This window comes from Prionailurus bengalensis, chromosome C2, assembly GCF_016509475.1.
Source record: "Prionailurus bengalensis isolate Pbe53 chromosome C2, Fcat_Pben_1.1_paternal_pri, whole genome shotgun sequence".
Classification (NCBI taxonomy): domain Eukaryota; kingdom Metazoa; phylum Chordata; class Mammalia; order Carnivora; family Felidae; genus Prionailurus; species Prionailurus bengalensis.
In genome coordinates this window covers 4,593,631-4,735,163 of record NC_057350.1, presented here as the reverse complement: position 1 = coordinate 4,735,163, position 141,533 = coordinate 4,593,631, and the positions used below count along the sequence as shown (strand labels likewise).

The 141,533-nt window shown below is 51.9% G+C and overlaps 1 protein-coding gene across 2 annotated transcripts; it reads left to right on the top strand.

Moving 5' to 3' along the window:
- The first annotated feature begins 29,371 nt into the window (after positions 1 to 29,371).
- On the top strand, positions 29,372 to 120,543 carry BACE2 (beta-secretase 2). 2 transcript variants are annotated; one of them, XM_043593562.1, is made up of 9 exons: positions 29,375 to 29,684; positions 68,607 to 68,695; positions 80,086 to 80,302; positions 84,413 to 84,541; positions 85,931 to 86,065; positions 87,441 to 87,542; positions 92,747 to 92,896; positions 97,887 to 98,055; positions 120,058 to 120,543. In XM_043593562.1, the coding sequence occupies exons 1-9, from the start codon at positions 29,394 to 29,396 to the stop codon at positions 120,309 to 120,311; spliced, it is 1,536 nt and encodes a 511-aa protein (XP_043449497.1). In that variant the 5' UTR covers positions 29,375 to 29,393; the 3' UTR covers positions 120,312 to 120,543. The 2 variants fall into 2 exon arrangements, with proteins under 2 accessions (XP_043449498.1, XP_043449497.1); XM_043593563.1 differs by lacking the exon at positions 97,887 to 98,055 and having other exon boundaries at positions 29,372 to 29,684; positions 120,058 to 120,126.
- The last annotated feature ends 20,990 nt before the right edge of the window (positions 120,544 to 141,533 follow it).

The window sequence follows — 141,533 nt, the reverse complement described above, 5'->3', positions numbered from 1 at the left end:
TAATCCCTCTCAGAGGGTGGGCTGGGAGAACTTCTGGAAGGTGCTCCTGAACCACCTGCAGCAGAGTCCCGTGAGGCGGGGGTCCAGGCGCGGAACCCTGGGTTCCAGAAGCCGGAGCTCAGAATCGGGCTCCCTGCGATCAGGGCTGGGCATCTGACCCCCTGCGGTCACCCTGGTGGATCCTTAAGTACATTCAAAAGTGAGGACCACCACGTAGGGGCTCTAACTCAGGACCGGGGATGGTGCCTTGTGGAAACTCGGGAGACTATCAGCAGAAACCCTCTCTCAGCCCGGCGGTCTGTAAGGCCATGGCCCGCGCTGCCCATCTCCCGGGCCCGCCTGTGCACGGACCTCCCCAGTCACCCAGAGCGCCCGCCACCCTTTAAGGGCAGCCGGGCTGCGTTGGGCATCTGCGTGCAGCGTCGGCTGCTGGTGATGGAGCCCTACCTCCTGCCTCCTAGCTGATGGCTCAGAACACCGTGTTCAGGCCACACTGGGCCCGTCACCTCGTCTCCACCTTCATACCTGGCAAGTGGCAACGCCCCACACACTGCCCGTGAGCCTACTGGCTCACGGGGAGTACCGCCTGCAGGCAAGAGGTGATGAAGGCGGGGACGTGGGGGACAGAGTCCAGGACGGAGGTCATGGAAGGGGGGACAGAGGTGACGGGGGCAGGGATGGAAGGGACGGAGACACAGACACGGGTGATGGAGTCAGGGACACAGGCGACAGAGGCGGGGACCCAGCCGGACTGTGTGAGGACATCTGGGCCAAGGAGCGTGCCCGCAGGAGCGTCCTCCCCGCCCCGGGAAGACTCCAGTCTGCTGAGCAGCTCTGTTCCCCTGGCTGCCAGCTCTGTCTGATTCCCCTTGGCACAGACCCTTCCGGTCACGGGAATTTGGGGCTCCCGGTGGCAGGCCGGGAGCTCTGCTGTTGGAGGTGCGGGTGGGGGTCGATGGCTTCTCCCCATACTAGGCAGCTGAACGGCGGGCTGCAAGTGGCTACGGCCCGAGTCGCCGGTCCCCTGAGCTGGGGAGCAACCCAAAAGGTGCTCCCGGACCCTTTTCAGGAGAGAAGCGGCGAGAAGGCGGTACCCAGCCCGGGTCAGCCCGTGGTGTCCCCATAAACAATCAATCCGGGAAGGCAGGCCGGTCCTCCCACCTGTGTAACATCCCCGGCAGGCCCCGCGGAGGCCGGCCCCGCACCGAGTCCGAGCGCTGGCAGGTGCAGGCCGGTTCCCCTTCGCGCACTGGCTCTGCCCTGGTCGGAGAAGGTGGACCTCGGTGCCTCTGGCCGCTCGGGAGGGCTTGGCCCTCCCCAGTGCGGTAGGGCCAGCGGGACCATGGAGACCCCCGGGATAAGTGGTCCCAGACACCGGGCACAGATGTCGTGTCCAAGAAAAGAAGGGCGTCCACCATCTAGCTGGCTGAGAGAGCTCTGGACGTTCCTTGCTCCTCGCCCTGACCTCTCCCGGCCAGAGAGAAGGGGTGGGCAGCCCCTTCCGCTGTGGGATCTGGGCGCAGCCCCTCACTGCCCTGTCGCCACCCTCCCCCGAGGGCGGACTGTGGCCCCAGTTCCATCCCTCTGTTTCTGGGTTCCAGGCAAATGATAGATCCCGTGCACCCAGGACCTTGCCAGGCATCCTGGAGAGGGAGGGTCTCGCAGCCCCCAGGAGCCGGAGCCCTCCCTCGGAGCTCCTCAGGGCTACAACGCCAGGGAGAATCAATCACAAGCCCAACGGGCACTTCCTGGCCATTAACCGTGCCCCAGCCCCCATCTGGGCATTCGGTCTCTATTCTCAAGCCGTCTCTTTGCAAAGGCGTCGCCTCTCTCTTACATATGTGGAAACTGAGTCTCAGACAGGGGACTGAACTGGCCCAGCGCCACCACTGGTTAGTGGCACAGCCCCACTTTGAACCCAGCTGCATCTAAGTCCCAGAAGAAGGCGGTGGGGGGCGGCAGGCTGGGGGCGGGGGTGGGTTTCATCCGCACGGGGAGCCAGGGTGAGCAGCCAGAGACAGACACGGTGAGGAAGTTGGAAACACGACGAGGAGAGTCCCAAACAGGTCCCTGGCCCCCTGCCATGGGCTGTGGCCCGTGTTTATGGCTACTTGCGATAGGATATCTCCTGGCCACCGCTCCCCACCCCTGCCCGAGAAGGCCGGGTCTACACAGCCACGCTTTTCTCCTGCTTTGTTTATTGCTGGATTCCCAGGGCCTCAACTCCTATCTGGCTACTGTGGGCACTCAGTAAGTACTGGAATGGGTCCATCAGTCAATCACTGGGTGGCTGACCCAGACGGGCCAAGAACTGAGCTGACGAAAAACCCTGACAGTGCCTGTTTACTCTCACAGAATTAATCCAAACGGGTGCTCCCTGCTGTCATTTTGAACATCCCTGCATAATATGTCTCCCACATGCACACACTCACACACACACACACACACACACACACTCTTCAGCAAAAACCCCACCCGCCCACTTCTTGAATTCTGGGCAGTGAAAAGTACAGGAAGGGTTTGGGCTTTGGGGTGAGAAACTCGTCAGTAAATACCAATTCCTTCCCATTTCTGCGTTACCACTCCCAACATCTCATTGGGAAGTTTAAAATTGTGTGTGCCTGTGATACCTCTCAACACTGAAAAGGCGAAACAAGGGGTGGTGGGTTTTTTGGGTTTTTTTTTTCTTCTCTGTGTATTTTGAAATTGGCTCAGCACCGTTTGGGCAAAATCTCTGTCCGTCTGCTGCCCGGCCGGGCTTCACTCAGCTGAACGCTGCTCAGTCAGGGTTACGTGAAGCTGAAGAAATAATGGAAAAGGCACAGAAAACCTCATCCCAACCCACACGGCTGATCATTTTCCAAAACAGCATTCTTGCCAAATGGGCTTTTGGCTTGATTCGCTCAAACGACTTTCTTGCTCGCTGCTTAGAAGAGGCGTTTTGGCAGGAAAAGGGATCCGCGGTGTGAGTCTGACATGACATTCTCATTCTGATCGGGGGAAGCAGGGTAGGAAAGAAAGACTGTGAAACAGGGAAAGTTCGCCCGGCGTTCCCTTGCGGGCACCTCTCCCCAAGCGCCTGTCCCGTTGCCCAGTGGCCCCAGGCAGCCGGCCCTCTGCCCCCTGCCGCCCACAGCCAGCCGCTTGCTTTGTATGTTCACCCCACAGGCATTGGTGTTTAGGACTTACAGTCGGCCTGTTCGAATTGCCGCTGTACAAACGGTGAGGTTGATATTATTATTACACCCATTTTACAGATGAGGACACTGAGGCTCGAGTTCAGGAGCTTGCCTGAGACCCCACGCACGGCCGGGCTTCCTACCAAGGCCTCTGCTCTGCTCCATCTGCTTAATTCCACCAACACTGGAGCGCTTTCAACCTTGAGCTGGACCAGCCTGATCTCATCCCACCAGAGCCTACAGTGGTCAAGGCGTTGGTCTGATCGCCCCTCTGCCATAGCGAGGGAGTGGAAAGATAGTCTCCAGAAGCATCTGCATCATTGGGGGCCATTTGTCCTTCATGCTGAGGGGCAGGGCTCCCAGAAGGAGATTTTTCTGACCACTTTCGACCACCACACATGCACCCCGGGGCCCCTGTGTCATGCGTAGAGTGACCACACTCGTCATTCTAGAAAATCTACGACAGAGCTTTTGTGCTTGCTTCCTTCAGAGGACCATTTGACAAACAAGGCTGGGGGGAGGGGGGCAGGCACTGCATGTTTGGGAGGGGGGAGGGTTACTCACGTGTACTTGGGATTCTAAAGTTTGGCAAGAGATCCTGTAGGAACCCTCAGGAAGCCACAGTTTCCAATGTCCTTGGTTTCACTGCTGTTGGTCACCATTAACGTTTGCTTTGCGGATAATTTCCGCATTTATTTGGTTATAAAGGCCTATCGGTTTCCCACATAGCTAGCTATCCGGCCCAGAGCACTGTGACCTTAAAACCACTTGGAGCTTGATGTGGAAAAGCAAGCCAGGGAAGACGGTCTTCATTTGGAGGAAAGAGGAGAGGAACAAGTAGGACAGACGCGTCCAAGGCAGAAAGGGAAGAAAGGGGCCAGAAGGAGAGTTCCAAATCTTGCACGGAAGAATGGACTCCTGCCTGCCAGGGCGAGGGGCTGGCCGGTACCAGCTCTGGCCACTGGAGCGCATCTCTGCGGGAACCAGCGGCCATGGGACAGGACAGAGACAGCCCTGGGGGGAGGACGAAGGTGGCAGGGTGCCCAGGGCAAGTCGCAGCCCCTGGGAAGAGAGGAACGGCGTGAATCGACTGCGCGCAACTTTTCCCCACGGCACGTTTCCTTCCGGACATCTGACTCAGAAGCCAGCAGCAGGAGGGATTTTCCTGGCTGAGCTGGAAGTTTCAGGACCAGAAGCCACCCCCGGCCTCCAGCCTCTGCCATATGGGGGCTGGGGGTCTTTTCTGTCCCCACAGCTCAGGAGCCCCTGCCCCACCCTGATGCTGGGGTCAGTTGGTCAAAGGGGCAGGACCGTGTCGCACACGAGACAAGGCCAGGGTGCCCCAGCCCCAAGACAGTGGTAGTGCCTGTCCCCGGGTTGGAGACGACGACCCAGAACCGACCCCCAGGCAGGATTCTTGTACAAAGGTCCTGGGGCTGCCTTAATAAAGCCAACCGCGAGTCGAGCGGCTTAAAACGACAGACATTTAAGGTCTCTCAGTTCAGGAGGGCAGAAGTCTGAGCTCAAGGGGTCAGCAGGGCTGGGTCCCTCTGAGGGCAGGGAGGAAGCATCTACTCCAGCTCTCCCCCAGTCTCTGGGGCTTTGCCAGCAGTCTCGGGGGCCCCTTGACTGGAGACGCGCCACCCTGCCGTCTGCCTGAGGCGTCCCGCTGTGGAATAACCCAGGCCTCCTGCCCAGAGCCACGTAAACCTCCACGGGCCCAGGGGCCCCTGGAGGACTTCGTTTGTCGGTCAGGCTTCTCCCGTTGAAGCATCTGTGGCGGATGTCACCAGCCTCTGGAGCACGGAGGCCTCACTGGGCTCCTCCGGGGTGGGGGACGCCCCTCCCCTCTTATCCCAGGGCAGCCTTCCCTCCCCAGGCCTCCACCCCCGACTCCCACTGCAGATTCCAGCAGGCAGCGGCACTCCCCACCCCGGGGGCAGCCCCACCACAGACCTTGCCTCCCGGCCCCGGAGTAAGGGAGTCTGGTGACCTCCCTGGTACTCAGCTCAAGGGCTTTGCCTAGTTTTTGCCACGTCGGCCCCAAATCGCACACCTTCTGCGTGAGCAGTGGCTTCCATGAATAGCACAGTGTCGGGGCGTCCGGGTGGCTCAGGGGTTGAGCGTCCGGCTTCGGCTCAGGTCATGATCTCACGGTTCGTGAGTTCGAGCCCCACGTCGGGTTCTCTGCCGTCAGCGCAGAGCCCGCTTTGGGGCCTACGTCTCCCTCTCTCTTTGCCCCTCACCCGCACACTCTCTCTCTCTAAAACAGATTAAAAAAACAAAAGCAGAAAACGTTAGAATAAATAGCACAGTCTGGCAGGCCGTACAAGCACATGGGTGACCGGAAGGTCCTGGCTGTGTGAGTTAGCAACGCTCGGGTGTTCGTTGACTGCCCGGGGACCCGGGGAGCCCACCGTGTGTCCTGAAATTGTCAAGTCACAAAACTGGGAGTCACGCTGCACCATCATCTGGTGAGCCTGACTTCACCAGAACAGAGGGCCCCGTGTGCCCTGGGTCAGCAGAAACAGGCACCGGCCAGTAGGCGGTGGAAAAACCTCACCCAACGGGGCCGATTCCCCCGGGTGCCGGGACTCCAAGCCCCAGCGGCCTCCCCGCGCTGACAGCCTGACACTTGGGAGAAGAATCCAATCGGATGTCTAAGCAAACCTCCAGACTTTTCTCCTCGCCTTTAACCATGCCCACAACCGCGGCCTCTGAGGCACCTGGGCTTTTCGTCTACAAGGGGAGATTTTCTGAGTTTTTCTTTCTGCACACAAGCCTCATGGAGCAGACCTGCATCCTGATTTCAGGCGTGTTCTTACGGACAATTTTGTAAATGATTCACAGAATAAATTGTGAGTTTTCCCGGCGCGCTTAGTCCCGGGGCTAACGTGGTAGGAAGGGGGCCAGGGAAGCAAGGGCACATTGGAGGAGCCCCCGCGTGCCAGGCCCCGTGTGCCAGCTTTTATGGGACAGCACACCGCGTCTGCCTGTCCCATGAAGGGGGTACGATTGTCCCAATTCACAGAGGAAGAAACCGAGGCCCAGAAAGGCTGGCACCAGGATGACCTAAGTCGTGGTCGCCTTCCAAGTCCGCGCCCTTCCTAGACCCCAAACAGCCATTTATAACCTGGTGCCGAGCACATTCTCGCCTCCACACCCTTAGAGAAAGGGACACAGCAAGTCAGAGGAGCCTCCCAAAGCCAGTGTCACTACTCAAGGCCAAAGAGTCAAGAGCAGGAAGCAAATGCATGTGGGGAATCGTGATGAAGGGAAGTGAATTCTCCCCTTACAAACGCGACTGTGGGGTTGTCTCATGGAAAAGGAAACGGGAGGGGTGCCTGGCCTGCTCATTGGAAAAACACGTGACTCTTGATCTCGGGGTCGTGGGTTGGAGCCCCACATTGGATGCAGAGATAATTTAAACAAATAAAACTTGAAAGAAACAAAGAAAGAAAGAAAGAAAGAAGCAAAGAAAGAAAAAGAGAAAGAAAAAAGCAAAGGAAGAAAGAAAGAAAAAAGCAAAGACAGAAAGAAGGAAAGAAGAAAAAAGCAAAGGAAGGGAGAGAAAAAGAGAAAAAAGGAAAGAGAGAGAAAGAAAGAAAAAAGCAAAGGAAGAAAGAAAGAAGAAAGAAAGAAAGAAAGAAAGAAAGAAAGAAAGAAAGAAAGAAAGAAAGAAAGAAAAGGAAACCAGAGGAAGGCTGAGTTAAAAGAAATCCCAGCGTGTCCAGTTTGGAACAACTGGGACCATGACGAGGGGGACGCAGAGGGCCTGCGGCTTTGTGCCAGGAGCCGAGGTGACAGATGTTTCCCGCAGCAAAGCATTCAGAACTCAGTCGAAAAAGTGCGACAAGAAGAAAGCAGCATATCCAGTCACAAAACCGGTTTTTCTGGCATTTTCTTACTATCTCAGAGTGTGATCGGTGGCCCTGGGGACAAAACAGGCCTCCTCACTCAGCTGGGACTGATCGTCCGCAGGCTAACCCCTGGCCACCAGCCGGCCCTCTGCCAAGGCTCTTGCGAAAGCCCCGTCCTGACTGTGCATCCTTCTCCCCTCCTTCCTGGTCCCTGGGGTGTCTCTGGTCCAGCAGCCCTGTTCCTCCCTTGTGTTCCTTCCTGCGCGAACCCTGCCGTCTCTCCGGGAGCCCACATGGGCTCCTGCGGTCCCTGGCGCCCCGTGACTGCTGAGCACAGGGCGGGCACCCCATCCCTCCTCCAGGAGCTCCCGGCACACAGGACCGTGGCACTCAGCGTGGACCCCTGGTCACTGTCCGGTACGAGGCTCGTCATGCTGCTGACACGACCCTGCCCCCACCTCCGTGCCTCCAGCAGGGAATAGCTGGGACAAGGATTTCCTTAAATCCCCCAATTACACAGCTGTTCTCATTTGTTCTCCATAAAGATTATCCAGAAAGGGCTCCGCTTCCAGCTCCTAAAGGTGAGTCCAGCCAGGCCACACTCTGCCACCTTTGGGGTCACAGCTCCGTCCTCGGGGGCCACGCCCGGGAGACTGGGGCCACCCGAGGCTGTGTGTGTATCGGCGAATTGGCTTCCGTGTGTTAGAAAGACAACCACGGGCCGAAAACGGGGGCACTTGGGCCAAGCCACCAAACCAAGGCTCCATACCTAACCTAACTGCACTTCCGGCCCCTTCCAGAAGCGTAGCCTTAACCAGCCGGTCAGGAATTTTCAGTCCCCATCGCTGAGGTAACCGGTCTCCTAGGTCCTCTCCATCCCTCCCACCCAAAGGGAGCTAAGACCCCGGGGCCCTTCCCGCCGAGGCTAGTGACCTTGCCGGGAACGATCCTTTCTTTCCTTTTGCTAATAACTTCCACCCCCCCCAAGCCCCCCCAGAAAACCCTTCCATTTTGTAACTAGTTGCTGCCAAATTCTCGAATCGCTTGATAAAGCCAATTAGCTCTTCAAATGTACTTAGTTGAATTTTGTTTTTTAACACACCGGGGGCGGTGGGGGTGGGGTGGGTGTAGTAGGGCACGTAACTACATCCGGAATCCGTGATTTTAGACCAGAGATTGGGTCTTTGGTAGAAAAAGCCAGAAAATCTACCATCAAATTCTAGCTGTGCCATCTACTAGTTATTTGTGAGTCCAAACGGATCGCTTAGGCTTACGTAAGACTCCGTTTGCCCAGTGCGGAAACCAGAGATGATCATGTTTGCTCTCCCTCCCTCCCAAGCTTGTGAAGACAATCCAATTATTGTGAATTGAATATGGGCTCTTTTTTGACGTTGTTTAATCTAAAGCGCTGTAAGCATGCAGGGTCTCTTTTGCTCGCCCTGAGGTAAAGGGAGAATCGGAGGGATGGGTGTAAGTAAAGCCACCGGCTAGTGCCAGGTTTTGTGACCGCGAAGATGTCGTGGGGATGATTGCCCAACCCCCCAGAGAGAGCTTCTCGTCTATCGATCAACGGCAACCACACATCTTTTTTCAAATACGGGATGTCTGAGAAAAGCAAAGCGTTTATTAAATAAACGCTCATAAATGTGTCTATAGACACTATCCAGAGTCTACCTATTTCTACGTGGCTCTTGTGACAAAGAATGCCATGGGGCTGGAACCTTCTGTGACCTCTGAAGACCAGTCAGGTCTGTCCGCAGGGGTGGAGGCCAGGGGGAGGCCACCGTGGCGTCCAGGAGCCGCCAGGTGAGGTCAGGAATGCCACTAGAGGCTACGGGGTGACGGGATGGGGACGGGGTAATAACCAGGAGAGGGGGTAAGGTGGACGAGCACGCAGGGGACACAGCAGAGTCCCCTGGGCCCTGATGGATACCATTATCCTCCAAAGACTGGACCCCCGGACGCCCCTGAGCTGGGGACTTCCCTGGACAGAGGACAGGAGTATCCAGAGCCCCTGGCTCGGCGAAGGTCTGGAAGGAAGCAGGACAAGTCCGAAGACACCTGTCCTACCTCAGTGAACACCTGTCACACCTTTAGGCTCAAAGTCCTAGGAGTAGCTATTTGCCTACCTTCTGCCCTGATCTGTGAGCCAGCAACTGCCAAACCTTGTCACCCCTCACTATTGTTTTCACGGATCCCACTCCGCTAGATGAATGCAATTATGGTGTCACCTTTGCATCCTGGAACACCTGCCAGGAGGGAATAATGAAGCAGGTGACACCTGGGAGGGTTGCAGGGCCAGATGACAGTCCCCTGGGAGCTAATGACTTTTGGACACATTCCTGGGGGTGGAGGCAGGATGGGCTGCTGGGGGTCCCCTGGGGGGACGTCAGCGCACAGCGGGGAGGTCAAATCCCGCCCCAAAAGGCCGATGGATCATTAACCCAATTAGCATGATAAGCTGGTATTTCCATATGGCTCAGAGCCAGGCTTTATAGCCAATGAGACCCCCCTGAGGGGTGGGGCCTGCACTCCAATGGCCCAAGTGCCCCCTTTCCCAGGGAAATTGCACCCCAGGCTGTCCAGGGCCACCAGACTCCATCCAAAGGGGGAGTCTCCAAGTTTGGCTCCTCTGGCCTCCAGCCGCTCAGGGTGGAGAACGACCCCGTGCACGCCTGCTAGTGACGAGGGCAGGAGGTCACTCTTTGGGGACGAAAGAAAATAAGCAGCTTCCTAGGAAATGTGGAACCCGGTTTCTCCAACTCAGCCCTGCTCTCCAGGATTCAAGGTCCTTGGCCACTCACTTCTGGGAACTTACTCACTTGCCTAGAAATACCCCCTCTCTGTTGTTCCTTGAAAACAAAGCACGGAAACATTAGAAAAATCCTTTCATTACCTGGTACAGGGCTTCACATGGACACAGCCACGGGGGACAAAAACGCCCGGGCTTGTAGCCACGAACAAAGAAGGATTCATCGACCCTTCTGAAAGAGACGCACACAGACACAGACCAGTGCACGCCTCCTTTTTTTTTTTTTTTTTAATATATTTTTTATCTGGAAGATAAATATATTTTATCCGGAAGAAAAAGTTTACCTCGGGGGAGGAAAAACCAGTTGGGGACTGAACTTACTCAAACCGATCTGATAGCCACATCCATATTTTAAAAAGGAACCTCATGTGGGGCGCCTGGGGGCCTCAGTCAGTTGGGCGTTGGGCGTCCGACTTCGGCTCAGGTCACCATCTCGCGGTCCGTGAGTTCGAGCCCCGCGTTGGGCTCTGTGCTGACGGCTCAGAGCCTGGAGCCTGTTTCAGATTCTGTGTCTCCCTCTCTCTCACCCTCCCCCGTTCATGCTCTGTCTCTAAATAAACGTTACAAAATAAAAATAAAACGATGCTGGCAGTGGGGGCGCCTAGGGGCTCAGTCGGTTGGGTGTCTGATTTCGGCTCAGGTCATGAGTCATGATCTCGCTGCTCGTGGGTTCGGGTCCCGTGTCGGGCTCTGTGCTGACAGCTCAGAGCCAGGAACCTGCCTCTGATTCTGTGTCTCCCTCTCTCTCTGCCTCTCCCCTGCTTGCTCTGTCTCTCTCTCTCTCTCTCTCTCTCTCTCTCTCAAATAAAAAAACATTTTTAAAAATTTAGATAAAAGGGGGAGCCTCATGCATAAGCACCCTGGCGGCCCAGGAAGGACCCCTGGAGAAAGGGAACAGCCACCACTAAAGCGATTTCCGGGAATGGGCCCTCGTGTCAGTGCAGCTCATTTGTGCTGTTTCTGCAGTTCCGAAGGCGGAGTGCAGACAACGCCCGGCTGGCCCCTCCAGGGGAGCAGACCCGCAGGAGAGAAAGTACCAGAGACCTGGCCCCACCAAGCCTGCCCATTAAGAGATCGGAAAGGGGCAGCAGCACTTGCAGACGACACGGGGTCCTGCCCTGGGTAGATGCGTCTTGAGCTCACGAACACTGTTTCCTCAAATGCAGCATTTCCGGTGAGCTCAGCGCCAGGCCTGCTGATGGTGAGCTGGGGGCGTGTGGAAGGTGGGCCTGGGGGCAGCAGTGGATGGCAGGGGGGCGGCTGAGCCCTTCCACTGCGGGGCAAAGGGTGCAGCTTGTCGGGGAGGACACCACCGTGTCCCTGCGGTGTCCCCTGAGAGTTCCAGACCGTGACCCGTCCAGAGAGAGTCAGACCAACACGCCTCTGCTGGTTCTGCTTTTGGGAGACTTGCTTTTCTGCGATCGAGAAGCATCTGCCCCGTCAGAGCCCATTGAGAGTCAGCGTCAAGGGGCCCATGACTTACAATCACTCAGCAGATCATCTGCTCCTGTGTCGGGTGTGTGTGTGTGTGGTGTGTATGTGACGAAGGAGGGCAGAGGCTGCTGTGGACTGGGGGGTTGAGAAGCCTTCCCGAGGGCATTGGTGTTGAGCAGAAAGAGAAAGACGAGACGTAAGAACAGTTATTTTAGGCTGCGGCCACTGTGCGGTCTATCCCTGGGAGAGGCCACCTTTAGGCGACAGGCTTGAGCGCCGGAATGTGGAGAGGGCCACGGCGAATGGCCACGGCGAACACCCGGCTAAATACAACCGGGCCCATCGGGCCACCAACCCCAAAATATCCATAAGCCCTACCTGACCGATGGGCTACTTACACCCAGGCATAGTTGCCATAAAGGAAGATCCCTCTTGTCCCCAAAGTTCCTCATCTTCCCCCTTTAAATATGGTCCCTTCTGTGCTGTCCTGCCCCCCGATCCCCTGCCGTCCCTCCTCTGCTGTCCTGCCCCCCAATCCCCTGCCGTCCCTCCTCTGCTGTCCTGCCCCCCAATCCCCTGCGGTCCCTCCTCTGCTGTCCTGCCCCCCAATCCCCTGCCGTCCCTCCTCTGCTGTCCTGCCCCCCGATCCCTTGCGGTCCCTCCTCTGCTGTCCTGCCCCCCAATCCCCTGCGGTCCCTCCTCTGCTGTCCTGCCCCCCAATCCCCTGCCGTCCCTCCTCTGCTGTCCTGCCCCCCAATCCCTTGCGGTCCCTCCTCTGCTGTCCTGCCCCCCAATCCCTTGCGGTCCCTCCTCTGCTGTCCTGCCCCCCAATCCCTTGCGGTCCCTCCTCTGCTGTCCTGCCCCCCAATCCCCTGCGGTCCCTCCTCTGCTGTCCTGCCCCCCAATCCCCTGCGGTCCCTCCTCTGCTGTCCTGCCCCCCAATCCCCTGCCGTCCCTCCTCTGCTGTCCTGCCCCCCAATCCCCTGCGGTCCCTCCTCTGCTGTCCTGCCCCCCAATCCCTTGCGGTGTGTTCAGTAAACTTCTGTCTCCTTGGTTCTACTTCAGGTGAACCTACGACCCCCTGGGCAAACCGGCTTCCACCCGACTGTCACCCCACATCTAGGGACCCCCGTCCATGGAGACACACACCACATGCCTGACGGGCGCTATTTGCCCAAAGCACATTTTTGCAGAGCCTCCTGGGATATGTTGGAACTCTAGAACAGCCCCCAGCAGTTAACCATTTCCAGGGAAGAAAAGAAGGCAAGACCGAGCAGCCACCATCAGGCCAGGAGGTTGCCTTAATGGCATCAGGGACGATCCATCAGCCCCCGCGCTGGTTCCAACCTGCAGACTGGCCCCACACGTTCTTGAGTTACCAGTGCAGGATCTAACCCCCCTCGAGCGCTCAGATCCCAGACCAGCGGGAGCCAGTGGGCTGATGGCCCCAAACCCTGGCCAGCCCGGGGCTTCCATCATGGGGACCTGGACTCTGTTACCTTACGATGGCCTTCGCCCCAATTCCCGGCTGCACGCCCCATGGGGCAAGCCCCTTCCTGCACATGCATCATCCTTGGTTGAGCACGTGCCCCCGTTTGTCGTTTGAGGAGACGCTGCTCTGGGACAGTTCCCCCGTGTTCTCCTTCGCTTGTTCCAAGAACGGCCTTCCTTGTCCTATTCTTGGGCTTGGTTGTTGTGCCTTCTGGCTTGAGGAGGCGAACCCAGCTTCGGGTAACGTCAGGACTCGGCCGTGCTTCTCAGGAGGGGAGAGAGCGAGCCGGGCTGGCGCTGCTCTCTGGGAGATGTAGACGGGGGCAGTCCTGGCCGGCAGGAGCCGAGGATACCTCTGCAGAGGGGACCGGGGCCCAGCACGGGGTCTCCTCGCCTGTAGGGCGATGGTGCGGGGACCTTGGGCCTCTTGTGACAGTGGGGACACATAGGCAGCTCCTCTTACAGGGTAAGAGCTAGCGAAGCCCTTAACGATACTGTTCACCATGCCTCGCGATATTGTTTTTTAGATATCGTAGAATACTCATGCAGTAGAATATTTTATTCGGGCATTGGAGTAACTTATTCTTCCTCTCCTCTACAGACGCACAGATACCGGAGCTCCGGTGCCTTCCTTAAATGGGTGTAGGATGTTACATCGTGCAAAAGGCTCTCGGCACGAGATCACCCCGCACCAGGTGCCTCCCCAGGGGTTACCGACTTAACCCCTCTGGCCCATAATTTCCTCTTCTGGGACACCGGGTCGATGGTTTGTAAATGACGCGGTAAAGGTGAGGCCCCCCAGTAAACGCTGGCCAGCCTCCCAAGCCCGCCTCCGTCGCACGGGTTCTCGGCTTTCCTTCAGATGTTTGCACGTAGGGCCGGTTGGTCTGGTTGATAGAAGATACCCACTCAAGCCTCAGAACGTGCCAAGGAGTGAAAAGGGAAGAAGACAGCTGGGCCACGTACGGGACAGATAAACAGACTGGGAATGGGCCCATATGCAATGTAGTGCGTCTCTGTTTTCCCCTTCTGCTTCCTTCCCGGCAGGATTTCCAGGCACACGGCACTCTGGGTACACGTAGCATCTTCCTGTGTTCTCTCCCACAGCAGGTACAGTCGAAAACCTTGTACCCGGAGATTCCATGACCAGACCCACTCACAGAGCTTGCGTATCTTAATTCCAAAGAACATAAGGACTTTTTATTTTATTTTTTTAATGTTTATTTTTGAGAGCAAGAGAGAGAGAGTGAGAGCAGGGGAGGGGCAGAGAGAGAGGGAGACACAGAATCGGAAGCAGGCTCCAGGCTCCGAGCCATCAGCACAGAGCCCGACGAGGGGCTCGAACCCACGGACCTCGAAATCATGATCTGAGCTGATGTCGGACGCTCAACCGACTGAGCCACCCAGGCGTCCCAAGGACTTTTTAAAAGATATTTTAAAGTATATAAAGTATACTTAAAGTGTATAAGACAAACGTATATCCTATGAGAAATCGTCAGAGTAAGAAATAAATAGACTTAAAAGAACCATGACTTAGAAAAGTGTTTCCTGGGCCACCTGGGTGGCTTGGTCAGTTAAATATATGACTTTGGTTCAGGTCATGATCTCACGGTTTGTGAGTTCGAGCCCCCCATCGGGCTCTGTGCTGACAGCCTGGAGCCTGCTTGGGATCCTCTGTCCCCCTCTATCTCTGCCCCTCCCCTGTTGGCCTACCCCTCTCTCTCTCAAAATAAGGACACATTTAAAAAAAAAGGAAAAGTGTTTCCCATACAGAACCTGTGAATCAATCGCATTTGTAGCAATGTGTAAGACAGGAGCTACAGAATACCCTTAATATTTAGTGAGAAAGTGGTGAGAGATTGTATCACTCTTCCACCAAAAATTAACTTTCCACACCCACTCACCTGAAAATCACTTAAGGGCGCCTGGGTGGCTCAGTTGGCTAAGTGTCCAATTCTTGATTCCGGCTCAGGTCAGGATCTCACGGTTTGTGGGTTTGAGCCTTGAGTCTGGCTCCGTGCTGACAGTGCGGAGCCTGCCTGGGATTCTCTCTCTCCTCCTCTCTCTGCCCCTCTCCCACTCCCACTATCGCCCACTCTCTCTCAAATAAACATTTAAAATAAGCAAATAAAGAAATATTTAAAAGCAAATCACTGGGGCGCCTGGGTGGCGCAGTCGGTTAAGCATCCGACTTCAGCCAGGTCACGATCTCGCCCTGCGTCAAGCTCTGGGCTGATGGCTCAGAGCCTGGAGCCTGTTTCCGATTCTGTGGCTCCCTCTCTCTCTCTCTGCCCCTCCCCCGTTCATGCTCTGTCTCTCTCTGTCCCAAAAAATAAATAAACGTTGAAAAAAAATTTTTTTAAAGCAAATCACTTAAACTCCTATGGCGTTTGTTATTTATTTATTTTGAGAGAGAGAGAGAGAGCACAAGAGAGTACAAGTGAGGGAGAGGGTCAGAGGGAGAGAGAGAATTTCAAGCCTGGTCCACGCTCAGTGCGGAGCCCCACTCGGGCGGGACTCAATCCCGTGACCCTGGGATCATGACCCCAGCCCAAATCAAGAGTCTGACGCTCAACTGCCAGAGCCCCCCAGGTGCCCTCCCCACCCCCTCCAAGACGTTATGTTTAATAAAAGTTTTATTTACCAGGATACTCTTGTTAACATCTGCAGGAAGGAAGGGAGCAAGGCCCCGCTGTCCTCAGCTTGTGCTTCTAGCCTTTCCTTGATAGTCTTTTCTTTTGTTCTCCTTCCAGAAGATGAAGAACAGTTTCCAACCACAGGTGCTGGCCCCAAGGCTCTGCCTCGTTCTAGAGTAGAGGGCCTCGCACCCCACCAGGAGGGATGCGGCCTCCCACTCCCGAGAGCAGACGGTGGTGCACCCAGCACAGCCCACAGGGGCCCAGAGGACTTCTAAGGACCACCCGGGCAACAGGATATGCTGGGACTCCAGGAAGCAGGAGAAGACCTGGGGGGATCTGGGGGCCCCTGTAATTCCTTCCTTCTTTCACTAGTTCAATAAATATGCGCTGAGCACCTCAGCGCGCCAACCTCTGTCCTGGGCCTTTGGGATGCGTTGTACACAGAACAGGCAAAGACTGCGGCCCGCGTGGACCTTATGTGCTGCGGGAGGGAGGTGTGCCCCAGAGAGAGACAGGGGACAGTGGATTGCAAAGAGAATGAGGGAGTCATCTGTATGGTTTATTATAAAGTGTAAGTGCTGTGGAGGGAAAGGAAGAGGGAAGGAAAGGAGGGAGGGACAGGGGATAATAGGAGGGGTAGGGGAGAGTGAGGAGGGAGGGAAAGGGTTAGAGGAAGTAAAGGAAGGGGGAGGGAGGGGAGAGTAAGTAGGAAGGGAGAGGGGTGAGGGCAGGGGTGGGGAGGAGGAAGTAGGGGGAGTAGGGAGAGGGAGGGAGGGGTAAATTGAGGAAGTTGGGAAGGGAGGTTGCAACACAAAATGGCAGGGGAGCCTCAGGGTCTGGGGGCCCCTGGGCAGGGTGGGGAGGGGGCTGGCTGGCTGGGTCTGGAAACAGAGACAGGCACCCTCTGAGCAGGGCCTGTGGGAAGTGAGGGGGTGACGTGTGGGGGTCGTCACAGGGGCAGGTCCAGAGGGAGCGGAAGAAGTCCCCATTGTGACCGCCATGTTGAATTGGAGGTGTCCCATTGGGGGCAGAGGCCGCAGGGTCTCCGTGTTGGGAGCTGAGGCAGAGACGGCTGGGCTGAGCTGGTGACTCCTGCTCACTGATGGGACACTTCAAGGCCACCTTCTTCAAGGTTCTGGGAGAGCCCCACAGGACGGACCAAGTACCACTTGGAGCTGGCATCTCCTGGGCTTGAGGCCCGAGGACAGAGGGAAACCGGGGCAGGGGTGGAAGACAGTCCGGAGAAAAGAGACCGGAGGCGGGATGGGCAGCCCTGGATCGAATGCTACCGAGGGCTCAGGTCAGGCGGGAGCCCCCAGACTCCATTCTGGGGCGCCGAGCCAAAAATGATTTTCATAACCTTGACTGTCCTTCCCTGGGTTGTGCAAGCCCGTCCCCAGGGTCCACACGTGGTTTCCATCAAGGGACTCCATCAGGCTCAATGTCTCATGTGGTGACAACAGGTCCTCAAGGATAGGAACTTAGTTATTTAGCCTCCACCTTCAAGTACAAAATGCCCCTGCCCAAGGTTATCACCAAGAGCTGGAAAAATAAAAACATTGCAGCCGTCACTTGCCGGAAAGGCGAGTTCACCACCCAATGGCGACATTCGGAAATAGAAAGCAGCCAGCCTCCAGCCTTCCAGAACCAGTAGGGCAAGATTGTTTCCATTTCGTGACTGGAACGCTACTGTTCCCTGCCCTTGTCCAGTACAGATGCATTAGAGGATTTTCTTTCAAAACCAAAGAAAAACTTCACTTACGTGGACATGCTCTAAAAATACTGATGAAGGAAAAGCTCTCAAATTCTTTCTGAAGTTCCTGCAGGATCCAGGACTGGGGTGCAGCAACCCCTTCACTTAGTATGGGGCAAGCTCCTTGTTCTCCGAGTCTCAGTGGCCTGGGGGTGCTTGTAAACTGAGGGTGCTGATGCTCACTGCCCACAGCTGCTTAGGGAGTAGATGACAGAAAGCGTGTAAGAGCCTGGCTTATGGCCGCTGATAAATAATGGAGATCGGCCACCTTTAAAGTCGAGTCCCAAGAAGATAAACTTTTTTTTTTTAAGAAGATAAACTTCTCCCAGAGGGCTCGTCCCCCAAACCCCCAGGAAGCCCCAAAGTCCCAAAGTCCAGTCCTAATGGCAAGCAGCAGGTCTGCCTGCTGGAACCAAACCCCCACTGTCCCAAGTGACCCAAGGGAGGGATGTCCAGGTGAGAGCCCCAGGTGCCCGGGTCTCTGGGAGCGGCCACTCTGGCCCCTTTCTCCGCATCAGGCAAGAGTATGGGTGGGCCTTTGCTGGAGATTGGATGGCTGAAGGGAGCAGCTGTGTACCCCATTGGCTTGTCGTTCAAATCCTGTGACTATGGTTTAAAAACGAATACTTGCCATCCCGCTGTGTAAACAGGCCTCCATCCTGCTCTTTGCAGGAAGCATAACTTTCCTGTGACTTTCTTGTTGGCTCTGGACTCGGCCCCCACCCACCTGAGGGGAAAGAGCCCCAACCTTCCAGAAAAACAGCAAACGAACCCCACCCACCATAACTGACCCAACCCAGCCCTGGTCAGCCAGGCTCCAACTCCACCCTCTTCTCCCAGGGCTTCCGGAAGGTGGATCCTTCCACAGGACCAGGCCCGCACACGCCCAGAAGGGTACATTGAAAGAGTTTCTGGTAACTTTTTTTTTTTTTTAAAGTAAGCTCTATGCCCAACATGGGGCCTGAACTCATGACCCCGAGGCCAAGAGTTGTGTGCTCTACGGACTGAGCCAGCGGGTTCCCCAAGTTTCTGATAACTTTTCATAATGACATCACTGAAACCCTAGGTTTTTAAATTAAAAAAAATTTTTTAAATATGGTTTGACCAATGTTTCCCTATCACCATCAATAACAATAACTAACGGGGCGCTTGGGTGGCTCAGTTGGGTACGCGTGTGACTTCGGCTCAGGTCGTGATCTCACTGCTTGTGAGTTCGAGCCCTGCGTCGGGCTCTGTGCTGATGGCTCAGAGCCTGGAGCCTGCTTCGGATTCTGTGTCTCCCTCTCTCTCTCTCTGCCTCTCCCCTGCTCACACTCTGTCTCTCTAAAATGAAAAAAAAATTAAAAAAATATTTTTAAATAAACAAAATAACAGCTAAAGCGCTTAAAATGTGCCAGCCCTGTGTGAGATGATTGGCATGTGTTCTGTCTTAATTTCCCAGTGTCCAACGAAATAGGCTTTATCTCCCCCCTCACAGACGGGGAAGGCCGTGTCAGGAGGCAAAACAGATTCCGAATTCAGCCCCAGTGTGACCAGGGTGGTGTCCCTCCCTCTTCAGATAACCTTCCCCACCCTCCCTGCCACCAGCCCCATCCGGCCCCGCCCCACCCAGGCCAGACTTAAGGCTCTTCCTCCTCCTTCCCCCATTTCCCACCCCCGTCCCACCCAATTAGGAGGGCTAGGTGAAACTTCCAGCAGTTTGGTTCTCCACCAGCCTCATTTCAAGAATTCTTTCTCAACCGTCACACGACTCACGTCTTCTGGTCATATTATCCACAGCTGTCCAGATTCAACTGCAAGCTCAACGCTACCCTAGGTCACTCTCGCTTGTACACCTCCCCTCCCCGCACCCCGTGCCATCCTCCCCTCCCTCCCGCGGGAAGGACAGAACCTGGGACCGATCTCTTTTTACCTTGGGTGCCTTCTGCGCCTGTCTCCCGCCACTCAGTATTCGACAGAGGAGCCCCTGTCGTGGGGCACACAGTGCAAACAATTCCCTGTGTATCTTTGGAATTCCCAAGTGCCTTTTGAAATCACCCCACCCGGACGTTGGTGAACCCTTGTGGTCTGACGTCTCCAGCTCAAGGAACTCTTGTAGGTCTCTTCACCTCTGCCAGCTTCCTTCTCCCTGGACTTCTGCAAAGTCAAAGACAAGATCTGGTGGGTTTCCCTCGGTCGTAAATACTGCCTTTCGTGGCTCTCCCTCCCCGGCCCTTTGGCTCTGGGGTTGTAACAATTCCCCAAGTTACGAGAGTTATGTTGACCGGCTGATCTAGCACAACGGGCTTCAGCTCTCTCCTTTCTGCCTGCTGCTGTCCCTGCTCAGCTTTTCATTTCTTCTCAAACATTATGCCTCTTTCTCCGAAAACTCTTCTTGGAGCTCCAAGGGCTCATTCTTTTCAAAACACTAAAATCTCGGGGCGCCTGGGTGGCTCCGTCGGTTGAGCGTCCGACTTCGGCTCGGGTCACGATCTCGCAGTTCTTGAGTTCGAGCCCCGCGTCGGGCTCTGGGCTGACGGTTCAGAGCCTCGAGCCTGCTTCACTTTCTGTGTCTCCCTCTCTCTCCGCCCCTCCCCTGCTCATGCTCTGTCTCTCAAAAATAAACATTAAAAGAAATTTTTTAAAAAATAATAAACACAGTAAAATCTCTTCTTTCCTTCATGTAATAGGTTCTGAGACTTCCCTGAGGGGGAAACAATGTTAGCTCAAAATTAGCTCAGGAAGTATTGGCTCGATGGCCCTCTTTTCAGCCAGACTCTCCTCGTGAGTCTGGGAGCTTCTCATTGTCTGCGCACATAAGCAAACGCTAAGACGGACGCAACTGGGGGGCCAGCCTGGACTCTCTCTGTAACCAGTGGGGGTCTCCAGGGGAGGACGGAGAACGAACCTGGGGGTGGGGTGAGCTGACATGCTTCTCCTTGGAAATGGTGCAGAGACAGCATGGAGACAGGTGGGCAACGGCTAAGAGTGGCTGCCATTTTGAGCCCAGCAGGTGGTCCTGAGCCCTTGACTCTGCAGGCAAAGGCTGCCGGCCACCCTGTGCGCAGCACTTCGATGGGATTTCTGATGTTTCTAATGAGTGCTCCCATAGCTGCTCCAGATCTGCCCACCCACCCTTCCAGCCTCCCTCTGCTGATGGGACTCCAGGCCTGTCTCTAAGCGGTCACAGGGAAACACCAGAGAAGCTCTTGGCAGGGGCCAGACAAGCTTGGGCCTTTCGGGGCTGCCCCAGCCTCCCTCCCCCTCCTTTTTGTTATGGGATCCCCACGTGACCTGCAGCCCTGTCCTCTCCCCTCTGGGTCCTGGCTCTTCACTAAGGGACCTGCCAGACCAGGAGTTGTACCCCCACCCCCCAGCAGGCAGCCCACAGGGGCAAGCAGGTCAGATGTCAGGCTTGGCTACTTTAGGTACAGGGAGGGCCCTGCCTCTTTGTGGTCTAGGGGACCACCTGCCTTCTCCTCCGACTCTGCCCGGACCACCCCCCGTGAGCCGTCATACCCTGAGCTTGTTGGTTGGGGATGGGCTTCTGTACCCCGACCTTGAGGGGGTGGTTTCCAGGCCACGTTACTTCTCCTTCCAGCGGAGATGACCCAGATCTGACTGACACTGGACCAGCCAGGGGCTCTGAAACCCCGCCGAGCTCAAGACCCTGGGAGCGGGGTGGGAGGTTGGGGGGGGGGGAGGGGTGCAGAGACGCGCCTGCCTCTTCTCTGCACCTTCTTCCTTGTGTGTCTCCTTCGCTGCCTGCCTTCTGCACTCCTATTCTGTGCTCCGACAAACTCATAAATCCACACAGAGGACAGTCCCGTTCTCCAAATGGCCCCTGTCCAAACAGATGCTCGAATTTGTCTTCCTCCAGACTTTCACCGGGAAAGGGACGCAAAGAGGCTTTCAGAGGCTGACCAAAACAAATACGACACAGTAAAGAAGACGTGCTTGCAGCCGAACGAGTCGTCCGTGGCCACCAACCCGCTTCTGATCCCGCCCCTCGGGGACTCCGCCTGCCTTGGTGTCAATATCAATGAATCGTGATGATGTAAAAGTCCAAGTACGCAGGAGAGCTGTGAACTCCGGAAGGATGCTAACTCTGGCAAAGAGGATTCCCGCTCCCCCCCCCCACTGTCCCCCCCCCCCCAGCATCGCCTGTGGGATCCCAACCAAACCCCAGTCTCCAGAATGAGGGCTGGAAGCAGTTCCCAGAACAATGGGAAGGACGGAGCCATGTGGTTGCAGGGAGGGAACGAGGCCATTCTGACCAAGCCCTGGAGCTGAGGAAGGCTGACAGCTCGGGTAGGCACCCCCCAGACCCCAGAAACACACAACCTGGGGGCCAGTCTTAACATCCAAGACATGTTCAGGGAAGGTAAACGTTGACTGATTCCTACCCAGCGAGTCCGCCCACATAGGTTGTTCTGTGCCGGTGACTCTCACGATGGTCAAATACACACCTGCGCAGAAAGAACCATCATTTCGTGAACCACAAAGAGAAAGATATGTTACCATTACCCCATGACATGAGGCTTCCTTATCACTTAGGGGTTTTGTTTTGTATCTTTGAAAGAGGTTTATAGTCCTACTTGGCCATTCCTGTGTGAACATAAAATATAGGTGAAATAGACTGGTGAGTTATTCCTTTCTCTAAATTTTTAAATGTTTATTCACTTATTTGGGGAGAGAGAGAGAAAGAGCTTGAGCAGGGGAGGGGCAGAGAGAAAGAGACCAGAGAGAGACGGAGAATCCCAAGCAGGCTCCACGCTGTCAGCACAGAGCCCGACGCAGGGCTCGAACTCACGAACCGTGAGATCATCACCTGAGCTGAAACCAAGAGTCAGACACTTGACCGACCGAGCCACCCATGCGCCCCAGGATAGTTGGTATTTAAAGGGAAGCCTGACGTGAGTCTTATTTCCTCCTGTGCTAAAATGTGCCTGTTTCGTCCCTTTGAGAAGGGAACCTCGTCCGGGTAGAAGAACCCAGGCTTCAGCGGCCGGTGAAAGCTTCAGATCCAGCTCATCGTTGTCTGCTGGGATCTAAGGCAGATCCTCAGCGCCCCCACTGCGGCACGGGCACAGGACGCCTGCCCCGGAGTGACAGAGGACGCAGTCAGCGCCCAGGACGCGGTGGGACCTCAGCGCCGCTGTCCTTCGCTGTCCCTCTGAAATGGGGACATCTGCCCTGCCTGCTTCTCACTGTGCAAGAGTCACATCGCTGCAAAAACTTAGCAGCAGTGAGTGGGCACTGAGCACACGGAAGGAGCCGCTGTGCACCTGTCTGGACAGCGCTGGTGAGTCCTACCCTCTCCACGCTAAATGCTAACTGCTCCCTCTCTGTGCCCCTTGTCCCCTCCTCACGGATTCTTGCAGCAGCCTCCTGTCTCCGGGCTCACCACCACCCATCTCTCCTCCACCTGAGCTGGAGTCGTGTTTCCAAAAAGAAAATGTATTTGTGGTGTGACCTTGCTAACCTGTCATCTCTGATGGAAGGGGCTATTTGTCCCAGGTGGCTCCAGCTCTGATGCGGTCAGTGGCACGAGCCACGGGGATGCCGTCTGCAGGATCACCTGGCCCTCCCCACCTTCTGTACGCTCCCCGGGCCAGTGTTCTGGGGTCCTCTCCAGCTAGACCATCCTGTGGTCTCTCAGAAAGGTCACATGATAAGGAACACAGGCTGTGAGGTCTCCAGAATCTGAATCCCACTTTCACCACTCAGCAGTCAAATATCAACTCTGGGGGCGCCTGGGAGGCTCAGTTGGTTGAGCTGCTGACTCTTGATTTCGGCTCAGGTCACGATCCCAGGGGCGTGGGTGGGAGCCCCGTGGGAGCCCTTGTGTTGGGCTCTGTGCTGGGCCCGGAGCCTACTTTAGATTCTCTCTCTCCCTCTGCCCCTCTCCCCTGCTCGCACGATCTCTCAAAAAAAAAAAAAAAAAAAAAAAAAGAAAAAAGAAAAAAACCCACACAAAAGACATATCAACTCTGCCTCAATATCTCATTTGTAAAATGATCGTTGATCATGGTGCCTGCTAACAGTTATTATTAGGAGTATATTTTTCACTGAGAGGACTGGCATGTTTTCTACCAACCGATACTATTTTGAAATAAATCTCGTTTCATTCATAAATATTGCAGCATGTCTGATCTAAATAATATCTGTTAAACACACACACACACACACACACACACACACACTCTCTCTCAATGCCATTACTCTAAAAATATTACTCTAAAATACTCTAAAAATATCAATAATAGTTCCATAACATCATCCAACCAGTGTTCAAATTTCTCTAATTGTCTTACAAGTAACTTTTCCTTTTTGTTTAGTCATGAGCCAAAGAAGATCCCTGTGCTGCAAATGACTGATAAGGGTCTTGGGACTCTTTTGATCTATAACAAGACTTGGCAAACTTTCTGCAGAGGGTTAGACGGTAAACATGTTAGCCTTCGAAGCCACATGGTCTCTGTAGCAACTGCTGAAACAGACAGACACGGCTACGTTTCAATAAAGCTTTATTCACAAAAACAGGCAGCAGGGCTGAATTGGTCCCCCGGATGTCATGTGCCAACCCGTGACGTAGAGGCTTAATCAGATTCGGGTTCGATTTTCCGGCGAGAACATTTCACTGGTAGCATTGTGGACTTCCACGAGGAAGCACGGAATGCTGGGTGGTCCCTCTGCTTTGTCTGTGAAGTTCTCAGCCAGGGATGCTCAGTGCCCAGATCCATTAACCCCTTAAGGGCTGCTCAGTGACAGTGTTCCAAGCCCATCATCTTTCTTCTTCGTGTATCAGCTGCAAACCTTCTATGAAGAGAAGTTTCCCCTCACCAATTATTTGGTTATACTGAGGTGTAGTTTGTACAGGAAGGTCAAGACAATAGATGCATGATTATTTTCCCTTCTCCCTTCCCAGTTTTTTTTTTAAGTTTATTTATTTATTTTTTGAGAGAGAGAGGAGAGAGATTGAGAGAGAGGCAGAGAGAGAGGGAGAGAAAGAATCCCAAGCAGGCTCCATGCTGTCAGCACAGAGCCCGACCCAGGGCTTGGTCCCATGAACCCTAAGGTCATGACCTGAGGTGAAATCAAGAGTCAGATGCAGGTTGCCTGGGTGGCTCAGTCAGTTAAGAGTCTAACTCTTGGCTTCGGCTCAGGTCATGATCTCGTGGTCCCTGGGTTTGAGCCCTGCATCAGGCTCTGCGTGGACAGTGCATAGCTTCCTTGGGATTATCTCTCTCTCTCTCTCTCTCTCTCTCTCTCTCTCTCTCCCTTCCCCTGCTTGTGCTTTCTCTCTCAAAATAAATAAATAAACTTAACCCCCCCCCCCCCAAAAATAAAAGAGTTGGATGCTCAACCGACTGAGCCACCCAGGAGCCCCTCTCTGCCAGTTTTTGAAAATAACGCGTTGGGTTCCTTAGCATGCTTCCAAAAGAATCAATGTACTTTTTCAAAGAACATTATGATCGAATAGGTTTCAAGATAATTGAAGTGTTTTGAGCCATTGCAGTTACCACTTCGAATGCAGTTTGAATCGTCCAGGCTCTGCCTTAGCTCTGGACAGAGCCTCCAGAGCCTTTGGTTACATCCTTGCTTCCTGGTAAGACAAGATGCTCCAGGGTCACGATGCTCAGTTTCGTCCCCAGACCTGGGATCAGCCTTCTCTGGGGAGCCACCGTTTGCTTTACGGGGAGGGGGTGGGGGATGTGATATTTAGAAGCCCTAATGTAGGCACTACAGATGTTCATCATATGTAGGTGTTTCCAGTAGACACAGTAAGCCTTCTTCTTTTTTTTTTTTTTTAAGTTTTTTTTTGAGAGAGAGAGAGAGAGAGAGAGAGTCCCAAGCAGGCTCCACACGGTCAGCACAGAGGCCGATGCAGGGCTTGAATTCACGAACCATGAGATTGTGACCTGAGCAGACGTCAGATGCTTAATCACTGAGCCACCCAGGCGCCCCAAGGTTTATTTATTTACTTTTTTAAGTAAGAACGACCTCAGGAGTACCTACTGGAATTTCCAAATCAATTCAGGACCACAAGTCTCCAGACCTCTTCAGTCGGACACCTTATTCCCTTTCTCCCAGGCTCTATTTCCTGGTTCGCCTGGGGAGCTTTTAAAACCAGCCGTTCCGGAGGCCGGCCCCAAACCAATTGCCAGGTGGGATCCCACAGGTGCCTCACGGAGCAGCCAGGCTTGGTGCGCAGGAACCAGTGCTCGGGGCCGCCCGGGGGCTGGGTAGGAATAAAGCTGGAGACCTGTCTACAAGCCCGTCCATCCAGGAGTGAAGCTCTGTTAGGGTGAGGAGTGCAAGGAGGTAGAGGTAGAGATAAGGAGGCAGACAGCACCTTCCAGAAGGGTGGCTGCACGGAGGGAGATAAGCCAGCAGCCTTCACAAGTGGGGTCAAGATGGGTTTTACCAAAAGGGAAGTGGGGGCTGTCTGCATGTTTGTAAGTTTCTGAGAAGGAACCATGAGGCAGACAGAAAAGGAAACCACAGGATACTAAAGAGATGAGCTGATAAGATTCCCCTGGGCTGTAGGGGGTTGGCGTCTTGCTCTGTCTGGGAGGCCCTGGGAGAGACACAGGAAAGGGCCCTTTGATTCTCCGAGTATGGTCTGACCCTTTCAGAGGGCCCTTTAGCTCAACGCTATTTTCATGATGACAGTGAAGTGTTACTTGTCTTTCTCACTTTCCTTCGGTTCTGCGGGCTGGGTGGAATTTTCCAGAGGTTTCCGAATGGACGGAATGCAGAAGGGTATATGAGAATCCAGCTGCCTCCCGTTAAGCCAGATAAAGAGACTTGCAAAAATGCAAAATAATCATTCTTCTCACGTTTTGAAAAAGTTAGTTTTCGTTAAAATGGTATTTGATGGGGGCACCTTGGGTGGCTCCGCCGGCTAAGCGTCCGACGTCAACTCGGGTCATGATCTCACGTTCCGTGGGCTTGAGCCCCGCGTGGGGCTCTGTGCTGACAGCTTGGAGCCTGGAGCCTGGAGCCTGTTTCGGATTCTGTGTCTCCCTCTCTCTCTGCCCCTCCCCTGCTCACACTGTCTCTCTGTCTCTCTCTCAAAAATAAATAAATATTAAAAAAAATTAAAATGTTATTTTATGTTGTTGTATAATGGGTTTGTTACATTATTTTTTAAGTGCATTATTACATATTGTTAACATTTGTTTTAATTCCTAATTTGGTAACTATTGATAGGTATGATCTTCATAAACAAAAGTTCCTGGGGCGCCTGCCTGGCTCAGGCCGGGGAGCATGCCACTCCTGATCTCCGGGTTGTGAGTTCGAGCCCCACAACTCGAGATGGTCCAGAGATTACTTAAAATATTAAAAGATTTTATTTTTAAGCAATCTCTACACCCAGTGTGGGGCTCGAACTCACAACCCCCAGGTCAAGAGTCGTATGAGCCACTGACTGAGCCAGCCAGGCGCCCCTAGGGTCCTTAGTTTTTAAGGGAGTAAGAGGGTCTTCAGACCCAAAAGTGTGAGAATTGTTGGTGTAGAAGGAACTCAGAATTAGTGCTGAGAACCAATGAACCTCAACAAACACATCGGTGACGATCTTCGTGACCAAGCAACACGTATTCCTGGAAGGAATCCTTGGTTGGCTCCTGGGGCAGGAGGGCAAGACCCTTTCTCACCCTCAGCTGGGCCAGGCATTTCTGGGAGGACGTTTGCTCTTTGCAAGGCGGCGTGGGCCAGTCTCACTCGTAGGCCTCGGTTTCCCCATGTGGACCCAGAAAGTGTGGCTGAAATGGTGGCTCTTACAGAGATTCTTGGGGAATGCTGGGGTGCTGCAGGGGGTGTGAGGGGTCCACCTTCTCCCGGCCGCTCACCAATGCTTTGGGACACAGCTTCTTTCTTAGAGAAGGGCTTCGGGGAGTGTATAAAGAACCCCTAATTAGCTCCGGAATGACAGGCCTGCCACATAAGGTTCCAGGGAGAACACCTGGGAGGTAAAACTATTGCTTCCCAGACCCAGGCTGCACCCTCGTTGTGAGTAGGGGTCGGGTCAAGAACTGTAAGACCATTCTTAACAGAGACGGCCATGGGGACAGTCATCAGATGCCCTTCAGCCCTATTCCTTTCTGAGAAGACAGCTCCAGCGTCCATGAAAACTACATGAGGTCCCCTGTGACCAGATCTTAATGCGTCTGTTTCCCGTAAACTTAAACTGGCGTTTTCAAAGTGAAAAGCTCATGAATGCTCACACTAGGCCGGGGCTGGAGTCCCACAAAGGACACACCTTAATTAGACTTGATTTTCAAAATTTTCCCTGGTGGTTTTTAATAATGAGAGCAAATGTCTCTGATGTTGAACTTCCAGTCAGGTAGCCCCTATGCCAACGTCCTTAATAAATTGCATGTGCTTTTTTTTTTTTTTTTTTTCCCCAAGGTTGTGTTCTTCCGACAACTGTCTGCACTTTTTTTTGGACCCCCTCAAGACTGGACACCAAGGAGTATAAATAATCATTCTTTAAAAATTATACTTCGTCTACAACCTTGAATTCGAAATGTGAATATATGAATATAATAGCTCTGGAATTACTATGCAGATTTATGGGGATATCAATTTAGGTTATATCACAGGCCCTACCAGGCCTTTCTTTTTTGAGGCTGGGGATTTGTTAAAGTTGGGATACAGTCTGGGGAAGATGTGATTTTTATACGCACAACCGAAGATCTCTGACATATGGGTCTCTTGCAGAGCGAGACCTGATTCTAAAATCGAGAAGACAGGAATAAAAATCAAATCTTGGATAGAAGTAGCTGGAAATTACAGCGAGGAGCGAAGCTTTGCTCCAACCTTCCCACTGTTTGAAGACGGGCTTGTTTGTTTTTTAAAGCAGCCAGCATATTTCAGCTGGAGGAGGTAGAAAAGATTCGCCTGCAACTTGTTTCAGTGGAAATCAATGGACCTTAGTTTGTGGAACTGTTCCCCCCCCCCCCCCCCCCCCCCGCGTTTAGTACCTAAAATAAAATAACCCTCGTTGCTGGCACTGCTGAGCCCCTTCTTTGGTCTTGGTGTCTGCGGCTAAACAAGTATTAATTAGATAATCCGCCGGGAGCTGGCGGAGGGGGAAGCGGAGGGTTGAAAGGCAACGTGCAGCCTTGGCGGCCCTGATTTTTGCATCGTGACTGCAACTCGCTTGGTGGACTGAGGGAGTCCTGGGGGAGGTGAGGGAGCAGCTCCCGCCAGCTTCCCATCTGCATTACGGACAAGCGTGGGGCGGAGAAGCCCAAGCTCAAAGCCAGAAGCGGACACCACCTCCCGGGCGGTGACGGTGGGCGCCAGGGGGAGCCGAGGCTCGGGCAGCCAGCAGAGGCATCCAAGCCCCATCCCCTCCACCCCCAAGATTTCTAGGGAGAAGTCTCCAAAGCTCTCGCGTCCTCCCTGCCTCCCCCACCCCCGCCTCCACTCAGATTTCTTCCAAATCTGCCGGGGGGCCGAAGTGGGGACAAGGAAGCGGGAGTGAGCAGGCATGGGGGTGGGGATGGGGGTGGGTGTTCAGCGCACGGAAAATGCCCAGAGAGGCAGCCAGACTCCGCCGGGCTGAAGTGCGGCGGGGAGGAACTTGGCGAGGGGAGGCGCTGACTCCTGGTGACGCTCGCGGCTCTTTGACGATTCCCCACTCTCCTCTCTGACCCTCCACTCACCCCCCTGCCCCTGCGGGGCCCCCTCGCGCGCGGGGTCCCGGGGCCAGTTCAGGCCCTTGCTGCCCCTTTAAGGGTTCCCGAAACTTTCCCCCTGGTATCAGATGAGCCTCGTCACATCCGTTGGCCGTAGCAGCGGGGCGCGTTCCGAGGAAATTCGGGACTCGAGTTTCCCGGGGAAGAGGCGCGGCCCGAGACGAGCGAGGGCGGGTGGGGTGCGCCCGGGGCGCTCCGGCGGACCCCGCGCTCCGCCGTGACCTTGGCCGCGGGGGAGGGGCCCGGCCCCTGCGGGGCAGCCGCCGCCCGCCAGAGGGGGCAGCGGCGACCAACTTGCTCAAGTTGGCGGCGCGGGCTGGGGCGGCTCCGGCTCCGGCGCCTCCTCCCGCTCCTGCAGTCCTCCTCCCGCGGTGCTCCTCCCAGCCGCCGCCGCCGCCGCCGCCGCCGCCGCCCGCCCGCCCCGTGCGCGCCCGGCCCTGCCCGCAGCCCCGCGCCGAACCTCCGAGCCGCCGCCGCCGCCGCCACCGCCGGACGGGACGGGCCGGGCCGCGCGCGCCCCCCGGGCCCCGCCGCGGGCATGGGCGCGCAGGCCCGGGCGCTGCTGCTGCCGCTGCTGGCCCACTGGCTCCTGCGCGCAGCCCCGGCGCCGGCCCCCGCACCCCTCACGCTGCCCCTCCGCGTGGCCGCGCCCACCCCCGGGCCCGGGACCCCCGCCGCGCCCCGCGCCGCGCCCCGAGCCGACGGCCTGGCGCTCGCCCTGGAGCCCGCCGGCGGCGCGGCCAACTTCTTGGCCATGGTGGACAACCTGCAGGGGGACTCCGGCCGCGGCTACTACCTGGAGATGCTGATCGGGACCCCCCCGCAGAAGGTAGGTTGGTGGGCGCTCGCCCGCTCCCCACCGCCCCTGCGGTCCCCCAGGCTGCAGCCGCGGGTTTCCCGGGGGGCCCGTGGGGGAGGTGGGGCGGGGGGCGCCCGGCGGTGCCCGCGCGCGGTTTAGCGTCGCCCCCGACCGCACGCCGGCAGAGCAGAGCTGGGGGGCGGGGCGGGACGCCGAGGGGCCCCCGCCGGGCCGGGAGCGGGGCGCGCGCCCTGGGGACGCGGGGCGGCCGGGCGTCCTGCCCCGGGGCGCTGCCGAGGGCGTGCGCGAGTGTTTCAGAACTTGTGCGTCCTCCGCTCCGAGCCGCCGGGCGGCGAGCGCCTCTAAGGGGCAGCCCTCCTGGCGAGCGGGGAGCCGGCGCCGTGGGCCTCGGGCGCGATGCCGAGGCCGCCAAGGGGCTCACTTCGGGTTCCTCTTCTGCTCCCCACGATCCCCCCACCCCCATGCTGTCTCATGGCCACGGGAGCCCGTGGCCGGCCCCGGCGGCGCAGCGCCCGGGGAGAAGGATGTGTGCGTGCGCCCGGCGGAGGGGGCCGCGTGGCCGCGTCCCTCTCCCGGAGTTGGCTCGTCGGCGTGCTCTCGCCGGTCCGGCCGCCCAGCCTCTCTGCACCGAGCCCGGCGTCCGCACACGTGGCTGCCGAATGTCTGAAAACGCAGTCGGGCGCCTGCGGAGCAAACAGGGGCTGAGCCAGGCTGCCGGGGACCGAGTGGCCTCCCGAGGACAAAATAAAAATAAAACCAAGCGGCATTCTTTTTCTCTTAATCTGATTTTCATTTATTAGCACTTTTTTTTTTTTTTTTGTAACGAGAACCCAGTGGCCCCAGGCTCGGTAATCTGAAGAACAGGAAAATTTCAGAGGAGTCGAGTTGGCTCTCCTCCTCCTAACACATTACCTAATCCAAGTGTGATGTGAAGTCAGGTTTTTCTTATCAATTGAGTACAGTCTCAAGATACTTTATTTTTATTTTTAACGTTGTCATTTGGGTTTTAATTCAGCTATGATTCCTCCATAAATAGAACATACTCATGACTTGGGTGTAATTCTAATTAAATTATTCAAGACTTTTCTGAAGAGGAAAGATGCGCCATGCTAATTCTTTTAAAAAAAGAAACTCTGCAGAATAACTTCTATACTTGCTTAATTAGTTTAAAAAAAAAAAAAACAAAACCCTTCAGAAATGTGTTCAGCTCAAAACTTTGACTCTGCTTTTTGCCTTTCATCTAAGTGGTGCCTCCCGGGGTGGATGGTGGGGAGGGAGGAGGGGGAAGGAGTCAGCTGAGGAAGCTTAACTTGACCGCGGAGGCTGGTGCTGGTTCAAAGCCACCACGTGAATACTCCAGCTGGTAGTGGGAACTTTGTACTTTTCTGCCTTCCCAAGATTTCACAAGATATTGACGATCAACCTCTTTTGTGGCCTAAGGATGATGTTTTGGGACCGGAAATGACTCTCCTCTTGGGAATGTGTGCCTTGAGGGCAAGAGCTCCTGTTAATTTTTTGAGTGGAAAGGAATTCTTTGTACTGAAGTAAAGAGGAGGGCCGTTTGGGTGCTGTGATAAAAGGGGGTGTGAAGTCTGCCTCCGGCCAGCGAGAAGGGGGGATGGGGGGAAAAAAAAAGTCTCAAGAAAAGCTTAAAAAAAAAAAAAAAAAGCTTCCTCTGGGGCTCTCACAACAAAAACTTTCATAAATGATAGCTTTTCTTTATTAATTAATGCAGTGACCTTTCCTGTATTTTATTACTTTTTTAAGTAAGCTCTGGGTCCAACGTGACCCTTGCACTCACGACCCCGAGATCAAGAGTCGCGTGCTCTACAGGCTGAGCCAGCCAGGCGCCCCGGTGACCTTTACTTTAAAATGATGAAGTTTAAATAACAGGAATGTATTGAATGCCTCGTGTTTGTATCCTTACCTTGGCCAAGGGAGTAGTTCATTCAAGGTTATGTCTCAGTTAAAGATTAGCATGTTTCCAGGGAAGGCTGTTTTTAACAATCCAGATTTTAATTTTTACATTTGACGGGGAATGAAATATTCTGTTCCTCCTTCTTGGCCTGATTTAGTAATAAGCTGTTTTATAGCAACATCCGTGTGTACGATCTTTCCAAATGCCTACTATAGGTGTTAGTGACAAGTGCACTGGGATTCATTTCTTCCCTGTCTCCTCCCGAAATGTCTCTGGCCACCAGCAGGGTGTTTGCAGCAGGCCCTGGGGTGACTTCTGAACTTGGAGTGAGGTTTCCTGCTCTATTAATGGCCAAGAGTTATGCATTTATTCTCTGCTGATTCTCCTAAGCCTAAAATAAAACTTGCTTAGGTGGAGAGAAAAATGAAATTGTAAATTCAAGCATTAAATAACCAAGAATTTTTGGAGAAGTAACAGTCGCAAATCGTTCGGAGGGCTCCCCTTGTGGCAAGCAGCCTGCTGCGTGTCTCACGGGTGCTCTCCTTGGGGGTTCTCACAACCACCTCCCAGTTCCGATACCCATTTAGGGGATGGGACAACAAACCTGAGGAGGTTGAATGGCTGGCCCAGGGGATGGGACAAGAAAGAGAGCCAGAAATCGGGCCCAGGTAGCTGGAGTCCAGAAGCCGAGTTCCGGACCACTGGGCCCCTGCCTACCTGCTCCCTTTCCTTCCCGCCTCCTTTATTTTACTTTTCCCTTTTTCAAGTTTGTTTATTTTTGAGAGAGAGCAGGGGAGGGGCAAAGAGGGAGGGAGAGAGAGAGAGAGAGAGAGAGAGAATCTGGGCTGACAGCACAGAGCCCAACTCGGGGCTCAAACTCACAAACTGTGAGATCCTGACCTGAGCCAAAAAAGCAAGAGCCAGACGCGCAACAGACAGAGGCACCCAGGCACCCCTCCGTTTCCCTTTAAAAAGAAAAATTTGGCCTCCAAGTACCCTCCCTGTCCAGCCAGAGGTCCCTGGACCTTAAACCCCAAGGTGTCAGGGACTTAATAACGTGACCAAAGAGGGACTCCAACCCCCGCAGCCCCTTCGTCCTTTCCCTTCCTTCAGGGCGACATGATGAAGAGTTGGACCCAGGTGTGCCTGGGGGAGAGCCACAGGTCAACAGGAACCAGAGCCACGCAGCTCCCTGCTCTCCCAAGGGAGAGCCAACTGTTGGACACGCGCACACGTGCTCGGTCCCCGCATGCCTTAATCAAGAACTGGGGGGGGGGGGGGGGGGGTCTGTCGTTCTGCCTGATACTCTTCAAGACATCACGGGCATCTTCCCAGAAGCCCGTGGGAGAGCAGGACCACGTGGGCATGGGGATGCGGGCCAGGTGTTGGATACCATCATGTGACCTCGTTCGAACAGTAGAGAACCTGCCTCTGCTTGAACCATACGGTTTGGTCGTATTAATAATAATAATGGCGTGCTAAAATGATGATAATTATAGCAATTTCCATTATTTAAACAAACCAAAAAAAGGCTTCCATGCTGACACGATAAACCCACTGGAAATGCTAGGGGGTCTGCAGCTCTGTACCTGGTAATGGCCTCAAGAGGCCTCGGGGTTTCTGTTGAAGGATTGTTCTGTCCTCTCTCCACCAATAGGGATGAAACAGACAGAAATACGATCTTCATACTTAACCATTCGAATGTAAAGAGCTACAAAATTATTTTGGGGACTCCCATTTTAATCACGGCATGTTGGCTTATCACTTCTTAGTACACAATTGTTTGGAAGACTTTGGATTGAAAATATGTGCCAAGGATATGCAATTTAGGAGTTTGTCTTTTTTAGAACAAGCAATCCAGTGTCCCTGAATTACATTAAGCCTCACTGCAGGCAAGGCTGGAAAAAGGGATGGGCACCGAGAATAAGTGTTGTTGTTTTTTTTTAATGTTTATCTATTTTTTAGAGAGACAGAGAGAGAGCACGTGTTCGTGTGTGCAGAGAATAGGGCAAAGAGAGAGAGAGAGACAGAAATCCAAGCAGGCTCTGAGCTCAGGCTCTGGGCTGTCAGCGTAGAGCCTGACGCGGGGCTCAAACCCACAAACCAGGAGATCATGACCTGAGCCGAAATGAAGAGTCGGACGCTTAACCCACTGAGCCGCCCCGGCGTCCCCCGAGAATACATTTGCTGGAACACAGTGAGATGGTAAATATTATGGACAATGACGTGTCTGGGGTTAAAAGAACAAGAAAGTCAAGGCTAGGTTCCTACCAGCTTCTGTGAGTGGAAGGTGCCAGCTCCTGAGCTCTAGAGAAAGAATTAAGATCCAAGTCCTCCTGCAGAAGATGGAAAGGCCAGGCCGAGACATCTGCGCAAAGCACCTTAGAGGGACCGTCTGAGAAGTCGCTAGCAACCGTTAATATTAATAGCTAACCTTTATTTCAGGCTCACTGGATGTTGGGCCCCACGCTAAGCATTTTGCACAGGTCACCTCCTCTAATCCTGCAAACAGCCCTGCAAAGGGCGGGTAGGTTACTTGACTTAGTAGTTTTCAGTTAGAGAGAGCGAGATCCCGAGAGGCCCAGCAAATCTGTCCGTGGTCCCACTGGTGAGAGGCCCAGCTGGGGTATCGATCCGTGGGGTCTGCCCAGCTCCCCGGGCCACTACCCCTCTTTTGCATCTGGACTTTCAAAAAAATACCCGTTTTAATTTACCCATGGATGACCTAGGTTTTGCAGGGAGCCTCCAGGACGCTGTGGCATCACACACTCGTGACCGAGGACAGGCGATCGGCCGCCCTGTGCTGCCCTGCTCTTATCGGTTGGCGATCTTTTGAGTTCTTAGTTTTCTGCAGCTGCTGTGACAAATGGCCGCAAACTAGGTGACTTTAAACAGCAGAAATACATTCGCTCACTGCTCTGGAGGGCGGCCATCCGGAATCAAGGTGTCGCCAGGATCCCGTTCCCTCTCCTGCCTCCCCCAGCAGCCAGCCTCTGCCTCCGTCTTCACAGGAAATCCCCCGCCGTGTATGTCTCTGTGTCCAAATTTGCTGCTTCTTAGAATGACACCAGTCATTGCATTAGGGTTCACCCTGATCCGGTCTGACCTCATCTTAGTTTCTTCACATCTGTAAAGACAGGCGCCAGGGGTTAGGATTTCTACGTAATTTTTGTGGGGGAAACCGACTGAGCCACCCAGGCACCCCAGTGGGACACGAGTTTTAATCCAGAAGTTCATTCTGAGTTTGTCATTCTGTGTATTTTCTTTCATTCTATCCCATGTTTCAGTTGCCAATAATTCTTTTTTTATGTATTTATTTATTTTTAAGTGTTCATTTATTTTTGAGAGAGAGACAGAGTGTAAGCGGGGCAGGGGCAGAGAGAGAGGGAGACACAGAATCCGAAGCACGCTCCGGGCTCTGAGCTGCCAGCACAGAGCCCGACGCGGGGCTCGAACTCTGGAATTATGAGATCATGACCTGAGCCGAAGTCTGAGGCCCAACTGACTGAGCCACCCAGGTGCCCCAGGACTCAACATATTTTTTAAACATTTCTTGTCACGTTGCACAAATTCTCGAGTTGCCAGAATCATTGCCTAACTTGAGCAAAGTCCATTTGTGTAAGCTCGGATCACTGGTATTTTAAATACCTATGACTAAGAAATACTCATGTTGGGAACAACAAAGATGTAAAAGGCTTGAAAGCTTGTATTTCATGTTTTAAAGACTATAAGGCATCTGTCACCCGTCTTTATTGAACATATTTGATACAGAATACACACCTTTCACTTGTAGTACTCCTCCCTGTCATATCTAGCCCTGTCTCAACTTCTGACTTCCTTTGTTGCAGATAGGTGGGCTTAACCTCCTTTGGGCTTCCTGCTTCCTCCTGGAATGATTGGTGGCGTCTCCTAACTAAAACTTGAAAAGGGGAGGTTTAAGGTTAGCTCGCGAGATGAGTGATTTCTCCACGGTGGTAGTCCATGCTGTGTTGAACCCGAGGACAGGAGTTTCAAGGCGGTGGCTTTTTCCCTTCCCTGTGGCGCCTGGCAGCCCTTGGGTTTATTTTATATCACAGACACGGTATGAGCAGGTCAAGCCTTTGGCCCTGGGTTTCGGGCCCACCTAGGCTGAGGGTGGGGGTTGGTGGGCGCTGACTTTTGCTCCAGCCCCAGGCAGAGTGCAGCAGGAGTAGCTGGTGCTTCCATTGCGATGATGTTAGAAATAAGCCCACTGACCCAATCAAAGGAGGGATGCGGAGACTCAAGCACAGTGAAGCGAGGCTTTAATCAACATTCTTGCAAGAGCAGGTGTCTGACGGACAGGCACACTCAGGGCAGTTACAGCAGACAATTTATCTCCTCGCGTGCAAGTCCCTCCCCTGGTTCCTCATTGGCTGAGCACTACAGAAGTGAGTCCCTCCCCTGGTTCCCCATTGGCTGAGCACTACGGGGGTTACAGCCTTACCGGGAAGTCGCCTATGCCCACGGAAAGCCAAAAGTGGTCTGGTTGGAACAAACGTACATTCCCTGAGGTGACACAGAGACTTTCAGTCCCTCCTCCCTTTGTTCTTTGGTGCATGCTCATTGCAAAGCCCCTGAAAATAAGCCCGTGAGACAGAGAAGGGAAGAAGAACCAGGAAGTGAAATGTCTAAGGGTTTGGAACACCATTGTGGGGAGGGGGGGTTGTACATATTTCCGATAGGTTATAAACCTACTATTTAACTAGACAGCATGGCATTTATTTGGTATTTCTTTAAAAATTTTTTTTAAGTTTATTTATTTAGAGAGAGAGATAAGAGAGAGACTGGGCAAGGGGCAGAGAGTGAGAGAGAGAATCCCAAGCAGGTTCTACACTGTCAGTGCTGAACCCAATGCAGGGCTTCAACTCACAAACCGTGAGATCATGACCCGAGCAGAAATCAAGAGTCAGAAGATGCTTAGCCGACTGAGCCACCCAGGTGTCCCTTGGTATTTCTAACAGTGAATCCTCTCCCTTCTCACAACGATGGGCACTTCTGTCTCCAACCCAAGAGCCTCCTTGTATGACCATCAGTGAGGCCTCTACTCACACTTGGCTCCATTGCCATATGCCGTGGATTCCTCCGCTCACTCTGTTCTGCCTGCCCAGCCTGGGTTCGATGTTGACAGCGGGGCTCACCGTATGCTAGTGACCGTGGATACTACCTGGAAGCAGAATGGCTGTGAGGCAGGTGGATGGCCCCGCTTAGCTTCTGTGACGTCGTGTGTGCGTATTTACGGGTAGAGTGTAAGGGTGTGTGCCCATATTCTGAGCTCCTTTCCTGAGCCGTGGAGAACTGGTGTGTGATGCGTGGCTGGATTGGCCACCCCTTGGGGGCCCTTTGTCTTCTGGCCCAAACGGACGATTTGATTATTTATTTATTTATTTATTTATTTATTGCCCATTGCTATTCGGTAGCTTTTTTCGCCCCTGGGATCCCCAAAGAGGACAAAATGCTCCTGGCTTGCTGGTGTAACCGCATTCAAGACACTCAACTAGAAGGTTTGTTTATGAGTTCGTGCACACCAGCCAGCACCGGTCACAGGTTGGACGTTTTGGGATCTTTATTATATGGCACGTCATATACCTGTACCTGGTAATACACAATCTCAGCACTGCCGTTTTAGGAAGATAGAGAGCACTGTCTGAAGAGTAAAGCGGTGCTGCCCTGGGCCAGCTTCATCATTCCAGGGAGCCGTAAAGGGCGGTGGGAAACTTCTCTCCTTCCAGCACCACGATTTATACCTGGCTTCGCTAAGGCCAGGCTCGCGCTCCCCAGTGCCAGGAGCGCCTCCAAAGCGCACCCGCACTGAATAAGTGGCCTTATTGGCGGTATGTGGGGGGACTGTTTCAGTTTGCCAGCCCTGCAACCCACCCCAGAAACAAACAAAAAGTCAGCCCACAAGCCAGGCCCTCAGAAAGTGGTGCCGTGGGGGAAAACGGGGGAAGGTACCGAATCAGAAAGTTTTCCCGGGAGCAGAGAGGTTAGGACAGCCAGGACCCTGGTGAGAAGACAAGCTCCTCGGGGAAGGTAGGTGTGGATTCCAGAAGCCTCCGTGGGCATCCAGGGCCCTTTCCGCTACATCAGGCCGCGCCCGGAAACCATAAGCTTTTTCCAGCCAGACAGGCCCCTGGGGAGCCGGCAGAGCTGTGCAGTCATTTGGGAAGCAGGTGTTTGGGTGCTGACCGTAGAGGTGCTGCTTGCCAAGTGCTGGTGTGGGAGAACCTCTCAGAGCCTCAGTTTCTTCATCTGTAAATTCTACCTGGTGACTTGAGATCCCTTCAGAGGCTCTAACACGCAGCGTTTACAATCTGTTTTAGTTCTGAGTGCTCTCGAAAGCTCTAATATTCAGCTGTGTGCAGTCACCCAGGCATCTGTTAAAATGCAGAATCTGGCTCCGCACCCTGGGGGGAGGGGAGGGCATGGGTCACAGGTCACAGCTCACAGCTGGCCGGGAGGGACTAAGAGTGCCTGGTAGGGCTGGGTCGAAGTAGTTTCCCAGGACCCAGCCCCCGTGTACTGGGTGAGTCCTCTGCATTTTGCCCTGGTCCCCCTTAAGCAGGCACTCGGCCCCAGCCCGGGGACGCTGTTTGCGAGCAGGACAGAGGCCAGATTCTCCTCTGCGTGGTGGTTGGCTGCGTGGAACCTGGCATGAGTAGCTTTTTTCATCTTCCTAAATGTTATTTGGTCAGTGTCTCCTCTGCGGGTTCAGCAACCTCAAGCAGACGGCCTTCCAGAAGCTTCTTTGTGTTTGGCAGGTTGGAAACGAGGAGAGCGTTTTCTCCAGGGACTGTGCTCTCACGGCACGTGTGCTGACGGTGTCCTTTTTAACTTTTCAGTCTGTCACGGGGCGATAATTTGTAAAGCGATAAAAATGAGTTAGTAGAAAAACAAAATGGAAATTAAAAAGTGCGTAAATACAAGTGCTCCTTCTTCAGGTCCTGGGTGCAGCAGACATCCGGTTTCCTGGTCGGGCTGATGTCTGTTTCAAGCCTTCCTCTCCCATCCTGTGGCTACCTCGTTGCCGATCAGCCCTAACTGTTGCGCTTGTGGATCGGGCAGTCTGGGGAGGCCAGACTTCTCACTGATACACGTGCTCTGGAAAGCTTGCTCTGTAAGACGCGGGGCAAGTCAGGAGTTATTAGAAATGGTTCCAGCCACTGATTTTGTTTTGCTGTCCCTCCCTTTAGTGGGACGGTGGTTATTTTTGCTAAAGTGAAAAGGGAATATGGTGGTGCTGGTTTCTGTGCTTCCCAGCCCCTCTCCAGCGGGGGTGGGAAGAGAGCTTTTACACCCGGCAGCAAATAGGTCTAACCCAGAGGTTTTTTTTCCCAGGATGTTGTGCCTTCTCGGGGACATTGGGCACTGTCTTGCGATGTTTTTTGGTTGTTACAACTTGGGTGGTGCCACCGGCATCCGGTGGAAGCCAGGGATGCTGTTGAACATCCTGCAAGGAAGGCACGGGACGGCTCCCCATGGCAGATGACGGTCTGGTCTGAACTGTCACCGATGCCAAGGGTGAGAAATCCTGGTAACTCGGCCTGCCACCCGCGCCGGCCTGGGAGCAGTGAGGGGAGAATGCCCGCGAGAAGCATCTGCCGTGGGCACGAGCCAGCGGTGGCTGCTCGTGACGCCCGTGGACCTCCCGTGATCTTCAAAGCCCTGTCTTGTTCCAGCACTGCGGGTCTCCTCCTTGGGCACATTTATTGAGTGACTACTGTGTGCCAGGCCCTGTTCTTCGGGCGGGGCGGGGGGGGGGGTGAGTGCAGTTTGGCTGCGGCCAGCAGCGTGGGAAGACGTGGAGGGAACCAGGTGAGGCCAGGCAGGCGAAGGCAAGGGCTGTGCACTGGGCAGTGTCCCTCACCGCGAATGCACGTGGGCCCTGGGTGCTGCCGACGGATGCATCGGCCTTGGGAGTAGCTCATCTTTCCTCTGTTTTCTTTTTTTAATTTTTTTAATGTTGGTTTATTTTTGAGAGAGAGACCGACAGAGCATGAGTGGGGGTGGGGCAGAGAGAGAGGGAGACACAGAATCCGAAGCAGACCTCAGGCTCCGAGCTGTCAGAGCCTGACACGGGGCTCGAACCCACGAACTGTGAGATCATGACCTGAGCCGAAGCCCGGCACTTAATCGACTGAGCCACCCAGGCACCCCCGTCTTTCCTCTATTTTAAAATTGTGCTTTGGGGTTAGATTTTATTAGAACAGAGTCCTTAGAGAGGCAGTGTGTGTGTGTGTATGCGTGCGTGTGCGTGTGTGCGCGCGCGTAGGGAGTGAAGAGTGGGTGGGGCGAGCTAACCATGGTTAGCCAGGAATTTCTGAATTAAAAAAGAAAATTACGGGGGCGCCTCGGTGGCTTGGTCAGTTACGCGTCCGACTCTTTTTTTTTTTTTTTTTTCAACGCGCGTCCGACTCTTGATTTCAGCGCAGGTCATGATCTCACGGTTCGCGGGGAGTCCCGCGTCCGGCTCTGCGCTGACAGCACGGAGCCTGCTTGGGATCCCCCCCTCTCCTCCCTCTCTCTCTCTCCCTCTGCCCCTCCCCTGCTTGTATGCTCTCCCTCAAAATAAATAAATAAAACTTAGAAACAAAATTAAAAAAAGAAAGGAAAATGACGCTCAGTGTGCCCAAGGGAGGTGGGGCGCCAGACGACCGATGCTTGTCTAGCAGTGCCTTCGGTCAGGTTCCCCAGGGACAGAAGCGTGTGGATGGGTGCTGTATTTGGCAGGTGATCCCGGGATTCATGTGTAGAGGGTGGGGGAGGGGAGAAGGGAAGGGGAGCGTGCGGGGAGAGGTTGCAGGTGTGGGCAGCGGTACACGAGCCCCCTGAGGGTCTCTGAGAGGATGCCCAACGGACTAGGGGTCCCAGGTGAAGGGCAAGGACGCTGGGGTCCCCCTCCCCCCACCCCCACCCCTGCTTCTGCAGGTGTGTGCCCGAGGCTGCTCCAGAGTGGGCAAACCAATGGCTAACCTTTGGCATTTGTGGTCCTACAGCTGGTTAGAGCAGGCCACCAGGCGGTCACAGGGGCCGCGCACTTGGGGCTTTGAGGGTCAGATACACGGAACGGTTGGCTCAGCATGGGGTTTGCTGCGGCCGCTGCAGCCCTCCCGCTGGAGCTGTGGCTGGCACCGGTTAGGCTAATATCTGGGCAAGGAAAGAAGGAATACGTTCTGTCACTGAACGTACTTGAGGGCATCATTTCGGCCTTTCACAAAGCAGTTTGGAAACGCTGCTTTAAAATCCTAACTTCCTAAAGCGCTCTAGAATCTAACTCACGGAAGCCTCTGTGAGTCAGTCCAGAGTGTGCTTCTCATTGAGACGCGTACTTTGAACTTTTTTCCAGAAGAGGAGGATGTGATGTGTGGGCACTGAGCAAGGGAGAATGCTTGGTGGGGGGGGGGGGGGGGAGGGCAAAGGGAGATGATGTTTTGAGGTTAAAAACAACCACAAAACCTCCTTTGAAGGTTGAGTGCTCTGAACCCGAGACTTCCAGCACTTTTGCGTGCCAGGTGCCTTGCGATGTCTGAAGGCAGTGAAGCAAGGGGTACAGGACAGGGTCAGGTCCCAGACACCCTGACACTCTCGTGAAATCCACAAGCTTACGGAAGCCTAAGGATTTATCATCCCAGCTGTGCGCTTATAGTGTATATAACACCAATTAAAAAAATTTTTTTAACATTTATTCATTTTTGAAAGACAGAGACAGAGCTCGAGCAGAGAAGGGGCAGAGAGAGAGGGAGACACAGATTCCAAAGCAGGTTCCAGGCTCTGAGCTTTTCAGTACAGGGCCTGACGCGGGGCTTGAACTCATGAACGGTGAGATCATGACCTGAGCTGAAGTCAGACTCTTAACCAACTGAGCCACCCACCCAGGTGCCCCACCACCGATTCTTTTCTCCTTTTTTTTTTTTAAGTTCATTTATTTATTTTGCGGGGTGGGGGAGGTGGGCAAGCAGGGGAGGGGCAGAGAGAGAATCCCAAGCAGGCTCCAGGCTGCCAGTGCAGAGCCCGACGTGGGGCTTGAACCCACAAACTGTGAGCTCATGACCCGAGCTGAAATCAAGAGTCGGGCTCCACTGAGCCACCCAGGCACCCTGTCTGACACCAGTCCTCGAATGTACACTCATTTCAGAAATACCTAAGATATGTTCTGTCGCCCTAAAGTCTGTAGACATATGTGCATTTTGGCTCCTTACCCCTGCGCAGGACCTGGTAGTTTCTGTGACCCCATCTGCCCCACCCAGATGGGAGAGACTGGTGGTCTTTGGGTGGGTGGGGTTGCAGGCCTCCTGCTGGGCTCTTTATAGAGGGTGGAGACCATCCCCACCTTCCCCTCCACCTCTGAGCTGGTGCCTCGCTGGCTCACTCACTAGGGGACCTGTTCATCCCAGTCCTGGGTTTTCTGTGAACACCAGCCTCGCTGTCCTGGGTTTGTGAGCCATGCCGCTGGCCGGACAAGTGAAACATCCTAGTGTTCGTGTTCAGGCCTCCAGGGAGGCGGGGGCCTGCCCAGCCTCAAATCTCAGCCTCATGCTCCAGCCCAGCTCTGCCAGTGCTGTGCGTGGGGCTCCCAGTCAGCGGCAAACATTTCCTGTGGCTGCTTGGGGGCCGGCCCCGCCCCAGGTCCCCTCTGCCCCCCGCCCCAGGAGTGAATACAGACCCAGCAGTTCTGGCCCCTCCAGCCGGACAGACAGCATCCCTCCGCAACATGCAGTGTCACCTTGCCTTCCACACGGATGCTGTTGCAGCTGTGGTTTGTGATTCTTTGTTTTTCTTTCTTTGAATGTTTGTTTATTTTTGACAGAGAGAGAGAGAGGGACAGAGCACGAGCAGGGGAGGGGCAGAGAGAGAGGGAGACACAGACTCGGAGGCAAGGCTCCAAGCTCTGAGCTGTCAGCACAGAGCCCGACGCGGAGCTCGAACCCACGAACCGTGAGATCATGACCTGAGCCGAAGTTGGACCCTCAACCGACTGAGCCCCCCAGGCACTCTGGTCTCTGATTCGTTGTAAGCGAACCACGTGTGAGATAGTGAGCTAAGGGAGATACCGGAAAAGCGCGTTCTGAGGTCTGGTGGTCTGAAATTTCATGGCAGTGTGCCTTCGAATGGCTGTTTTTGTTGGTTGGTTGGTTCTTTAATGTTGGGCACGCGGTCTTTTCGGTCTAGAAGCTCAGGATGTGCAGTTCTGAGGGATTTTCTAGTAAAACGTCCGCTCTCTTTTTGGGGGGACCAAGAAGAGTTACCCAGATGTTGAACTTCTGGTTCCGTCTCCTGTCCCCATCCCTTGGTCTTTGCTTCTATGGCAGATTCACGGCTGCCACCTTCACTTTCACTTTCGAGAGCGCTTTCTTGTTCCTCTGAATGTTCCATTTCCTGCTTGTACTTTATTCCTGTTCCAAAACTGCATATCTGCTATTTCTCTGAGGAAATTACTGCGATTTTTTTTTTTTTTTTTTTTTTTTTGAATTTTCTTCCCGCTTCCTGCCCTTTCTCTGCTGCCCCTGAATCCTGCCCTTAGGGGCCTGGTCTGGTCTGTGTTACAGGCCACAGACTTTCTTTCCTCAGATGTCTGGGGATGAGTGGCTGACTGTTCATATTTAAAAGGCAAGTGTTACGAGTGCCTGGCTCAGTCGGTAGAGCGTGTGACTCACGGTCTCAGGGTTGGGAGTTCAAGCCCCACGCTGGGCGTGGAGCCTACTTTAAAAAAGTAAATCATGTAGGGGCGCCTGGGGGGCTCAGTCGGTTGAGCGTCCGAATCGGGCTCAGGTCATGATCTCCTGGTTCGTGGGTTTGAGCCCCGTGTCAGGCTCTGTGCCGACAGCTCAGGGCCTGGAGCCTGCTTCGGATTCTGTGTCTCCCTGTCTCTCTCTGCCCCTCCCCTGCTCACACTCTGTTTCTCTCTCTCTCAAAAATAAATAAAGATTAAAAAAATTTTTTTTTAAGTAAATCAATTAAAGGGAAGCATTAAAAGACCAAAAGGAAGGCTGTGTGTGTGGACCGCGTATAGAGTGAGTTTTTGTCATTTACGTGCGTGCCTAGGTTTTGAAACATGGCGGTGACAGTGACCCTGTTACCTGACCAGTGAGCGATACTTTCACTTGGGTGGTCAGATCAGAACACCTTCCCAATCCTCTCCTCTCTGGCCTGCGGTGGACAGTGGGACGTAAATTGGGGTCTCCTGGAGGATTTCTGGGAAGCTTCTCCTGATTAGAACAATGGATGTGGCTGGGATTATAGTTCCTGCTCCTTCCTGCCATTGATGAAGGTGAAAGCCTGTCAACAGGTAGCCAGCATCTGACCTTGAGAGACGGGTTTGGGGGGAGCGGCAGAGATTTGGCGCTGGTTTTCTGTGAGGTGTTGATCTAATACCAGTTCTCTCTAGACACTTCTGGACGTGGAGAATAATCCCCACTTGTTTGAGCCTCTTGAAATCTAGCTTTTACTTGCAGCCAAAAATGTTCCAAATGATGTGCCATCAGAAGTTTTTGGGAAAAAAATAGCTTACTAATTAAAAAAAAAAAATACTTGATGGGCCCCCGGGTGGCTCAGCGGGTTGTGTCCCGACGCTTGATTTCAGCTCAGGTCATGATCCGAGGGTTGTGGGATCAAGCCGTGCTTTGGGCTCCACGCCAAGCATGGAGCCTGCTTAAGATATTCTCTCCCTCCCTCCCTCCCTCCCTCCCTCCCTCCCTCCCTCTGCCCCTCTCGCTTGCTTGTATGCTCTCTAAGATAAAAATTAAAAAGTTACTTAATGCAATTTGTCATTCTTCTTAACCTCTCCCGAGAAGAGGAGGACAAGTCTAAAAAAGTCTTCTCCTTAATGTCTTTATTGCTGTTATTGGCAAGACGCTTAGGACCACCAGGAGGAGTGAGAGGGCGAGCAGACTAAGGCCCATGGGCCAAATCCACCTGTTTCTGTAAAGTTTTATTGGAATGCGGCCATATGGATTGTGGATTATGTGTTGTAAGTCGTCTCACCCTACAGTGGCAGAGTTGAGATGAGGGGGCCTAGGTGGCCAGCTGGCTGGCGGTGGTTTTGCTCACACCGGCAGGTGGGAGCTCTCTGTGTGGGCATGGGGGCGGGGGAGCTCCCGGCTCTCTGAGGATCCCACTGAATACCCCGCAGGATGAGAGTTGAAGGTGTAGACATCGGCCACCTCCAGGATGTACCTACCAGTCGTGAAGTCGGATGAACACGTTCTTCCCTCAACCCCCCTTTCCTTTGGCTCCAGTCCTGGGGAAATCACAGGCATTATTGTGAACCAGGTAGGGAAACAGAAGTACATCCAGTCATGCCTCCCCTTCCCCAGGGTGGATTTCTGAGCCTAAGGCGGGTCTACCATACTGGACGAGCTTGAGTTTTGTCCTTAGACAGGGCTCGGCCCATCATGCCCGAAAATGAATGAATTCCCACAAAGCTTTTGGAAGAATGCAGCCTTTGCCCAAGACTTCATTCAAGGATGGGGAAGAACAAGTTTCAGAGCGTGTTTGAAGGCAGTCGTGTGACGACCACGTTCTACCAAAATATGACGCCATCATACAAAGGCTCTGGAGGGGGGTTGGGAAATGTCTCAGAATTATGTACGCATTTGCCCTTTGACTCACAAATTTGCTTCCGCGGGTTTACACAGGTTATGGGGGGAGGGCATGAAAAGCATCCCCCAAGGCTATGGTGATGTCACCTGCAGCCGCAAACCATTGGAGACAACCCGGATGTTTGTGGAAAGGGGACTCGCGGAGGGAAGTGTTGGTCTACACTGTGGGACGCGATGCAGCTGTGAGTGAGGACTGTCGTTCAGAACTTCAAGTGAGGAGGGGCTCCTGGGTGGCTCAGTCGTTAAGACCCTTGATTTCGGCCCAGGTCGTGATCTCCCCGGTTCGTGAGTTCGAGCCCCACATCAGGCTCCGTGCTGGCAGTGCAAGGCTGCTTGGGATTCTCCCTCTCCCTCTGTCTCTGCCTCTCCCCTGCTTGTGCTCACTCTCTCTCTCTCTCTCAACATCAATAAATAAGCTAAAAAACAACAACAACAACAAAACACCTTCAAGTCAGGAAAGCCAGATGGAGAAAAGAGGGTAGCATGCGTCTAGGAAAGCAGGTAGGCGTGTGTAGGCGCCTGTCTCCCCTCCCCCCACCCCCCCTCGATGGTGCGGGACAGAGGCCCCCAGAGCTGGGTGACTGTGCGGCTCCGTGAGCACTGCCTTTGTTCCGTCACCTGTTCTCTGCTGACAGCCCGCAGAACATTCTCCAGGCTCCAGCACATTATCCGTCTGGTAAGTTGGAAAGATCAAGACCTCTAAAGATAAGTTACGTGCTTTCACTTCCCAGAAAGCCACCGTTGCAGACTGGCTGGCTTTTATTGTGATTACAGGGTGACTGGCAGTGGTTTGCTACTTAGCAGATACTGAAAAAAAATAATAAGCAATTAAAACAGGTCCCTTTAAGGTGGTATTTTCACACCGCATTAGAAACGGCTTTTTCGTAAGAAACTCCTAAGGAGAGATTGAATTTACTTGTTTAGAGAGAGTGGGAACATGAACGGGGGAGAAGGGGAGAGAAAGAGAGAAACCCAAGCAGACTCCGTGCTGTGTGTGGAGCCCGATGTGGGGCTCAGTCCCACGACCCTGGGATCATGACCTGAGCCACAATCAAGAGTCAGACGCTTCACTGACTGAGCCACTCAGGCACACCCCCAAAGATGATATCTTTAAATGTTTCCATCATTATTTAACTTCTGCCACCAGAAAGGTATGTTTGCTATGTACATAAACACTTTTGAACCCTTGGAGACCATTTATTACCTATGTAGAAACCTTCCAAAGAATTTTAATTACTTAAGAAAAAAAAAAAACCCAACCACCTAGAGAAAAGTAGCACCTTCTGGTTCGTTTGCTAGAACTACTGATTGACATTAGGGAAGGTGAAAGTTTAGGATTCATCATCCCCATTTCACAGATGAGGAACCTGAGGCATAGCTGGTGGGCGAGCAGAGCCAGGATTTGAAAACAGCTGGTCTGGGCCCCTATCTTGTGCCCTGAACCACCGCTAAACTCGCTCTTAGCATGCAAGTCCTAGATATATACATGCATGGGGCTGAGTACTCAAAACTTTTTCTTTTTTAAAAAACTGTTTTTAATGTTTATTTTTGAGAGAGACAGAGAGGGACCGAGTGCAAGCGGGGGAGGGGCAGAGAGAGAAGGAGACACAATCCGAAGCAGGCGCCGGGCTCCGAGCTGTCAGCACAGGGCCTGACGCAGGGCTCGAACTCACGAGCTGTGAGATCATGAGCTGAGCTGAAGTCGGAGGCTCAACCCACTGAGCCACCCAGGCGCCCCAAGAATATTTTTCTTGGCGGACTTGTTTCTCCACCAATTTTCAGAGTCACTAGTCCGTGAGAATTCGGGTGCCCTGTAAGGGGGGGTGGGGCTGGTTCGATTCAAGAGAAACTGCTCATCGATGAGCTGAGTTCGTGGGTGTCTTAGAATAGCATAGATATACGCCTAGGAAAGAGGCATTCGTTGGTTCATCCGCCAGCCTGTTCGGATGCCTGGCCTTCTGGAAGATGTGCGGGCTGCCTTGTTTAATAAGCGCTTCTCCCGGAGAGCAGCCCCAGGATCGCACCGGGCGGTCGGAAGCTTTATCTAAACCATAAATATCAACTCCCAGCAGCGATGGCCGGACAGAGCCTGCGTGTGGTGTCTCCCCTTTCCCATCGGCGGGTGTCACTTACGCCCGCCTGAGTTGTGGCGCTGTCCGCTTTTTTACGGGCAACCGCAGAAGTCAGGGTGCGGCTTGGATTTGCTTGGCTTTTCCCACCTGCGTAGGTGGGGAGGCGTGTGGGCATCCCCCCCCCCCAGCCTGCTGGCTCCCCTCCGTCCTCCCTCTGGTTCTCACTCCTGCCCGCCTCCCTGCCTCCTTCTGGTGGATGCTGCTGGAAAGGGGAGGAGGGGGAGGAGGCCGGCTAGGAGCAAGGTGCTAGGGATGCCTGTGCGGGTGGCATCTGATCTGGGTGACCGAGTGCACATGGCACCACACGGGGGGCCCCAAGGAGGAGCTGGTTTTCCTGGGACACGGTCTGGGGGCCAGCTTCTATGAACTGCACTGCTCAGGCTCCCTTTTCCCTTGGCTTGGGGTGAGGGGTGAGAGAAGCTGGTGTGGAAATCCCACCCCCTCTCCCCTCCGGGTTCAGGGTGGCTGGACTGCCCTCCAGCACGGCAGCTGCCGAGCCCTGACTTCTTCCAGGACCCGGCCCACCCTGCCCCTCCTCCCTGGGCCGCAGGCCGCTGGACACCTGGCTCTGTGATCCTACCCCTTCCCACACCCCTGCCGACAGCCCCTCCTCCCCGTCCACACCCCAGCAGACAGCCTCTCCCCACCACCCCTGCAGACAGCCCCCCTCCCCCCCTGCGGACACCCCCCCACATCCCTGCAGACAGCCCTTCCCACCTCCACCTGTGGACAGCCCCTCCCCCCTCCATACCCCTGCAGACAGCCCCTCCCTACCCCCCCACACCCCAGCAGACAGCCCCTCCCCCCCACTCCTGCAGACAGCCCCCACCCCCTGCGCACACCCCCCCCACATCCCTGCAGACAGCCCCTCCCACCTCCCCACTCCTGTGGACAGCCCCTCCCTACCCCCTACACCCCAGCAGATTGCCCTCCCCCGTCACCTCTGCTGACAGCCTCCCCTCCCCCCTGTGGACAACCCCCCACATCCCTGCAGACAGCCCCTCCCATCTCCATACCCTGTGGACGGCCCCTCCCCTCTCCACACCCCTGTGGACAGTCTCTCCCTACCCCCCACACCCCTGCAGACAGCCTCCTCTTGTGAACCCTGAGTAGAATCCCCTCTCCTGTTATGTGTGCTCAGCTTCCTGCAGCTGGTGAGGGGGACACGGGAAGCACTTTGCTTACTGCATGAGTCTGTCCAAATCTTTGGAACTCGAGGGGCGCCTGGCTGGCTCAGTCGGTAGAGTGTGCAACCCTCGATCTCAGGGTTGTGAGTTCAAACCCCGCTTTGGTCGTGGAGCCTACTTAAAAAAAAAAGGGAAAAACAAAAGGCAAATCTTTGGAACTTTAAATTCAGGCACCGCGTGCCTCAGTTGGTCTCTGGCAAGTGTCCTGAGCTGCAGAAGCTCCGGGAAGCAGAGAAGACAAGGGTCATCCCATCTGTCCTTCCCGTCTTACTCTGGGTTTGGATATCTGTGCATGCTTGCGCATGGGGACTTGGACTGAAACCGTGTGCTCTTCGGGCCGTGTCCCAGCGCTGTGTGGGCCCGGCCTCTGTTAGGGCTGCATTGTGTGTCTCCCCTGCATGCCCCCCTTAAACCCAGTACCTCCGAATGTGACTGTATTTGGAGGTGGGGCCTTTGAAAGGTGCCTCCGTAAAAGAGGCTGTCAGGCCCTAGTTCTCTTTGCCCCGTGACCTTCTGAGAGGTGAGGGCGCCGGTGGCAGGGTGCACGGGCACAGAGGACCAGCCACCTGGAGAGGCAGCAGGAAGGTGGCCATCCACGCACCCAGGAGAGAGGCCGCAGCGGAAACCGGCTCTGCTGACTCCTTGACCTTGGACTTCCAGCCTCCAGAGCTATGAGGAGATGAATTTCTGTTAAGACACTAGACTGAGCCAACTGACGCGCCCTGCCTCCGTCCCAGCGCAGGATGGGGTCCCAGTGCACGATGGGGTCCTAGCGCACGTGGCCGTCTGGAGGTCTCCCCGCTTTCCCACGCTGCCCTTGGTCACCGGGCAAGGAAGGAGGACGGGGGGCGGGCCTTCCCTGATAGAAATGTTCTTTTGCTGTGATATCCCATCAGGCTTTATTTTCTGGACCATAAAAAACAGGTCTGGGGCACCTGGGTGGCTCCATCGGTTAAACATCGACTCTCATTCTGGGCTCAGGTCATGATCGTGTGGTTCGAGAGTTCGAGCCCCGCATGGGGCTCTGTGCTGATGGTGCGGAGCCAGCTTGGGGTTCTTTCTCTCCTTTTCTCTGCTCCTCCCCTGCTGGTGTTCTCTCTTTCTCCCTCAAAATAACAAATAAAAAACCCCAGCTCCTATTAAGTCTTTTATTCTTCAATCAGCGAATGCTAAGATAGCACGCTGCAGGTCATACGACTGTTCTTACCGCACTAATGGCAGATTTGAGAGAAACATGTTTTTTGAGAGAGAGGGTCAGAGAGAGAGAGAGAGAGAGAGAGAGGAAGAATCCACCGATGGGCAGAGAGAGAGGGAAGGAGAGATTTGGTCTCACCCAGGGCACGAGCTCACCGCTCGTGGGGCAAGGGCTCACCCATGCGGGCTCGAACTCACAAACTGTGAGATTACGACGCGAGCCAAAGTCAGATGCTAATGCCTGAGCCGCCCCTGGCGCCCAGGAGAAGCACATTTAATAGAGTTAAGCTTATTTATTTTTCGCAAATCAAGACACATCCACTTGGGAGAAATTGTGACATTCAGGTGCATCAGAAAATTACGGCTTCTTTTATGGCCAGCGATCCGGGGGCCGGGGCCAGCCAGCCACCTGCCTTTCTGAGCAGTTGAAACCAGAGGACTGGAATGTTTTGTACGAGGCCTGGCACTTAAGCGTATGAGGCTTTCAGCTTGGACTCTTAACCGTCTCGCCTGTCTCGCAGTTCATTGATCTCAAACCTGGCGGAGGCAGCCTCCGGGGAGAGGAGATTTAAGACAGAACGGCCGGTGCGGACGTCCGCTTTGTGCGGGAGCTGCGAGGTGTGCCTGGGCGCCGGGTGGGAGCTGTGGGCCACGGCCGCGGGCTCTCGTGTAAGTCAGAGCAGGAGATCGGGAGGTGGAATGCTTTTCCCAAGTGTGTGTTCACACTCCTCTCTGAGGCCTAGCTCTTCTGACAGCGGAGGAGAAAAAGTGTGTCAGTTTCTGCAATCACAAGCACTCATCCGTATTCTCACGGCATCCTTTAGGCCTGCTGTTAGTGACTAACACCAAAAGTTGATCGTTTTTCTTTTTTTAAGTTTGTTTCTTCATTTTTGAGAGAGAGAGCGTGAGCAGGGACAAAGGGCAGAGAGAGAGGGAGAGAGTCCCAAGCAGGCCCCACACTGTCAGCCCGGAGCCCGACGCGGGACTCGAACCCACAAAACAGTGACCTCACGCCCTGAGCTGAAACCAAGAGTCCGACACTTAACCGGCTGAGCCACCCAGGCGCCCCTAAAAGGTGATTGTTTTAAAAGTTGTGGTGGACGCTAACAGTTCCACGCTCCGGACAGGACAGCGTGCTTGGGAGTGTGCGGGCCTTTCTCAGGCACAAATCCGGTCTTGGGCTGATGTTGGCTTTCATGCAGTTTTTAATGTCGTAAGGAATAGTGAAATCACGTAAGACGGCTTTGCCTGTGAATTGTTTGCACAGGCGTTTGTGGTAAGTGGGCGGGGGGACTGTCATCCAGTGTTGTGTGTATTGTGGCACGGATGTGCGGTGGACGCGTATCGTAGTCGAGAGTCAGGTGTTCTTACTGAAGTTTAGTTAACACAGTGTTATATTAGTTTCCGGTGTGCTGTAGAGCAATGCAGCCATTCGGTACGTCACTCAGGGCCCATGATGATGAGTGTCCTCTGCATCCTTCCTGTATTAAAGAGAAGGAACACTTTAGGGGCGCCTGGGGGGGGGCCCAGTTGGTTAAGCATCCGACTTCGGCTCAGGTCGTGATCTCGCGGTCCGTGAGTTCGAGCCCCGCGTCAGGCTCTGTGCTGACAGCTCCGAGCCTGGAGCCCGCTTCAGATCCTGTGTCTCCCTCTCTCTCTGCCCCCCACCCCACTCATGCGCTGTCTCCTACAAATAAATAAACATTCAAAGAATGGTATGGATTCCAGGTTCTGTTCTCTGGGTTGGAGATTATATCTAGTGGTTCCTGGGGTGATTCCAGTGGACAAAACAATGACCCCTTAGATTTAGTTCTTCTGTTTTTATGTTTCTCAATAAAATGCAGCCTGGTGTCCGAGTCTGGTTAACTGGTAAGGCAGTTACTCTAACTCACTTGTGACAAAACACACTCAGCAGATGTTTGATGCGCATTGACACATGTCAATGGTCATGTGACCCCCCCCACCCAGGCACGGAGGGTACAGCAGTGAGCCACAGCCACAGTACATCTGGTGTCACATTTAGGGAGAAGAGACCGATCCAGTAAATACACTACTACTTGGAAGGTGGATTGAAACGCAGACAAAGGCATGCTGGGCATGGGGGGCTGTTCTTGGGTGCTGCGGGGTGGTCAGGGGAGGGGTCTTCAATGAGGCAGCCCTGGAGCAGAGGCCTGAAGACAGAGGGAGTGAGGTATGTGGGGAAGGGTGTTCCAGGCGGAGGGAACAGCCAGGGCAAAGGCCCTGAGGAGGATGTGTGCTTGCGTGTTGGAGGTGCCCCCAGGAGGCCCCATGTGGAGCACGCTGGTGTCAGCTGAATATGCACGTGGGGTTCCACAAGGGGTCCCAGGCAGAGCGTCACCGTGAGAGCAGCCTTGTGAAGCCAGGAGATTAGACGTGGTCTCCCGCAGCGTGAGCCTGGACGCAGAGGTGAGGTCCGAGGACGGGCCCTGAGACACCCCAGAACTTGGAGGCTGGGGAAGTGAGGAGGAATGGGCTGGGGGCCCGAGGAGGAGCAGTAGGGGGATGGGAGGGGAACAGGAAAGTGGTCGTGTCCGGGGGGGGGGGGGGAGGTGGGGACTCAGGAAAGGTCCAAATGCCCTGATGGCCAAGGGGCGGGAGGTCTAGCGGTTGGTCTTGGCGTGTGATGTGGGTAAGAGCTGTCCCCGGCGGTTCAAGAGAGAAGGAAGCAGAGGACTTTGAAGCCGTGAATAAGTACAGTCACCTCATTCTTTGAGATGTTTTAAGTTTATTTATTTATTTTTGAGAGAGACAGGAGGGGAGGGGCAGAGAGAGAGAATCCCAAGCAGGCTCCGCGCCGTCAGCACAGAGCCCCACGTGGGGCTTGAACCCACGAACCCTGAGATCGTGACCTGAGCCAAAACCAAGAGTCCTACGCTTACCCCACCGAGCCCCCCAGGCGCCCCAAGCACAGTCACCTCTTGCAAGGGGTTTACCTACAGGTGCGCAGGGGCCGCGGTTGTAGGAAGCTCTCAGGCGAAGACAGTTGTGGGTTGTTGTGTTTGTCCAGATGGGAAATGGAACAGCCTGTTTGTAAGCAGGTGGGAGCGATCCTGGGGGGATGTGCTGACGATGCGGAAGAGAGTCGGGGGCATCGGTGGTGTGCCATCCTGAGTGGGTGGTGGTGGGAGTTGGGAGGGGTGGGTGGGATCTGTCTCTACCTTTGCTGCATCAAGGGCATTTAGATGTCATACAGAAGGGTTCTCTCACACGTATGTCGGAGATCTTGCCAAGGTTAGTATGTTGCATTCTTTTTTAGCCAAGTCTTAGTTTTTCCTGCCTCTAGAATATTCTGGAAGATTTGTGTGCGGCTGTTCTGTACCCTAATTAGGGAAATATCTGTATTTCTCTGGCGTGGAGACAAAAGAGGGAGGCATCTGTCACTTCTCTTTTGGGTTAGCATTCTTTCAAAATATCTGGACACCGTAAAAATGTGGAGATCAATGGAGATTTAATGTCTTTCCTGAGAGGAATTTACTTGGAAGGGCTTTAAAAAATCTTTTTAGCGGAGAATGATCTCTTTGATCGCCATATGCCTATTAAAACACTTTTTTCCCCTCGTGGGTTTCACAAGAAAAGACCATCAAAGCCTTTTACAAATCACATAGAAGTAGCCTGTTTCTTAAATGGCTGGCCTGAAATTAGCAAAGGCCAGCAAACCCAAAACAATGGCCTTTCTGGGTGACACCTTCCCGGTTTGGGCCCATCAGACAGCAGTGCAAAGACATGATGCAAAACGGACTTAATGCTTCCGGTTTTGAGAAGGTGTCGTTGCAAAGGCTCGGTCCCATTCCACGGTAAGCTGAGTACAAGGATTCTTACCCTTACCCTTACCCCTTACGTAGAAGCATCAGTGTTGCTAGATGGCTTTCGTGCCTTTGCGACGCTTAGGGTTTAAGTCACACTGTCTGCTTCCAAAGCACTTCCATGATCGTATTGAACGTGTATTTTCATAAAACCGTGTGAGGCTAACCTGGCAAGTCCGTTTGGCCGGTGAGGGTTTTTTGTTTTTGGTTTTGTTTTTTTTGATCTTTATATTTATTGCTTTTTGTTTCAATTTTGTTTTTTTTTATTTTTTAAAAATTTACATCCAAGTTAGCATCTAGTGCAACAATGATTTCAGGAGTAGATTCCTTAGTGCCCCTCCCCCATTTAGCTTATCCCCCCTCCCACAACCCCTCCGGTAACCCTCCCTTTGTTCTCCATATTTAGGAGTCTCTTCTGTTTTGTCTCCCTCCCTGTTTTCGTATTCTTTTTGTTTCCCTTCCCTTATGTTCATCTGTTTTGTCTCTTAAAGTCCTCATATGAGTGAAGTCATGATTTTTGTCTTTCTCTAACTAATTTCTCTTAGCATAATACCCTCCGGTTCCATCCATGTAGTTGCAAATGGCAAGATTTCATTCTTTTTGATTGCCGAGTAATACTCCATTGTGTATGTGTATGTATATATATACATATGCATATACATATGTGTATATATATATATATATATATATATATACACACACACCACATCTTCTTTATCCATTCACCCATCGATGGACATTTGGGCTCTTTCCAGACTTTGGCTATTGTTGATAATGCTGCTATAAACACATAAACGTTGGGGTGCATGTGTCCCTTCAAAACAGCACACCTGTATCCCAGGGATAAATGCCTAGTAGTGCCATTGCTGGGTCGTAGGGTGGTTCTATTTTTAGTTTTCTGAGGAACCTCCGTACTGTTTCCCAGAGTGGCTGCACCAGCTTGCATTCCCATGGCCGGTGAGTTTTAACTCGAGTTCAGCGCTGTTTATTCACAGTACAGTAACAGATTGTGTAAGTCGGCATTTCACGTCCCTAGTCTCATTCTTTTGTGTTTCACACACTTAACATTGACTACAGTACCTGTGACAAACAGCATCATAAAACAGAGGGAGTTATTTTTCTTAAGTGTGTTGTGTAGCAGGGAAAGGACTAGACATTAAACTTTTAATTCAGTGGATAAACCTCAAGTAATTAATCTCTGATTGTGTGTGCTTCATTCATTTCCCGTCCTACAGTTGATTCAGCAGAGACTGAAGGCCATCATAAAAGAGAAAGCTGTTTTTAAAAGACAATTTTTTTTAATGCCTATTTATTTTTGAGAGAGAGAGAGAGATACAGAGTGTGAGCAGGGGAGGGGCAGAGAGAGGGAGACACAGAATCGGAAGCAGGCTCCAGGCTCCGAGCTGTCAGCCCAGAGCCCGATGCGGGGCTCAGACTCATGAACCGCGAGGACATAACCTGAGCTGAAGTCGGACGCTTAACCGACTGAGCCACCCAGGCGTCCAGAGAAAGCTGTTTGGTTTTTTTTGTTGTTGTTGTTTTGTTTTGTTTGTTGTCTCAACGTTAGGTGGTGAAATCTGGAATGCACACCCAATCTTCTTTGGGCACATGGTAGCTGCTCACTAAATATTTATCGGAAAAAATAATCTTCCCCAAAGACTTGAAACAGAATTTCGAAGAGATATTTGCACACCCGTGTTCTCAGCAGCCTTAGTCGCCATAGCCAACAGGTGCAAGCGGTGTGGGTGTCTGTTGGCGGACGAGTGATCACCACGATGTGATATATCCGTACGGTGGATTATTATTCGGCCCTAAAAAGGAAGGACATTCTGGACATTCTGACACCGGTTACAATGTGGATGAACCTTGGGGACATGATGCTGAGCGAAATCTGACAGACACAGAGAAAAACTGTGGGATCCCACTAGAGGGTCAGAGTCACAGCGTCGGCAGGTAGGGTGGTGGGGGCTGGAGGAGGGAATGAGGCGTTAGTGTTTCCAGCCGACAGAGTTTCAATTTGGGGAAGATGAGTAAGTTCTGGAGGTGGACGGCGGGGGGCGGCTGTTACAACAGTGTGAATGGACTTAACAGCGCTGACCTGCAGACTCCAGAATGGTTAAGATGGCAAACGTTATGTGTATTTCACCGCGATTAAGAACATGACTCTTGCTGTCTAGAATAATGGCCAAAAGTAGCCGTTTTATGATAACAGTAACTTGACGGTCCTGCCCGTTGCTGCAGTAAAAGTGTAAACGCTTTGTCTTTCTTCCTAACGTTGACTAAAAACTGGCAGTACTTGGACGTGGGAACCTGGGCGAAGTTAATCCCGTGTCTCTTTTCGGAAAGTTCAGATCTGAAATGGCTTTTCAATTGCGGTTACCAACTCTTGAGCACAAGGGAGCATTTAGTGAAACTCCGGAAATATCCTGAGAGTTAAGACGTCATACCTTTGATGAGAGTCTGCTTAAACTCCTTCGGAAAATGTGCAGAAAGGGCTGATTTTAAGCTAAAACGATGTCTCCTAAGATCCCTGGAAACCTATAATGGATTTTGGGGACTGAGCGTTTAGTTGTCTCTTTGGGAAGGAAGAGGCTACCTTGCCTTCTGGAAATAAAAGTTTCCCTCCCTCCACAGTCACCCGAATATGGGACATACCTGCTTCTGAGCTTTTTATTTATTTTATTTTGTTTAATGATTTTCTTTAAAAAAATTTTTTTTTAATGTGTATTTTTGAGAGAGACAGATAGTGAGTGGGGAAGGGAGCAGAGAAAGAGGGAGACACAGAATCTTAAGCAGGCTCCAGCTCTGAGCTGTCAGCACAGAGCCTGATGCGCGGCTTGAACCCACGAACCGTGAGGTCATAACCTGAGCCAAAGTCACTGAGCCAGCCACTGCTTTTGAACTTTTTAATAGTGCTTTCTTTAAAAAGCACCATTTAGCGTGAATTTTCTTCTCCATGGCAAAGAGAATCATTATTATCATTGGCCTCAGTAAACGAGGTCTAGCCTTGTAACTCGGACACATGACTGCTTAAATATCCGCCTTCCTCTGTCAGTGTAATTGCATCCTGACAACAGGTAGCTTACATAAGCCCAGAGGCCAAGGGAGACTCCAGCCTGGGAGGTGTCCAGGGCTGTGACATCTCCATAGAAGAGAGGCCTCCACCTCCCCAGCCCCCTCCCCAGTTTACCTACACAGAGGGAGGGGCCGGGCAAGCAAATGGAATCATCCAGGCCACCTGTCACGGAATGTCCCTTTGCAAACAAGCGAGCGTTGTGGCTTCCAACTTTCTTCCAGAAGCTTGGTCGATGTGAGGCTGCTTATGGCAGTGCCCCCAGGAGTCTGTGCTTGACTGCTGTGTCCAAGGGGCAGAGAACCAGACCCCCGGACTGTTTTGATTCCTGAAGATGTAGCCAACAGCCCACCCTTCTTCGGGCGTGACACCGGCTACGGTGAGCCCAGTGACACATGGGCTCCTGATCCTGGCCCTGGCCCTGCTGGTCACCGGTCAGGGCAGCCCTGCGTGCCTGACCACTCCCAGGGCTTGGCGTGTGGATGTTGTGTCGAGTGTCTGCAGCCTGAAGCACAGGCGGAGGCCTAGAACACCACGTTCATAGGTGAGGCTGAGAGCAAGAGCCGGAAACCCACAGACACAGCTTCCTCAGGGCTTGGAGGTGGGTTTAGAGGGTTCTGTTGCCTCTTTCCAAGTGTGCTCTGAGGCCGTTGCTACTCACAATGAAAACTGTCCTTGGACCCGGGAGGCTGATGCCCTTTCCGGGCTGCCGGGGGCTGAGCCTTAGGCCAACTCTGCCCGGAGGAAGCCCAGCCTTGTGGGGTACCCCTGCACACTGGGGGAGACCCAGCCTCCAAATGTCCTTCCTAGTCTGAATTCTGTGGGCAACAACTAGACTTAGGTGCATGGATTTCGAAGGCTGAAACTATTCCCTCCCGTTTTACAGATGAGCAAACTCTGGGCCAAAGAGGACTGTTCCTGGGGCGCCTGGCTGGTTCAGCTAGAATTGCTTCCGACTCTTGATCTCAGGCTCGTGAATTGGAGCCCCACGTCGGGTGTAGAGATTACTTAACTACACAGAACTTAAAAGTGACTGTACAGCCAGCTAGTGGCCAAGTGGAGACCAGATCTCACCGCTTCACTGGGGGGGCCTCTGTCCCTGGCCTTTGACGCTTGGGGAGGCATCTGGCTCTGTCTGCTTTGGGAGACAGGCCCAGGCCTCTGCTTTGGAGACTCCCCACTTACGAACCAGGCCGAGGCACCTACTGAGGTTCTGTTCGGAGGGAAGCCCTTGGAGAAGTGCTCCTGGAGCACGTGTCCAGCCGAGAGGGCTGGTGTGGGCTGGGCTCCGGGGAGCAGGCTCTGAGCAGAGTGTAGCTGCGGGATGTTCATGGTAGTGCTCTTAGGGTCCACGAGGGGCCGAGGAAGCAGGAGTGGGCAGAGGGGGCCGATGAAGCCCAAAGGTGGCCTCGACTGTCCCCCCCCCGCCGGGACACTCGGGCGCTAGGAGGGCCCTGCAGAGCCCTCCCGAGTTGGGCAGACGTGGCCAGGCCTTTGTTATCCAGTGTCAGTCGTCATTATCTGTGGCTGTCCCCAGGAAGGGCGTGGCCTTGGGGGAAGAGGCCAGGTGACCTCTCGCAGCCGGGCAGTGGGGAATCCGGGCTGCGCCCGCACACTCCACCGCCATTGCGTCTTCCATGGGGGACAAAAGGGTATTTGAGACCCTAGGTGCTTAGAGGGTTCTTTTGCCTTGTGGGGCCGGGGCCAGGGCACGTGGACTTCCCATCAGCGGGAAAGCCCATCTCTCTGCCGCCCTCCTGCGCTCCCGGGGGCTGGCTGGGAGAAGCGTGTGCAAGAACTCGGAGCTTCAGAGTTGTGCAGGCTGTTCACCAGGATCTTGTTCACCAACATCACCTTTGCTGGTTAGCCTTGAGGTGCGAAGGGCGGTCAGGCTGCTGAGGGTGGGGCGCGGGCCCCGCGGGTCCTGCCACAGCCCCCCTCCCCCGTCACCCATCACCCAAGTGTGAGTTCCACTCCGCGGTGGCCCCAGAGGGTAAGGACGGCCACTAGAGGCGCCGTGGGAGAGAAACCAAACCCCGAAGCCCTGAGGGCATCAGACCCTAGGAAAACCCATCCGGAGGGCGGCAATTAACCGGCTCCAGCTCTGAGTACAGAAGGCACCACTCATTCATTGACTCAGCAAACCTTTATTGAGCCCTGTGCTCAGGGCTAGTGCATCGAAGCCGCTGGGGTGACCCAAGGAGGCAGAGGAAGCGGAACAGCTTGAGGAAAGGTCCGGCGCGTGGAACATACGGGACACAGAGACTTGTGGAAATGGAGGCAGAGGGAAGAGGAAAGGAGGTGGAGGGTCCCAGTCCCCCAGGGGACCGAGTGTGGAAGAAGGACTCGTGGAGTGAAGCGGCCTCGCTGGCCCTGGGGTTTAGAGTCTGAGCCGAGTGTGGGTGCTCCTGGCGCCCGGGCCACCACCCCGGTGTTTTGGCACATGGCCGCGTTCACGTGGGCACCGCCTGCTGCAGGGGAGTGGCCGCAGTGCCCTCCCCGGGGAGGGCTGCTGGGGACCCCGTACCAGTTCTGGCGCTGATACACCGCGATGCAAGTCAGCCCGCAGACGAGGGCGGACAGAGTCGCTCCAACCCCTTTGAGAAGTTAAAACATCCCGGTGAGCAGGGCACAATTCTGGGCGCATCACACATGAACGATCTCAGGTGCCCCTCAGAACAGCAGCCTTTAGCCTTCCGCTTCACGGGTGGATGAGGACGCCAACGCCCGGAGAGGGTGTGTCATTTACCTGAGCCCCCACAGCCAGCCAGTAGGAGGCTAAGCCGGCGCCCAAATCCAGGCGTCACAGACCCTGAAGCCACTATATTGTCTTGCTGCTCTGCTTTAGAGAAAGTGCAGAGCGTATCCTGGGACCGTTGGCGGAAAATGAACCTGAAGCCAGCAGCCTATGAATGGACACCATTAAGGGCCCGGGCTCTGGATGTGTGATGAAATCTCCCCCACCCTTCGCCTCTCCAGTCTTGCTACCAGGGGGGGTTGTGTCTGGAAAGTTTCAAAACTCAGGGACCACTCCCTCCCTGTGGTCCCGGGGATTGGTTTTCACTGCAGAGGGAGCCGTAACTCCTGTGTCCGGAAGGAGATCAGCCGTGTCTGATCTGGGGTTCACTTCGGTTCTTAAAACAGGGACCCCCGCATCAACCCTTCCGCACCCCAGATCCCGCGCTCCTAACCTCCACCTGTACGGCCAGGATTAACCTGCCAAGCCCTGAGCACCCTGTGGAAAACCTTCACTGCTGGTTTTGTTTTGTTTTTTTCCTCCAAAAGGAGCTGAGGAATCCATGTGGCCCTTGACGTGTGTTTTTCTAGTAGGAGCCTCGTTGCAGTAGTGAAAGCCCAAGCGAGCGTGAGCGCGGAGCCTGAATAAATCGTATAATCAAGCTCCTCTTAGCTGAGTTCGGTAACATCTGTTTGTGTTAAGTGGGGCCCTTTGAAAGTGATTCCTCCCCCCCCCCCACCCCGTTCTTTATAAAACAACCTTAATTTTAGATTGTGGAGAAATGGTGCGTGGCAATTATTTTTGCTTTCTTCAACAAGATGTGTTTAAGTAAATGAGATTCATCTCCAGAACCGAAGCGGAGAAAGAACCTGGTTAACAAGATCAGCGCCTATAATCACGCGTAATAACTGTGGGCAAACAGCCCGCGTAGCTGGGCCGGAAAATGCCGCTGCTTGCGGGTTCTGCTTGCCGGCCGACTTCAGCAGATGGGCGGCTAATGTAATTAGGAATCGTTGTGTTCAATGAGCCATTATTTAAACGATCTGCTCATTTTCCTATCTATTAACCTGCTGAAAAAGAGACAGTGATATCTGAGAGATCTCCAGCTGCTAATCGCTAACTGGACGCGTCACCCAGTTCTTTCCTTTAACGCGATGTTTTGCCCTCCTGCAGCGAGGAGCAAATGACTTTCTGCAGGGTGATTGCCCCATGCATCAGCAGAAGATTAAGGAGGGACAGACAGTGGGAGACACGCACAGTCTGGATGTAGGTTTCGGCTGGTGGTAGAATGGTCAGGTGGGTCGTCGTCTTGGAGGGCTCTTCGCTTTCCTGACCACACTTGGCTTTCGTTCCGTTCAGGGTCTCTGAGTTTAAGCGTATTTGGTCTCTGGGGCACATAAGGCAAGGTTTGCCGGAGTCACGCTTCTCGAGTTTCTCCCTGCCCTGAGACACTGGTGGGGGCAAGGCAGTGAGGCAGGGAGGAGCCCGTGACTGCAGGGAACAGCTGGGTCTGGGGCTGCCCGGACTTCTGGGAGGCGGCAGAGCGCGCTGTCCAGCTGTCCAGGTGAGGAGCCGGCAGGTGGAGGTCTCAGGCCATCCGATGCTCTGTTCACTTCCTGGCACTTCATGCCGCTCTGGATGCTTGAAGGGTCTTTGCTGCTGCAGCTAGAGAATGTACCGGAAGCTCCAGTAAATACCAGGGCACATGGGTGGGCACCAAAACCTCTGCTGTTGTCTTAATTCCTTTAAAAATGTTTTAATGTTTATTTATTTTTGAGAGAGACAGAGTGCGAGCAGGGGAGGGGCAGAGAGAGAGGGAGACACAGAATCCGAAGCAGGCTCCAGGCTCCGAGCTGTCAGCCCAGAGCCCGTCGCGCGGCTCGAACCCATGAACCGTGATATCTATGACCTGAGCTGAAGTCAGATGCTTAACCGACTGAGCCACCCAGGTGCCCCCATCATCTTGTTCTAACATTGGTTATCCTTGGCTATTTAAGAGGTAAACATGTGGTTATTTTGTAGAGCACCTGGGACATGAAGTGAACCCCCCCCTAGCCATTTCTAGAAAACCTAAATACTTTGCACACACATATCAGGAGTTTGATCTCGATCTCCCTCCAGCTTCTTGGCAGGTGCTCCTTCTCCCAGGTGTGTTCTTACCCCTACAGGTCCGCTGATTAGCGGATGCCTGAGGTGGTCATTGTGGGGAATGACAAAAGGAGACAGGAGAATCTGTTTTGCCCTCAAGCAATTTTCAAGCTCTTTGAAAGGAAAGCTACTTGGAGAAAAGGAAGGCCAGTAAAGACCCAGACAGCCAGGACTCCGTCAGCGTCGCACCAACACACAATGAGGAACATAAAACCCCACAGCACGTGCCATTTTAAAAATGAGTGAGCTTTGTCTAGGCAGGCCAGGGCGTGAGGATAAAGTCCTGACTGTCCCCAAGGACACTCCTAAAGGGAACGTCCTGAAGAACCCGTTAGATTCAAACTGCTCTGGAACCAGCCCTTGGCCAGAGGTCCCTTGGGATGTCCTGGAGTTTGTGGTGGTGGCCACTGAGGACTGACCTCCGTCTTCCCACCTCCTGCAGAGAGTTGCATGTGTGATTGGCACAAGCAGGTATTGCTGGCTCACTGAGAGTCTGCACCAGGGAGTAGCGAGGCACAGGCAGCGAGGTGGAGTCCTGCCCAGACGCAGGCTTGTGAGAGGTGGGGCCCCCTGGATCCGGGGCTCTGTCACCGCTCAGCAAAGGGGCTCAGAAGTGCGTTGTCGTGAAGACACTGGCCGTTCACATGTCGAAACCTGTCCAGTCCTCACCCGCCAGTGTGCCGAACGGTGTCCTTGCTTCAGGGTTATTTTGTAGAATGGCATTGCGCGGGTTTAGCCGGGGCTGCTGGGCTTGGAGAATATCGTTGAAGAAGTACAGCCAAAGGGGAAAGTGTTTGCTTTAGGGGTACTAGGAGTCTCCTACGTCTTCTCTCTCATCTTCTAGAATAGACGGTCTCAGATCTTTTGCCTTCTTGATATTTTGTGTATTATTGGTGGGTGTGCAATACCGACTTGTCTTGTAAATGAATAAACAAGTTTCTTTTGCCCAGAATATGCAGCGACTTGTTCACGGCTTTCAGGCTTTCACAACTTTATCGAGCGGCCAAGATGCCCTGGGCGCTGTCCAAGGTACTGGGGCCGAAGCGGCGAATCCCACCCAGGCCCTGCTCCCCTGCAGGGTGCCCCGTGCTGGGATGTCCCCTGGAGAAGACCGTGGGGCGCCGTCCAGTGTGGAAATGGTGCACCAGGGGCTGGGGACACAGAATTCCTAGGAACAACGTGTACGGCGTTTCCAAGAGCACAGAGGAGGGAAGTATCTGCAGGGGGGATGAGAAAGGAGGGCTGTGGTGGGAAAACCAGGAAGGTGATGTTCCTGGAGCTTCCAGGGGGCACTGGTCAGTAGTTGCCTGTGCTGCTTACAGGCTTGTAATCGAGACGGAAGTTTAGCTCAGTGATGCCTGGCTGTGCTGGGAGGCACAGGGCAGTGACTCCAGGGAGTGTTTGGAGTTTTTATTGTTTTTACGGAGCGACAAAAAATTTGTCCTGTCAATTCCTGCAGTTCTGGACCTTTTTTTTTTTTTTAATGTTCATCTATCTGCATCTTCAACGTCTCTTGATGGGGCTGAGCGTCCTGGGGTTTAGACCATCATGGGTGTGTGGACTTGAACCCAAGGAGGCAGAAAATGCTTTTGGAAGTTCAGGATGAAGGATGCCGCAGAAGGCGGTGTGAATGCGTGGAGTGAGGCTAAGAAACCGGTACCCTGAGCCTCGGAGGTTCAGCTTGTTGCAGAGCAGAGGTACGGGGCGAGTGGCACTACCTTTTTTCCCTTGTGGCTTGGATTCCTCCCAAAAGGGGAGCTATGGCGGGACGTCAGCACACACGACGTCTGTCTCCAGCATCGTTGCACAGAAAAAAGTGTCGGCTTGTTGCTGTGCAGAGACGTTACTTGAAACACAAACCCACGGTGGTTTCCCTGGACATCCGTCCCTTGCCTGACTTTGGACTGCCTCATTTATTGGGGTGATTTCTCTCCTCAGATCCTTTGCTCCAGGAACAACTGAGGTGGCCGGCTTTGCCGAGCCATGACTCGAATTGAATTTTCTTGCAAGCTGAGCCCTGCTGAACTCGCTGGGAAAGAGAGGGTCGAACCAGATGCCTGGACGGTTAGGAGTCGGCTGTGTAAAAGAATGGAGTCTGTATTCTGGTGCAGCTTTTTTCTGCTTTCGTGTCCCCCTGCCTCTGCAAAGCGGGGCTTTGTTTGTTGCGGTAGACGTAAGCGCAGGGGTGTGTGAAAGTTCTGGCAAGATGCGGAGGCTGTTGGGGGGTGGATGTCTACCCAGAAATTCTCCTAGGCGATTGTGCCTCTGACCACGCTTGTTGTGAAAAAGCACTTGGTGTGGAGGTGGGATGCCCCCAGGCAGCCGGCCTTTCCTGCTGGGTGGCTGGGTGCTTGGAGACCCAGAAGCGCTCGTAAAGATGGCACGCTTTTCCTGACCGACCATGAGTGTGGGCAGGAAGGATGCTCATGTTCAGGATTCTAGAGTTTTCTCACCTGTGATTTAATGACAGATGAAGTATTCCTCACTGTTGTGAAATTGTTTTTTGTTGTTTTGTTTTATTTTTCGGGTGATTGATATGTCTTGCCACACTTTCTTCTTTTATTTATTTGAGAGGGCGTGAGAGCATGAGCAAGGGAGGGGCAGAGAGAGAGGCCGAGAGAGAATCCAAGCAGGGTCCGCGCTGTCAGCGCACAGCTCCACGTGGGGCCTCAACCCGTGAACCACGAGATCATGATCTGAGCTGAAATCAAGAGTCGGATGCTTCACTGACCGAGCCACCCAGGCGCCCCTCACTCCCTGTTTTTAAAGGTGTCGAATTCCCCGATTGGCCTCATGGAGGAGTCCCGGGGTTTTACCCTTCTCCTTTGTTTCTCTGCTGCTTTCCTCCAAGCAACTTGAGAAGCTCTTCTTGTCCTCAGGAACCATTTAAATCTGGAAGCGGGATCCCGTGTGTTGCACGGCTGAGCGTGTGTCAGCTTGGACCCAGTGTCTGCCGCTGGGACAAAAGCCTTGGTGCTTGACAGGTTGCATTTTGGCAGTTCGTTCCCAGGATGGGTAAAGGTGCCATCCTTGCTGTTGTCACATTGGCCATATGTGATACTGCGACTTACTAGAAGAAATCTATGTTTGATCTTGGTCCAGTTCCTGGCAGAGCTCCTGAAACCCGAGGAGCTCCCCCAGGGATAGGACTGCTATTCAGAGCAAGCCCCCGTCCGCCCACACCTGAGTGACGTTAATGAGCTTGCTCTTGGGATGGGGAACCAACCTGGGAGGAGAGTTGGGAGTTCAGGCTCGCCTCGGGAGGGCAGACGGGCTGGAGGTTGACCCAGTCACCAGCGGCCGACGATTTCATCAGCCATCCTAAGTGTGAGGCCTCCATGAAAACGTGAACTACGGGATCAAAATGGAAATGGGACATGGGAAGCCATAGGATTAAGAAAAATGTATTGAGTCGGACGTATGTGGGATGGGCTCCTGTCTTAAAAGAACTGATTTTGAGGGGATTGCTTTTACGTTTATTTATTTATTGTTTTTATTTTATTTTTTAAATTTTTTTACGTTTATTTTTGAGAGAGAGAGAGAGAGAGAGAGAAAACACGAGCACGAGTGGGGGAGGGGCAGAGAGAGAGGGAGACAGAATCGGAAGCAGGCTCCAGGCTCCGAGCTGTCAGCACATGAGCCTGGAGATCATGACCTGAGCCGGAGTCGGACGCTTAACTGACTGAGCCACCCAGGTGCCCCAATGTGAAGGGGCTTTTTGAAAACCTGCACAGAGATTCTGATCAGCCTGCTTTGAGGATCATGTTGTGTTGAATCACTGACACTGAGAGTGGGAGCGGAGAGCTCTGCCCTGTAGGAATATCCGGCCCTCCCTGCTGACCTGCCCACGAACTCCTCCCCCGGGCGCACCTGCCCTGACTGCTGGAGGCACTCGAGGTCTCTGCAGCTCCTTTCCGGTCCAGCCCAAGTACACGCAGACTTGGCGACAGCCGCGGGGCTGTTGGGCATCACATGCTTGAACGGGGAACCAGATGATTTTTATTCAAACTGCAGGCTGTCTGACATCTCCTCTCTGTAGGGGAGTGAGATTTTGCACCTTTTCCAGTGACTCCGTGTTAGTAGATGCAGACGAAGGGCAGAATTCACTTCCTAAAGTTAAGGCGTATCGAGTGATTTTTATCATCTCTTTATTCAGTACGTTTTAGAGTCACGTCAGGCCTCAGGCCCCAGATCTGTCCGCCATTCCGCCAAGTGTCGTGGATGGGATCTTCAGTGCTGGGAAGGGCACCCTCTGAGGTCACAGAATTGGCTCTTGTTTGGGAAAACATGGGCAGTGCATTCGCTGTGCCCACAGCTCCAGGGCAGGTGCTCCCAGGACGGGTCGTTACTCCCGGCCATTTCCACAGCCTCCTGCAGGGGAAGGCCAGGGCACTTCGATCGGGGAAGCGGGAGCCAGAATTGCTGCCTGCCTGGCAGCCTAAAACAGGGGCCTCTGCGGAGCCTGCCCACAGCACGTTCAGGCGCCCCAACTGTACCTTGTTTATTTTTTCCCGTATCTGTATTGTCTTTCAAAGGAAAAGTTGGTGTCTTTGATTTTTTTTAACCTTGGAGAATCATTTAGCTGTTCGCTCAACACATATTTGAGCGTCTACTCTGTGCCTGGCCCCGTTCCGGGCACGGGGACAGAGCAGCGAACAAAATAGCACATATCCCTGCCTGAGAGCTCACACTCTAGGGGTAGCTCCTAGAGCCAGGAAGTGGGTAGGTGGGTTAAAATAATGTGTTTGGAGTAAGACGGCGTGGGTTCAGACCCGGCCCTGCCACGCACACACCCGTGCATGACCGGGTTGGTCAGCCCCTCTGCACCTGCTTGCCCTATCTGTGAATAAGGGTGTCGACGCTGCCCTCAGAAGGCCCTTGTGAGGGTTCAGCACGTTAGTGTGTGTGCAGCACTGTAAGGAGTCCCTGGCACATAGTAGGTGCTGAGTCCTTGGCACATAGTAGGTGCTGCTAGATGCCTGCCATTGCTGTTGTTACCCCAGGAGGGCATGAGCGTCATGGGAGCAGAGGGAGGAAGGGAAGGGGGTGCCCAGCAGAGGCAGAGAGTTGCCATTCAGAAGGGTACATTGAGAGGTGCCCATTGAGTAAAGCCTTGGAGGACATGGGGGGATGTGCACTGCGGGTTCCCCGGGAGGGCACTCTGTGTCCCGGGTCCCCCCGGGAGGGCATGCTGTGTCCCGGGTCCCCCCGGGAGGGCACTCCGTGTCCCGGTTCCCCCCCAGGAGGGCACGCCGCGTTCCGGGTCCCCCCGGGAGGGCAGTCCACTTCGGCACAGGCAGCGGGTCGGGGGGCAGGGACGGCCCCAGTCTGGAATGTCCACGGAACAGCACGGTGGGGGTGGAGTGAAGTCGGGGCGCCGGGGACTTGGCAGCCGGTGCGAGGACTGAGGTTTTCGAGCCGAGGGAGGGCAGGGGGTGGTGCACTCTGACTTACACTTTTGTAGTGTCACGGTGGCCACTGGGTGGAGCGGACCGAGGCAGGAAACGGGGACGCTGGTTGGGAAAGGCGGGAGACGGTCATGCTACTGGCCACATTGGTCCCAGCAGAGGTGATGAGAGACGGGCAGGCGCGGAATACGGCCCGGAGGAGGGGGTCTGGATGTGGGGCATAGGGGAGAGAAGCGGTGAAGGTGTCGCCACGCTGTCTGGCCTGAGCTGACGCGGCAGGCCTGGGGGTGCCGGGGGCTCGCTTCTGGACACGTCAGACTTGAGACAGTGTGTTTGTTTCCTGGGGCAGCCATCGTGAAGCACAGACCGGGTGGTCTGAAACAGAAATGCCTCTTCTCACAGTCTGGAGGCCAGAAGTCTGAGGTCAGGGTGGCGGCCGGCCTGCCCTCCCTCTGGGACTCTGGGTCGAGTCCTTCCTTGCGTCTGCTGGCTGCCGGTGGTGGCCGTTAGTCTCTGGTGCCCCTTGGCTGCACCTGCCTCTGTCCAGTCTCTGCCCCTGTCCCCTGGCCTTCTTCCTGTGCGTCTGTATCTTCCCATGGTGTTTTCCTCTTGTAAGGACCGCAGTCCTGTCGGATGACGGCCACCCTAATGACCTCATCTTAATGGCATCCGAAAAGACCCTGTTTCCAAGTCAGGTCACAGTCACAGGTTCTGGGGGGTTAGGACCGCGGTGTGACTTTCTGGGGGACACATTTCAACCCCTAACGGATGGCTGTTGGGCATCCAAGTGGAGGTATTGAGCGGGGAAGGCCTGGGGGTGCCCGCGTGGGAGACGTAGGGGAGTCACGGGCGTGTGGAGGGCAAAGCCGTGAGACTGATGAGGTCGCTGCCACGGGGCGAGTGTGGCTGGTGCCTGGCGGCTGCAGGGCCAACCTGTGGGGGACTCCCGCACACGGGGCAGAGGAGAGGCACCCGGCAGTGAGACTGAAGTGGGCAGGCAGGAAGTCGGAGGAAAACTGGGAGCGTAGAGTCCCGGAATCCAGAACGAAGACCGTATTTCCAGGACAGGGTGGCTGACTGGGCAAGACTCTGCTGAGGGAGGGGGTCAAGTGAGAGAAGTGTGGAAAACACTGGATTTGGCAAAACTGAGGGTTTTTCCCAGAGCAGCTGTGTAAGTGTTGAGAGAATTCTAGGTAAATACTTACCCACCTGGGTTATCTCATCAATAGCTTATGTTTTTTAGCAGTTTTTTTTTTTAAGGTTTGTGTATTAAAAAAATTTTTTTTAATGTTTATTTTCGAGAGAGAGAGACACACACACACACACAGAGTGTGAGTGGGGGAGGGTCAGAAAGAGAGGGAGACACAGAATCCAAAGCAGGCTCCGGGCTCTGAGACGTCAGCACAGAGCCCGACACGGGGCTTGAACCCGCAAACTGTGAGATCATGACCTGAGCCGAAGTCAGACGCTTAACCGACTGAGCCCCCCAGGTGCCCCTCCCTGCTGTTAGCTTCTTAATGGACTGTTCAGATTTCAATTTCATAACGACTTTTAACACAAATTTCTCATTGATACAAGTTTTTTTTCCCAAGCAATACCTTGTTCTTGGTGCTTAGTTTAGAAAGAATTCTTCGAGAGCATTGCCTTCTTCCAGTAACCTGATAGTTTCTATTTTTTCCCCTTCAAAATAAAAGCTGCAGATTCTCGTGGACACTGGAAGCAGCAACTTCGCCGTGGCAGGTGCCCCGCATTCTTACATAGACTCGTACTTTGACACGGAGAGGTGAGTGACGGGCGCGTGGCTGGGTGCGGCAGGGTTTCGGGGCACCGCGTGAATACTGAGCAGACACTGGCATAAGAGAAGCCGAAAAAGGCTGTGTTGTTTAAAGGGGGATCTGTGTATGTATGTATTCGTGTGTCTGTGTAGACATCTGCATGTATATTTGTATGCCTAGATATCTGTGTGTATGTAGACCTGTGTGCATGCGTCTATTTGTGTAGACATTTGTGTATATGACTGTGTGTATATTTGTGTGTGTGTACATATTTCTGTATGTATAGACATTTGTATGATTGTGTGTATTTGTGTTTATATTTATATGGTTGTATATATATCTATGTGTATGTATATGTGTAGATATCTGTGTATGTGTAGATGGGTGTGTATATTTGTATGTATGTGTATATGGTTGTGTGTATTTGTGTGTATATATTTGTGTAGGTGTAGATATCGGTATATGGTTCTGTATGTACTCGTCTGTGTGTGTGGTTGTGTGTATTTGTATTTGTAGACATCTGTATATGTATATATTTGTATATAATTGTGTGCGTATTTGTGTGTACGTGTAGCTACTGCATACGTGTGTATGGTTGTGTATCTATTTGTGTGTATACGTATATGGTTGCATGTCCATTTGTGTGTGTATTTGTAGAATCTGTGTATGCATATATGGTTGTGTGTATGTGTAGACATGTGTGTATATGTAGATATCGTGTGTGTATGATTGTGTGTATATTTGATGTATCTAAATATTTGTGTGTGTGGATATCTGCATATGTGTGTATGGTTCTATATATGTGTATATAGTTGTGTATATATCTGTGGGTATGTGTATGTGGTTGTATGTATATAGATGCACAGATATCTGTGTATGTGTATATGGTTGTATGTGTGTAGATATCTGTGCATATGTGTATATGGTTGTGTGTATATTTGAGCATATGGTGTGTGTGTATCTGTGTATGTATGTGTGTATATTTATGTGTATGTAAATATTTATTTGTATATGTAGATAGCTGCATACATGTGTATAGTTGTGCATATGATTGTATATTCGTGTATGTGTGTATATGGTTGTGTATATATCTGTGGGTATGTAGATGTGTAGATATCTGTGTATGTGTATATGATTGTCTTTGTGTATATGTGCAGATATCTGTGCAGATGTGTAAATAGTGTGTATATTCATATGTGTGTATGGTTGTATGTATATGTATATATTTGTGTATATGTATAGGTATCTGTGCATATGTATATATGGTTGTGTGTATATTTATGTGTCTGTATGATGTGTATCCTTGTGTATTTGTAGACATCTGTGTATATGTACATATCTGTATGTGTCTGTGATTATTGTATATTTATGTGTATGCATATGTTTTTGTGTTATGTGTAGATACCTGCATACATTTGTATGGTTGTGTATGTATTTGTGTATATGGTTGTGTGTGTGTATATAGACATCTGTGTGTATGTAGATATTTGCATACGTGCATATGGTTGTGGGTCCTTTGTGTGCATGTGTAGACATCTGTGTGTGTGTAGATATTTTCATATATGTATACGGTTGTGTATGTGTCGATCTCGCTGTGAGTATATGGTTGTGTGTTTTCCTGTGAGTCGTGTACTTGTCTGGGTATGCGTGGACACACAGGTATGAACTCCTTCCAGGGGAATCCATAGGAGGATTCTCCTATCAGCTGTGGTGCCTTCTCCTGGCATTGACCTGGTAAAAATCTGAGTCAGCTGGCCTTTTTGTAGTCACACCCGGTTTGCAGACGGCACACCGTCCTCTGACGGTCCTCGAGCCCCTCTAGTCCTGATGTGGCGGGGGCTCGAGCCGGGAGGGGAGCGTTAGGCGTCAGCGTTAGGCTGTTCCGGACCGCGGCCTGGGCTTGCTCGGAGAGCCACCTTTGCTGTCCCGAAGTTCAATGGTGGTCAAGGTGTGGTTCACTGGGACCACTTCTGTGACTCGCTTAGAAAGGAGCACAGAACATTCAGTCTGAGGACAGGGCTCCCAGCCTGCCGTTGTGGGGCAGGCACCTGAGAACAGTGTGGAGCCTGGATGGCATCGGGCAGCCCCCGCTGGGCTCCCGGGACGGCCCCCAGGGCCTCGTGGCAGCGTTGGGCCCCAGAGGAGCCCACGGGGTCAGAGTCGCCGTCTTCTGGGTGCCGTTGCTGCCCAAATGCCATGCACATTTCGATTTCATGTCTCTTTTTGTGACCCTAAAGTTTAACCTTAAATAGAGAAAACAAATAAGGAGAATGCGGTTGGCTCTTCAGGCTGGTGAGCCGTTGCCAGACCCTGAGCTTCCACATTCAGTGCCCTGCTGCCCGTCCTCTACATGCCTCCCTGCTCACTTTCCTCGTCCATAGTCTCTGTTCCCCCAACTTTGGTTGAGGGAAAATAACAATTGGGAAGCTTCAGAAAACTGTGGGCGTCGATAGTAAGGCAGGAGACGTCGCCCCGTGTGGGAGAAGTGCCCGCCTGTCTTCTCCCGATGCCACAACTCGGTCTCCATGTTGGTGGCACAACAGATGTGGTCCTCTGTAGGCACAGCTGGAGAGCAGTGGTGGCAGGTGCTAGGCAGGCCTCGTGGGGCCACCAGATACCCCGTGGGCCCGTCCTTCGAAGAGCCTGTGCCTTAGTGTACGACCCCGTGCACCGAGAACCTGTGGTTACTGAAATTCCGGGGCGAACTTCCCAGCCAGTGACTGTTTATGACAGAAGAAGACTTGTGGGTGCCCCAGAGCTTTTGCTGTAGCCACAGATGTGCAGCAGGGGGGCGTATGTGTGTGCACGCACGCGTGTGCACGGGGCTGGGGGCTACCCTCTGCCCTTTCCCCTTCTGATGGGCCGTCCATCCACATCCTCTGCCCCCAGCTGCTCAATCTGGACTGTTTCGTCCTAGAGCAGGACTTGGACTTGGTCCAGACCTTGATTTTATTCACGTAGCACAGGAGGCCCAGGAGGCCAAGAGACTTGTCCAAGATCAAGCTTCTAGGTCAACAGTTCCTGAACCTTCAGCCCTGGCACACCCCCTTTTTCTAGCAAGTATTTGGGAATGCCCTGAATGAATTGGAAAGGCAGTATCGCTTACCTGCATGTGTTAAGTCTAGACGCCCCGGGACCGTACGGGGAGGATGGAAAGCGGTCATGTGGACAGAGGTGGTCGGTACCTCGGTCTGTGCACACTCTGGGTCGGCTGCAGTGGGAGGGCTGGGAGGTGGGGGCACACGAGGCTGTGAGCATCCCCGGGGGCCTTGCAGCAGCCAGTGCAGACGGGGAGAAGGAGGGTTGAAGTGGACTCAGACCCCCAGAGCGGCTTGGGTTGGTGACATGATTTAACAAACAGGCAAAGAATCTTGGTAAAGTTGTCCCTCCCCCAAAAGTGTCACCTTCCCCGGGTTGGCTCGCGTTTCTGGAAGGTGCAAATGCATATTAAAAATACGTAAAAAAATGTATCTGGGTGGCATAGCAACCTTAGCCCTCCGTCTTCTTCACACTGCAGGCTGTAGTCGCGACACGTACCTGGTGTCCCCACACCTGCCCTGTGCTCAGAACACGCATGTGCAGCACACTCCCTATGCTCTGAACCTCGTATTCGAGGCTCAGCTGTGTCTTTAGTGGCTTTCCTCCCCTGGGGTAGTTCTGGTTTTCATCACCGATCTGTAGACACGAGAGACAGTAGGAGAAAGTTCAGCAGAGTAAAGCCAACATTTGAGAGATGTGTGTACTCACATTAGATTCCAGGATGCAATTTTTAAAAAAAAGTTTTTTGTTTTTTTTTTTTTTTAATTTTTTTTTCAACGTTTATTTATTTTTGGGACAGAGAGAGACAGAGCATGAACGGGGGAGGGGCAGAGAGAGAGGGAGACACAGAATTGGAAACAGGCTCCAGGCTCGGAGCCATCAGCCCAGAGCCCGACGCGGGGCTCGAACTCACGGACCGCGAGATCGTGACCTGGCTGAAGTCGGACGCTTAACCGACTGCGCCACCCAGGCACCCCCAAAAAAAGTCTTTTTTAATGTTTGTTTATTTTTGAAAGAGAGAGAGAGAGAGAGCACGAGCAGGGGAGGGGCAGAGAGGGAGACACAGAATCCGAAGCAGGCTCCAGGCTCCGAGCTGTCAGCACAGAGCCCGACACGGGGCTCGAACCCACGAACCGTGAGATCATGACCCGAGCTGAGATCAAGAGTCGGACGCTCAACCCACTGAGCCACCCAGGCGCCCCTCAAGTGTGCAGATTTAACCCTGTGGATGAGTGTTCCCTTCCCAGTGGGTAGACGGTAGGGCTTGGGCAAGCGCCCACAGCCAGGGATCAATAAAGGCCAAAAGAGCACTTTGCAAGCCAGTCCCTTCTGCCACGCAGATGCGGTTATTGAAACCGCGGTAGGTCGCAGGCAACGTTACAAATACCGTGTACGGTATTTACCCGAGCGTAGCCTGCGGGGGTCTTTTCTCGTTTACCTTTTGCTTTGTTCACGGTTTGGTCGGACGGTGGTCCCGTCTCAGGCTTCGGGAGGACACGTCTTTCTAACCTCGCCGCTAACCTTGCCGGCCGGGTTTGTGGTCAGGCAGCAGATGTTTCTGTTTCTCATATTTAGGTGTTGAGCCTCGTTTAAGGTGAAACTCGTGAGAACGTCTGTAGCTCCCCCGATGGCTAAGCCTTCCCTCCCGCTAACTAGCCCAGGAGGGCTGAGGGCTCCCTACCAGCTTTTGGGGCCCTCAAGGGTCTCCTGGGCTGTCCACACGTGGACGAGCAGAGATAACAGAACCTACCAGCGGGCGGGGGACGCCCCTGGCTCTGTCGCCCAGACCTGAGCCCACCTTCTTGGTTCACAGGTGATGCTGAAAAGTTCTCAGTACCCAGAAGACATCACCCACATTTTGGGCCTCTGGCCGGCCTTTTAAGAGGACTGTTCCGTGAAGCATCACATTTCTGAGTTTGGGGCCGGTTCTGCTCCATCAGAGGTGTCCCTACTAACAGCGGGCGTCTGCAGGTTAAGCAGTCGCTCAGATTTACGCCAACGTTCTTTTCTCTCCCTTCCTCTGTGCCCCCCACCCCCCGCCCCGCCGTGTTTCTCCCAGGCTTCTATTTGACGCAGATTTAATATTGGAAAGATAGGAGCATTTTCTGTGTAAATTATGTATTACTAATTTGCCTGTTGCTTTGAGCTGACTTTACAGTTGGCCTACGGTATGCTTTCCCCCGTTGTATTTGATGGATGCCAAGAGAACGTTCTCCCTTCCCTTCTTAGTTTCTGACAAAGGGTTCTTTTCTGAGATGTAGCTGCCTGCTCTATGATGTTTCTGTGTTTGCCTGTCCCTCTGATCTCCCTCAGTTATAATAAGGTTCCTGGTTGGGTTTGTCAGCCTCTGATTCAAGTCCCCCAGTCTTTGGATATTCAGGTTTAATGCTTCCTGAAACATTTCCCAGTAATTGGAGCTTTGGCTTGGGGTTCTTTGACAAGAGTTCTTTGATTTATGGAATGAGCCGTCAGACTACCGTTAATCATTTGTGTAGCTTTTTCCCATCAGAAGCCCTCCTTTCATGGTGGCAAACGTTCCGATGGATTTCTACATGGCAAAAAGAAGATTGTGTATTTCTTTAGATGTCCTTCTTTTTTAGCCAATAAAACAGCCTCCGGCCAATTGGCTTGATTAAAGAGCCAACATAGTCATTCCCCTGACCTTCTACTAATCTCTTCTGGAAATTAAACATCTTTCCATTAAAATGTCTCCTCCTCCCATACTCCATGCGGGGTGAAGCCCCCAGGGAAGTCGTGGCAAAGGAGCAGTCGATGCCTGTCAGTAGAATTAGGATGTTAGGGGACTACCGGTGACCAACTGAAGGAGGCTGAGCTGGACCCCTGATGCCCCCAGGAAATGCCTCATGTCTCCGTGTGCGACGATGCGGACATTTGATGATTTAGATCATTTCTCAAGCCCACCCATTGTTTGCCTGTCCCAGACGGGACTGTTGGAGCCCATGAGCTTTGGCCACTGTTGAGGGTGTTGACGAGTCTCCAGGATAGACAGGCTAGCTGAGCAGCCCCAAGGGCCATCAATGGCCCCACCCACTCTGGTCCGGTCACTCCCAGAGCGAGCAGAGAAGGGGAGGGAGTATCTGGTCACTTGGGCCAGCCCAGCAACCCCAAAGGTCGGTTCCAAACCCCCAAACAGGCCAAAGAGCCCCTGGCTGCATTCTTCCGGAGGTTCCACGTTCCCGGGGTGCGGTGGTTTAAGAGAACCAGATCAGACCTCAGGACCCCACTCTTCAATTCTGCCCTTACACCTTCTCTTTTTATGTCCTCTGAAAGCAACAGGGGGTTTCTTTCAAAACACTACAATGTTCTGTGGCTCTTTTCTCCTCCGCTCGTTGATTTCACTTTCCACTCCTGTGTTCGGGCAACACTCAGAGGCAGAATGCCTCCTGAACTGGGTTCCAAGTGGGTTTTTTTTTTAATGTTTGTTTATTTTTGACAGAGAGAGGGGGGCAGAGCGTGAGTGGGGGAGGAGCAGAGAGAGAGGGAGACCCAGAATCCAAAGCAGGCTCCGGGCTCTGAGCTGTCAGCACAGAGCCCGACGCGGGGCTCGAACTCACGAGTTGTAAGATCACAACCTGAGCTAAAGTCGGTCGCCCAACCAGCTGAGCCACCCAGGCACCCCCGGTTCCAAGTGGGTTTTATTGCCGTGAGCAGACTTTTTCCTGGCTGCCTGTATCCTTGATCGATTGGGGTTTCTGAGCGCCCAGAATGGATGCCACGGGAGGAGCCAATGTGGGGTTCTCTCTCAGTGTCGCTAATTAGTGAGCAGAGCCCTTGAGAGCCACAGCATTTTAGTGCCAACGAGTAGGATGTTAGAGCATGAAGGCAGAGGAAGACTTTTCTTTTTTCTTTTTTTTATTTTTATTTTTAATTTTCTTTTTAATTTTTTTTAACATTTTTATTTATTTTTGAGACAGAGAGAGACAGAGCATGAATGGGGGAGGGGCAGAGAGAGGGGGAGACACAGAATCGGAAGCAGGCTCCAGGCTCTGAGTCATCAGCCCAGAGCCTGACGCGGGGCTCGAACTCACGGACCGCGAGATCGTGACCTGAGCTGAAGTCGGACGCTCAACCGACTGAGCCATCCAGGCTCCCCAAGACTTTTCTTTTTTTTTTTTTTTTTTTAATTTTTTTTTTTCAACGTTTATTTATTTTTGGGACAGAGAGAGACAGAGCATGAACGGGGGAGGGGCAGAGAGAGAGGGAGACACAGAATTGGAAACAGGCTCCAGGCTCTGAGCCATCAGCCCAGAGCCCGACGCGGGGCTCGAACTCACAGACCGCGAGATCGTGACCTGGCTGAAGTCGGACGCTTAACCGACTGCGCCACCCAGGCGCCCCAAGACTTTTCTTTTTTAATTCAGTCCCGAAAACTATGTGTCCATAACCCTCAGAGTTGCTTACCATTCATCCCTGAGGTGTTTGCCCTTCGAGGTTCGTTTCGGGGAGCTCAGACAGCATGCATTTACTTTTTTCTCGCGTTGTCCACAGCTGTGCTTTCTACAGGGGTGACTGCTAGCCGCATGTGGCTGTTGAAAATACGTAACGTCAGGTGAAATCAGTTTACCCCTTCAGTCACCCTGCAATCGTATTTTACCGCTCAGTGGCCCCTACGGCTACCATGTTGGACAGCACCGATCTGCGGCCAGTTCTATTGGACCGCACCTCTCTAGGACACAGGAGAACGCTGCCTTTAGACACCAAGCCCCCTCCGCCGCTCCTGACCACCTTAACCAAGCCGTTCGACAGACTAACCCCCTTTCCGAGGGATGGCTGGACTTCCAAATGAGACCGTTTTGGGTATTCAGTAAGAGTAACTCTGTAGGAGCGTTTTCAGGGAACAAAAATTCTTACCTCTTCTAATAGTAGTTCCTAGATTGAATAAAGATAGCAAGTGATTAGATAATTATAATAATGGCAGCTATTTTCGTTGCGTGCCTGCTGTGTCCCAGGGACTTTGTTCTAAACGCTTTCCAGTATTAACTCTTGCTCCTCAAACTTAAACCACCGCCCGAGGTGTGGTGCTATGTTGTCGCCTTTCAGCCAGAGGCACAGAGAGGTTAAGCAACCTGGCCCGTATCACACAGCTAATAAGCGGTTGAACGCAGTCAGCGTGACATCACCTGCCTCTCAGCTCTGCGGGTGGCACTGAAATATCCAGAATGCCTCCCCCATGAGGGGAGTAGCAAGCTGGTCAGGATAGTGTAGAAAACACGTCTAATACATGTAAGAGGCTGGCTCAGACTCCGACGATATTAGCAAATTCTAATGAGTGTTCTATACTCTGGGCACAGTAGAAATAAAACAACTTCTCAAAAGACAGTTGTGGTACTTCAGGTGGTTTTGGGGAGATAACTGATCATTTAACATTTATTAAGGCAGACTTTTTATTTTATTTCTAAATTTTTATTTTTTTTATTTATTTTGAGAGAGAGAGAGCGTGAGCAGCAGAAGAGCAGAGAGAGAAGAGAGGGAAGAAGAGAATCCCAAGCAGGTTCTGCCCTGACAGTGCAGAGAGCCCGACTCGGGGCTCGATCTCATGAACCCGCGAGATCTTGACCTGAGCCGAAGTCAGACGCTTCACTGAGCCACCCAGGCGCCCGAGATAATTAATCTTTTATTTTTATTTTTATTTTTTTTAAATTTTTTTTTAACGTTTTTATTTATTTTTGAGACAGAGAGAGACACAGCATGAACGGGGGAGGGGCAGAGAGAGGGAGACACAGAATCCGAAACAGGCTCCAGGCTCTGAGCTGTCAGCACAGAGCCCGACGCGGGGCTCGAACTCACAAACCGCAAGATCGTGACCTGAGCCGAAGTCGGCCGCTTAACTGACTGAGCCACCCAGGTGCCCCGATAATTAATCTTTTAGATCGGAAGTTGGCAAACCAGGACCCGCAAGCTACAACCCAATCTGCTGTTGTGTTTCTGTTCATAAAACGTTCCTAGAATACAACAGCGCCTTGTTTATGTACCGTCTGTGGCCTCCGTCCTCATTAGATTTGCATGGCTGGGGAGTTGGAACAGATCACATGACCCACCAAAGGTAAAGCACTTGCTTTCTAGCCCTTTCCAGAAACAGTGTGCTGACCCTGGACTGGATCCTAGGTAGCCGCTCTCGTTAGCAGTGGTGGATTTGCGGACTCGAGGAATGACCCGAGATTGTCAGCAGGGCCGGAATAATTCAGTGGTTTCGTTGCGGGTCACCGTCGCTGCGTGCAGCCCCTGCCACGCATCAGGCACACCTGAATTAGTGCTGGCGGTAAACTGGGCGTTACAGCAACCCTCGGGTGCCCGCGTCTCAGCGACCTGACTGCCTTACACGTGCGACTTCTGATGGGTCCCCTAGTTCTCCGCGTGCGTGGACCCCTCCACCCTCACTCTTCTGTGCTCTCCCTTGTCAGGAGACAGGTGCACACGAGGTGGTCACTTAATGCTGCCGCCCCTTAGAGATCATGGCAGAGCGATCTAAGGGGGCAAATGTCAAAAGCAGCCATTCTGTACAGTTTGTATCCCATTACGAAGTTAACGGAGATCAAATTTCTCCCAAAATCTTCTGCCCGTTTGTAAAGTTTATTATTTGAGAGAGAGAGGGCACTCCCACGCATGCCAGCAGGGGAGGGGCAGAGAGAGAGGGAGAGGGAATCCCAAGCAGGCTCCACCCTGTCAGCACGGAGCCCGACGCGGGGCTCAAACCCGCGAAGTGCGAGATCGTGACCTGAGCAGAAATCCAGAGTCAGATGCTTAACTGACTGAGCCACCCAGGTGCCCCATGTCTGCAGACATTTAAAAAATAACTCTTTTTTTTTTTTTCTGATTGTGGAAGTTAAGTATGCAGAAATTGTAGATGGGCCTAAAAAACGAGGGGAGTCTCCCCTGCAAACCCCACCACCCAAGGGAGCCACCGACATTTTTCTTGTACCTTATTCCTGTGTCGTTGAAAATGATTTAGTCTGTTTCGGTTTTATGTACTATTCCATCGTAGAGATATAGTATGGTTTGCTAAACTGTTTCCTTTTTACTGGGCGCTTAGGTTGTTTCCAACCATTTGCTATTATAGATGAAACATAATGGCTGTCTTTGTACCTGAATCTCCACCTGCATCATGGGCGTTTCCTTAGGATCAAATTCTCAGAAGCGCGATTACCGAATTAAAAACGGTCAAATATATTTAAAGCTTAAGAGATGTGCGCACCACCCCCCACCCCACCCCCCACCCAAAAGAGGTCATATCATCTCCGATTTAACTTCCTTCCTGACCTCAGGCAAGACTGCATTAGTCCGTGTGATCCTACAACAAGGACTGAGTGTTCAGTGATAAATCAGCGAAATAAAAGCCACAGGCAAATGGGGGCACTTTCCACTGATCTGTTTGGTGATTTGACACTTCTCTGAGGAAGTGGACAGTTTTCCTAGGGTGAGTGTGGTGTGAATGCTCAGATATTTGCCTGGAGACATTCTTTGGGTCCTTTGCTGTAAATCAGCAGAGTTTTTAAACTCAGCTGGGTAAGAGAATTACCTTACAGGTTGGGACACCACAGGGCTTTGACACGTGCCGTCCTCCCTCCCGAATGTCCTTCCTATGTGGCTCATTGTCTTTGTGCATGTCTCACACACATGTGGTTGCTTTGCAGACGCCTGGGTCACCTCCACGTCACTGCCAACCCCCCCTCCTCCCCCCACCGATTTATTCTCTGGAGAGTCCTTAACGCTCTTTATCACCACTTGGAATTTTGTGTATTCGTTTGTTTACTGTCGGTCTCCCCAAGGGCAGGATTCTCCTCTGCCCTGACCATCGTCTGAATCCCTTCCTGTTTTGGTATGAGTATAATGAGCTTTGGAGCCTTGGGGACAACCTGGAGAAGGAGCCTGTGACATCAGGAGGAAGGCCGTGGAGGTGGAGGGGATCACTTTCTATTTTCACACTGATTGTACGTGAGAATCTGAACCCCGGGCCACTGCCCTCGGCCCCTCCCTGTGTCACAGAGAAGCCACTGCAGGGCCCCTGTGAAGCCAGAGGGCCAGGCAGGTGCCCAGGTTTGATTTCTGCCTTCAAAGGCTCATCCAGTTAAGTAAAGCCCCTGACTTACTGGCTTCACGGGGGCAGATGTCGACCCCGGTACCTCCCTCACACGTGGCACGGAACCACTGCCACCCAAACGTTAGCGATCGTGTCTTGTGGGAAATGCCGCTTCGTCAGCAGGGCCACTGTTAGTCCTGAAGAGTTGACCGTCAGAGCCCCCCCGGCGCTTAGCACAGCGGTCTCCGCCACGGCGACCGGCCGCCGTGTCAGCACGCGGGTTCACAGACGAATACGATGCCTTCCCTCGTGTCCCGCCAGGTCCAGCACGTACCGCTCCAAGGGCTTTGACGTCACTGTGAAGTACACGCAAGGGAGCTGGACGGGCTTCGTGGGGGAGGACGTGGTCACCATCCCGAAAGGCTTCAATGGCTCATTTCTTGTCAACATTGCCACCATCTTCGAATCCGAGAACTTCTTTCTGCCCGGCGTCAAATGGAACGGGATTCTGGGACTCGCGTATGCTGCCCTGGCCAAGGTAAGGCCGGCGTGGACCTGAGTGAGTCAGAGGTGGGACGCGTCTGGGTCCAGTGCTCGGACGGGCGGCGGGTGGGTCCGGGCCGCGGGGACAGGTGGTCTGTGGGACTCCCGTGGTGGAAGCGGACCGTGGTCACACAGCGCATCGTGTTTCTGGGCATCTGTGAAGCTTAAGGCAAACGGTGCAGTCCCTCGAACTTTCCTGCCAAGACACAGCCAAAGCGTTACTTTCCCTCATTTGTCTTAGTAAAAATGTTAACAGAACCTGAATCACTTGAATTATGGTGGTGAGGGGTTTTTCTTTGGGTAAGGTCAAAAGAAAACACGTTTGTTTTTTTTTTTAACGTTTATTTACTTTTGAGACAGCATGAATGGGGGAGGGTCAGAGAGAGAGGAAGACACGGAATCTGAAAAACAGGCTCCAGGCTCTGAGTGGTCAGCACAGAGCCCGATGCGGGGCCTGAACTCACGGACCGCGAGATCATGACCTGAGCCGAAGTCGGATGCCCAACCGACTGAGCCACCCCGGCACCCCGAAAAGACATTTATTAAACTCCCACCTTCGCGTGGAGACACGGAGCCCGTAGGAGGTCCTGAACCTCAGCCGGGAGGCTCCCCACCACGGAGGAGAGCTTCGTGCTTTCTTGCTGTGGCTGCAGACACCCCTGCGGAGCCCTCGCCCCCCCCCGCCCCGCAGCCCGAGTGGGGCCTGAATGCACGTCCTAGGGACCGCCAGCCAGTGGCCCAGGAGGCGCGCGGGGAAAGCGTGGAACCCTCGCTCTCTTCAGCATCAGAACCTGCACAAAATGGGAAAGACAGAATTGAATGTTCTCCAAACATTTGGACTCAGGCCGGCCCAAAGGAAGGGACGTTGGTGTGCAGGAGTGTGGGGGGGCGGGCTTGCTCACAGGCCCGGGGATTTCCACCAGGAAGGGAGCCAGAGGCCAGCAGATTAGGACCCAGGGTGTGCCCAGGGCTCGGGCTGTGCACACATGAGCAAAGCGGGAGGTCACCCCACCTAGTCTGCGGTGGGCACCACACCTTGCCCTGCTCATTGTTCGGTGCCAGGCTTGGAGCCAGAGCGGAGTGTGAAACCACAAGGCGCACGCATGTGGGACCTACCCACCCAGTAACGGCAGAGCCCCCCGTGGTCCGTGAGGGCCCAGGAGGGGAGGCCTGTTTTCTCTCCCTGCAAGGACGTTTATTCCAGCCCAAGCCCACTAGTAAACGGTGCTGGGGGGGCCAGGCGGGGAGGGGGCAGCAGGGAGGGGTCGGAGGAGGTTCCCAACCCTGTGGCTTCTCAAGGAGAGACAGCCCGTGAGGCACATCACAGGATGTTGGTTCCCTTGAATCTCGAGACCTCCCCATGAGGCCAACTTTGGAAGGCCGTGTTCTCCCATTTTATGGCTGTGCAGACTGAGGGTCAGAGAAGCTTACCTTCCTTGCCCAGAGCCCGTCTGCAGACCCTGGGGGGTTCTGGAGCCCCCTTTTTCCTCTCAGTACTGTGTGGCGAGCTTAATGGGAAATCTGCAGACTCTTGACCTACATTCCTTTTTGTTAAGTTTATTTTTATTTATTTTGAGAGGTAGAGAGGTGGGGGAGGAGCAGAGAGAGAGAGAGAAAGAGAGAGAGAGAGAGAGGATCCCAAGCAGGCTCCCAGCTGTCAGCACAGAGCCCCACGCGGGGCTCGATCCTATGAACCACGACGAGATCAAGAGTCCTACACACAACCGACTGAGCCACCCAGGCGCCCCAATCACCTACCTTCCTAAATACGATTTCCCTGACAGCGTGACCAAGGACAAACCATTCCCTGTTTACCTGACATTGACCGCGAAAGGTGTGTGCCCGGTTGGTGTCACGGCGGATCATTTGGAGGGTGATAGAATGAAGCTGAATTTCCCGGAATTGATAATGTTGATAAATAAACTTCCTGGGAAGTAATGACTCCGGGTCCCTTTGGGTGTCCAGACTCCCCAGGTGACCTTTTTGTGCGTGAAATTCCGAGATTACCAGCGATGGGGTCCCGTCCCAGCCTGGGGGAGACAGTCGCGGGATGGGTGGGACGAGGCACGTGGCGGGAGACCCGTGCCAGGCGGCGCAGTCTGGATTGGGGTCTGGAAGAGACTGGCCGAGCCACTCAGCGGCCACCACAGCGTGTGGTGTCCCGGTCCCCCTACAGGCCTCCTGGATCCGGTTCTCTTGGTTGATCCTGGCACCTGTATGTTTGTAAACCTCAAGAGGGATCCCGAGGCGCCGTCCTCCTGAAAAGTGACTCGACAGAGTAACAATGGATCCCTTGCCGGGCACCAGGCACTATTCCAAGTCCTTTGTGCGTATGGACCCATTTGAGTCCCACGACAGCTCTAGGAGGCTCTTATTTCCCCATTTTCCAGATAAAGAAACAAAGGAACAAGTCACACGGCTGGCAAGGGATGGAGCCAGAATTTAGTTCCAGGCAGCGTTTATTTACTTTGCTGCCTCCCGTGCGGGTGACCGGAGGCACGGCGGCCTGGGTCAGCACCACACCCGGCCTCCTGCGGGAGGGGACTTTGTCTCTCCGTCATCGACCCAGATGCCAAGTCCTCTGCCCACCTCGCGTACAGAGATCGTGCCGACTCCTGGCAGAGAGTCGTGGCAGCAGGACCAGGAGGCCAGAGACAACAGAGTTAAATACGTGGGAAGATTTCTCTTTGCCAGCGGGCTCTTCTCCTAGTCCCTCCAGACTTTCAGTTTTAATTCTTACAGGCAGCAAATAGTTCTGCCGGTGACCGTCGGCGGTCAGAATGTGCCAATGGCACCTGTGCCACCACAGGCGAGTTTCCGTCAAGAACCAACAGCTCCGAGGGGCGCCTGGGTGACTCGGTCGGTTGAGCGCCTGCCTCTTGGATTCGGCTCAGGTCATGATCTCACGGTTTGTGGGTTCGAGCCCCGCGTCGGGCTCTGTGCTGACCCCCACGGAGCCTGCTTGAGATTTTCCCTCTCTCTCTGCCCTTCCCCAGCTTGCCCTCTCTCTCTCTCTCTCTCTCTCTCTCTCTCTCTCAAAAGAAATAAGAAACTAACAACTCCAAGTGATTGGTATCTCCCAGTTGTCAAAAATCTTGGGGCGCCTGGGTGGCGCAGTCGGTTAAGCGTCCGGCTTCAGCCAGGTCACGATCTTGCGGTCTGTGAGTTCGAGCCCCGCGTCGGGCTCTGGGCTGATGGCTCAGAGCCTGGAGCCTGTTTCTGATTCTGTGTCTCCCTCTCTCTCTGCCCCTCCCCCGTTCATGCTCTGTCTCTCTCTGTCCCAAAAATAAATAAACGTCAAAAAAAAAAAAAAATTAAAAAAAAAAAAAAAAAGAAAAAAAGAAAAAAAGAAAAAAAAAAAATCTGCCCGGAGGTCCCTGACCAGCCCTGAGACCACCAGGGGGAGGCCCACCCCCAGCTCAGAGCTGCTCGCACACCGTGCCTCTTCCTCCGAGTCCTGGAGACTTGGGGGTGCCCAAGTGACTGCCAGCGCCGCCGGAAGGGAGGCACGGGCCGCTTGGGCCCAGCAGGGGATAGGGGCTTTTCAACCTGAGGATCCCAGGACTGTCCCTTCCCTGCTGCTCTCCTGCTCCCCGGCGTTCCGTGGGTGCTGTGATCAGAGACGTCTCGCGGCGCGCCAGGCGACCGTGGCTGAAAGGAGCGAGTGACGTTTTCTGAAGCCACGAAGGCCGCACCTGGAGGCCGCTCTCTTGTTACTCTGAGGTGGCCACGATTAGAGTTCACCACCCATCTCGGCGACCTACTTCCAAGTCTCACCCCTGCCTCCCGGAAAGTCGTGGTGACAAGTGAGACGGCGTCGTGGTTGCTCTACACACACCCCCTTCTTTCTGCGTGCCGTCCCCGCGCAGGGGCCTCGCTAATCTGCCGTACCGCTCCAGTTTTAGAAATACTGTCTTATTTTCACAACAGAGCCGCTGCAGCGGGGAAAATGCCGCCTGGTGGGAAGTCTGTTGTAGGTTTTTCTGCATTCCTGCAGCTTGTTTGTTGTTTAGCCGTGAGACAAATTAGGAAAACGGTTGGTACGTCACGCGTGGTGTCTGCTTTGGGTCACTCATCTGTGCCGTCGCCGATTTCCCTCCTACAGCCGTCAAGTTCCCTGGAGACATTCTTTGATTCTCTGGTGGCACAAGCGAGAATCCCCAACGTCTTCTCCATGCAGATGTGTGGGGCGGGACTGCCCGTCGCTGGATCCGGTACCAACGGAGGTAGTCTTGTGGGTATCTTTTAGTCTTAAAGGGGGGGAAAAAAATCACAAATCAGTCGGGCAGTTTTTTCTGTTTCACTGACACCCTGATAGGAATAGTAGACGTGGGCGCACGCAGAAGTCCTGTGGAATTTTGATAACCTTTGTTCTAGAACCTTTAGAAAATGGATCCAGTTGGGAATGATTTTTATCTTTCCTAATCACCTTGCCATCCAAAAGCTGATGGTTGTCATTGCTTCCCCCAAATCCATTAAAGCTTCTTAAAAAATTTTTTTTTCTTTGAAGGGTAACAGTTTTTGGCGGGTGGGGGAGGGGCAGGTGAGGAACCGTAGGGGGTGCGGTGAGCGGGCTTTTCTCTGCCTTGGGGAAGCAGAGGGAAATGCTGGTGATGTCATCAGTGCGGTGGGGAGACAGGCACACCTGTATATCCTTTGTCTCTCTGTGCGTACGCGTTCGCACACAGCGAAAAGCTTTCTATTACACAGACAGATCAAAGCCGTCAGCGCTGTGGATATGCTGTGGCCTGGGCGTCCCCTCAATGAGCCCTGCACCCCGATGTCTAAAGCAGGAAGTGACAGGGACGATGTCCAAGAAGGGCACCTCTGGGCACGTGCCCACAACCCCTCTAATCAAAGCAAGCCCAGTTGCTTTCATTTGCTAACAGTACACACAGTCTTTTTTTTTTTCTAACGTTTATTCATTTTTTGATAGAGACAGAGCGTGAGTGGGGGAAGGGCAGAGAGAGAGGGAGACACAGAATCCGAAGCAGGCTCCAGGCTCCGAGCTGTCAGCACAGAGCCTGACACGGGGCTCAAACTCACGAACTGTGAGATCATGACCTGAGCTGAAGTCGGGCGCTCAACCGACTGAGCCGCCCAGGCGCCCTGAGTACACACGATCTTAATACCTTATGTACCCCCTTTTCTGGACAGAGGGCAGCCTAGGATTCACGGGGTGATGTTTTATAGTTTGACAGCATGCAGTTTTGGGTAGGGAAGCTCTTTTGTTCTTCTTTCCACCCACAATTGCAAGACAGTCTAAGTCCTCTGAGGAACTAAATTCTCGTCAATCAACGCAGTTAACTATTTCGCTTCATGTGTTTGGAGGAAGCGAAGTCTCGAGACCATAAGGCTAAATTGTATGTACTTCCTTTACATAATGGAAACCCCCAGAGCATCTCGATTAGACTAGGGTATGATATTGTCGGACCTTTGGATACATGGCCCCCAAACGTTCCCTGTTTAATTTTCAAGCATATCTATCTGTTTTGTAACATCACAATAATGTGAAGGTACTGATCCCAGTGAGGATTCACCTTCTGATCGCATGCTTTCTCTGTGTAACATGTTGCTGTGCCTACGTATTTTTTCTTACCCCCGTAAATATTTTTCTTCTCAGGTCCTGGGTGGAATTGAACCAAGTTTGTACAAAGGAGACATCTGGTATACCCCTATTAAGGAGGAGTGGTATTACCAGATAGAAATTCTGAAATTGGAAATTGGAGGCCAGAGCCTTAATCTGGACTGCAGAGAGGTATTTGCACCGCGATCTCTTTGTGTCTACCCTTGTGTGGCTGGGTCGCTTAAATACTACCGCTGGGACCCGAATAGAAAAATAGAAGGCCCGTTACGTTACAAGATAAATCATAGATTCATTACATTAAAAGTTACAGGGCCTTTTTGTATGATAATGAACTCCTCCTTCCAGAAAATTTGTTTCCTTCCAGTCACTTGGCTTCGCAGGGGAAAATTAGCATAAAATGGTGTGTGCGGAGGACTGTCCCAAGGGCCACGTCTTTCAACTGTTCGTCTGGGCCTGATGGTGACTGGACTGTTGAAGAGAATGGAATGGGCAGGTTTCGTCAGTGCGACGGGGAAAGGTGGCGGGGGAGGGGCGGGGGGGGCTAGAAATAAGCAAAATGAACCTCAGATCATCAGCTTCATCCTCCATTCGCCACCCCCCCGCCCCCCCACCCCAGCGCTCAGCTGTCACTCGAGGGGGCGCACCTCGCCTGTCCTCACGTATAGAGCTGGGGCACCAAGTCACGTGTGAGCCCTATTCACACCCTGTCTGCGTTTGGCTCCTTTGTGGCCACGATGGCATTATGAGGAGGACAGCGTGACGAGGTCGGCCTGGTTTGTAGAATGTTCAGGATGAAAAATGCAAAACCAAACGAGCTTTCAGGATGGTTTATAACAACCACAGCATTTCATTAAATCCCCACCTGCCATCGCTTCCTTACGGTCCGTGCCTTCTGTCACCAGTTCCCAAACACACACCCGTCAGAGCTTGATAAAGCGGTGCTCCCTTGCACCGCGATAGGCCCCACAGCCGGGTTTGTCGTCAGAGACCCTTATCTGCCGTCAAAGAATCCGGCGGTAGAACCAAACGGGAGGGCCTACAATAAAATACAAATCCCACACGTGGGTGTGAGATCCTTTTCCTGAACGTGGCTGTGCTTCCGTCAAATGCAGGTAGCGGGTGTCTGTTAAATAAAGACTCTCTGTCCTTCTCTTTCTCCATTTGGGGGCTAACACTTGACTTCGTATGATTTGTATACGTGGTAATTAACATGTCGCGCCCGTCTGGAAAGACAAGTGGGTCTTTGCCCTCGGGGGCCCCTCCAAGGACATTTGAGCGCCCCCACATGGGGGAATTTCTGCATGGAGAGAGCTGTGGACAGTGGTCACGGCACTTCCTTTTCCCGGCCTCAGTTTCCTTATCCGGGAAGTGAGCATTTGGGCTGGTGTCCGAGTTCCAGGAATAGGAAAGGAATTTAGCCACCAGTGAGGGACCACGGCTGCCTGAATGCGTAGGTAGCAATGACAGCAATAGCGGGCTGCAGCCACGCATCGATTATGGAGTCTCATGTCTGTGCCTTTTCCCCGCCAACTCTCCTCTGTTCTAGTACAATGCAGACAAAGCCATCGTCGATAGCGGCACCACACTTCTGCGCCTGCCCCAGAAGGTGTTTGATGCGGTTGTTGAAGCCGTGGCCCGCACGTCTCTGGTGAGTCCTCGGGGCGCTGATACATCTCGGGGACCGCCAGGTCATGACCACGTGCTGAGGGGTACTGCTTTGTACTCCAATAGTCGTCATCCGACGATTTTGAGGGGTTGGGTTTTTTTTTTTAAACTATGACTTATTAAGTTCACAGTCTTACTCTTAACCAGCAAAGAATTTCTTCACTTTAACCTCAGAGGACTTGGATTTGAAGGTGCAATGCTGTTTAGTGTTTCAAATAATAGCGTAGTGGGTGTAGGACTTTTTTTTTTAATCTAAGAAAAAAAAATCCGCTTGGTAATACTCTATATTAAAGTACATTGTAGGGGCGCCTGGGTGGCGCAGTCGGTTGGGCGTCCGACTTCAGCCAGGTCACGATCTCGCGGTCCGTGAGTTCGAGCCCCGCGTCGGGCTCTGGGCTGATGGCTCGGAGCTTGGAGCCTGTTTCCGATTCTGTGTCTCCCTCTCTCTCTGCCCCTCCCCCGTTCATGCTCTGTCTCTCTCTGTCCCAAAAATAAATAAACGTTGAAAAGCTTTAAAAAAAAATTAAATAAAGTACATTGTAGACCAAGGATATATTTGCAGCCTGTAAAACAAAACAAATAAACCAAAAATTGTACTCTTTTTTTTTTTTTGGCCTTCATCCAAGCTGTGCTGGAATTTTAATTCCTTCTGTAAAAGAATGTAATTCACAGAAGACGAAGGTCAATCAAAATCAGGCCCGCGTAATCATGATTAAAACCACGGCCAAGGGCGGCGTGCATTTTGGAGAAACTGGCTGACGGGTGTTCCAGTATGGCTCCAACTTTCCAGTTGGTTCGGGGCAACGGGATGGACCAAAGGCATTGACTGGGGAAGGGCGCAGCTTCAGGGGTCTGATGCGCTTGAACGTAGCTAGGTGCCCGGGGTGGGATTCGGGCCCTCGGAGTCTCCATGCCCTCGTCGCCGGGCTGTCGTGAGGGCCGAGGTAGAAAGCCCCCACACGGTGATGCTCGGAGAGTGGAAGCCTCTGTTTCATGTTCAAACCACGGTGCCGCTGCTGCTCCTTGTTCGGACGCGTGCCAAACGTTTCCCTCAGCTTCTTGGGTGTTTTCATAAGCCTCGGTCTGCACAGGGCCACGCTTGCAAGGTCACCAAAAGCGCGCGTCTCCCACCCAGAGTCTTTCTCCTGAACGAATGCCGGCCCGACCGTCCCACTGCTCCACTGGCCGGATTCGAAGAACCAGTGACCGGAACATGCGTAGCAGCTGCTTTGTGACAGCTTCTCGCAGAAGCATGGGGAGGAGCACGGGGCTTTTGGTTGTCCTGAACCAGACTTCAAGAGTCCGAGACCGTCATGGGAAGAGCGGCAGGTGATCCGAGAGGACGAAGAGGGGCCGTGAAACAGACGCAGGGCCGAGGCCCTTTTTGAGCTTGAGAGGATTTCCAGGCAGCAGCGGTCAAAAGCCAGAGTAAAGCTCCTCTCTCGTCTCGTATCTGCTGAATCAGAAAAAAGTGGCAAGTAAAGTTTTTTAGTGCCCTAAATTCAGAACGCTGGCTGAAAATCAGACCATGCTTAAAATAAGGAGCCATATGCTGATTTTCTTCAGTAGTGAAAATGTCCTCAGCAGACCTGACACGAGCCTCTTCAGACGGAGTATTCTGGGCCGTAAATGTGTTCGGGCTTATCCTGCAGAAATGTCCGATGCGCGTGTACGTGTGACCCCAGCCAGCCTGTGGCCAGCCCCGGCCTGTGCGGGGCCCACGACCCCAGCCCCTGGGTGAGCCCCGCGGGGAGAGAGCGGGCCACGCCTGCCAGGCGCTGGGACCCCAGACGGCGTCACAGCCCCCGTTCAGCGGCGACGGACTTTGTGAGAAAAGCAGCAGGTAGAAGGAATGACATTACAGAACGTGTTTGCCTTGTCTAAAATTACCCTGTGACCTCAGAGCCTGTGTCAGGGAGGGGAGGACCCGGGCCGGCTCTCTGTCTTGGGCCGAGAAAGTCCAGGGAGGGCAGGCGGGGTCCCTGGGTCAGCACACGTGGGCCACAGATGGCCAGTGTTCTCGCCTATCGTGACGTAGGGTTTCTTTCCAGTTAAGGGGATGGCTGACTTCTTTTTTTTTTTAAGTTTATTTATTTTTGAGACAGAGTGCGTAACAAGTGGGGGAGGGGCAGAGAGGGAGAAGCCCAAGCAGGCTCCACGCCATCGGCGCAGAGCCCGACGTGGGGCTCAAACCCACAAACCGCGGGATCATGACCTCAGCTGAAGTCGGACGCTTACCCGACTGAGCCACCCAAGCGCCCCGGGAAATGGCCGGCTTTGGGGAGTTAGACGCAGTGCAGATGTTGGGCTCGTGGCCTGGGTTGTTCAGCTGGGATTTTAGGAATGCGTGGTTTATAGGTCTGTAATTTGAGAGGAGCCTCATGGGGAGTTCTGTGTATGGCAGAGACCTGGGCTCCCCATCCCCCTAGGTGAAGTGCCCTTGTGTTCTGCCCAGCGCTTCCCCATCTGTAAAATCCAGAAGCGGGACGACACCTGCTTGTGGATGACTTCTGACCCCAAACTCTGTGATCTGAGGGTCAAAACTGTCCCCCGAGGACACGTAGCTTAGCCTTCCGGGAGGCCCTTGGACTCACAGACACCTCTTTGGAGGTAGATGGTCCCCCATCCGATTCAGAGCTATACCCCTTAGGTGAGTTACTGGGTACCCCCCTGGGCCTGATCCCTCCGTCTGCACATCGGTGTCGCTCCCAGCACTGATGTGGGGCCCCCTTCCCCGGGTGCATGCCCGGCCACCCTTGTCTTAGCTCATCCCTGGGTCCAGCAGATGACAGCCCCACCCTTCTCGGCTCCTCTGGCAGGGGATTCTGCCCTCTGATACGCAGTTCAGCTCGACTTAACTTTTATAAAAGGTGAACATATATTAACGCCAACATTAGAAATTTTACAGATCAGTCACTAAGTTTCATGATGGATGTTCCGTGGGAGGAAGAAAAACTTTGGGGCATTTTCTCCCCACTGTGTGGCCCAGGACGGGGTGGAGGGGGGCTTGCACCTGCCGGTGTGGTCCTGTAGTACACGGCACTCAGGGTTTGTGCAGCAACACCCAGTTTTCTCAGTTCTTGCCCCGACTGGCCTGCACACCATCCCTGCTTACCTGTCTTACCTCCTCTCTGCTTCCATAACACCCTCCTCCTGGACTTCTGGTCCCTGCACCCTCCTCATGGGGTCTCCTTTGCCAGCCTGATCCAGGGTGGGTCCTAGGCCCTTCCCTTCTCCCTGTGTTCTCTCGGAGGGATTCCATCTACGCCACATCACCGCCCATCGGTGACTCTAGCCAGGCCCGCCCCCTGGAGTTGAGACTCAAGAACCAGTGGCCTGTGCAAATCCCACTTGGACACCTTACTGGCTTGCCACAAAGCTCAGATCTCTCTTAATGGTCTCTGGTGAAGATGCCAGGGCACTATCATTTCCTCTGTCTCCCCTCTGTTCCTTCCGATCCGCCCCACCAGCCTCCACTGCTGACCTCGGTTTTACCCATTGAGGCAGTTTCTCTGCCCGTCCTCCCTCAGACACATCTCGTGCTGGCCCCCCACCCCCGCCCTTAGCTCAGCTCAGCTTCTTGGAGATGCTCTCTCTCCACTGTCTCCCCAGTGACAGTCACCTGTTACTCCAAGTGGGTGCTCTCCTAGCTGAGCCCCCTCCCATGCCCTCGTGGCCCCGCCCCCTCCCATGCCCTGGCCCCGCCCCCTCCCATGCCCTCGTGGCCCCGCCCCCTCCCATGTCCTGGCCCCGCCCCCTCCCTTGCCCTCCTGGCTCCGCCCCCTCCCTTGCCCTCCTGGCTCCGCCCCCTCCCATACCCTCCTGCCTTTGCTCCATCACACTCAGTCCCAGCTGTGCCCCTGTCCCAGGCTCTCCTAGATCTGTTCCTGTCACATACACTCCTAGAGCTCTTCCTGTCGCACACTTCTCTCGTTGTGACCAGAGCTGGGCCCTCGCTCTGCCGGCCGTTTTCGAAGAGGCACACCCGGCACGGTTCTTCCCTCTTTGAGCTGGCAGGTGCGGGTAGATGTCCTCTGGAACCTACACTCGCCCTGGTGAGCTGATGGGAGTTAGTTGCGTTTGACTTGTGGACTCGGCAACTGGTGGGCATGTGCCGGTGGCGTTGTCCATCCAGACTCAGGGCGGGAGGCCCAGGTGGACGCTGTGTGGCCTTGGCTGTTTGCTTTTCCCGCAAATACTTCCCGAGTCTCTCCTGGGGGCCCGGTGTTAGAACTGCCAGGTGGGACAGACAGCAGGCCTCTGTCCTTAAAGGACTCAGACTGTGGTGCAGGAAACAGAAATTCAGCAGTTCCACCAACAAATGTCAAATTTTTTTTTTTTTAAATTTTTTTTTTTTCAACGTTTATTTATTTTTGGGACAGAGAGAGACAGAGCATGAACGGGGGAAGGGCAGAGAGAGAGGGAGACACAGAATCGGAAACAGGCTCCAGGCTCTGAGCCATCAGCCCAGAGCCCGACGCGGGGCTCGAACTCACGGACCGCAAGATCGTGACCTGGCTGAAGTCGGACGCTTAACCGACTGCGCCACCCAGGCGCCCCAACAAATGTCAAATTCTAACCACCGCAGGAAGAAAGAGCGAGGGGGAGAGCTGCATGACGGGATAGCAGCACGGTGGGGAGGGTTTCCTGGACAGGAGGGCGTCTGAGCTGATGTCTGGAGGAGCAGAACAATATCGCCGGAGAGCAGAGAGTCCCCCACAGCGCTGCGCACCGGGATGAGTTCCGCGCTTGGAGTTCGAAGGAGAGGCGATGCCCGAAAGGCTCGGAAGGTTCTCTCTCCTAAAGGGTCGTTGGCCACTGCTGTGACCCTGGGCGCGTTACTTCACCTGTGCTCCGGTTTCCTCGCCCATAAAGTGCTGGGGGGTGGGGTGGGGTGGGGTGATACTGTGCTGGTGGGGTTTTTTGAGAATTCAAGGAATTACTGCGCAGGGGGCTCGGAACAGCGCCTGCTACCAGTAAGGACTCCGTGTGCCTGGGGCATCTTAATAGCTGGGGATTCGTCATCACCGCTCGCCTTCCAGAAGACTGCTGTCTCGGCCAGGCCGTCCCGAGGAAACGTTGTTTACCGCCACGGGCATCTGGCGAGGGGATGAGGAGAGCTGGGAGCGGTTTCCTCTTGACGCGCCAGACGAGTCATGGTTTCTCACGTGCTCTCTTTCTGTCCAGATTCCAGAATTCTCTGATGGTTTCTGGACTGGGTCCCAGCTGGCTTGCTGGACGAATTCTGAGACGCCTTGGTCTTACTTCCCTAAAATCTCCATCTACCTGAGAGACGAGAACTCCAGCCGATCGTTCCGCCTAACCATCCTGCCTCAGGTACGAACCGGCCCGTGTGCTTTTCTCCCGGAGCGCGTCCCGTGCGGAAGTCAGGCACTTGGTGCGGGACGTGCCGGTACAGATAGCACGTCTGTGTGGGGTGTCGATCGCCACCGTGATGCCGTGTGACAGGTGACCGCAAAAGCCAGCAGCCCCGTCCGCGAGCGTGAGTCTGGGCGGGTTGCCTGGTCTCCGCAGGCTCGCTGGCGTGCTTGGCCGGGCCTCGCTTGGGTGGTCTAGGGTGGCCTCGCTCACGAGTCTAGTGGCTCCCAGATGACTCCCACCGTCCAGTGGCTGACGCACGGGGGTGGCGGGGCTCAGAGAGAGAGGGGAGACACGCAGGAGCCCCCGGAGCAGGCGCACAGCTGGCCATCACCTCCCGTGCACTGCTGCCCCTGGGGGCCCGGGTGGGGGAAGTGCGCCCACCTCCCAACGGGAGGGCTGCACAGTGCCATCGCAAGGGCCTGGCAACAAGGGAAGGTCGGGAATTGAGGACATTTTTGCAGTATCCACCAAAGCACCAGCACGTGTTTTGGTTTTTGGTGTTTTTTTTTTTTTTACTTTATTTTTAATTTTTGTAATGTTTATTATTGAGAGACAGAGAGAGAGACCGAGGATGAGCTTGGGAGGGGCAGAGAGAGAGGGAGACACAGAATCCGAAGTAGGCTCCGGGCTCTGAGCTGTCAGCACAGAGCCCGTCGCAGGGCTCGAACTCACGAACCGTGAGATCATGACCGGAGCCGAAGTCGGACGCTCAACCGACTGAGCCCCCCAGGCGCCCCCTCCTCTTCCTAAGCTTCTAATCGAACAGCATTTTGTGCCCTGCTCCATCTCGCTCTGGCTCTCGCTCTGGTCCCCCTTCGGGAACCTCCCAAGTGCCCTCCATGTACCCCAGCCCCCTTCTTTCTCTCCTAAAAACATTGCCACGTACGTAATCTTCTATGTGGCCGCTCTGAGCCTGCTCTGCCTGCCGTGAGCCATCAGTGGGTCCCCGCTCTGTGCGTACTGACTCCTCATTCCTGGTGGCTTTCTGGAAGCCCTCCAGCCTGCGCCCTGCTACGCCCTTGACCCACCACTCACCGGTCACCGTCCTCTAGGGCTCTGTGCTCGCTCCGATCGCTTAACCTTTGCTCCTGCCAAGCCCCTGCCTGAAATGCCCTCTCCTCCCCACTCCCTCTGCATATCCAGATTCTTCCCATCCTTCAAGATCCAACTCAGACAAACCCTCTTTTGTTGACCCTCCGCTGAGCAGAATAACCCGTTGTGAGGCTGCCCTTCAGACTCATAATGCATGTTGTTTAGTCGTCTCATCTGGCATGCAGTGGTGTCTGTAGGGTGTGTTTTATGCTGCCGCCTTTTTCATTCGACTTCTGTTTTTCTTTAAAAGCACACGCACACACCCTTACAGTTCTCCCTCAGCTACATTAATTCCTCGAAGATAAGAACCAGGAGACTGAAGACCTTGTTCCTTCCCAGGAATGACTGGGCCGGGGAGGCTAGTGGGTAGTAACTGTTTTTTGAACAGACCGGATGAGTGTGCCTTTGTTGTGACTTGGTGAATTGGGGATAAAGGATGGGATGGGGGGGTGGGGGTAAGGCAGGAGGAGTCATTTCAGAGGAAAGAAGGAAGTGATAATATTGCCTTTTTCCTTCTCGACTGTATATGGGGGGAGGGGGGACGTGCCTTCCAGGAATGGAGGGTTACTGGGGGAAGGGCCCAGAAGCCTCGGGAGAAGGCTTCACAGGGGATGCACGCGGCCGGAGCCCGAGGCTTCGGTTACGTTCTCAGCTCTGCCCCTGACTCACACTGTAACTTTGAGCAGATCGCCTCGCCCTGTCTCCGTCTGTCCCTTTAACTATAAAAGAAGATTCACGATACTTGCCAGAGACATTCTCACTGCATACGGTGCTGTGTTTTCTGTGTCTTTAAAATAATTGCGCGCCGTGATTGCATTTTGGGCACACCTCGAGAGGTAGGCATCATTTCATCAGCGTGGTTCGTAACTAAAGTTGATCAGGACAAAAGTGAGCACGTAATGGTAAATTAATGGCATGGGGTTGGCTGCCAGCATCAGGGACTCCTAAGAAACCAAGAAAACAGGCATTCGGCGGAAAATCTGTTATGTCCACAGCAGGCGGTTGGATGGGCAGTTGTGAACTGTCGCCTGCTGAGAATCTCACAAGCTCCGGGTGCCACTGACACACCCCTCAGGGTCAGCGCTGGGGGTGGGGGCGGAGCATCTCCTAATACTCCTGCCCCCGACTTCCTAACATTTAGGGCAGCCATCAGGGCTCATTGTCCCCAAAGTTTTAGAATGGGGGGCCCCTGCCTAGGACCTCCGGTAACAGCAGTCCTGGAGGGCATATGCTGGCTAGTGCAGGAAAGCGTTGTGTCAGAGGCATCTCTGAAATTTTGTCCGTCTCCGGCGCTCTTTTCCAAAAGCACACGGGCTGAATCTGTTTTGGCCAGTTTTCAAAAGCGGCCCCCAACCCCAACCCACAGGCGAATTCTGGTTTTCTTTTCCCCAGAACCCTAAAAATGTAAATAATGCCAGTCTACCCCTGATTGGTCTGTGGGTGCTATTTTCGCGTGAGGCAGACAGTTTATTCTGAGATCTAGCAATGCTGCAGCTCTCCTAGCATGTTCCAGCATCTTCAGTCTGGAACCTTTACTGGAAGTCGTCTGGGAGACACGCAGGAAGAGTAAAAGATCCCAGATTCAGTCTGCGTGTTTTTGTATCGGTAGCGTCTGTTACAGGACAACGTGATGATTGATTGGGTTTTATTATAGAATCAGTTGGGGGAGTGTGTGTGCTCGCGTTCGTGTACTTTCCTAGGGCTTGCTTACAGAACCTTAGGTGAAGGTGCTTTGACGGCAGGTAAGTGTATCTGTCCCCTGCCTTTGCCTAATTTAAGTTGATCCGGGGAAGTCGTGCTTTTCATTCGGTGCCGATGATGCTTAGGCCCCCTCACTCAACGTAGCGCACACCTCCTGAGGTCCTCCTGTGTGCCTGTCGTACCCTAGAAGCCTAGGCACCAGGATACAGTGAGGAACAGAATGAACGGGCCCTTGTCTTGAAGGAGGGCTTGGAGACAGACAGATCAGTCAGGCAGGGTTCTAAGGGCAAGGCTGTTCCCTGGAGGCAGCAGCCGCTGCAGGCGATGTCCTTGCTCGCCTCCCTGCCTTGCAGCCGCCCTCCCTCTTGCCTTCTCTGCACTGACCGGGGCAGTGATGTTCTTCTTCCTCAGGGGTCCGTTTGATCAGATACTCTCTCTGCAGCCTGACTTCTGGTTTCCGTTCCTGCTCTCGTGTCGTCACTCCTTGTGGCTGGTGCTCTGTCCTGCCTCCTGCTGTCGGGGTGCAGCCGGGAGGCAAACCATTCCTTCCTTGGGACAGCCCCTCCCTGCTGTACCCTCTGAAAATACCCCCCCCCCCACTCCTTCTGGCAACAGAGCCCAGGGCTCGAGACCTTTCCCTCCAAATCTTTCCTCGTGCTTTTGCCCTTTAGGGCCGCTCAGTACTCACAAGAAGGTCCTTCTTCCTACTCCTGTTGTGATCTTACGCTTTATTTTCCAAATGTTTGGTATTTTGTGTTACTAAGCCACTGTATTCTCTCGGTTGCCTGCATTTGAATACTTTGCTGTTAAAAGAACAAAGGGAGCCTTCTTACTGATGCAAGGATGATTTGCTCTCTGATTGTTTTAAGTTTTGACTCATTTCCTCTGGAACTCGTGCCCCACCCCTCTGTGCCCTGCCCCCCCCCCCTGCCCCAAGGACCTCAAGGGCCATGTTTGTGTTCATTGAACTTCACAGCCCCTGCAAGAAATGGCCCTCAGCCAGGACAGACCCTTCTTCCACGAGGTGTGCTATATCTTCTGACTCTGACGGCTTCTCTCTCTTTGACTGAGGGAATAGATCCTCCTGCCTCTGCCTTGCTGCCTCCTTGGAAGCTCCCTTTGGCAGAGGATGACAAGGACAGTGCCCTAGGCCAGCGAGGAGCCTTTGCTGTTGCTCGGGAGAGAGGATGATGCCGATGGTCCAGACTGGGCGGTAGCCATGGGGATGGGAGCGATGATTGCATTCGGATTCCATTTCAGCGGAAGGCCTGCTGTGCAGGGAAAGAGATCCTGGCCCGGTGTTGTAGGGCCTGAGTAACTGGGTGAATCACGGATTTACTGAGACAGAAGACCTTAAACAAAAGGCACATTTGGGGGAAATGTTCCCAGTTCAGTTTTTTTAATATTAGATTTGAGATGCCGGTTGAGTGGCGAATGGGCAGGAAGACGTAAGAGTGTGGCTATGGCAGCAGAGATCTGCCTGGGGGTCAGCATAGAGCCCAGGGGTGTGCTTAGGGTCACGGGGCCACATGGGTCACCCAGGGGGGCAGCCAGAAGGAGAGCCCAGAGCCCTGGAGTTCTCCGATGCTTGCAGTGAAGAAATTAGTGGCCAGTGAGTTGGGAGGAAGAGGAGAGAACCCTTTCTCAGAAGCCAAGCGAAGGAAGAGGTCTGAGGGGGAGACTTTGCTGGGCGACATTGCCGTGGAGGGGCCTGTCGGAGCGGTTCCCCCCGACTCCGCATTTACCTCCTGCCTCCTCCGTAGATGGGGAGCTTCAAGGGGGCAGGCACGGGGTGTCCTTCAGCCCTGTGGTGCTGGCCCTGAGGCAGTATCTAAGCCATGCCAAGTGCTCTGTCAATAACAGCTGGCTGGTTGGCCGGACAGACGGACATCACTGTGGCGCCCCCGTGGAGTTACAGGTGGAGCACGTGCCTTCATCACTTTCAACGATGCTTATCACCACGCTTGTGCTCTCAGCTTCTGGATGGCAGGGTGATGTCCCCGCACCCCTCCCCACCCCACCCCACCGTGTATCTCCCCACAGCACCTGGGAGGCGGGGGCGGGCGTTCTGAACGCGGCGTGACCTCGACACCTCCACGACGCTGCCCGATTCATGCCCCTCCTTGTCTGTTTGCTCTGTCCTCTTATGTAGCTTTACATCCAGCCCATGATGGGGGCTGGCCTGAACTACGAATGTTACCGATTCGGCATTTCACCTTCCACCAACGCGCTGGTGATCGGTGCTACCGTGATGGAGGGCTTCTACGTGGTCTTTGACAGAGCTCGGAAGAGGGTGGGCTTTGCGGCAAGCCCCTGCGCAGGTAAGCGACGCGTGCGTTGGACAGAGGGCCCTAACCGGAGCGCTTTATTGGAAGCGATTCTTGGTAGCGTGTCAGTTGCTACTGAATTGTTCGGTGCGAGCCTGTCGTCACTGATCGGTCTTACCAGTAAGACGTACCATAGGATTGTGGAGAGGAGTAAGCGAGACAATCCACGTAGGACGTTTAGTCCTGTGCTTGACACATGGGAAGTGCTTGTAAATGTTAGTGTGATAGTTGTCTCTCGGGTTAAATTTAAAATGGTGACTCAAAGGGGCGCCTGGCTGGCTCAGTCAGCTGAGATTCCAACTTCGGCTCCGGTCATGATCTCACGGTTCGTGGGTTCGAGCCCCGCGTCGGGCCCTGGGCTGACAGCTCGGAGCCTGGAGCCTGTTTCGCATTCTGTGTCTCCCCCGCTCTCTGCCCCACCCCCACTCTCGCTCTGTCTTTCTCTCTCAAAAATAAATAAACATTAAAAAAAAAAAAGGGTATCTCACACCATAGAATAAACATACGCGGCCTTGGGGATGAATTACAGGGTTTTTGACAGTGAGATCAAAATAAATAAAGCAGATTCGTGGGTAGGCTGTTTTTCTTTCCCTCCAAGAAATCTTCGTTGTGAGATAAGTCAATGCCTATCATTGCTATTTCTTGAAATCCTAAAATAATGAGATCAAGGAGCGTGTTTTTCTCCTAGAATTCTTTTGGAGAGCTGGTTTGAGGGTGAGTCAGCAGCGTGGCTCTGCAGAGCTGAGCTTGAGAGAGTGGGGCAGGTGTTCAGAGAAACCAGGAGAGGACAGGGACGATGATGGGCGGGTAATCACCCCAAGCTCGAGAATGTCTGTAGACGAACACCTTGTTAGAATGGGGTGTCCGCACAGCGCATGGTTTAGCGGGTGGGGGCGGGGGGTCGAGTACGTCTAGCAGTAGCCCAAACTGGTGTGGAAAAGGCCAGGGCTGGACGTGGCATGGGATGGAATCGCCCGGACGCGTGGAGAGCGCGTGAGCAGGCAGTGGCCGGGTGCCACGGTGCTTCTGGGTAGGATTCCAGGGAACTCACAAATCCTGGCACTTTGGATTCAGAGTTGGTGGGTAACGTGCCAAGGGAGAGGAAAAAAACTAAGCAGACGTGAGGCAGCCAAAGAGTGGGCAACAGGGAGGTGGAACCGAAGAAAATTAGAGGCTGGGGTGAAATACAAGACCACCATGCAGTGCAGGGGTGGAGGTGTGTGGGTTAGATGAAAGCATCCTTAGGCACTAGACGTAGCGACAGGGTGGGCAGGAAGGCTGACTAACTGTGCTGGTCGCTTCGACCCTGACCAGACCTTCCTGGGATCTAAAACCAACGGTAGAATTTGGGGGAGAGTGTCAAACGATCTCCGCTGATTTATTCCGGAGAGGGAGGTTTCAGTTATTATTTGCTACCCAAATCGTGGTCGTAACATTGGGATCCTGGTTAAGAAAGCAGGTCAGTGATGCGTCACGGTGCCTCACAGCCTCGTTTGGACACATTGGCGTTCTCGAAGGGTAACGTAACAATTTGGAGAGTGGGTGAAGAGAAATAGTGAAAGGAGAACTTACATCCGGAATATTGGCCCTACTCATGTGCTGTCTAAAGAAAACCACCCTGGGGCGCCTGGGTGGTGCCGTCGGTGAAGCGTCCGACTTCAGCCGGGTCACGATCTCGCGGTCCGGGAGTTCGAGCCCCGCGTCAGGCTCTGGGCTGATGGCTCGGAGCCTGGAGCCTGCTTCCGATTCTGTGTCTCCCTCTCTCTCTGCCCCTCCCCCGTTCATGCTCTGTCTCTCTCTGTCCCAAAAATAAATAAACGTTGAAAAATAAATAAATAAATTAAATAAATAAATAAATAAATAAAACCACCCTGGGGCGCCTGGGTGGCTCCGTCGGTGAAGCGTCCGACCTCGACTCGGGTCATGATCTCATGCTTTGTGAGTTCGGGCCCCGCAGTGGGCTCTCTGCTCTCAGCATGGAGCCCGCTTTGGATTTTCTGTCTGCCCCCCTGCCCTCGTCTCTCTTCCCCGCTTGCTCTCTCTCTCTCTCTCAAAAATAAAACATAAGAAAATACCCAACACCACGTACATATTTGTTGCAAATACCTTCTTAAACGTTAACGCAGATTCCTCTGACTTTGTTGGTGAGCAGGCTCAGAGTCCTTGCGATAATGTTTATCTTTGAGAGCGCATTAACTGCTTTTAGCCTGTGAGGTATCCCTGGGGGAGACCTTTCTCTGGGCACTACCTGGGAGTGTACAATCTGAGATGCTACTCTGTCTCCTGGATGTGAATGTTTTACTTTTTTTTTTTTTTTACATTTATTTATTTTTGAGAGACAGAGATAGAGCACAAGTGGGGGAGGGGCCGAGACAGAAAGAGACACAGAGTCCGAAGCAGGCTCCAGGCTCCGAGCCGTCAGCACGGAGCCCGACGCGGGGCTCGAACTCACGAACCGCGAGATCGTGACCTGAGCCGAAGTCGGACGCTTAACTGACGGAGCCACCCAGGCGCCCCTGAATGTTTTACTTCTTATAACCCAGAGAACTAAGAACGAAGGCAATTTTCCTTACAATTTCTGTTCTCTTGTTAAATACCATTAAAGTAGAGGCTGCTATGGCAACAGCCGTATATCGTCCACTTAATTCCGCAGGGAGCGGAATCACCGTGTCTCCTAAGTGAATTGCTGTTGGAAATAGTTTAGTATGAAGCGTCTCCAGGCAAAGCAACATTCGTTCCTGCATTTCAGCATGAATCCTTTGGTAGGTGCGCTTATAGAAATTTTTCTGTTACTATTTAAAAAATATATATTTAGGGTTTTGGTACTTAAACATTTGATTTCACCAGCCATGGGAATACACGCAGATATGTCTCCTCTCTCGTGCAAACCGTTTAGCCATTAAAGTAATTCCTTCCCTCCAAGCTGCAATTAGAGCCAGACAGTGGTCTATGGGGCTGTAATAAATGGAAGAGAGACACCGCTTTTTTTTTTCTCTTTCTAGAAGTGTTTATTTTTAATTCATAACCTGCTTTAAATAACAAAGAAAATGATTTAAGTCACAGGAAATCATGTGCTTTGTACACACTTTTGGAACACCCAGATTTAACAAATGCTAACGTTTTTGTCATATTTTCTTCAAAAATGTGTCATAGAAACAAAGTAAATGGAGTTAGAGCCCCACCCCACTGCCTTCCCCAGAATTACCCTTTAGCTTGAAACCCGTGTACGTTCTTATAATTACTACGCACGTAACATTTCACTCCACAGGTATGAGTACCTTGCATTCATCATCTCTTGCTTGGTAACAACTTAGCCCCCAGTTTAGCGGTACTTGACCTTGTGCAGGTGCTGAAGGTCAGCAGCCGAGGAGTGGCTTAGCTGGGGGTTCTGGTCTAGGGTCTCTCGTGGTCTAGGGTCTCTCGTGAGGCTGGAGGGGACTCTTGGAATCTCACTCCTGTGGTCGGACCTTGCCAACCGGACCTTACTTGCCGTTTGGACCTCACACCAGGCTTCCCCGAGCACACTTAGGACGGTCGTCTGGTCACCCGGGAGCAAGCGATTGCAGGGAGTAGAAGGGCAATAGAGCAACCGAGACAGAAGCCACGGTCTTTTTCCCGACCAATGTTGAAAGGGCATACTGTCGCTTCCGCCCTATTCTGTTGGTCGCACAGAACCACCCTGGTGCACTGTGGGAGGGGGATTACACAAGCGTAAACACCAGGGAGCGGAGATCGTCGGCGTCACCTTAGAAGCTGTCTCCCATATACCTGTAAATAAGTACCATATAACAACCAACATAGGTTGGTTGGTTGTGGGGTTTTGGTGTTTTAAAATGTATACGGGGGCGCCTGGGTGGCTCAGTCGGTTAAGCGTCAGACTTCGGCTCAGGTCATGATCTCGCGGTCTGTGGGTTCGAGCCCCACGTGGGGCTCTGCGCTGACAGCTCGGAGACTGGAGCCTGCTTCGGGTTCTGTGTCTCCCTCTCTCTCTGACCCTCCCCTGCTCTCTCTCTCTCTCTCTCTCTCTCACTCAAAAATAAACATTAAAAAAATTTAAGGAAACAATTATTGAAAAATAATAAAATGAAATGTATATGAATGCTACACAGTACTATAGATAATAATATATATCCTTTGTCCACCTGCTTTATCGGTCGGCATTACATTTACTAGATTTTCCGTGTTGATAGGAGATCACCCATTTTGACTGCTGTATAGTATCCTCTTGGATGAATATACCCAGATTATTTACCCAGTCCTGCCTTGATTAACATCTGGATCGTTTCTAATATTTGCAGTTATAAACACTACTGCAGCGAACATCTTTCTGCCTGTGAATGAATGAGATCTTCTGAAAATGGAATTTCTAGGTGGTTTGGTATGCCAGTCTTTGGAATTCCTGGCTGCTGTTGGATTTGTCCTCAAGGTAGCTGGACCATCAGGATTCTACAAGAGTTTTCATTTCCTCAAACTATTCTATTCTATTCGTTTTGTTTTTGTTTTTGCTTTTGGCCAATCTATATGTGTGAAATAGTGTCACAGTTTGATTACCTCTGAGATGATGCAACTTTGGATGTTTTCGGGGTGTCTGAGCTTTCTCTCTTATGGTGAATTTTTCTACCATCTTTTTTATCGATGGCTACACAGTCTTAATATTTGATCCGTTAATTCTGGGGGGCTAATGTGGGGTAAATATCTGCTAGTCTCTGGATTTCTCTTACTTGTTTTTATTAGCTTTCACTTACATTTATTGACATTTAGGGAAATAAAGTACCAATCTCTTCTTTACGGCTTTTACTCTGTACCTTATTTAAGAAATTTTTCTTTAATCTAAGAAAATAGAGATTTTTTTTTCTAGAGATACTATATACTTCTCCTCTCCCCCCCCCCCCCCGCCATTTTCTCATAATGTGAAGTAGGAATCTAATTTTTATAAGGGCATTCAATTTTCTCAGGACCATTTATGAAATATATTTTTTCCTCTGATATTTTCAATATTTTATTATAAAAATTTTAATATACAGAAAAGACTAAAAATAATGACATTCTAAATACACATTATCTAGATTTAATAATTTTATATTTTGATGTATATTAGTATGTGTGTATGTAGTTTTTGTTTGAGCCATTTGCAAGTAGGTTGCAGATATCATGACATTTTACTCCTAAATATTTTACTCCATAATACCTCATCCACAAATATCTCTTAAAATTAAGGACAGGCTCATATATAACCATAATACCATTATGACTCCTAAAAAACTAACAATATTTACATTGTAATATCGTGTAGTATCTAGGCCATATTCAGATTTCCTCAGTTACCCCCCAAATGGTATTCTTAGCTGTTCTTTTTTTTTTTTCCCCCAAAAGCCCGTTGTTTTGTAGGATATATTTAGATTTGTCTGGATTTTTCCTAATGGTATCATTTAATATGTTCATTTAACCTCACATTTCTATAAACTTGGCTTGGTTTAGATTCAAGTTAAATAATTAAATAATTTTAATAACATCTTCGTTGTATACCAAGACCCAGTATAAATCTGGATCTATTATTTTTTTTTTTATTTTAAGTTTATTTATTTATTTTGAGAGAGAGCGCAAGTGGGAGAGGGGAAAAGAGAGAGAGAGAGATTCTGTGCAGGCTCTGTGCTGTCAGTGTGGAGCTGAACTCAGGGCTCGAACCCACGAACTGTGAGATCATGACCTGAGCCGAAACCAAGAGTCTTACGCTCCACCAGCTGAGCTCCCCAGGTGCCCCTGGATCTCTTATTTCTGAACATTCTCTTTTATCCCACTGGTGTAGCTGCCTGCCCCTGTGGTATAACATATAGTTTAATATCTATAGTTATAATAAGACCTAATATCCAGCAGGGGCTCACCTCTTCTCCTTATTCTTCTTTAGATGGTCCTGGCTACTTTTGTCCTTTTGTTCAGCTTGTCAAGATCTCTGAAGAACCTTATTGAGATTTTGATTGCAAGTGCACTGGATGTACGGATTAACTTGAGAAGAAACCAAATCTTTATTTATTTACTTTTTAATGTGTATTTATTTTTGAGAGAGAGAGAGAGAGAGAGAGAGACAAGAGTGCGAGCAGGGGAGGGGCAGAATCTGAAGCAGGCTCCAGGCTCTGAGCTGTGAGCCTCGACGCGGGTCTCGAACTGAGCCACCCAGGCGCCCCCAAGTCAAATCTTTATTATACAAGTCTTCTCCTCCTGAATGTGCTAATAAGTCTTACTTGTTTAGGTCTTCTATTATATCCTACAGAGTTTTTGCAGTTTTCTTCAAGAAGTTCTTATGCATATACCTCTTGCTCAGATACCTATTTTGATTGGTATACAGGCAACACAGGGTTTGTTTGTATATTAATCTTCTATCCAGTCACGTTGCTAAATTCTGCTTTTAAAATAGTTGTTAGAGGCACTTGGATTTTTTGTGAGAGCAGTCCTATAGTCTGGTGCATGGAGTAGGCTCTTGGAGTTCCCTTCTAATCCTCCGTTAAGGGATTCTCACTTTGCTGAAATTGTTTAGTATGAATGGAAAAACGGTTTGACATTTTCTGCTAATGTTAAACATATTCCTACTCTATGACTCAGCAACGGCACTCTTAGGTAGATGCAGTGAGGAAATGAATGTGTGTTTCCACCCAAAGACCTGACCAGAAGCAGCTTTATTCATAAAACAAACTAAAGCACATCATTCAGTAATTACATTATTACATAAAACCGCCATTTTCATCAAACTAAAAGCTGTTCAAAGCCCGACAAAGGAAAACGGATAAACATTATGACACAGCAGTTTTCCTTATGCTGAAGAATGTAATTTAGGATTTCTTTTAAATCTCATGTTTCCCCCAAGTTAAAAAAAAATTTCTAGGGGGCGCCTGGGTGGCTCAGTCGGTTGAGCGAGCGTCCGACTTTGGCTCAGGTCATGATCTTACAGTTTGTGGGTTCGAGCCCCATGTCGGGCTCTGTGCTGACAGCTCAGAGCCTGGAATCTGCTTCTGATTCTGTGTCTCCCTCTCTCTCTGCTCCTCCCCTGCTCATGCTCTGTTTCTCTCTCTCCTCCAAAAATAAATAAAAATTCAAAAATTAAAAAATTTTTTTTAATATTTACTTTTGAGAGAGACACACAGAGAGCATGAGCAGGGCAGGTGCAGAGAGAGAGGGAGACACAGAACCCGAAGCAGGCTCCAGGCTCTGAGCTGTCAGCACAGAGCCCTATGCAGGGCTCGAACTCAAAAACCGTGAGATCACGACCTGAGCCGATGTTGGATGCTCAACCAATTGAGCCACCCAGGTGGCCCTCATTTTTCCCCAATTCTCGAATCATAATTTAACTATGTGTGGAATTCTAGGGTGACCGTTTTTCCCTTAGTGTTTTGAAGATGATGTTTCGACGTCTTCTGGCCAACATTACTGCTGATGAAAAGTCACTTTCAGTTGTACCAAAAAGGGTCCTCTGTTTCCTCTGCTTGCTGTTCAGACTTAGGTTAAATTTTTAGTCTTCTGGAGTTTCACCGTGAGGTATGTAGATATAGATTGTTTTTCATCTTGCTCAAGACTCATTGTGCTCTCTGAATCTAAGGATTCGTGTTTTTTATCATCAATCCTAGAGAATTCTCAGCTGGTTTCTCCTTCACTCTTACCTCACAGCCATTTTTACCTCTTTTGGATCTCCTGAGATAAATTTTGAGATGTCTCCTTATTTCCTCCATGTCCCCTGACTTTTCACTCATATTTTCTTCTCTTTATCTTTGCTGTATTCTGTGTAGGTTTCCGCAGATACATCCCATGGTGCCCCAGTTCTCTCTTCAACTGTGTTCAGTCGACCACTTAAACTATTCAGTGAGCTTTTAATTACATCGACTGTATTTTTCATTTCTGGCAATTCCACTGTGTACTTTTTCAAGTAGACAAGTTTACTTTTCTGTAAGTTTTGTTCCGTGAATATTGTTGTGACTTGTATTCCCTTTATCTCCATTATTTTATTTAATTTTTGAAAACGGCCAGATCATGTTCAAATTACAATGCATTATATAGTGCCCCGCTCTGTTAGAGGCAATTATAAATACTTCAAGTGTTCCCTCATTATTTCCTTAAATTTGTTTATTTTGAGAGAGAGAGAACCAGCAGGGGAGGGGCAGTGAGAGAGGGGGACAGGGGGTCCAAAGTGGGTTTCGCACTGACAGCAGAGAGCTCAATGCAGGGCTCGAACTCTTGAACCGCGAGATCATGACCTGAGCCGAAGTCGGACACTTAACCGAGTGGGCCGTCCAGGCGCCCCCTCTCCCCATTATTTTTTGAGCCTCGTAATCTTCTGTTGCTCTTCTCTAATTCATTTAACAATTCCTTATGGATACATTGAAGTTGTTTCCAGTCTCCTGTTGTTATAGACAGTGTTGCAGTGGATCCCATTTGTCTGTGTTTATTCTCACATACAAAGTAGAATAGAATTGCTGGGTTAAAGGGTATAAACATACAAGAATCTTTTTTTTTAATGTTTATTTATTTTTGAGAGAGTGTGCAGGCAGGGGAGGAGGAGAGAGGGCGGGGGGACAGAGGATCTGAAGCAGCCTTTGCCCTGCCAGCAGCAAGCCCGATACAGGTAGGGCTCGAGCCCACGAACTGTGAGATCGTGACCTGAGCCGAAGTCAGTCGCTCAGCCAACTGAGCCCCCCAGGTGCCCTAAGATTTTGTCATCTTGATGGGTGTCGTCACATCGCCTTCTAAGGAGCTTGTGCTCTTTTCTGCGTTGGCTGTACCATTTGTCTAGCAATGTATACTGTGGCCTGACTCTCCAGTCAGCGTCACCAACAAGGTGTTGTCACCCCTTTGGGAGTTTTGCCAACCTGATGGATGAAGGTTATCTCAGTGTAGTTTTTAATTTGTATTACTTTGTATGCGTGAGGTGGAGTTTATTTTTACAAGTAAATGTCTAGGGCATTTGCTTCTCATTTTCTGTGAACTAGGCACTCCTATCCTTTCCCCATTTTTTTTTTTTTCCTGTCGGGTTTTTAGTTGTTTTCTATTGATTTGCAGAATCTCTGTGGTGTAATGGAGTAATTAGCTATTTGGAGGGAAAAAAGCTATGATCCATATTTCAATTCTACATTATTTAGAAACTTTGCTGATAATGGATTTTGTTTAATTTTTTTTTTTTAAAGTTTATTTACTTTTGAGACAGAGAGACAGAGGATGAACAGGGGAGGGGCAGAGAGAGAGGGAGACACAGAATCTGAAGCAGGCTCCAGGCTCTGAGCTGTCAGCACAGAGCCCGACGTGGGGCTCGAACTCACGGACTGCGAGATCATGACCTGAGCCGAAGTTGGCCGCTTAACCGACTGAGCCACCCAGGCGCCCCTGATAATGGATTTTATTGAAGAAATGCTTTCATGTATTTAAATATGTCAGTCTTTTCCTTTAAGTCCCTTAGGTTTAAAGCCACATTTTAAATGACCTTGTTTATTGAAATTATTTCGTGATTTGTACAAGTACTTCTATATTTGATTTACCTTGACATAGTTTGTATGGATTAAACCTCCCCCCCAGATGATTATCCCATGTTCCTATAACATTTTTCCAAATAATCCACATTTTCTTCACTGATTTGAATATTATCACATACCAAATTCCAGTATTTGGGGAGATAGGTCTGTATGTCTGGATTTTCTATTCTGTTCAATCGATATATCTTACAGTATTTTTTTTTTAATTTATTGCTCTTGAGAGAGCAGGAGAGAGTGTGTGCGCATGTGCTCACACACGCATGAGTGGAGAAGGGGCAGAGAGGGCGACCGAGAATCCCAAACAAGTTCCACGCCGATAGCTGGATGAGGGGCTTGATCTCATGAACGGTGAGATCATGACCTGAATCGAAATCAAGCATCAGACACTTAACCGACTGAGCCACCCCGGCGCCCCCCACTGCTGTTCTTTCTCAATTTTATTTTCCTTTATGAACTTTTCAATCAGCCTGATTAAAAAGCCTTGGTAGTATTTTAGTGAGTTTTTAAACACCGCTATTGTGTAATCTCTAGCATATTCTGTTTTCCTATCGTTTACGGAGAGCTGATCTCTTTGGTTTTGTGTCTGCTGTTCTCTCGTGGCAGATTTTCTTCTCACTTGGTTTGCAACTACTTGTTGTGAGCTTATCTTTAGTGGGAAAGCCTTTTTTTTTTTTTCCCTTTGGAGAGAGTTCAGTGCACCTTGGGTTGTAAAAATGTTGCCATAAACCAATTTTGCATTTGTTTCTGCTGAGTGTGAGGCGGTGAGCACTTCAGGATTTCTACACCAAGCTGTGTAAATTTCGATGCCAGCCCTGCTCCAAGGCGGTGGCAGGGAAGCTCTGCTTCTCACAGGAGGTTCTTCCTTGCCCTTCAGACCTCGGGCAGAGTGAGTCCGGCTTCCGGATTGGCAGAAATTTCCCGGCTCCCTCCCCCAGCGAGCCAGCCTCTACCAGCCATCTCCGTGGTGCCGGGGTCAAGTCTTTTGCCCATCCCCCTCCGCACCCCTGTCCCTGGGCTTTGGATCCCCAGTTCTAGCACCTATTTCCGGGCTCATCTACATATTTAAAAATATGAGTTTATCATCTTTTCTATGTGTGGGAGGAGGAGGACGTTCTCTCTCGGTGCCAGCTAGCACTTGGTGGAGCCCAAACCTTTGGGAGCCTCCCTTTTCTCTTGATGTCTTTTATTGGGTTTCCGTAATAATTGGCGTTTGTCACACCACACTCCGCTCTGGGATTCGGCTTGTCTCTAAGGGTTGGGACAGGGTGGGCAGGAGAGCAGCGAGTGGGAGCTCTTTGAGGACTTTGCCGGGGAGCTTTTTAAAATACATGATGGCCCACACCCTCCCCTCCTTTTTCAGCCAGGGTGTATCAGAATGGTGGTGGGTGGGAGGGTGATGGTTATTTTGGAAAAAGATCTACAGATGCTTCTTTTGTGCTGCCCTGCCTCTCCTCGCCTCACCCCCCCCCCCCCAACCCCTACAAAGAATCACTATTCTGGTCTCAGATCAGAGCCGGATAAATACGGCGGTGGTCACCGCGTGTCATAGTGCTGGCCGGCCTGGGGCTTCAGCGTACAGATAGTCTCACCAGTCAGCAGCAGACAGACAGACGTTCAAGGCCGGTGCACTTTCAGAGATGCCTCTGTGTTGGCTGGGCCAAGTGTCCTAGAGCTAGAAGGATAACAGAGCGTTAAGATTGACAGATCTCTCTTAATGTATCCAAAGCTTCTGAAATACCACTCATGTCTTTTTATAGATTGAGACATTTAACACCCAAGAGCTGTATAGAGTTGAGCTTTTACAACTTGAGACGTACCATGGATTGTGGCAGTCGTTTCGCTGTGAATTTCCTTGTGCAGGTTGAAAGTGGATCATCTGGTACATCTTCGTGTTTAAAAATAGGAAAGTTAGCTGTTGAGAACAGAGTTTCAGAGCGAGGCCCCTGCCATCTACTTAGAATATAATCAAAGGATTGCAAAGCCAAGGGGCCCCAGAGACATGAATCATGCATCTCCGTTCCTTGTTTTATAAAAAAGAACACGGAGGCCTGGGGTAGTTAGTAAGAGGTTTTCGTGTAGTTGCCACACAAAATGGCCCTGGGTCTAGAATGCCTGTCCTGGAGCTCCAGAATGTTCTTCCAAGTGAACCACGGCTGCTCGAAAGGCATCTCGGTACCATCACTTTATTTCATATGCCATGGCAGAAAAGACCCCAACCATGATAATTTTTATAGTTGGTAAGTTGACGGGTCTTCCTCAGGTGCTCATTATCAACTGGGTCTTCTGGAAGGTAGAACCGAGAAAACACATAGTTGCAATTTTAACCCAAGACATTGATGAAAGATTTAAAATAACAAGATATTAACAAGTGATGCTTAGGAAGCACTGCCCTTACCGCAGGCACTGTACTAAGTGCCTTCTATTAGCTTGGTCCCCATTCACGAAGACTGTGATTTGTGGGTACCATTGCCATCTCCCATTTCACAGATAAGGAAACTGAGGGGCGAAGAAGTTAAGGAAGTTGGCTAAGGTGACACAGCTCATACGTGGGAAGTAGGATTTGAACCCCAGAAGTCTGACCCCAGGGTCCGTGCTCTTAACCAGTATGTAGGATGGCCTCATAATTTCAGTACAAAAAATTAAAATCGATTCCGTGGTCATAGAATAATTAGTATATGTAAGAAATGTGCAGATCATCCAGTGAATGGAAAATACCCTCCAGAAGTAATTTTAAATCAACTTTCCCTTAATTTTTGTAAACTACTTTAAAGTTTATTTATTTCTTTTGAATGAGAGAGCACAAGTGGGGGAGGAACAGAGAGTGGGGGGGAGAGAGAGAGAGAGAGAGTGAGTGGGGGAGAGAGTGAGTCCCAAGCAGGTTCTGAGCTGTCGGCACGGAGCCTGATGTGTGCCTTGAACTCATGAATCATGAGATCGTGACCTGAGCGGAAATCCAGAATCAGACCCTTCACCGACCGCGTCACCCAGGTGCCCCGTCCCTTCATTTAAAAAAAAAAACAACTGATTTACTTAAGTAATCTCCATACTTAGCGTGGGGCTCCAACTCACAACCTCGAGATCAAGAGTTGCACTCTCTTCCAGCTGAGCCAGGCTGAGCCAGAGGGGCGCCCGACTTTTAACGTGAAGCAGCTGCTTGGAATTACGGGGATGCATCTGTTTCCAGATGATACATTTTGACTGGCCGCCTTAAATTGGTGCTGTTTTTTTCAAAAACTTAAAAAAATGTTTTTTGATTAAAAAAAGGAATACGTGTACATGGAAGAAAATATGAGTTGGTTGAGGGTTTTTATGTATTTTTATTGTATCTGTGTATATATGAAAAATGTATATGATCTTGAAGAGCAAAGAGCAAATGCTAGAATCAATTAATCATCCCCCCCTCCCCATACCTAGGAGAGCTGGGCTTGGTTTTGGTTTTGTTGTCGTTTGGTTTTTCTCTTTTAACCTAAGTGAAATCATATCATGTGTGCTGTTCGTTGACATACTTTTTTGACTGCCCCGTTCTTTTGATTTTTCTTTCTTTAATTTTTTAGGCTTATTTTCAGAGAGAGAGAGAGAGAGAGAGAGAGCACGCGTGCGCAAGCGGGGCAGGGGCAGAGAGAGAGAGACAGAATCCCAAGCAGAGCCCCGTGTGGGGCTTGAACTCACGAACTGTGAGATCGTGACTTGAGTGAGCCAAAGTCAGGAGTTGGACACTTAACTGCCGGAGCCACCCAGGCGCCCCTCTGTTTCTGACTTCTTACTTCATTCCACTGTGGTCAGAGAACACAGTATGAACTGAATGCTTTTCTTTTTTTTTTTTTTTATTAAAAAAACTTTCTTAAGTGTTTTTATTTATTTTTGAGACAGAGCATGAGTGGGGGAGGGGCAGAGAGAGAGGGAGACACAGAATCGGAAGCAGGCTCCAGACGCAGGGCTCGAACTCACCAACCTTGAGATCATGACCTGAGCTGAAGTCAGACGCTTAACCCACTGAGCCACCCAAGCGCCCCTGAACTGAATTCTTTTCAATGTCTTGAAACTTGTTTCGTGGCCCAGAATGTAGCCTAGGTTGGTTAAATGTGCTCTTGAAAGCAAGGTATTTTCGGGGCGCCTGGGTGGCTCCGTCGGTTGAGCGTCCGACCTCAGCTCGGGTCATGATCTCGCGGTTCGTGGGTTCGGGCCCCGCATCGGGCTCTGTGCTGATGGCTCAGAGCCTGGAGCTTGCTTCCGATTCTGTGTCTCCCTCTCTCTCTCTGTCCTTCTCCTGTTCACTCTCTGCCTCTCTCTCAAAAATAAATAGACGTTAAAAAAATTTTAAAAAAATATGCACCGCGTGGGCGGAGTAATTGCCAGTGACGTCAAGCTGGCGGGTCGTGCTGCTGGGGTGGCCTCTACCGGCACTCACTTCCTGCCCGCGTGCGCTCTTGCTGAGAATGATAAGGGCAGGTCTCCCTAAACTTCTGCAGGTTCCTTATTCTTGTTTCCTACATTTCAGAATTCTTAGGAGGCGCGTAAACCCTTAGTATGGCTGTGACCTGTTCGTGCGTTGAACCTGAACCCTTCGGAAATGAGTGCCTTCGTCCCTGGCAGTCCTCTTTGCTCTGAGTCTGCGGCGTCCGATGACTGACACGGCCACTGCATTTCTCTTGATTACCGTTAGCCTGACCCGTCTTTTTTCCACCCGGTGACTTGCAACGTATTTGAGTATTTGTATTTAAAGTGGGCTTCTTACAGGTCGCCAGTAGTCGGGTCTTGCTTCGTATCTAATTCCACGGTGTCTGCGTTGTCGCTGGGGCGTTGAGACCCGAGGTTGGCAGATGGCAGCCTGCAGGCCGGATCTGGCGGGTGGAGGTTTTTTCTACGACCTCTGAAGATGGTTTTACCTTTTTTTTATTCTCTTTTTTTATTTTTTTAATGTCTTATTTATTTTTGAGACCGAGAGAGACAGAGCATGAACGGGGGAGGGTCAGAGAGAGAGACAGGGAGACCCAGAATCCGAAGCAGGCTCCAGACTCCGAGCTGTCAGCACAGAGCCCGACGCGGGGCTCGAACCCACGGACCGTGAGATCGTGACCTGAGCCGAAGTCGGACGCTTAACCGACTGAGCCACCCCGGCGCCCTGGTTTTACATTTTTAAAGGGGTGTGAAAATAATCAGGGCGGAAGGGGACAGGAATCCGAGGCGGCCCCAAAATCCCTAACACATTTGCTCTCCGACCCTTCCCAGAAATGTTTGCCGACCCCCCGCTTAGATTATATTTAATGTGATGATTCATGTGGGAATGAATGCCATTCCCACGTTGCTACCTGTTTTCTGTTGGCCTCTTCTCTCCCTTCCCCGCCTTTTCCTGCTGCCTTTGGATTGAATATTTTCGTTTCTCTTGATCTCGGCGAGTTCATGAGCTGTGGCTGTTGTGTGGTGGTGGTGGTACGGGGTTCGTAGCCCGTGGCTTTGATTGACACAGGGGACCGCTTCGGGTAGGAAAGGGACCTACAGTGTTCTTGCATGGTCTCTCGCCATCCTGTCCCCCGATGTTGCTGTCACACGTTTTACTTAGGCATGTGTTAGAAACCGCCCCCTACACTGGTGTTATTTTTGCTTTCAGCCAGTTATCTTCTTCAGTGTTTAAAATGAAAAGGAGAGACGTTATAATTGCCCGTGTGGTCACCGAGTCTGGGCTCGTCTTCCCTTTGTGTGGATCCCAGTTTCCATCCGACATCACCGATTTCTGCTCGAAGGGCTGGCTTTGCCGTGGTTTTGGTGCAGTTGGCTGTGATGGTTTCCTGCTTTTTTGGTCAGCTTTATTGAGATATAATTGACAGATGAAAGCTATATGCATTTAAGGTATACAACTTGATGCTTTGATAGATGTGTATGTTGTGGAATGATCCCTGGAAGCTAACATATCCATCACCTACCTCACAAAGGTACTGTCTCCTTCCTTTCCTTCCCTTCCCTTCCCTTCCCTTCCCTTCCCTTCCCTTCCCTTCCCTTCCCTTCCCTTCCCTTCTCTTCCTCCCTCCTTCCTTCTTTTCTTCTTCTCTTTTCTTCCTTTCTTCTTTCTTTCCTTCCTTCCTTCACTTAAGATCTACCCCCACAATTCTACCCTCTGCTGCTGAGTTGAACTATTTTAGATTCCACGTGTAGGTGAGATCCAGCCAGATTCTCTGTCTGGCTTATGTCACTTAACATAATGTCCTCCAGGTTTATCCGTGTGTGTGTGTGTGTGTGTGTGTGTGTTAAGTTTATTTTGAGAGAGAGAGCCAGGGACAGGCAGAGAGAGAGAGAGAGAGAGAGAGGGGGGGGGGGGGAGGAAGAGAGAGAATCCCAAGCAGGCTCCTTGCTGCTAGTGCAGAGCCTGATGCGGGGGCTCAGTTCTCATGACCCTGAGATCATGACCTGAGCTGAAATCAAGAGTTAGGATGCTTAACTGCCTGAGCCACCCAGGTGTCCCAGAATTTCCTTCTTTCTTAAGGCTGTGCGTGTCTCTTCTTGTGATAAATTCTTGCAGCTGGTGTATGTCGGAAAACATCTTTATCTCCACTTTGAAAGACCCTGTTGCTTGGTACGGAATTCTAGATTGACAAGGTTTTCCCTTCTGGCACTTGAATGCTGTCACCGCACAGTCTTGTCGCTTGTGTTACTCCTGACATGAAAGTCGCTCTAATTCTGTTTGTTCCCTTGTACAGAATGTGTCGTTTTGCTTTCTGTGCGTTTAAGGTTTTCCCTCTGTCACCAGTTTTCAGCAGTTCACTGGTGTGATCTGCTTCGTGCTTCTTACGCTTGGGGATCTCTGAGCCTCTTGGATCTGTGACCTTGCTGGTTCCTTGAAGTCTGGAAAGGTTTGGGGTATCATTGTTTCAGATATGTTTTCTGCTTCCCATCCCTCCCCTCATCTGGGTCCTCTGAGTGTGGCCCTACAGTTTACCGACGTTCTCTGTTTATGTTTTCAGGATTTTGCCCTCCCTGTGTTTCATGGTCAGTTTCAAGTTGTCAGGTTGACTGGTCTTTTTCTCCTGCGGATACATATTCTATTAATATCATGCAGTGCATTTCCCTTCTTGCACATTGCAGTTTTCATCTCTAGAAATTTGACTTAGGTCTCGTAGCTTCTGTCTGTCTGTTTAACACGTCTGACGTGATTATAGCTATTGTGTCTTTATTCACGCCCGATATTCCCTCCAGCGTCCTGAGTGGAATGTAGTTATAGTAGCTGTTTTAACATCTTGTCTACGAATTCCACCATGGGTGTCATTCCTTGCCAAGTTTCATAGGATTGATTCTTTCCCCCCTTGTTATGAACTGTGTTTTTCTAATTCTGTGTGAATTATGAATTGTGTTTTCCTGCTCCTTTGCACACTTGGTGATTTTTTCTTTTTTTTTTTATTGGAGGCCAGACATTGTGAATTTCACCTTGTTGGATGCTTGTGATGTTACAGTTTACAAGAAATATGTGTTTGGTATTTGCCTCCATTTCTGGCACAGAGCTCCTTAAAACCCTGGGAATTTCCAACAAGGAGTGTTGTCTTTTGTTATGTTAGTGAGGTGACTTTGGAAAGCATCTAAGGGTGGGGCTGGCCTGTGATTAGTGTTGGAACTTCCGGTCCCTCCCCCTGGCCTCCAGGGAGGGAGGGGCTGGTCACTGAAGCCATCTCCACTGGCCAGTGACTTCATCCGTCAGGTCTGTGCAGCGAACCCACTATGAAAATCCAAAAGGAGAGGGTTCGGGGCAGGTGGATGTGTGGAAATATGGTGAGGGCGGCACCTGCAGGCACGGAGGCTCCTCCCCCTCCCCCCAGACCTCGCCCTGGCCACCTCTTCCATCTGGCTGCCCCTGAGTTTTGTCCTTTTATAGTAAACCAGTAATTCAGTAAGTACCCAGTCTCTCTGAGTTCCGTGAGCCTCTCTAGCAAATGAGTGAAGCTCAAGGTGGGGGTGGTTGGTACCTCCAGTCTGTAGTTCATCAGTCAGAAGCATAGGTAACAACCTGGGCTTTTGACTGATGTCTGAAGGTCGGGGGTTGGGGGACAGCTTTGTAGGACTTGAGCCCTTCACCCGTGGGATCTGATGCTGCTTCCGGGTAGACAGTGTCAGAATTGAGTTGAATTCGTGGACACCCAGCTGGGGTGTGAGAATTGCCTGTTGGTGACTTAAGCCCCAGCTTGTTAAAATTGGGTCCAGGTATCCAAAACAGTGCTGAATACTCCCGTATTCTTGCAAATATGCTTCAGATGTGTTCCTGGGTCACATTTAAGTTAGAGTCCTGCCTTGTCTTGCTTTTTTTTTTTTTTTCCTTAATGCTTATTTTTTTTATTTTAGAAGATAGAGTGGGAGCAGGGGAGGGGCAGAGAGAGAGGGAGAGAGAATCCCAAGCAGGCTCTGTGTTGATAGCGTGGGGCTTGATCCCCGGAACCCCGAGATTGTTGAGGGAAACAAAGGCAAGAGAAATGCAGCTGAAGTTAAATCTCCTTACACCTCGCAGCCCACTGACACTGACACGTGCCGAGTGTGACCTTGCTCAGGGACCTCCTGGCTGCCTTACTGCCTTGGTGGTTTTGTTTTATCAAAGACCGAAGGTAACCTCATCTTGGCAGCAGCGAGCCCCTCAAGGTCCTGAGAGCCTAGCTTCCAAGTTCCTTAGAGACTTACGCCGCCCCTCACCCCCACTAACTTAGAAGTATATCGCCAGTCACTCCTCACAAGCCCGGTGCAGCTCTTTCTGCCCCCGGGTCCTGTCCCCGAGCTGGAAGAAAATCACCTTTTGCACCAGACGTCACAAGAATTCTTTCTTAGCCGTTTGCTCACGAACCCCACTCCGTAACTTCATCGTTTCGGCGCCCTTACGTGGGGCTGTGAGTCTTTCCATCCTCTGGGCTCTGCGCCTCGGTGCGAACTAGGTGAGTCCTCTCTCTTCTTCGTTTACTCTCATTTCAGGGGCTTTTCGAGAAGTTTGGTCCTAATGGAACACTTTGATGTCAGTCGCTCGGGCTGTAATCCTCTAGTCCGGGGCTGCTCCACGGGGAGGACAAAGCCCGCCCTTTGGCTGGAAGTTAGGACCCCGGCCGATTTGGTAGTAAGACCCAGGAGCTGGATCCCTGTCCTTGTACGACGTTGTCTGTCTTGGGCACGGGACAGCCACCTAAGTCACCAGGACGGCTGCCAACCTTCACGACTGCCGTCTGAGATTTCCTCCTCATTGGTCTGGTGTGATCCCCTCCACATCCCTGGTCTGGCTGCTTCTGGCCCTGGGACCTCCACTGGGAGCCGGCCGAAACTAGAACCCGACCGACTTAAAACCCAGCCAAGGACTGTTTCCTAGGAAGTGGTCTGTAAGGACTATATGTGTGTCGGAATGTGGCTTGGACCATGATGGAATTCTGCCTTTACTATTTTTCATCAGAGTCCCCTACTGACTCCTGAAGTCCTCTCTTCTGCAGGCGGCAGAACAGGTAGACTGAGGTACCCTGCGTCCAGCTGTGAATGGCCCTAAAGCAGGCTCCCGATCTCAGGGCCTCTTGCGGAATGTGTTTGGCTACTAATCAGGCTGATAAACTGCCTCCGGATATATTGGATGTTTGTCTAAACGGGCCTCCTGCGGAGGAGCCCCTCCCGGGTAGCCAGACTCCTTTGGTTTCATTCTCGACCTCATCAGCCGGGTGCCGGGACTGCTGTCAGCCTTGATCGTGGGTTCCATCCGCCAGAACGCGATCCCCGCGTTTTAGAAAAGCGGTTACAAGATCATGACCTGGGCTGAAACCAAGAGTGGGACGCTCAACCCACTGAGCCACCCAGGCGCCCGTGGCCCGTGTTGCTTTGAAGCCTCTAAGATCAGACCAGAGCGCTGTGCAGTCTATGGTTCCTTTCCCCGTGATGGAGGAGAGACCCTTAGTACTCTGATTCATGCCCTGCGAGTTGGGTTTGGGTTTTTTTCCACTGGGACACGGCGTAGACAGAAAGCGGTTGGCGGTAGATAGAGTTGTCAGCTCTGCACGGGAGCCCCAAGCCCTGTTCCTTCTAGGCCTTTCAAGTGGATCTTGGGCCCTCCGCTCAATTTTGTCAGCTCTCTGCTGAAGGCTCGGCGGGGGGCCCTCTGGAGGTGTGTGGAATTTCTGTCTACAGCTGCCTCCTGCCCTTCACTGCCCTTGTGAACCCCAGCAGTCCCCAGCCCTGCCTTGCCCCCCACCCCCAGCCCTGCTCTGTCCCGCCCCCAGCCCTGCCCCTCTGCCCTGCTTCCCAGCCCTGCCCTGTCCCCGCAGCCCTGCCCCTCTGCCCTGCCCCTCCTCTCGGTCCTGCCTGGACCTCCCTGGACCTCCCAGCCCTGCCCCGCCCCCGCCCAGAAGGCTGCCCACCTCTGCCCGTGTCCCCCTCCCTGCACCAGAACCCAGAAACGTTCTCAAGGCCACTTTCCTCTATCCCTCGGGACTTAGGCTCCTTGCGCGGTTTGCAATATCTTCAGAATCTTTGTTTCATCATATATTTTGTCCAGTATTTTAGTTGCTTCGGGTGGGGGGGGGGGTAAATGTGGCCCCTCTTACTCCATCTTGAAGCAAAAGTGGTTTTAGGTGATTTTCATCGCCTCACGTTCCGCACTGGTGCTGGTTTTGGTTCCTGCACTAAGCATGCTTCCCAGTTTATAAAGTAAACACGCTTTTTAAAAGACAGAGGACCTGCTCTGGAAAGGCACTTGCCACTTGTTTCTACTACGTGAAGGATTCTTACAGCTCAGGAGAAAAAGGCAGAAATTATAATAGAAATATAAATGGCCCAAGAGTTTGTTGTTTAAATGGTGACCACAGCCGCAGCACCTGCCGTCTGGACGGACAGGAGGCCAGCGCCCCTGTGTTCCTGGGTACACACAGGCTCTGGTCCCTTGCTGCGCTCTTCCAGCTGACTCAGAGGACGCCGTGAGTCCACACACACACACACACACACACACACACACACACTCCCCATGAGCAGGAAAATGTTCCAATCACGTCTGTTTCTTCCCCCATTTTAAACCCTTCTTCTAAGGCCATCATTCCATTGTTTGTTTGACTTTTTCTTTCCTCACCAAAAAAAGATGTTATGTGGCAGACCTTAGGGTCTTGAGGCTTCCAGTTACAGAAAAATCAAATGCTTAGTGACAATGTTTTTTTGGGGGCTCAATATTCATTTCTGCGATTAAACATGGGTGAAGTGGGTGGCAAGACCGTTTTCTTTTTCCGAGTAAAACGTAAAATGCCACATAAATTCTGTGCTTCTGAAAGGGGCAGATAAATCTGATGGTAGAGAAATGCAGTACTGATAACCCCCAGACTTGCTTTGAGAAATCCTCTCCGGGGCGCCCGAGTGGCTAGGTCCCTTAAGCATCCGACTCTTGATCTCCGCTCAGGTCTTGATCCCAGGGTCATCGGTTTAAGGCCCGTGTTGGGCTCTACTCTGGGCATGGAGCCTACAATTTTTTTCATTTAAAAAAAAATTTTTTTTTTAATGTTTATTCTTGAGACAGAGACAGAGCATGAATAGGGGAGGGGCAGAGAGAGAGAGGGAGACACAGAATCCGAAGCAGGCTCCAGGCTCCGAGCTGTCAGCACAGGGTCCGACGCGGGGCTCGAACTCATGAGCCATGAGATCATGACCTGAGCCGAAGTTGGTCGCTTACCTGACTGAGCCCACCTGGGTGGGCTCCCTGGGCATGGAGCCTACTTAAAAAAAAAAAGAAAAGAAAAGAAAAAAAGAAAGGAAGGGAGGAAGGGAAGGAGGGAAGGAGGGAGGGAGTGAGGAAGCAAGGAAGGAACGAACGGAGGAAGGGAGGAACGCTCCTGACCTCGTCTGTGGTAAGAGCTCTAGCCCCGTGTCTGCAAGTCGTATTTCCTGCGAATTCAGTGTTGCACTCACATACCGTTCCTGATTCTGGGCCCTTCGTACGCTGCAGGGGGGACGCGGGGCAGGGACGACTCTCTTGGGCAGGCCGGTCTGACCGGCTGGTCTTGGAGCCCGGAGGGAGTGTGGGGCAGGCTGACGTGAAGGCGGCACGAAGTCAGGTGGACTGCACCGGGGACATCCCCGAGCTTCGGGCAGGCTCTGCCGAGCTCCTCGCCGTAGATACCACTGTCCTTCCTACTTCCTTCCCCTCCTGCCCTCCCAGCCGCCCCGTCTCGCTCGTCCTCCCCAGGCGCTGGGCGATGCCCCCTCGCCCGCCGGGCCCCGCGGCCCTGCCAGGCCTCGCCGGGGCCCCCGAGGCTTCTGGATGCGCCCTTCTGCACATCGCTCTCCCCCACGTGGGTGCAGCACCTGCAGACCGCGGGACGTGCCGTGCGCGGGTGCGGGCACTGAACGCCGTGACAACGTGCTGGCGCAGAGGTCCCCCGCCCGAGCCACTGGCTCCTGACCCGTGAGGCCGTGGTCTCGCAGAGCGGGCGTTCTCTCTCTCTCTCGTTACACGGCGGAGATGGGCTGCGCCCCTCACAGCTGTGGATTTTCCCCCTTTCTGTCTCCCCAGAGATTGCCGGTGCTCCAGTGTCTGAAATTTCTGGGCCTTTCTCAACAGACGACATAGCCAGCAACTGCGTCCCCGCCCTGCCTTTGAACGAGCCCATTTTGTGGATTGTCTCCTACACTCTCATGAGCGTGTGTGGAATCATCCTTCTTACCCTGATCGTCCTGCTGCTACTTCCTTTCCGGTGTCGGCGCCTGCCCCCGGACCCCGAGGTTGTCAATGATGAGTCCTCGCTCGTCCGGCATCGCTGGAAATGAAGAGCAGGGTCCGAGCTCGTGCGCGACCTTGAACTCTCTGTTAGGAGAATTCCGTTTCAGGTGCAGCAGCCGGGGTCATAAGGCAGGGTTCCTTCCTGTAACCACTAGTCTTAAATCTGTTCTGCTCCCAGATGCCTTCCAGATTCACTGTATTTTGATTCTTGATTTTAAAGCTTCCTTCTTCTCCCTCCCTTCCAAGAAAAATTATAATAAAAAACACCTCATTCTAAACCAAAACAGAGTGAATTGGGCTTCAGGCTTTATGTGACTGGTTATGCCAGACTGGCTAAGTGTGCGGCCAAGACCGGCTTTGGCTCATTCTCCCCTTCCTCCCGTCTCTGGAGAAGGGGGTACGTATGGTTCGTTAACTCCTCCTAGCTGATGGGAAGCTTTTCATATTAATTGCACGGAAGGGTGTTTGGCACCAGGCCTCAACCTGGATCAGAGTGTACGGGAGCCTTGCAATATGGCGGCAGGAGGAGCCACCTGGGGCCTGATGATATGACCATCCTGCCCGCTTCGGAGTTGGAAACAGAACCCTTTTCGGGGTCTCTCTGTGGTCTGAACGGGAGCTCGAATCCCCCGGGAGAAGAACCTCCCTGCACGGTCTTCACCAGCCTCTTCTGAAGACGGGAAGCCTATTGTCCATCATGGCAGAGTGCAAGGGAAGCCTCCTCTTTTGTGCTCGTGCTTGTGTAGTACCGTGGGTCTGAAAATAAGAAGCTACCTCTGCTGAGACTTGGCCCGGGGCCCCGCGCCCGGGTGGGGGCCGCACGCAGCTTGCTGGCTGCCCTTGTTGCCCTCGGCTGGAAGAATCATCATCCCGCTGGGTGAGAGTGACAGGTGCTGTTCTGTCACCCAGCTGGCCATCATCCCACAGGCATACTCGTACTTAAAATTAACAAGTGGGGTTTGGGTGAGAAAAACAGATCCTATTTCGCCAGCTTGGTTGGTTGTTTTTTCCAGATCTCTGAAGGTAGGTTGGGTTATTACCTTTTAGGAAGGCAGGGAAATGGCCGAATGCCCGTCCTTGTGACCAACACTCAGGGGGAAGGAAGACACAAGATGCGCGGAGGACTTGAAGGAACTTCGGCTTTTTCCGTGCTTCCAGACCATGTGTCCGCGTCCGCAGAACCCCTAGACTCCAGTGTAGCCATCTGAACCCGCGAGAACAAATCCATGACCTGCGCGCTGCTCTCCTTTGGCGTGTTCGGTCTCCGGCGACGAGGTGGGTGTGCAGTGCGATCTTTATTTGAGGAACCTCCCTCTTGCTATCATTTATTTGATAAACTAATTTCTTCGCAAAAAAAAAAAAAAATCCTTCATGCTCTGTAGTCAGCCTGCTGTGATCAGATGTAATTAGAAGCGTTCACAGTTCAAAGCCAATATCCCCTCTCTTGTTTGGGTGCCCAAGTCCATGTTCACTTTGCATTGCTATTGGGGTGAGTTGGGTGGATGCAGGAATCCTACTGGGAGGGCTAACTGGAGTTTCTGCTCTGGCTGGACCGTCACGTATATTCAGAATAGGCTACATCGAGGTTGGGGGGGGGGGGGTCAGCCATCTGCTCTGCTCACTGGACCAGGGCACATCCGTCCTGAGGAATAGACAACCACAGAGATGTGGGGCCACTTATACACGTCGTGGTGTCCTTGTGGACACTACAGCAACAGAAGGTTTGAGTTGATCTTAGAGCGTGAATCTTCTGTGCTCTGTTCAGGAAACAGCTGGAACATGGCGGGTTACGAGGCCCTCTAGAGATGGGATGGCAGGAGGGGGCTTCCCTTATCGGATACTCATCAGGTCCGGTCTCGGCTAGGTGACAGGTAGTAATTGCAGAGCACGTTTCAGAGTTCGAAATCTCTGGAAGCCTAACTCTCTTGTCCTGTTGGCTTTTTCATGGGTTCCCGCTTTGTGGTCCACTTCTCACGGAAGTGATGGCGGTCCTCCCAGACCGGGTCTTCCCTTGGCGGTGAAAATCCAAGCTCGTGCACTAAAACCAGGGAACTACAGAGGTGACCCGGGCGGTTTTGCTGCCTCGTCCTTCACACGGATATCTTCTGTTCCAGTCTCTCGTGTTGGGTTTCCGGGCTCGTGTTAGACCAGCAGGCACTGTCCCCAGAATGCATGATGACAGCCAGTCAGTTTCAAGCTCTAGGGTAGCTGATGAAGTTTGCTGTAATGCTGTGGGTTTCCTATCAGATTTCGCCACCTTTTCATCCCAGATGTCACGGGATGTGACATTTTAATGGAAATGCTTAGATTACAAAAGTGTAAGTTAGCAACCAGAATGAAATAGACAGTGGAATGTGGGACATTTTTCTGGCATGCTTTGCTGTCGAAAATTGGACGTTGAGTCAAAACCCTGGTTCGTGACACCCACCTCCTCGAGTTATGTAAATTGATACGGAGCTTGGGAAACCTTCTAGCAGGCCTGCTTTGAACAGGAAGGGAAGTAGCAATTGTCTGACCGTGTCATTTTTACCTTATACCACACCATGGAAAATGCTGGAAGACAGTCCTTTCTTGAAAGCTGCAACTTAGCATTATGCTTTTGTCAAACCTTGTCAACCCTCCCATGAGAAGTGGGATGCTTCTTCGTGAACCATAGGTTTGTTGTTTGTTTGTTTTTTTTACTAGGGTGATATTTTATATTCTCGGTAAGTTATTTGGAAGCCCCAAATGCAGTCCTGTCTTCAGTCTCTAGACCTCTTTGAAAACTAGCAAGAAACAAGATGAGGACTGAGTCCTCCCCCCACCCACCCCCGGGAGTTTTGTTTTTGTTTTTGTTTTTGTTTTATTTTTGGGACAGAGAGAGACAGAGCATGAATGGGGGAGGGGCAGAGAGAGAGGGAGACACAGAATCGGAAACAGGCTCCAGGCTCCGAGCCATCAGCCCAGAGCCCGACGCGGGGCTCGAACTCACGGACCGTGAGATCGTGACCTGGCTGAATCGGACGCTTAACCGACTGCGCCACCCGGCCCCCCCCCCCCCCCAGGAGTTTTAAAAAGCGCCACAGTGATTGGTACCACACTATTCTGTATTTTTTCTAAACCAAAAACCAGTATCTGGCATTAAAGAAACGGGTTCCTCGCATGAGACTTCTGGGAATGCTGTCCTTCGTGAATGCAGCCCACTCCTGAAAACTTGGAACCAGACTCCCTGTGAAATGCAGAGTGTTGTGGTTGGAGATCAAGGTGGGGTCAGTTACGGCTCAGAATCACGAACGTAATCCCCAGCAGTGCCCCCACCGCTGACATCTCCGCAGAGCCGTGGGTGATAGATCTTGCAAACGGTTCTGACTTAGCGTTGTCTTATTTAAGAAGTGAGGAAGGACTGTTTGATCGTTTAATAGGTGTCCGTGGAAATGAAAATTTGTCACGTTCTTCTCTCCAGGTCCCCCGTGTGGTGGGTTACCGTCACAGTTCAGTTCTGAGTTCTGGCCCAGGGCCTCGTGATGACACGGGAGATAAATCCCTGCCCTCCCCCCGCCCAAAAACCTGTTCCATAAGCATCAATAATAGAGTTTCCCCAACTTATTCTTCTTAGTGGAAACCAGATACTTGGGTGGACTCCCCAGATGTTCTTGTCCTGAACAGACTCATTAGAATTGATATCACAACTGTTCAGAGCCAATACTTTGCCACCAAGAGAGGTTTTTTTTTTTTTTCTGTTTTAGGAAAAACAACTAAACATCATAAAATGTAGAATTTGGGTTTTGCCAAGAGAGGGACGAGGTTTTTAGCGCCAAGAAGACTCCATACAGCAGAAGCTCTCGCATACATTTGTAGTGGGTTTTAAGAATTTCCGATCAGAACTTCTGTCGGTTGACCAATTACGTGGCAAAGCTGGAAAAATACATTTTGCGAGTGGGGAAGGGAAATAAACACGTAATCCCAAGTATGGCGACCACATAAGCGGAATTCGCAGTTTGGGAAAAGCTGCTCGCATTAATTCCGGGAATCCTCACGTTTCTTACCCTTAGAGTTGCTGAATCAGTGGCGGGCGGGATTTACTCTCTACAGCAGCAAGCCCGAAACTTCAAGAACATTCAAGCCGAGTCACGGGTCAGGTGTCAGCATGGGCAACGTGATAACGCGGCCCCTTACACTTCGCATTGCCCAAGCCAGGTGAAGATTGGTTCATTGGAGGACCAGGGAAGGGGGTGATTGGGACTTCGAAGGTTCTAGAATCTGAGAAGGGAGGTGGGGTAGGAAGCCGGATCCTTTGTCGGCAGATGGCTGTGAAGGATCTGCTGGGCAAACTGGGGACGTCCCAGGATGTCATAGGCAACTCATTTCCACCCCCTGGAAATGATTTTTTTGCACCCATACTTCCCAAGAATTTTCCAAAGGAACCTCTAAAGGGAAACTTGCTTTACAGCCATATTAGAACACCTGTATTCTAATGCAACTAGAGACACATGAACTCCCAAGCAAGACCTAGTCCTTAGGCTGTAGACTCAAGGTTGTACACTGGGATGTTCCTAGGGCAGGGTCGAGGGGCCGCAGCCAGAGCGGGTGGTCGGCAGTTACCTTAGGGGTGTGGGCATCAGACAGTTGCCTTGAAAGCCAGAGCGACTCCGACACGGTCACGTCCGCCCAACCCTGCCGGGCAGCCCCCTGACTCAGGAAGAATCCCGACAGGTCCCTGACCGCACTCCTCCTCTGGGGACGCCTGCTGTCAGAGACACTTGCAGAAAGAAGCGTCAGCCCCTGTACCCTGTGCACAAGCGTGGCCTTGTGGCATCTCACAGGCCATACATCTCGCAGCTCACCCTGGTTCTGTTCAGAATCAGCACAGTTCCGTAGGCTCCCCACGTGTCTAGTGAACTCCAGCCGCGCTTGAGCCCACGCCCTGCCTCGGGGAGAATGTCATCCTGGGGGCGGGTCGGCCGGATTGTAGTGAGGCCAGCCTGTCTGCGGAACCTCTAGTCTCGTGAGTTCCCGGGGTGAATTTCGAGTGTCGTAAAGACACGTGACTTCAGCCAATCAGTACGGCGTTTCTCCCTAGTCCTGAGCCTTCTCTGGGTTTCTTAGCGTCAGCGTTACGTACACGTGTCTGGCGTTTCTAAACTACATCGTGCTGGGTGATGTGGCCGCACGTTTTTCTCTTGAAGATCTGCCCGTAGCCAAAGGCTGGGCCGGGAGGGTCCATCCGCCTTCCTAAATAACCGTGTGGGCTTTGTGGCTGGGAGTCACAATCGGGATCATTTTTTCACTTTCCTAGTTGGAGGCCATGGACCATCTATCTAATGTGTCACGTGTAACATTCCTGTATCCGTGAGCTTGGCAACCCTATTTAGCCCGGGAGGTACCTGGAACCCGGGAGGAGGCGGCCTGAGCGAGTGCCCGTAGGCCAGCTGTACTTTGGTAATAAGCGTGTTTCAACCCCGGAGCGATGGCTGGGATCTGCTACGCGTGAATGAAAGGTGAGTTTTTGCCATCCGCGATGAGGTGTTTCCTACTGCTCCTGTTCATTTGCACAGTCAGGGAGACTTCAGGCTTAAAATCTCCACGTCCGGTCCCTGGAGGCGGTGACTCTTTTTTTTTTTTTTTTTTTTCTCCGTAAGAAGGGTGACTTTGCTGCCGCCTTGGGGTGTGCCTGCTCGGGCCGGGAAGCTGCAAACCTCGGATTCTCAAGTGGTGCCGACCGTAGCACTTCGCAGACCGAATTGGCGTGCGTGTCTCAGATGAACATCTTCCGTGCACGGCTCCGTGCGACTTGCATTTCCGACAAGGCTGAAGATTGTTTTTTGTGTCCCTCTTGGGATGTCCCTCCGTTGGGGGCGTGCCACGGTGATTGAAACCGAGGGCGCGCTAGGCCAGCAGTTGGCGGGAGGAGGTACGCGCCCCGCCTCGGAAGTGGCTTCGCAGCCCCGGCCACGGTCCACGTGGTTGGGCACCTCACAGTCGGGTTTTCTAAAGCCCTTGTCTTTTTACTCTTGTAGGCTCCCCCACTTTAAGATGTATCCCGTTGGGAAGGAAACAGAGGAGCTTGGTTTGTTTGAATAAACACCGCTTTCGACTTAACTGGGCTTGGAGTCGTTTTGATGCTTTTGTTCGAGTCACACTTCCGACGTGGCTGGCCGTGGCGCGTGTCATGTTCCGCTCGCCTCCACTGCTGCCAGATGGGTTCCTGGGAAGCGTGAAAGATAAAATTGAGGGTAGGGGGATGATGTGCCTGGCGGAGAATAGAGTACTTCGGGACGTGAGGCCACGTCTAACCATCTAAACCATGTATATAGATCAGCACGTTTAAGGGGTCACAAGGACTGGACAGGATCCCCGGGCCACCCCGCTCTGTTCACCCTGCAAGGAGATGGTGTCCGAATCCGACAGACCAACCAGCCCCAGGTCACACGCTCAGGAACACACGGCCAGAAAAGTATTCGCCTGGGAAGGGACCCTGGTCTGTCCACCTGCCGAGCAAATCTGCACCACACTGTCTCACCAGGTGCGGTGCCGAGCCATAGCTTCCAGAAGCATCGGGGGCCAGCCGAGTGGGTTCAGCTTCCAGACAGGGATGTTGCCAACTTGGGGGAAGCAGAAGAAATGAACGAAGACAGACGTCACCCGCGAGCTGTGATCTAGCCGCTACGCCCAACCTTGAAAGACCCCCTTTCAATGATTAGATAGATGCATTTGGGGATACGTAGGCAAGAGGGGGGGGGGGAAGGGAATTTCAAGCCATTAGTAAGTGAAGCAATAGTCACTGGAGAAAGAGAACAGGACGTTTGCTTCCTTATAATGAAAGAGATCATTTGATTTCAGTGTGGTTTTTTTTTTGCTATGCTGGTTTATCTTATTTTGCCCTTCCTTAAGCGGTGGGTGGTGTTGAAGATGTGGTTTTGTGTGCTCGTCACTAGGTGGTGCTGTTGCAAAACTTTGTGAAATAACATTTCTGCTTTTAGTTATTTATTTTTCATTCTGTGCACCTTTGTTGGCAAATTTCATCAAGTGTGCGTGTGAAATGAAACTATACCCCACAACTATCCAAGGATGTTTACTCTTCCATTCTACTCTGAAGTAGAATCTTCGAAAGATGCTAGAAAATGTAGTACATCTTGGGGGTTGATCCCCACATGTGCATTTTCACCTCCTAGCCTGTTTGGCTGCCGCACAGGGAAGGAAACTGAGTCACAGGTGCCGTAAGCTCTCCAGGTTCTCGCTGTCAGTGGCAGCGTCCAGATTTGAAAAGCCACCTTGTCTGATTACCAGACCTGTGATCACAACCATATTCTGCTACTGTTTTCATGAGGTTAAACATGGAGAATCAAAAAGAAAACTATTTTTAAAAATGGGAACTGATGTATGCTAAAATAAAGACGCTACCTGGGTAGATATTGGGAGAAATATTTGTGTATTGACACATTGGCATATATGTATGTATTTATAAATACAAGGATGAAGCAAACATTTATTGGACGATGAATTCTGGCCTGGCTGATCAGAGAGCTGACATTTCCTTCCTCAGATCAGGCCCTAGCAGGTACACATCGTTACTAAAAATATCTTGTGAACTGTGTGTGGAAGGCAAGGGTACGGAGAGGACAGATGACAGAAATTGAGAGGTCTGGGGAAAGGAAGCTCTCGCCCACAGGAGAAGAGTCCGTAGGCCAAGGTCTTTTTTTTGGGGGGGGGGGGTGCAAAGGGGTGATTTTGTTAAAGCACGGGGACAGGACCCGTGGGCAGAAAGAGCTGCCCATAGGCCAAGGTCTTAAGCGTGTCATCATGGTAAGAAAAAACAATAGTAATAACAGCAAAAGACCTGCTGCCCTTCGCATACAAAATTTCATACCAGTAAAGCCAAAGGTACCAACCATGTCTTTATTTTCTGTGTTCCGACGCTCGGACATGTGGTACCTTATTGGCGGTGGAGAGACTGGGCTCCCGGAGTTCGCCACTTCCTAGAGGGAGCAAGCAGCTCACTCCAGAGTAAACGACACTGGCTCCAAATGTGACCCAAGCAAGCCAGAGCCCATACCCCGCAGTGGTCTCCTTTATCTGGTTCCCACACTCTGGGCCACTCTCTCCCCACCCCCCCTGCCGCCCGGATCACCCCAGGGTCAGGTACCACCAGACAATTAAGGACAACCTCTGTGCCCCAGAGCCTGCTGAGATCATTCAGTCTGGCCAGACAGCCCCTTTTAACCCTGCCTTGCCCATTCCTTCCTCTGGAAACCAGAGTGAAGGCTCTTGTTTCCCCCTCCTCCTCCCTCTGCCTCCCCCTGTGGCCCTGTATGGCATGCCACGCCTCCTGTCTCCAGGGCTCTTCCTTCATGACAGCCCCTTCTGCTTCTGCTGTCTTACCATACCTCATTAAAACAAACCTCAGCTACCCGTTAAACACCAAAGAAGAACATGAGAGCCGAGAAGAAAAACACACAAAAGCTGGCAAATGGGGGGGGGGGGGGGGGATGGTCACGAAACGTGAAATTGCTTGATCGATCTTACAATGTGTGCAGTTTACATACTTAGGAATCAAGTGAACCCAGTTTTTAAAAAAATGTTTTAACCATTTATTTATTTTTGAGAGACCGAGAGAGACCGAACATGAGTGGGGAAGGGGCACAGAGAGGGAGACGCAGAATCCAAAGCAGGCTTCAGGCTCTGAGCTGTCAGTGTAGAGCCCGACGCGGGCCTTGAACCCACAGACCGCGAGACCATGACCTGAGCTGAAGTTGGACGCTCAACCAACTGAGCCACTGGGGCGCCCCTAGTGAACCCAGGTTTTAATGACCAGTCGCTGCCTACGAGGTGAGCCATCTACGGTGCTGGGGCAGCGTGTAAGCTGGGGCAGGCGTTCCAGTGAGCCTGAAGAATACCCACGTCCCCTCTGAATGGATACTTCTGGAATCTATCCTCAAGAAATAGCAATGTGGACAAACCAGGAAATGATGCAGAGAGAGAGGCGGTTTGCTGAATGATATGCCAGTATCGCATCCATTTTTCAAGAGAAATAAACGAATAGGAACGCGAGTGTGTGAAATGTAAGAATCTAGTGAGTATATGACATTCACCCGAACCTGTTACCTCAAAAATCGGGAATCCTGGGTGAAAGGAATAGTTTAGGGATTTTTAATTAGTTTTTATTCAAGTCCTACATTGGCATCATTATTAAAAATTCAAATAATCTCAGGAGGCTTTTCACAAAAAGCAGTGGTCCCCGACTCACCCCTACACTTATTAATATGGTTTTAACATATAGGATGGTTAATGGAATTAATATAGAATTAATATATAATATCCCCCCCTCCCTTAGTCATCCTGCTCAACGTTGTATACTGATTCTCCTAGATATCCTTTAGAAATATTGGGTGATGTTTCTAAAACTATCCTGTTGAGATTTGTTTTGGAACCGTGCTAAATGTATAGATAAATTTGGGGAGAATTTACATCGTTACGAAACGAAGACTTTGAACCCAATGGAACGGGTCGTTTTGTCTCGACTTGTCCTCTGTCCCGTCCCGAGCAGACTTTATTTCATGTAGATCCACACCGATTTCTTGATAACTTAATTCCCCAGGGTTTTGAATTTTCTGTCATCATTATGAATGGGGTTTTTCTATGTTCATCCTGTAATTGACCACATCAGTAAACTTATTGTTTCTCACACGTTTTGTTCTGCTTTGACTTGTCTGGGGGGGGGGGGGGGTTTCCAGGAAGACGATGAGGTCATCTGCAAATGATGGTAATCTTATCTCCTTTCTGAGATCTGTGCCTTCTGTGTTCTTTTGTGTGTGTGTGTTACGGCATAAAATACAATGTTTGAGCTGTCCTTTTCCCTACGTTTTGCATAGGTTGTATGTTCGCAGAGTTCAAAAACCAAAACACAGCGTGATGAGAAGTCTCCTTCCCACTGCCGACTCCTCATCCGCCTGGTTTTTCTCTTCCGTATTGCTCTCCACCTCTCCCAACGTAACCTGTTAGAGGAGTTTGCCGTGTAGCCTTCCAGTTTCTCTTTAGGCATTGATCAGCACACGCTTTTATTTTCTCTCTCCTTCTGATATAAAAAGGTAAGTATATACGCCATTCTGCTTCTCTTTTTTTTTTGCCCCCCACGTAGCTCACCTTGGGAGATTGCTTCCCGTGTATTTCCCAGATGCTCCACGTCTGCAGTATGCATGTACATTCCTGATGCAACTGGTCCCTCGGTGACATCATCTGGGCTGTTTGCTCTCTTTTGCTTCCACAAACGTGGCTGCAATGAATAACCTTGTACAAACATCGTTGTGTGGGCAGGTCCACGTGTACGGTGAGTTTCCAGGAGGGGAAGTTGCTGGGTCAGAAGACAGCTACATGTGTCACCCTCACAAGCGCTGTCGAATTGCCCTTTTGAAGGGTGATTCCAGATTACGCTCCCACAAGTAATGCATGAGTGTGCCTATTCTCTCATCAGGAAGCTGGTAGCTTAACTTGCAGAATGTTTGCCAAGCTGATGGGTGGAGGGTGACATTTCAGTGTAGTTCTCGTTTGCATGTCTTTTATTATGAGCAACTTTGGATATCTTTTTATGCATTTAAAAGCCAACTGAGTTCTTTTGGGGCGCCTGGGTGGCTCAGTCGGTTGAGGGCCGACTTCGGCTCAGCTCATGATCTCATGGTTCATGGGTTTGAGCCCTGCATCGGGCTCTGTGCTGATGGCTCAGAGCCTGGAGGCTGCTTCGGATTCTGTGTCTCCCTCTCTTTCTGTCCCTCCTCCGCTCGTGCTCTGTCTCTGTCTCTCTGAAAAATAAACATTAAAAAAAAATTTGTTAAGCCAACTGAGTTCTTTTCCTATGAGCTGTTCACAACTTTTGGCCATTTTTCCATAGAACTCTTTGTTGGTCAATTTCTGGGGAACCATCACGTGTGTATCGGTGTGCATATTACAGGATTTACATACCGAAGTCTCCTTACATGTTAACTTCATGCTGTGTGATTTTGGCAAACTAACCCTTCCTGCTTGAATTTCCCAGCTGTGAAATGGTGTTAATACTAACCCTCCCTCCCAGGGTTGGTATACAAAGTAACTGAGCTAATCTTGGTAGCATAAGAAGTCCCGCCTCCCCCGGGATGATGGTTTTTTAAAATGATGGCTTTTAACATTTTTAAGATGTTAGGGGAGGGGCTGGTGGTGTGCACCTGGTGGCTCAGTTGGTTAAGCATCCGACTCTTGATCTCAGCTCAGGTCTCAGCCTCGTGAGTTCAAGCCCCACATTGGGCTTTGTGCTGGGTGTTAAGCCTACTTAAAAATAAAGAAAATAAAATAAGATAAAATAATAAAGTAGACAGGTTGGCGGGGGGGGGGGTTCTCATCAGTCGCAATTTTGTTTTCCAGTTCGTCGCATCTTTTGACTGAATATCACGGGTTTGGGTTGTTGTGTTTTGTTTTATTTTTGCCTTTGAGAAAGGTGTGCACACTCACACATACTCAACTTTACACAATGTTTTCTGATAAGCCTTCTGGATTTAAGTCTGTTAGAAAAGCCTTCCCACCTGGGTGTTTATAAAGAGCCTTATACACATGTTTTCTTCTGATTATATTTGTGGATTGCTTTTTTGGTAAACATTTCACCTTCAATCCATTTGGAAGAAACTCATGCAAGGTGTGAGGTGTGGCGTTTCCATTGGAAGGTGCACCCAGTTCTCACTCTATTCAATAGCTCACCCTTTCCGTTGACTTACGATGCCTTTTTATCGCACGCATCATTGTGTGTGGTTGTGCCTCCAATGATGCGTGGGGTTGTGCCTCCTTCCGGACTCTCTGTTCCCTGTGCTGTGCGTTCTCTTTCTTTCCCCTGTGTTTCTTTTCCATCAGTCTGTTCTGTGACTTGCCAGCACCTGGTTGTTTCAGTGTTACAATTTCTTTTTCAGTCTTAGAATTAAAAAAAAAAATGTTTATATATTTTGAGAGAGAGAGAGAGAGAGAGAGAGAGAGAGAGAGAGGGAGGGAGGGAGGATCCCAACCTCTGACAATGCAGAGCCCAGTGCGGAGCTCAGTCTCACGAACTGTGAGATCACGACCGGAGCCAAAACCAAGAGTTGGATGCTTAACTGACTGAGCCACCCAGGCGCCCCCTCTGTATTATAATTTTACACAAGTTTTCATAGTCATGGCTACTGTGTTCATACTGCCCTTCTTTTTTTAAAAAAATTTTTTTAATGTTTATTTATTTTTGAGAGAGACAAAGAGACAGACCGTGAGTGAGAGGGAGGGGGAGAGAGAGAGGGAGACACAGAGTCCGAAGCAGGCTCCAGGCTCTGGGCTGTCAGCACGGAGCCGGACGCGGGGCTCGAACTCACGAACCGTGAGATCGTGACCTGAGCTGAAGTCGGATGGTTAACTGACTGAGCCACCCAGGAGTCCCTCATACTGCCCTTCTTTTTCAAACGTTTCCTATTATTTTTTCATATGAACAATTGAATCGGTTTGTATAGATGCCTCCCCCAAACGTATATTGGAATTTTTATTGGGATCTCATAAACTTGCAGTGGAACTTAGGGAGACTCAACACCCTTCTGCTGTTGAGGTATCCTATCCAAGAAGAGGAGATGTGTTCCTAGTCATTAATTTCTCCCTTTTTGTTCCTTCGGGACGTTTTAAAGTTTCCTTGGTAAAAGTCTTGGCCAATTTCTTATTAAATTTATTTCTGGGTGTTTAATCTTTTGTCGTTGTTACTGCAAATGAGATCTTTCTCCAGTTACATCTCCTAACCGGTTGTCATTTTTGAATATGAAATCTGCTCGTTTCTTTTTTCTTTTTTTTTTAATTTTTTTTTAACGTTTATTTATTTTTGAGACAGAGAGAGACAGAGCATGAATGGGGGACGGTCAGAGAGAGAGGGAGACACAGAATCTGAAACAGGCTCCAGGCTCTGAGCTGTCAGCACAGAGCCCGACGTGGGGCTCGAACCCACAAACTGTGAGATCGTGACCTGAGCCAAAGTCGGACGCCCAACCGACTGAGCCACCCAGGTGCCCCCAAATCTGCTCGTTTCTATATACCGATTTTGTATCATGCTTTCGTAGTGAATTCCTTAGTTTGGCCAACGCGGGCTCCACGCTGACAGCAGAAAGCCTGATGCGGGGTTCAAACTCAGGAGCTGTGAGATCATGGCCTCGGCCGAGGTCAGACACCTAACCCACTGAGCCACCCAGGCACCCCTCTTTCATGACTTTAAACCTGATACTACTTGAGAAAGAGATGATTTATTATGTTGAGGAAGTATCCATTTCTCATAATTTGTGTCAGTGTGGCTATGGAGGTATTTTTTTAGATGAGATTAACGTTTAGATGAGTGGACGTTGAGGAAAGCACATTACCCTCTATACTGCGGGTGGGCCTCACCCACTCAGTTGAAGGTCTTAAGAGAGAAAAGATGGAATTCTGCCTCCAGACAGCTTTCAGACTCAAACTGCCAATGGGCCCTTTCCTGGGTCTTCAGGCTGCCTGGTCGTCCTCCAGATTTTGGACTTGGCCAAGCTCCACGATTATGTGAGCCAATTCCTTAAAATAAATCTATGTATCTATCCATCCTCTTGGTTCTGTTTTTCTGGAGAACCCCAACTGGTATACCACCTATTTTTTTTTTTTTTTAAGAGAGAGAGAGGACGTACGCATGTGTGCACAAGTTGGGGAGGGGCAGAGGTAGAGAGAATCTCAATCAGTCTCCGCGTTCAGCGCAGAGCCGACACGGGGCTCGATCCTATGGCCCTGGGATCATGACCTGAGCCAAAATCAAGAGTTGGATGCTAAACTGACTGAGCCACCCACAGTGCCTCCATCTGTTTCTATCTTATTGAGAAGTTTATCATAAATTTTACAATTATGTTAGGTACTTTTTTTTTAATCATCTATGGAGGACGCCGTGATTTATCTCCTTAGATTTAATAATATTGTGAGTTATATTTCCGGATTTCCTGATAGTGAACGATTTGCCCTTCTGGAATAACCTGTATTTGGTTGTGACGTGTTTTTCCTTTTGATTCTTTTTTTTTAAATTTTTTTTTTCAACGTTTATTTATTTTTGGGACAGAGAGAGGCAGAGCATGAACGGGGGAGGGGCAGAGAGAGAGGGAGACACAGAATCGGAAACAGGCTCCAGGCTCGGAGCCATCAGCCCAGAGCCCGACGCGGGGCTCGAACTCACGGACCGCGAGATCGTGACCTGGCTGAAGTCGGACGCTTAACCGACTGCGCCACCCAGGCGCCCCTCCTTTTGATTCTTTTGATTCCGTTTGCTCGTGTTTTGCTTAACACCTTCTGAACCATATTCACAACTGTGTTTTGTCTATCATTTCCTTTTTCTGCAGCCTGCCAGGTGTTATCAATGCTGCGCTCACTTCATAAAGATAATTTGGATGTTTACCCTTTTCCTGCGCTCTGGGAGAGCTTATGTGTGGTGATGGGATTACTGGCTCTTGAAACGTTTGGTAGATTTTCCTTAGAATTCTCTGTGCCTGGTGTTTTGCCAACTAGCACCTTGACTCCTTTCTCTGTGTCTTCCGCGGAAACAGTCTGTTTAGATTTTTTCTCTCTTGACTTAAAATCGGTTTTGATAAATTATATCTTCTTATAAAATTATGCATTTTAATTCAGGGTGCCAAATTATCCTTACAAGTTAAGCATAACAGTCTTATGGTTCCTTTCTCCATTTTGCCTGTTTTTGTAACTTGTTTTTCCTTTATTCTTCATTTTGTGTATCTGTGCTCTTTTTTTTAAATTACTTGTGTTTCTTTATTTTTGAGAGAGAGAGAGAGAAAGAGAGAACAAATGGGGGAGGAGCAGAGAGAGAGGGAGACCCAGAATCTGAAGCAGGCTCCAGGCTCCGAGCGGTCAGCACAGAGCCCGACGCGGGGCTCGCACCCACAGACCGTGAGATCGTGACCTGAGCCGAAGTGGGATGCTTAACCCACTGAGCCGCCCAGGCACCCCTCCCTGTGTTCTTTTTTTTTATTATGTCAGGTTAGCTCATGACTTACCCATTTTATTTTTTGAAGGGCTTATTGTTCTAAAGGTTTTACCGATTAATTCGACTGTTTACTCTCCTTATTCATTTCTGTTTTATGAATCTCTTTTCTCTTTGTTTTGCTTACATATCTTCTTGATTGATGATTAATGCATTTATTTTCATTGTTTCCTTGATAGAAGCTTTGTGGCAATACGTTTTCCTCTGAGTGCGGGTGGAATCGTATCTTAACCAGGCTTCATGTCCAGTGCGCGCCTGACCTCCCACTGGGAGACCATGACCTGAGGCGGAAGCAAGAGGCCTGACACCAGGGCGCCTGGGTGGCTCAGTGGGTTGAGTGACCGACTTCGACTCTGGTCATGATCTTGAGGTTCTGAGTCGGGCTCTGTGCTGCGAGCTCGGAGCCTGGAGCTGCTTCAGATTCTGTGTCTCCCTCTCTCTGTCCCTCCGCCTCTCTCTCTCTCTCAAAAATAAATGTTGGGGGGAAAAAAAGAGTCCTAACACTTAACTGACGGAACCACCCAGGCGCCCCTTTCTTTTTTGAGCACCTTATGGCACAGCATTGCTGCCTTCTGGCTTTGAACATGGCTTTGGGGGAAACCGATACCAGCTTTTTATCCCTCCTATTTTATATGACTTGACATTTTTTTCCCTAGCTACCCTAAAGACTCTTAACTCAAAAGCTCTCTAATGTGTATATAATGACCTGTCTCATGCTAACCATTTGGGGTCCAGGAAAGTTAAATGTTTCTTCCGATCCGATGCTTTGGCCCCTCCCCAATTGTATGTGAACTTCAGTTATACATACGGGATCTCTGTCTTGCTTGTCTTTGATAACCATCACTTTATAATACTTGAAAAATATTGCTTTATTTCCCTAATTTTTTTTTACCGGCCTCATTTCTCTCCAACCATGTTGCCTACTCTGTTTTCCTAAGCACCTGTTTTCCTAAGCGTTGTTTCCCCCACGTGTGTGTCTTCTGATGACTTTGTCTTTTTCTCCTGCGTCTTTCTTGAGTTTGGTCAGCTTGGATTTCATTTCTTCCTATTATTTTGCTCTCCTCAAACGTTTGCTTTGCTTTCCTTCATTATGGGTCTCCTTCACTGGAGGAATTGCTTCCATGAGGTGTTTTTGGTTTTGTTTGTTTTAATTGGTGATGAAAGGCATGCTCGCATTTGTCATCCGCTCTCTGAAGACCCTTTTCTGGAAAGCGTCCTTTGTTAGATGGGAAGCTTTCCCACATGTTATTTCTCGTAACATCGGCTCATCGGTTCTGCTCTATTTCTTTTTTCTCTTTTTTTTTTTTATATTTTAATTTACTTTTTGAGAGAGAGAGAAAGAGTATGAGTGGGGGAAGGGCGCACAGAGGATCTGAAGCAGGCTCTGTGCTGACAGCAGAGAGCCCGACGTGGGGCTCGAACTCAGGAACCGAGAGATCACGACCTGAGCAGAAGTCGGACGCTCAACCGGCTGAGCCACCCAGGCGCACCTCGATTTCCTTTTCAAACCACTCCCTCACGGGGGAGCAGGGGACCAGCTGTCCACAGGAGGTCCCACTGGGACAGAGCATGTGAGTTCACACAGCCTCCTGGGTTTCCTGGCTCTAACCTTGGCAGCTTATCTCTCCTTGGGCTTATCTCCGCTCCTGGTTTCCGGAGAAATACAGAGTTCAAAGCTCTGTGGCTCCCATTCTTTTGTGCTTCTCATGTTGCTTCTGTGATTCCCAGGACAAGAAGGACAAGTTGCTGACTTACGTGCCGGGGAGTCTGGCCTTTGCCATTTATTGTATATATTTTTATATCATTTCAATGGGGTTTTTTTTGGCGGGGGGGAGGTGTTGTTTTTGTTTTTGTTTTTTCCTACTGGAACGTTTTCGTTTGGTTATTTAAATATTTTTAAACCTTTTTATTGAAACGTGAATAAAGATTTTATTACAAACATATTGTTGTGTTTTTCTTTTTCTTTTTTTTTTTATTTTGAGAGAGAGAGAGAGAGAGAGAGAATTTAGAGCAGGCTCCACACCAGTGCAGAGCCTGACGCGGGGCTCGATCTCACGACCCCGGGATCATGACCTGAGCCGAAATCAAGAGTTGGACGCTTAACTGACTGAGCCTCCAGGCGCCCCCAGTTGTGTTTTTCAAGGTGGAAAAAAATGGCAGTGATCCAAGCGTCCAGCACTAACAGAATAGAGTAATTGTTATACACCCATAGGGTACAATGCAAGGCAACTTTTAAAAATCTATTTTAATAATTTTAAGGTCAGGAAATGATTATACTAAGAGAAAAATGATATAAACTGTCTATGCAGTGAGATCACCGTCTTAAATGTATACACACACACACACACACACACGTACAGACAGAGACAGACCAAATACTGGAGAGAAAAACATCAAAACGTTGACAAAGGAATTACAGGTGATTTAAACCATTCTTTTACAAGTTGTGTACTTCCTAAATATATATTTATAATCAGCAAGTACCATGAAAAAATACATTTGAAAATCGTGCCCATTGATTTCTTGCTGTCCCTCTCCCTCGATCCTTCCTTCGATTCCTTCTCCCTCGATCCTTCCTTCTGTCTTGGTCAATGGCAGCCCCACCACAGCCTGGGCAGGAAACCTGAGTCATTCTCCTGTCCTCTTGGTCCTTCATTCCCCACCCTGGGTGGGTCATTAGTCACTTGGTTCTACCTTCTAGAGGCCTCATCGATCCCCCTCTCACTCAGGTGCTCCAGTGATCTGTCTTCTAGGGTTTTCTTTTTTCAATGTTTGTTTGAGACAGAGAGAGCGAATGCAAGTGTGGGAGGAGCAGAGGGGGGTGGGGACAGAGGATCCGAAGGGGGCTCTGGGCTGACCGCAGAGAGTCGAACGAGGGGCTCGAATTCACAAACCCCGAGCTCATGATCTCAGCCAAAGTCAGATGCCTAACCAACCGAGCCACCCAGGCGCCCCTGTCTACTGGGCTTTTGAGTTGGTCTCCTTGTTTGTACCCTGGCCGTCTGCCTGTCCCACCTTGACACCGCCTTCTCTCTGGGTTGAATCACCTCCAGCCTAAACACCGCCCCTGGCTTACTGCAGCAGCAGGAAGAAAAAAGGCAAATTCAAGCACTCAAGGCCAGCCTCAGCCTGACCCGAATCTCTATCCCATGACACACCTGCTGCACTCCCATCTCTGTATACCCTGCCCTGTGGCACCCTCCTGGGTCCACGTGACCGTCCCAGCAACCAGAACCAATGCTGGCTGACTCTGCCCCGCCGAGAACCTAACAGGTGCTCAGGGGAAGGACCTGTTACTGAGGTCGTGGCAGTGCAGGAAGCACGGAGCACCCGGGTCCAGACAGAACCAGTTCTAAGCCATGCTAGAAAATGGTCATTTGTCGTGGGGCGCCTGGGTGGCTCAGTCGGTTAAGCGTCCGACTTCGGCTCAGGTCATGATCTCACGGTCCGTGGGTTTGAGCCCCGCGTCAGGGTCTGTGCTGACAGCTCGGAGCCTGGAGCCTGCTTTGGATTCGGATTCTGTGTCTCCCTCTCTCTCTGCACCGCCCCCCCAATAAATAAACATTAAAAAAAAAAAAAGAAAAAGAAAATGGTAACTTGTCCTAACTTAGAAGCATGGGAGAATAGGAACGCCAGGTTCCTGCGTGCCAACCATTATAGCACCCAATTCGTGTTTTGATCGTTTGAACGTGTTAGCGGGAAACGCTCGTGTTCGGTCGTCTCTGGGCTTGTTTTCTCTGGACCCCAGTTCTCCTTGGATCCCTCTCGCAGTGCCGTAAGATAGTGCAGACAGCAGCCCTGGGTCCTGGGAAACAGAGGGTCTGTCCGCTCTGTCGGTATTTGGATACTTTTCCGGGAAGATGCCCAAATTCATACTCCTCTCAGCAGTGGGATGAGACTGGTCGCCTGACATATATTATTATCTGTCAAGCCCCGCCTAGTTTTAGAGGCATCCGCTTGTTGGCAACATTACATTTTGTGTTCTGTGTGTCACGTATTTTGCAAACGGTTGCTTCCTTTCACTGGTCCATTTTTTAAAACTAGTATTTCTTTTTTTCTAACTTTTTTTATTTTTTGAGACAGAGAGAGTGCACAAGCCAGGAGGGGCAGAGAGGGGCAGGGACAGAGGATCAGAAGCACGGGGCTCGAACGCGCGAACGATGAGATCCTGACCTGAGCCAAAGTCAGATGCTCAAGTGACTGAGCCCCCCAGGCGCCCCTTCTTGGTCCATTTTCTACTCGGGGTCTCAGGTTTGCTGTGCTGGATGAGCACGAAGGCTGAGCCCTGCACGTGTGAGGAAGGAACGTTCAAGAAGTGCACGTCCCAGCCCAGCAGGCCGGGGAAGGAGCAGATCTCTCTGCTCAGAGTCGCTAAGTCACATTTTGTTTATTGACTGCACTCCATGCACTGGGAGCAAGCACCCGTGCCAAGGAGGAGAAGGATCTGGGAGCTGGCTGGGAGCAGGGACGCTCCAGTCCCCGGCTTGCTGGCCCCTCAGGAGGGCGGATGGAGGAAACAGTGGTTTTCAAACCTCTCCTGGCTGCCACTCACCAGGAGTGCTCGTTCTCATAATGGCCCCAGACTCTCTCTCACCCCCAAGACCGCAGATGCTGTTTGCACAGAATTCTCTGGGTCAGAGCTTCTCGGGGTTTAACATGACGCGAATCGTGGCAGGATCTTGTTAAAATTCGCCTTTGGATTCTGTGTCTGGGGTGGGGCCTTTCTTTTTTTTTTTTCTTTTAATGTTTTTTGACGTTTTCGTTCATTTTTTTGAGGGACAGAGAGAGAGAGAGAGAGACACAGGATCCGAAGCAGGCTCCAGGCTCCGAGCTGTCAGTGCAGAGCTGGATGCAGGGCTCCAACCCACGGACCGTGAGATCACGACCTGAGCTGAAGTCAGCCACTTACCCAACTGAGCCACCCAGGAGGGGCGGGGCCTTTGTGACAAGCTCCCTTGATAGGGTCCCCCTTAAGTAACAAGGCCTAGGTTACACCCTCACCCCCAACCCTGCCTTCAGGAAACACGCTGCTGCCCCTCATTCTCAGACCCCGGCCAGGTCTCACCTCCTGCTGGAAGGAAGGCCATCTCAGCAGGACCGGAGATGGGACAGAAACCAAGCCCTCCCCCCGGAGGATGTTGATTAGCTGGGCCTGTGTCCAGCCTGGTGGGGAGCAGGCTGCGGCATCGGGCGCCATGCCTGGCTGGGGGTAGATGATGCCTCTTTTCTAGATCAGTGAGTGCATGGTAGCTTATCTGGGTTTCTCTATGCTTTTTATAACCTCATTAAAACGTTTTGAGTCTCCAGACGGTAAAAACCCTCAGTGGACTAGGGGCGTGTGTTGAGATCCATTTCTGTGCCATGCACTCGGCAAAAACTTGTCGGTCCCACTCTTGAAAGCGCTGTGGGGGCGCCTGGGTGGCTCAGTCGGTTGAGCGTCCGACTTCGGCTCAGGTCACTATCTCTCGGTCCGTGTGTTCGAGCCCCGCGTCGGGCTCCGGGCTGATGGCTCAGAGCCTGGAGCCTGCTTCGGATTCTGTGTCTCCCTGTCTCTCTGCCCCTCCCCCGTTCATGCTCTCTGTCCCAAAAATAAATAAACGTAAAAAAAATTTTTTTTAAAAATCGCTGTGGCCCTCCCCACGACTCCGCTCACCCCCCAGCCCCTTCCCCACGCCCACCCACGCACCCAGCCGCTATCTAGCAGGGATCGGCGCTTTGAAGGTAACCCTACGGAAGGAAGGAGGCCGTGAGCCCGGGTCTATGCCTGTCATGGCCCCGGTGGCCTGTCGTGATCCCTGCCTCGGCTGTCAATAAGGCCTTTCTTTCCCTCATCCTTTAAAACTGGCCCCCATTCCAAGCCTCAGGCCTGGGCCTCCCAGGCTCCCGGGGAGCCCCTGTGTGAGTGGAAGGGGACGGCCCGTCTGATAACCCCTCCCTGAAGGATGGGGATACAACACCCGCCTCCCCGTGGCGGCTCAGGCGTAGGTGACCCGGGGCATGCTTTTCCTCACCTTTGTCCCTATTCTGTCACTGAATACACGGATGGATGGATGGAAGCATTTGCTAAGCTGAACTCTTAGAAGAAATAGGAAGTGTTGACATAAGGAGTTCTTATTTTTTTAACAGGATTTGTTTATTTTGAGAAAGGGAGAAAGAGACTGTGCTTGCACGTGAGCAGGGGTGGGGCAGAGAGAGAGAGAGAGAGATTACCAAGCATGAGACCATGACCTGAGCTGCAATCAAGAGTCGGATGCCTAAGTGACTGAGCCAC

Bases quoted from the DNA above. Each gene is read 5' to 3' on its own strand.
- BACE2 (XM_043593562.1), top strand. From the start codon at position 29,394: ATGGGCGCGCAGGCCCGGGCGCTGCTGCTGCCGCTGCTGGCCCACTGG. The intron at 29,685-68,606 runs GTAGGTTGGTGG...TCAAAATAAAAG, and splicing joins TCGGGACCCCCCCGCAGAAG to CTGCAGATTCTCGTGGACAC. The intron at 80,303-84,412 runs GTAAGGCCGGCG...TCCCTCCTACAG, and splicing joins CGTATGCTGCCCTGGCCAAG to CCGTCAAGTTCCCTGGAGAC.